We start from the raw sequence: 126,046 nt of genomic DNA, 5'->3' as shown, positions 1-126,046 counted from the left end.
AATAAAAAAAAAGTATAGTGTTATATACACTCAAGATAAAATCCTCATTGATGCCTTTATTTTTTTTTCTCTCTTTGCGCTAATATATCTCGTGCTTATCAAAAAAAATAAGACCATCGTTTTAACTCCAAATTTATGTGGCATGTGAAGTATCTATTGATTATAAACATACATGTATACTCACTTAACATCCAATACTCCACATTAATCGATGGCTAAACAGAGATCACATTTGGGGGTCTCAAGCATTATTAGTAAAAAAAATAGTGTTTAGTTAACAACTTAAATTAATTAGACAATCAAAAATTGATGATATTGTAGGAACGCTAGGGCGCTGTAACCCCCCTATAAGACATTTGTTAGTTTTGATTAACGCCCACACAAGTTTAATAAGCAGGAAACCCTAGTTTATGTTAACTATAACAATTGCTACAAGCAACCAAGCCGGTAGTTGAACGGCAAACTGGTTTGCATGTATAGGATGCCCCACCTTTGTGTGTGTGGGTTCGAGTCCAACCCCCTCCCAATTTCCCTTGTATAAAAAAAAAAAATTGCTACAAGATGGAATGGGTGGGGATTTTTGCCTCTTGGAAATCCACTAAGCCAATAGAAGTCAATTAAAGAATAATTAATTAAATTAGCAGGATGATTTTGTCAAAGAACCATGACATCAAACATTACCGGTTCTCCCCACCCAGCACAAAATATTAATTTGAAGCAAGAAGCATGACGCAATGCATGAACACAAGCATCACTAGACTTGATTAGTTTGTCTTTATTACATATAAAGCCAAAATGGGGAAACCCTACCTTGTTTATGCCCGTCAATGTCTTCCCCAACCAACATATATTAATACACACATGTGATAAGTAAAATGACATGGGGGTCTACTGTTTTTATAATCACATGTTCTAAATCAAATGATGAAAGAGTGGTCTGTATTTTACACCCGCATAAGAAAATTTATATATATATACAGCCCGATTCTTATGCGGTTTTAATTTGCAGTCCTAATTTGCGGTATCAATAAGAACCGTTAGATCAATCTTTCACGCGTGAACTTCTCTCTCTCATTCTCACTTCCAACGCCGTCTCTCTTCACTCGCGTTAACGTTTCTCTCTTGTTCGATCTCTAGCCCTCGCGTAAACTTCCCTCTCTTTTCAACGCGATTTCCCTTCTCTCAATCGACCACCTCCGACCGAAGACACCGGTCAGAAAGACCACCTCCGACCGAAGACACCTGCCAGAAAGACCACCTCTATCAGGTCAATCGCATTCAACCCCAAATCGACATCCCGAAGCCGAATCCCCAAATCGATCACCTCCATCAGGTCACAGATGCTCGTCAGTCGTGAGAGAAGGTCACAGATGTGGGTTTGAGAGAAGCTCGTAGATACGGGTTAGTCGAGAGAGATGGTCGCGTATGTGGGTCTGAGAGATTTGTTCGCAATTTTGTTCAATTAGCACCCAGAGATGTATAGATTCAAGAGCTGAGTAAAGAGTGTTACAATTTTTGTTATGAGATATAGAGTTATTTGATGAGGATTTGTTATATGTGTTTACAAGGACTCTTATAATGAATCTCTTGGCTGCATTATCAGTGATGGCCCTTACTTATATGGGTTGTGGCTTGACTGGTATTCTGTTAATTTTTTTTTATTTTGCCAAGGAAAGGCACTTGCTCCAATACCTGAATCTGAAGCTGAATTGGATGAAGAGCAAGAAGATGATGCTGTAAAAAATAAAGACGACAAAGACTTACAAGATGGGGCAGTTTCAGTAGAAAACAGCCAGAATGCGAAGCCTGATAATGTTATGGTAAGTTCTGAAGTGTTACTAAAGTGGCTATAGAATTGTAACCTGGTGGTGTGTAGTTCTCATTATTCCAATCTTAATAAACTTATCTCAGATTGGTGTGGCTGGGCTTATGTTTTTCGGGTATTGGCTATAGAATTGAAGATAGAGTTGATAAAGTTGCTTTCAAGTCTTTATTTTGGCCAATTTATATGGTGCTTCTGACTTGATTAGTTCCATTCACCTAAGCAAGCAAAAAACAATAAAATCTTGTATACAATTTAAAGAATAAAAACTGTCATTACAGTAGCTCCACTTTAAGCTTTCATTACATTAGGTCCACTTGCAAAGACAATAAAATAAGGACCACTTGAATCTGATTAAGTCATACAACTGCCAAAAAACTGCAAAAAGATGTTTCAGAAGCAAGTAAATTTCCAAGCATAACTTCCATGACAGAGACATTACAGGAGAGCCCAAATCAAAAGCAATTAAAACCAGTTTCTGGCAACAATTCCTGCATAAAACATCACATAGTCGTAATATCAACATCCACGTTCATTCAAAAAAAATAAAAGACAACAAAACCATACATGTACCTAATTGTTCTTGAGTAGCAGACAATTCCTCATGTCATGTTTTTGACCAGATAACCCGCAACCATTGCAACGTCTATCTTTCTGTATCGCCTTTTCTTTGCCTCTCTTGAGCCTTTTTCCACAGCTTTTTCCCCTAACCTGATCAGGTTCATTGTAGACAGGCCGTGACAGAGCAATACTAGGTGCAGAAGATTGTCCTCCATCTTTGAGAGTCAATGCATTTAAATTAAATTGAAGGGACTCCAATGAGTCTACTACAAGCTTATAAGTGTCTTCATTGATCACAGAGTCATCAATGATATTTGAGGTCATCTTGCGCAATGTATTTTGCCTCATAACAATTGCCCTATCAAAAGTATCTCGTCCATCACCAATGCCAGTAGAACACTTTGCAGCCTTTGTCCATCTGCACAATACATATCTGCCCAAAAGCAATGAGTGATTTTGTTTTCAGCATCCATATTGATTGCAAAATAGAATTCTGGATTTCTTTCTTTTGAGATTCAAAATACTCGTACAACATTTGAGCATCGTCTCCAGCATACAATTTCACCTCATCTCGTCGTCCATTGTAAAAATCTCTTTCTATACACCCAATATTTTCTATGCCTCCTATTTCTAACTCTAAGATACTAATTTGCTGATGAACTGGCACATTTGTTGCACTAAGCTGTTGTGTCAAGGATTTCTTGGCAGAGCACATGGAACGGTGAGACCGTAGTAAATGAATTTTTCTTGGTGTAGTCATTACATGATTATGGGCCTCATAAAATACTGAAACAATGAAATTTTGATTAGAATCTGACTTCACAAGAGTAATCTTTGCATTGCATCCTTCCTTAGTTAAACCTCTCTTCCTTGTAGGAACATAATCTACCTTCTCGTGAGACCCTTGTTTATAGCAAACAAATTCCCTCCTGACAATTTCACCACTCATGTTTTTCTTAATAATCCACAATCGCGTACCAAATCCAGCTTCTCTTGCATATTCATTGTAAAAATTATGGGCTTCATCCAAAGATGCAAATTCTTGGCCAACTTTTGGAATTAGTTCAAACCTTACTTGAGGCACATAATTTACATTATTAGATGAGGAGGAACCCGTATCCATATGTGAGATGTCATCCATAATTGAACAAAAATTATCCTACAGTGGACATACGAATCACATTATTTATAGACATTGGTTTTATAAATTATAGACAACATATTATATACAAAACACATCATATACATTGGTTTTATACACAACACATCATACGCACCACATTCTATAATCAAATAAGGAATAGCATCAAATCAGAAATCAAAACAATTACCCTAATTTCTTGACTGGGTTTTAGGCGAGGCTGCATTGTAAATTGTACAAAAGTTTGATTCATACACAAAGCCACATCATACGCACCACATTCTATAATCAAATAAGGAATAACATCAAATCAGAAATCAAAAAAATTACCCTAATTTCTCGGCTGGGTTTTAGGTGAGGCTGCATTGTAAATTGTACAAAAGTTCGATTCATACACAAAGCCACATCATACGCACCACATTCTATAATCAAATAAGGAATATCATCAAATCATAACATCAAAAAAATTACCCTAATTTCTTGATTGGGTTTTAGGCGAGGCTGCATTGTAAATTGTACTAAAGTTTGAATCATACACAAAGCCAACAAAAACTTCAAAAGTACATCATACTTGATGGAGGTCGATTTAGGGATCTTCTCTCAAACCCACATCTGTGACCTTTTCTCACGACTGACGAGCATCTGTGACCTGATGGAGGTGGTCGATTTGGGGATTCGGCTTCGGGATGTCGATTTGGGGCTGAGTGCGATTGACCTGATAGAGGTGGTCTTTCTGGCAGGTGTCTTCGGTCGGAGGTGGTCTTTCTGACCGGTGTCTTCGGTCGGAGGTGGTCGATTGAGAGAAGGGAAATCGCGTTGAGGAGAGAGGGAAGTTTACGCAAGGGCCAGAGATCGAGCAAGAGAGAAACGTTAACGCGAGTGAAGAGAGACGGCGTTGGAAGTGAGAATGAGAAAGATTGATCTAACGGCTCTTATTGATACCGCAAATTAGGAATGTAAATTAAAACCGCATAAGAACCGGGCTGTGTATATATATATATATATATATATATATATTGATGTGTCTAATAATGTGGTAGGAGCATTATAATATATACTAACTTGCATATTAAAAGTCTAAATTACTAAAATAAGATTAATGTCAAAGAAGTTCCTGCCTTGATCACATAAAAGGGGCAAAGAAAAAACTAAAAGGTTCTTAATGGGCCTTATAGTATCAAAATAATTAAGTTGGGGCCAAAAATCAACCAACCATAATGGCCCCAAAGTCCTTGATCCAAACTCAAGTCACTTCCTACTATTGGGCAAAAGCAGTAGTAAGCCCAAATATAGTAACTACTCTACAACATCTTTCTTTTTCTTTTTCTTTTTTAAATAGCACAAAGAATTATGTTTGCGGTTGAAATCAACCTTGTCGAACCTTGGACACACATATGTCTAACCTAATTGATTGCCAACCAAGCCAACTCTCGTTGGTTTTACAACATCTTTCTTGAATGAATTATTCAATATATAACAAATAAGAATACCTTTGAACAATTTGGCTTAATGAAATAATTGAGAAAACTGTTACAATCCTCCCAAGCTATTTTGCAGCTCAAATTTTCAATTTGAAGAGTTTCTTTTCCTCTTCTTTCCTGGAAAAAGAAAACACAAAACCCAAAAAAAAAAAAAACTGCAGAGGATTTGAAGACATTTTTGTTTCAAATCCTCACAGTCAATGAGTGTTTCAAGCTTCCCACATGAAGAACATGTTCCCCCAATGCAACCTTCCTATTCCCAACCTCATCAACCACACTCAAATCCTTACAAACATCAACTTTGAATCTCACAATCCCTTCTGATTCTGCACCCAAGTAGACCTTCTCAAACCCTAGTAAGTGTTTCTGTGGTGATTTGTGGACTGATGGAGGACTAGAGAACAACAACACTGTGTGGCTTTCACTCATTCTCCCTGTGTTTTTGACTCTCAAATGTATGTCAACAGCCAAGTTTTCACAACTACTTTGCACAACATCAAGGGATTGACACACTGCTGTGTGACATTCATGACCTGCTTCTAATGGTACTGATACTAACTCAGGTGCTTGAATTAGTTCATGCTTCACTGTAGTGTAGCCGAGTCCATCACCAAATGAATAGATTGTTTCTCCGGTGTAGAACCGGTAGGTTCGACCGGGGTAGCCGTTGGAAGGATCAGGTCTCATGTTCATGTTTGTCATTGGAACTTTGTCTACATAGGATTGAGGATACCATGTCATTGGTAGCCTTCCACCTACAGAAAAAGAAAAGAAAAAGGCTTATTGATGTTGTTAGAAAATAGGGGAAGTTTCAGTGAAGTTGAAAGTACTGATTTTGCTTTACTTGGATTATAAGACCCAAAAATCACATCAGCAATGGCAGCTCCACCAGCTTCACCAGGATAACCAACCCACAAAATGCCTGTGATCTTTTCATTACTTTTAGCGAATGATATGTCCATGCCGCCTCCTGACATTATGACAAGAATCACAGGCCCTTTAGACACATTTGCCACTTCTGATACCAGAAGTGGTTGCTGTCCTGGAAGCAAAATGTTGGTTCTGTCAAGACTCTCCGCCTCAATTGATTGATCAGCACCCACAATAAGCACTGTGGCATCTGCAGTCGCTGCGATTTTCTTAGCATCGTCTACTTGAGCAGTGCTGCAAGCTACATTGGCGCAACCAGGTGCATACGTTGTCCCAACCACCGCCGCCAAGCCTTGTAGAGGTGTTGTGTATTTGCATGGTGTACCTGCCAATTAGTACTCAATCAGATAAGACTGATAGACAGAAGAAATTGCAAAGTTTTATTATATATATGTCCAGTTTGTGTACATACCTTCATAGTTTCCAATCATGGTTTTTGTGACATTGGCATTGGGACCAATCACTGCCAATGTTTTGATGGTGGTAGGAGATAAAGGTAGTGATCCTGCATTATTCTTTAGCAATACAATTCCTTGTCGTGCAGCTTCGCGGGCTAACTCCTGGTTTGCTGATGTACATACATCTTTTGGACCAAGATTTCCATAAATTAGCTTGCTAGGATCACCATCAAAGAAGCCAAGTCTGATCAAAGTCGCGAAATTGTTAGAAATGGCATTGTCGATAGACGACTCATTCACAAGTCCTGCTTTAACTGCAGCTTCAGTGTGTTGTCCAAGAAAAGAACCACAATTAAGATCCAATCCTGTCAAAGAAAAACAATTTTATCAAACTGTCTGTACTCCCAAATAAGAAAATGTAGTCAAAAAAGAGTGAAGAATGACTAATTAACCAGCTAAAATAGCAATGGCTGCAGCTTCTTCTGGTGTCTTTGTGTAATGTTGGGACTTGTAGAACACATCCAATGAATCACAATCTGAAACTATGTATCTGCAGAACAGGAAACAACCCATGTAAAGTAAATATATTGGTTGTCTACCTCAAGGTTCATTTTGAGGATGAAAAATTACCCATTTAGTTTCCATTCTCCGCGGATGACTCCCGCGAGGAGGTCAGGGTCTGCACATGTAGGCTTACCATTAACCTGGTTGTAAGAACACATCACACTTGCTACATTCCCATCAAGAACACAGCTTTTGAATGGTGGTTGAAATGTATCATCCATATCTTGCTTTGTTACCTAACTCACCAACAGCCCAAAACAAATGCCATTCATGATTTTATTCATCACCTAAAATAGTAAAAAATGAAAGAACAGAAAAGAGAAAAGAAGGTACTCTTGATTGTAAAATGTTTAATTACCACAGCATTGAAGTGGTAACGGTCAGTCCCTTTCCAATTATCCAGATCATAGGCAGTATAATGTTTACAACAAGCCGCAACCTTAAGTCTGTTGGGATCACCATCATCGGTTTGTTGCAGTCCTCTTACGTAACCCGAACCGTATTTACTTGAAAGCAATGGATCTTCTCCTGGAGTTTCCTGGCCTCTTCCCCATCTGGGGTCTCTGAAAATGTTAATATTCGGTGACCAAAATGTCAATCCTGCTAACCCCACATTGTACATTGCCCTTGCTTCAGTTGACACCACCTGTATTATGCCACCCAATTAAAAGGTTCAAACTTTTTTTTACATAACCGAGAATTTCTCAGCTCAACGTGTCCACCGGACAACATCAAACCATTAAACAGTCTCTCCGAAATATGAGAAAACAAATGAAACTTCATACATCTGTCTTTAGTTTACTAAAAAGTCTACACTTCTTGCAAAGTAAGTCCAACTAAGACATTAACTATTGTACCTACTTTCACTAATGAAATCACAAATCTCCTCTTTCACACAAATCATTAGAAAAAGGGGAAGAAAAGAAATGCTTGAAGACGTGTTAAAATCAATGATATGTTACTTGCAAGAAAATGAGTTTGTTAATTGTGAATTGTGTTACCTTTCCAATGGCTTCAAACAAAGAAGCATTGAATGAAGCGGCCGTGAGAATGACTTGAGGGAAGCTGGTGGCTCCGGGGACAACACTCGAGAAATGCGTGCCGGGACCGACGTAAGAGACTCCATGTAAAGCCTCAGACCACCACTCATACTTTGGTATCCCAAGCCTGCTTACACTCCCCGCACTGTTCACCAAGAACAGAATTTTCTCTTGCAATGTAAGCCTCTTCACTAAATCAGCCACTCTAGCACCAGTCCCCAATGACTTGTCGCAAAACCCAAAACTCGCAAACGATGAATTCTTGGTGACATCGCAGGCGAAAACTGGCGACTGTGCCAACGCCGGCCTGAAACAGAACAAAAACAGAGCAAAACAGAGCAAAAAACAGAGCAAAACAGAGGAGGCCTTGGGTGCCCTGTTTTGCAAAGAAAAAGCCATTGAGAGGCTTGAAAGAGAAGAAATGTTTGATGATAACGAAAAGGGTATCTTCCTTTCGGCATGCAAGATTGATTGGCTGTATTATTTTATAGATGAAGAAAGAAAAGTGGTAATGGAGAACACACGTTGTTGTTGTTTTGTAGCAACCCGTGAAGGGATAATTTGGAAAGGAAAGAAGGAATATTTTTTTCAAAAAATTAATTACAAGAAAAAAGAATTAAATTAAATATCCTTTTCTGTGTTTTCCTTGTGCATCAGAGAATCTTTATAGTTCTTGCCAGTTGAGTGTGTGGGAGCGATAGTAAATGGTAGATGCATTCATGGTGGTTGAGACTTCCGAGTATGGTTAGTTTTTTTTTTCTCTCTCGTAAGTCTAGCCGAGAAATAGACGGCTAGTATCTCGGTTCCACCACCGTACCCGAGCCAGCCAAACGACCCGATCAAGGTATTGGACTCCCAAACTCTCTCTGCGTTTTTTTTTTTTTTTAAATCCAAATAATATACATATATATACACACACATATATATATATATATACCCCAAGTGTTGAGTATTGGGGTTTGGTAATTACTTGGTAAGTGTGAGAGAATATTGCATGTGTCTAAAAGAGTAAAGGTGCAAAAATTTGGCCGACCTAATTATGAAAAAAAGAAGAATATAAATATTGTGGGTGTGTTTGGAAATGCTTTTATTTTTTTATTTCTAAAAAATAATTTTAAGTTTAGATTTTGAAAAAAAATTTAAGAAATAATGATGAAAACAAAATTCATTCTGTAGATGATTCTGCACGGAGAAAGAGGAAAGTGGAAAGTGGAAATAATTTTAGAAAACATAAAATACTAGTTTTGGCCTTTTGGTTTTTAAAAACCAAAAATAATTTTCAGTTTTACAGAATATTTTTTAAAAACATTCATCCAAACGAATTTTCAATCCCATTTGAATTTTCAAAAACAGAAAACAATTTTAAAAACTGTAACAAACAGGCCCTTATCAAGACTAATATCCTACATCGGATGAGTTTGAGCTTTGAATATTTAACATATAGAACACCAGACCATAATAATGTTGATATAAGTTTATTAATTATACAAACGAGAAGTGGTTCACTTGACAATCGACTGAGTTAGACGTATGTGTACCTAAGCTTCGATTCTAATGAAAACATATTTCTCAAAGGTATTTTACAAAAAAGTTTATTAATTATGCTAAATTTTATTTTTTTAGTTATTAATCATGAGTTACACGACCAAATATTAAATAATAAAGCATCAAATGGACGTGAACGTTTGGTCATAAATGGGGGCCATGTATATATACAAGGGGGACAAATCAATACGAATATATATCTATCTATGATTTTCTATTTGTACTTTTTGCCTACCAATAATTGTTTTTTTTAATCTATATAAATACTATTAATTTGATAAATAATTATTTTAATGATATTTAGACAAGATTTATCCTGTCCATATGAGGACATAGTGGGTGTGATAAAGCTGCCCCGTGATTGGTCGGTGATGGCCTCCCAACATGTTCTTGCTTGTAATCATATTTTCATCCACAAAAGTTTGAATAATAATCATCAATAAATGACATATATATACACATATAGGAATTCTCACTTAAAAATCTAATGTAAGGATGAAAAATAATGGTCTATGTTTACACCATTAATTTGAAACATATGAGACTTAAAATAGTGGACCTCACTTGTCATCTCATTCATCCACACCATTAAAACGTAACCCTTATTTTACACCATTACATTACACCATTATGTGAGCATTCCTCATACGTATATATATGTATGCAATATTATGATAATGAGGAAATTTTGAAATGAAATTCTTGGAGTGGGATCCGGTTTTGGTATGTCCAGCTGTCAGTGATATACATATATATGTATATGTATATGTAATATTATGATAATGAGGAAATTTTGAAATGAAATTCCTGGAGTGGGACCCGCTTTAGGTAGGTTCAGCTGTCATATATATATATATATATATATATATATATATATATATATTGATACAGGTAAGTCACAAGTGCAAAGCACTAGTTGCCGAGACATGTGAATCACAGGCTGCGCTTTGGGTTTGATATCCATTTGTCTTTATGGATTGATTTACTTTGCAACTTGCATCTCTTCTCAGTAACACTGATTCACTGAATCCTGTGATGCCTACTTGTACCACTACTATATATATATATACACCTATTACCTATATATATATATATATATACACACATACATACAAACACAAACATATAATTTTTTTACGATCAAATTCCACCCGTCACGTTACGCCCAAATAATTTGTTTAGGATCAGTATCCTCATGAACCAAACGTACCGTAATTTTCTATTGCGAACGTGTGGGAAGAGGAACTCACGTATTCAAAATCATTTATGGCAGAATATCTGATATAATCGTATATTGAATGAGAATATGAGATCCTCGTTTTACAAAAATAGTATTTGAGAGAGCTGGCCAATTAATTAGTCAGAAAACTGTAACTCGTACGTAATGAATTTATCCATATATATACATGTATGTACGTATACATGTCAAACACACACACACACACATATATGGATATGGATATACAGATACATACACACACACATATATAAATGGATGGTTATGAAACAAAAATGGTCCCACGTAAAAGAAAAAAACAAAGAAGAGGGGGAAAAAGTATAATGTGATAGTGAAGGAAATTAACAACCACCCAAGACCACCCTTTTTCTTTGTCGGTAACTCGGTATTAGTTGTTGCTTTATCCTTGTAGCATTACTTACTTTTAAGGATAAATGACTAGCCTGCCTACGGCCTACCCTTTCTCGTCATGTAGGGCATAGTATCATGACCAAGCCCAAGTCAAGGCTCACTTAATTAATTACTTCTTTGTAGTCCAAGTGTTCGACGGAAGGTCAGGCCAAGTGTTCGACAGAAGGTCGGGGCTCATGAACTTAACCAATCCGGAATACAAGGATTTTTTGGGTGCCAATAGGCAATAGCCTTATAGCCATGCCTTGGATTCGCTTTCCCTTAATTAATTATTGATTTCAACATTATACTTAGAGGTGGTTGAATAGTCAAATTTGAATACCAATATCAATATGTGTGTGTATATATATATTTAATTATACATATGTAACCACTCCCAATTCTAATCTCAATCTCTACCTATATCATCTGATTTAATTAATAATTATTTCCAATTTATATGGAAAGTATAATGATTCCAAAACATATATTATATTGTATACAACAATCAATATATTTGATGATACAAAGGATTGATGGATTTGTTTCTTTTAATCAGTAATTAACAACTGTTTTTGCAGAAGATTGATGGTCGATCAGAGAATCAAATCCTAATTAATTATCTCCATAGCATTGATATATATCAACACCACCAATGCATGGCTTTTTTAATTAATGATCATGCATACCATAAAAAAATAGTTAATTTGTAATTTCACATGGTCACTAAATTGGACATTCTTAATAACACAATGCTAGAGACCTCCAAAAAATGACCCTCAAAAGTTCTCCAAATTTACCTGGTATTAAAATAATCATTAATTAAAAATACACGTGTAGGTCACACTTCACATCCAATTACACTCCATATTAAATTGGAGTATTTTGGGATTCACTTTTTGGGATTCCATGTTAGAAAAACTATTTTGTTTTTAATATATATATATATACACACACATAAATCATTCTTTCGTTCTTATTGGGATTTATATAAAGACTTCTATTTTCAAGCCCTAAACTCTAAATCAATTTCCAGTCATTTGGTCAAATCTCGAGGCTTAAAAGTAGAGGTTCTTATATAAATCGCCAATAAATCAAGGTCTTTGCTGTAGAATTTCTGTGTATGTCTCTCTCTATATATATATTAATATATATATATATATATAAAAATGATGGCTAACATAAAATGCTTTTTCCTATTAAACTGCTAGCTTTGTCACTTTCTTCATTATCCGCTTCGCAGCATGTACATTTCATGGGAATCATTAAATATATTTAAACTATGATATTTGAATAGATTAGATGATATATATATATATAAGGAGACTAAAAGACAGAAAATAAACCAAAGAGTCATTAATCAATCACCATGATTCATGAAGACTTGAACTATATATATATATAAAATAATAATACTAATAATGTAATCATGATCAATCATGTTTAGGCCACCTTCTAATCACTTTAGCATTAATAATGTTGGTCCATCCCTAAATAAAATGTTGAGTTATTAGGACCACCACGTTCCCAAACCCAAGCAACCTACCATGTATCTTGTGTTCCAGCTGTTACTGTAAACTAATCTTCAAATTATATTCAAAAAGGAAAAAAAAAAAAAAAAAAAAACTTCTTGACTCTATCATGATCAATACTTTAAATAATCGATAATATTGTTGTCTGTTGTATATATATTATAAGCTTATTATTATATACATATATAGTGCAATCATTTGCGAGGAGGACAGCACAATTTACGATGGCAGTTTGTGTTTGTTCATCAGTATTATTGAAGGTGTTGGGTGAGATGAGTTTGGTGCTAAATAGTATTATTGCTAAAGCCTAAAGTGATTTTGAAACTGGTACGATTGATCAACACATGTTTTAGGTTAGTCATGAGACTAATCCTCCGGTGGGATTCAAATATGAGATATTGTATGCCTAACCACACATTTTAACATTAAAATAAAGTAAAAAATCATATTCATAAATTTGATAAAATTTTTATAATTGTTTTTTTTTTCCCGAGTTTTCGTCTTTTGATAATATTCCATAATAACTTTATTGAAAATTCGATTAAATGTACACTTTTTTTTTCAATATATGTAACTAGATAATTATTGAGTTCTTCGTCTCCCATTCGATTTTACAATCGTTGCTTCACAATCTTCATAGTTGAAAATGTTCTCTCTACAGCTGCAGTTGCTCATATGTTTTGGCAATTTTTATGCATGAGAAATCCTGTAACGCGGCGAACGAGTGATATGACATCATGTCGTTTAAATCAAGAAAGGTTGTCATTTATTTTTTTCTTGGTATTTTAGGGGTAGGGTACGTAGTTAAGTTAAAATAATTTTTTTATCTATACATTTTAACTACTACTAATCGAGTGATATGACATCATGTCGTTTAAATCAAGGAAAGTTATTTATTTTTTTTTCTTGGTATTTTAGGGGTAGGGTTCGTAGTTAAGTTAAAATGATTTTTTTAATCTATTCATTTTAACTACTACTAATTTTTTTAAGGGGCAGCTGCCCCCTTGTATAACGTGGTTCCACCCTTGATTTGCACCTGCTAAATGCACTGTGTTCGAACAAACAAATGTTTTACGGAGCGGTGCATTACAGTATCACCTCATCATGGTGAGTTTGGAGCTGCTTTTCGGCATCAAAACATGAAATTTTTTTCCTACTTTTGTCCTAAATCAATTTTATTATTCTATTTATTTTTTTACAAAAATTCATTGATATCAATGAAAAATATTCAAATATTTTTTGTCATCACAGTTCACCCCAACTGACCACAATATCGAAACTCACCTTAGCTCATAAGAGAAGTCAAAATCCAACGAACTCCTAAACGAATCCAAATACATGAGACGTACCGCGTACGGGTACGTAGAGTGGGGTCTTATTCAGAACTTTAATTGGGTGGATGACAGGAACAATTTTCTTCCAAAGTTGATCAATGAATGAATACATTGACGTACGTTATTGTTTATAAGTCATTGGCATGTACTATCTGTCAAGCATATATAACAAACAAACACCCTTTTAAGTTATTACTTTAATTTTTTTTTTTATACTTTGATTAATTTTCGGAATATAATTGGATCTATTTGAATATATCACTTTCAAATTTTTATTAACTAGATTGGTTGGATAGGAACAACTACCAATTGGAAAACATTAACAATTAATGATTTTAACTAATTTCGGCAAGAATTATGTTGTAAGGTTCTAAAATGATGTCTTAATTTTTAGGATTTAAAATTTTTTTAAAAAAATTTGAAAAATATATATTTGTATTTTGATCGGTTTTATGAACGTAACGATATTTTTTTGTTCGAAACAAAAATCAAATGCAACCTGAAAAGTATATGAAATAATTTTCATTTCATATCCAACGATCCAAAATTATCATATATATATATATAATGTTATTTTCTATATATTTATCTTCTTCTATATTTTCTATATGGTTAATTACATATGGTATTCCCATGGGGATGGGGTTGTCTGAGTTTGGGATTGATACTCTCATGACTTATCTAGAATAGCTAGGCCATATATGGTTGGATTTTTTTGATTACCGACATTGACATTATACAAATTTATCTTTTGAACATTCGATATGACACTATAAACATGGGCCGTCGGGCTCACTCTAACAGAAATAGAGGCAGGTCACGGTCTGAATAAATTAAACTGAGCATGGACGGCAGGCAGGTTTAGCTGAACCCCATGTGGTGGTTGTGGTTCATTAACCCAATCATTAGACTTCTGTGTTACATAACCCAATAATCATTCTTGCTTCTCTCACACTCTCAATCAATTAACCTCTCCATATTCAACACAGCAATGCAAGAAGATTCCTACTCATTTGGAAGTTTTCATAACTTTTGTAATTATTTTGAAGAAATAGTACAAAGTCTCAGTGGATCGATCTTCTTTATGGGAAATGCACTGTAAACTATATATATATATATATATTATGGGGTACTAGAGACCAAGAAGCCATAACTAGGCTATATAATAATCCATCAACACGTGATTGACAATTTCTGTATATCTAGCTGTTGCTTACAATGCATACATACATACAGTGGACAAAAATTGTTGTTCAAGACTCATAATGTCTCTTCCCACTTGTATAAATATAGATTGGTTTTATCCACATATATATATATATATACACCCACCAAGTTTGGCATATATATCCAATATATGATTTACAGGAGCCACTACTCTTACTACTCTTTGTCATGTTAGCCCCAAAAATATCCTTACATTTTTAATGGAATATAAAAAGTTAATATCGAGTAGCTAAAAGAGTGTCGCCAGCAATATTCTCGTGACAATGCACTGCACTGTATTTGAAACCATTTTATCATGTATTCAGGTGTGAAACTTCTGTATTTATGGACCTGACAACCCGAGTTTAGACTCATATTAAATGTACAAAAAACAAATTTGTATAGTTTTATTATCGGTTACCAAAGAAAATAAAAGGGGTGTCAATTAAGTTCCATATTTGCATAGTTTTAATAACACAAATATTGGGATTTAAGTATTTTGTGTTTTACACAATGCCAAAAACCACAAAATTATCATGAAATAAAAAATAAGGTGGGGTTGGTTTCTCTTTTGGGAAGTTTGTTATGAAGAAGGTGCTATGAGTATGTCCATGACAACAAAGCGTATATTATATATGATATGACATATATATATATATATATAATATAAACATCAAAGAGTACTTATTTGGTTCCGGCCCACTCAACATGTAATTATTTTCCATATGAAACCTGCGGAAACATATATCAAATCATTGATTTGAACCCAATATCTATTTCTTAGTGGTTAGCCAGTCACCTTTTTTAATTTTAGGGTTCTTTATTTTCAATAGAATATATAGGTAGATAACATATCCACTTTGAAACTAACAAAAAGTTCCTGTTTGGGAACCAGTTAATTGGTTTTAAAAGGGACGTAAAAAAAAAAAAACGAAATTGAACTGACCATTTGCTTGATTATTGTCAAATGTGTGTTAGTGAGTATCGACTGAAAAACTAACCAAATCATCAATAACCGACCGAACAGTCGACTAAATTTATAACTTCACACGGACGCAAGGGTATACTCGACATTATCAAGGTGGTCACAGAGCTGCAAATTCAGGTTTGAGGGATATTGTAGTGATCAAATTATTAATGGTGTAGTTGAATAATAAATATTTGTCAAGATTTCCTCTCAACCAACTTAGTTGTTTAAATGATATTTCTCTTAAACGTCTTAAATAACCAACAATTTGAGCTTATAAAAAAAAAATCAACAATTTGAGTCCAAAATTCTTTCATTTAAATCATGACATTCAAAAAAAAAACAAAAATCATTTAAATAGGCCAAACTTTTCTGGGCTGGATTGTACAAGGCCTGGCCTGTTGGAATTTGGGCTTTGATCGTCCACTATGAGCTTGACTCGATCCAGCCCAATTATGTGGTTTGAAAGATCAGTTCAGTTGTCTCTCTACACATAGAGGTGTCAAACGGGCCGTGCTAGGCCCGTCTAATGCCTATACACGGGCTGGGTCGGTAACCAGGCCCACACCGGATGGCCTGTCAAAGGGCTTGGGCCATTGGTCTATGCCCTTGTATGAACCCAACAAGGACGTATTTACAGGAGAATGACTCTAGTTGCATATATGGTGGTGGTGCACCAAATAATCATTTTGGAACTCAAAAACGAAGGCAATTTGAAGACCATTATATGATCATTCTCATATAATATTGTTGAGAATTGGACAATTCACGGACCATTTTAGGTATATTTACCTGTTATGTCCTTAATTTTATATTGGACTGACAGTTATACCCTTCCAATTAGAGTACTTGCTCTAGTGATTTCAATAGCTCTCAATCGTGAACTACTCTCCTTCAACTCGCACTGCGCAGACAATGGACTAGGGAAAATTTTCCGACTTTCATATATACTACTGTCAAAATTGTCTACCAAACGAACCCAAAATAAATGTAAGCATATACAATTTCATTAAGAAAAATGGCTATACTTGAAGAAACCCAAGCTTACTGACTAAACTTGAGTAAGTCCGCTAGAAGTTGGATTAAGCTATTAGTATTTGAAAAAGCCCAAGCCCAAGCCCAAATCCAAGTCTAAGCCCAAGCCCCTTGTTATTCAAAAGAAACAAAAACAGAAGCTCACGTGATGGTAACGTGAGGACGTTGATGTTTGCTTTTTAACTAATACTTATTGACGTAACCCAAAAACAGTTGACTTTTAATCGGCCTCACTGACTTGACTAACGGGTGCGTTTTCTCTGTTCGGCGGGCGGGATTGTGGGTCCCACGCTCCCCCCGCGCGTGCGTGCATCTTTGACCTTCTCACCTTTGTATTTTACTCTACTTTTTTAAAAAAAATAATAATTTAGAAAACAAAATACTACTTACTCCCAATATTATTCATTTCTTTAAAAAGAAAAAGCAAAAAACCCTAATAAAAATAAAAAAAATTTAAAAATATTGACAAATACGTTTGGGGGATTACTCGGATGCCACAAATTCGTGTCTTCTTTCTCTTTCTCTGCATTTTCTCAGCAGCAACAAGCGGGTTTGGATTCCTTTCGAGTCAACGCTGCTGAAATTGCTCTAAATTTGATAGTTCGAAGAGGGAATAGGGGGTTCTAGCGGGATGATGGAGCGTTGAAATGTTGGAATTTTGATGGTATGAAGAGGAGATTGAGGTCTTAGTCAACGATGGAGCGAGCGGTAACGGTGATCTCGGGCTCGACTTTCTTCTGCTCAGTTTTGGTGTTTCAATTGATTCTTTTGAGAGTCGCTGCTAATACTGAAGGTTTGTACCAGTTTTCGCTTCTTTGATTCAATCTCATTTCTTTTCTTTAGGCGTTGACTGTGATGTATATAAGCGCTTTGTGGACTATTTTTTTTCTTCCTGTTATTGTTAGGGGACTCGAATATATGATTATGAAGATCTATATTTAGTTACGAATTTTAGAATTTACTTTTAACTCCCAATATGGATACATGAAGGGTATATGGAGCTTGTAATTATGGTGGCATATACTATGATTTTATGACTGACTTAGAGATTCTTGGTCTAATGTTGATCTCCATTAATTGACCTCATTTAAAGGATTTGAATTTTCTGGATTCGGAAAGTCTGGTAAACATGGCACTTTTTTAGGATAAATTATGTTGTAAGATGTTATTGATGATTTGTGATGGGTGTCTTATGTCATGTGATGCAGGCGATGCATTGAATGCATTAAAAACCAATTTGGCTGATCCTAACAACATTCTACAGAGTTGGGATGCTACCCTTGTTAATCCCTGCACTTGGTTTCATGTCACATGCAACAGTGAAAATAGTGTCACACGAGTGTAAGGCTTTCTAACTTCCTATTTTGAACTAATTATGCCTTCTATTTTTAGTTTTTCTTGAGCTTCATATCATTATGTTGCCATCTTTGTTCACATAGTGATCTTGGAAATGCAAATCTATCTGGGCAATTGGTTTCGCAGCTTGGTCAGCTTCCTAATTTGCAGTACTTGTAAGTTATTTATGTGCTGAGGCTTTCGGATTGTAGTTTTTGTGGTTCTGATTGGATAATGCTTGTTAATATTGATGGATTGGGTGTTCCTTTCTTGCAGTTTTTCGCTAATTATAGCACACAGACAAGCTTCTTATTATATTTCTAGTACCTATATTGAGCCTTCCCTTGGTTAAACAAGGCTGCATTTTGATAAGAATAGTGGTTAAAAGTTTACTATGGTAGCCAATGTGGACTGTGGAGTAATGAGATGCAGTAATGCAGTATACAAGTTCATGAAGTTTCTAGAGAGCAAGTTCTTAGACAATGAATTCTAACAATATGCATTCTTTTAAGTGACATTAAGTGACAATGGGGTTGCAGTCTTACAAACTGATGTGACAGGGTTTTGACAATAGGGTGCTGATTGGTTTTAATGATTTTTTGATTTTTGTTACTTATAGAAAACTCTATGTTAATAATCTTAACACAGAAAACTAGATTCCTTTTTTCCTCCTTAATCCCTACCCTTGTGCTGGGCGGTCAGGAGCTTGACCATTTGAATTAATATTGCTCCTCTAAAATGATTTCATAATTCATATACAGTTGGATCCAGGAAATATGATAAGCAACACAACCCTCAAAAAAAGTAGAAAGTGAATAATATGGAAGAAAAGTTAGAATTTGAGTCAAAATTAAACAATCTGATGTGCTCTGAGAACTCCTTGAAGGATCTTGATAGATTAATCGGAGTAGAAGATACTGGCCAGGTAAATGTGATTTCGCACCCTAGAGCACCAGGCCACCAGCGAGGGCATCAATTCTGAAAGCATGACCAACTGCTCTGATATTGCTTTTGCCAAGGTTCACCTTCAAACCAGATGCCGCCTCAACCCAACAAGATGGATCTAAGATTAATGTCTTGATCTAGGTCAGCACCACAAGTGATTGAAGTATCGTCTACATATAAAATTTGGGAGATGATGACTTGCTCTTCACCCTGCAATAAAAGCAGCATCGAGACGGCTTTGAACATATGCATTTCAAGCGGGATCGATGATTTATCTTATCACCTGCTTAAGTCTATTGATGAAGACTTTCGATAGCCACTTATAAACACGGCGTAGTAGATTGGTGGGCCTGTTCCCTTTTCTTCCTCGCTCAACATAGCAATCGACTGGCAGCAATATGTCAATCTGTGTACCATTTGTTTTTTTTTCTTCCTATCTCTTTTTATGTTTTTGAAAGGAATTTTTTTTAATGAATGTCACAAAAGGGGTGCCACTCGATATAGTACAAGGAGAAGAAAAAACAGACAATTAAGCCACACAAAAAATCTAGAACATTTTCGGTGGATGAGGAGTTGACTAACAGTGTCCACTTCTTTACAAAGGAAACACTGTATCTCCTCTCTCATGCAACTGCTTGTCTTTAACCGAGAAGTTCTCATTCTCGAGCTGTCGGCTATCCATTCAACTCTACTGGTCCTTCCTGTTGCAATTACTATTGATATTCCTTCCTGGCCAGTTCATCAATTCGTTGCTCTTGGAGCAGAGAAAATATCTTTTGCACTAAGAACTCCAATAATACTCATATACTTCTTTCAAGTGTCTGCTGGAATATTTGTTGGCAGAGGTTGATTACCATAGTTTGATTCTACATGATAAATGCTCTTCATGTCGGTTTATTTATACCTTCCTATAGAAAGTTTTGATTTGTGTTTATCACAAGAAAATTTATTTAGGAACTGATCTTTCAAGAACTCCCCTGTGTTTGTTTCGCATGTAGACCTTCTTTTGCTGCATTAGATAGTACTTGTTTGGTTGAATAGATGAAATGAACAATTCAATATTCAATATGGACTTTTATGGACATTCATTCCTTTTAATAAAAAATATGGGCTTTTATGTCTTGTGTTTCTATCTTTGTGCCATTTTTTCTTATTAATGTTTCTCTGGCATTGGCTGCACTTGAATCTATAATAGAATCTCTTATGTTTTCTTGAGTGTAGAATGTGCTTCCATTAGACTTTTTTTTTTTCTTTTACAAGGTAATGCTGAAGTTTTGCTTTTTATGACAGGGAACTTTATAGCAATAACATAAGTGGAAGAATTCCAGAGGAGCTTGGGAATTTGACAAACTTGGTCAGCTTGGATCTTTACTTGAACAGGTTAACGGGTACAATTCCGCCGACCTTGGGCAGGCTTTCGAAACTTCGGTTCCTGTATGGACACGTATCTTTAATCTCGCTTTCTTAACTCGTGAACTTATGGTGTTTGTGCTTTATCTCTCATAATTTCCATATAGTTTTGGTTTCCATTGACAATATTTGACGGCCAGAGTCTAGAATAGTAGTAATTACTTACATCAACAGAAAAGAGAAAGAGATTACTCACTCCAAGGTTGTTAACGTTGTAAGCTAGTCAATCTATTTGTACTTTGTAATGATAAGGTGACACTAATGTGCCTGCACTATGTTAATTGTTTCTGTTCACTAATTATTTTTATAATAGGAGTTAGAATTCAGAGGCTATTTATTGATTGGTTCGAAGAGAGTCTAAATTCGATTGTCTAGACAACAAAGTTGCAATTAGAGATATGTGGCGCTGTTATATAATAGTATAATATTGAGCAATATGCTTCAGGCTATTTGATATCCTTATGGATTAGTTGGGTTTCTAGAATGCAATATCTTTTGCCTAATTTCTGCCCCAAGAAAATCATATTTTCTCTCTAATGACACAGGCGTCTTAACAACAACAGCTTAACTGGAACTATTCCTATGACGTTGACTGGTATTATGTCGCTGCAAGTCCTGTAAGTGTTTGAATTATGTCTTTAGTACTCCGAGTTCAACATAGATATTTACAGTTTAATTCAGGTGTGGTATATATCTTTCCTGTAACTTATATTGCCATGCAGGGATCTTTCAAACAACAATCTGACCGGGGATATCCCAGTCAATGGCTCATTTTCACTATTTACTCCCATCAGGTTTTCCTCGAGTAGTTTATAATTTTTGCGCTCATTTACCTGGACTAACTTATCAAATTATATTACTGACTGCGGCATTCCTTCTTTCGCAGTTTTCAAAATAATAAACTGAACACTCCTCCTGTTTCTCCCCCTCCTCCGATTGTTCCAAATCCCCCAGCTGCATCAACCGGTTTGTATACCTTTTGAAATTGGAGCGTTTGAATTTTTGTTACCTGTGAACTAGATTCTGAAAATAGTTAATGAAGAGCAGATAAAACTGTTTGGGATTAAGACTTTGATGATGAGGATGGTTTGATACGAAGGACCGAAAAAAGTAAATTCTCTCTTTTGAATGGAAAAAGGATAATAATCTATTAAGTATGGTAGTGTCATAAATATAATTCTTTCACACGTCAAGTTCTTGGAAATGTGAGTAAAGAGTTGCTATCATGCATCTTGTTGGAATGAAATTTCCTGGATTTGGGTTGAAGTTACAATAACAACTCAGGTGACAGGAATTGGGTTAGGTGGCTCTATCCAATACCTTGACCACTTCTATCAAGCAGTCATGATCTCTGTATTTGTTTCCCTTTCATTTCAGTCAGGATTTTCTTTGCTCTTTTTCCTGAATTTGTTTCATGATTAGTGCCTTCATAGTTTTGTATTCTCCTGTTCTTTTTTATTTTAAACATAATTTAGAACCAATATGTGCAAGAAAACAATTTTATGAGTATTTAGAAACAACTATTAGTGGTGGAGTGCCTTTGTAGTTGATGCTTGATACTGTCTTTTAGAACAGCCACTTAACATTACATTACATTCGCAAAAATTCAAATTTGGTTTCCTCTGTACTATGAGATTTTCTGTTCTTTTAGTGATCCTACACTAGCAAATCTATTATTTTCTAAGCGGTGGAGTTGAATATTAACCGATCTCTTCAGTAAAGTTTTATGTACATGCCATAATTCACCTAATAGATTCGCATGCTTGTGCCTAGAGCCACAAACAAAATGGTCTCGGTCAAACTATTGTAATCAATTCAACTTCTGAGGTCTAACTACATAAAGATTGCCTGGAGGTGTTTTGTCTTCATTTTGGATTGAATTTCTGCAGTGATCTGGTGCAACGTTGAAAACAAGTGAATAGATTCTTTTTCCCCTATAATATTATAAAATCGCATGAAAACAAGTTAATTTCTTTCGAACTATCTTTGCCTGCAAACAATTTAATAAAAGAAAATATTACTGGTTAAATAAATAGACACGAAATGAAATTTTGATTGAATTGACACACCAGATAAAATAATATATTTGCAGACTTGTCAAATTTGGCACCTTTTATTCATAAAATATCACCTCAACAGGAAACAATGCCACTGGGGCTATTGCTGGAGGAGTTGCTGCTGGTGCTGCACTACTATTTGCTGCTCCTGCAATTGCACTTGCTTACTGGCGGCGGAGAAAACCACAAGATCATTTCTTTGATGTACCCGGTTAGTGTTTTATGGAAAAAGGGCCTCAAATGATTTCTGTATGGAATCTAAAATCTGCATTTCTGTATTTCTTTGCAGCTGAAGAGGATCCAGAAGTCCATTTAGGACAGCTCAAAAGGTTTTCTCTGCGCGAACTACAAGTTGCAACTGATGCTTTTAGCAATAAAAATATTCTTGGTAGGGGCGGATTTGGTAAAGTCTATAAAGGACGATTAGCTGATGGTTCTCTAGTGGCAGTGAAGAGATTGAAAGAGGAGCGTACTCAGGGTGGGGAGCTGCAGTTTCAAACTGAAGTGGAAATGATCAGCATGGCTGTGCATCGGAATCTGCTTCGTCTCCGTGGCTTTTGCATGACTCCAACGGAACGATTGCTTGTCTATCCCTATATGGCAAATGGAAGTGTAGCATCGTGTTTAAGAGGTATTGCTTGCTAGCATATAAACTCGGCTGATGTATTTTTCCAATCTGTCTTTGCATTTATATTTGTTGCCACTGGTCAACCCCGTATGATTTTAGCTTTATACTTTGAAAGAGGGTTTCAAACTCAAGTATAAAGAAATAAATCATTTTCTTATTCAGTGCAGTTCAATACAAATCCTTATTTCCAATTACATGTTCTCAATTTTCTTTTTATGGTTATTAGATTTGATTATTTTCTTTGAGAACGTAGCACCTCTAAGAGGTAGGGCCGCATTGGACCCACCCCTGGAGAAGCTTGTTGTAACTGTCATCTAATTACTAATTTAGTTGACTCGGTGCATTATTGTAGAGCGCCCAGACTCGCAAGCCCCACTTGCTTGGCCAGAACGTAAGCGGATTGCACTTGGATCTGCAAGAGGGCTTGCTTACTTGCATGATCATTGTGACCCCAAGATTATTCACCGTGATGTAAAAGCTGCAAATATACTACTGGATGAGGAATTTGAAGCCGTTGTTGGAGACTTTGGATTGGCAAAACTCATGGACTACAAAGATACTCATGTTACAACTGCTGTACGTGGCACAATAGGGCATATCGCCCCGGAGTATCTTTCAACCGGAAAGTCTTCAGAGAAGACTGATGTTTTCGGGTATGGTGTCATGCTTCTTGAACTGATCACTGGACAGAGGGCTTTTGATCTTGCACGGCTGGCAAATGACGATGATGTAATGCTACTTGATTGGGTATGTATATCCATTTACTCTCTCCCTTCTACACCTCCCTACATCTTACCCGAACATGGACAGTAAAGTTTTTTTTAATACTATTTTGCAGACACTTGTGCCCTTAGTTTGGTAATTTGGGAGTTAAATGGCATGTGAGAATGAACTAGCTCGTTTTTGTATTTGGTAGTTAATAGAATGTGATTCTCTTTGACACTGATAGTGTTCAGGGGCACCTAACTCTTACCTAAAGACAAGTGCTTGAAGTTGGGCCCTCGACTTATTGCAGTTGATCATTTCTTTACCCTATGGTTTTTAAATTCCTTGTTCTTTATGTATTCAAATACTTATAGTTCTAGGTTAGCTTAAATACATTACAGCAAAATTTTTGAGGGATTATTAAAAATATTGTTAGAGAGACCGAAAAGAGAAAAAGGAAAATAAAGAAAGAGGGAGTTTGGGAGAATGGGAAAAATTGTATTAGTGATTCTTATGACAATTAACTTGTTCCTCACACTATCTTTCTCTCTGATTTCCTAGGGCCGACTTATGTAGCCAGTTCCCTCTTTCCTGTTATGTTGGGAATGAATGTATGTCTCCCAGAATCCTTTTTTTAGAATAGCTTCTTTATGTTTTTTAGAATAGTTTATGTAAATTAAGGAACTTCTTTTCCTATCTTAGGTCTCAGAGGCTTTTTGTGATAAGAGTTGGTGGGGTTGGGTTCATTGTTACTGACAGTCAATAAAGGAAAGTAATTAGCACGCATTTGGGTAGCTTGGTTGGAGCATATTATAGTATTTATTTCATTATTCACTCATATTGCTTTTAGAACACTAATCTGTTTCACATACCAAAAAAAAAGAGGCTAAACTTGTAAAGTCTGGACACTGGGTTGTTAAATTGTGTTTTCTTTCCTCTCTGGCTTGCTTGTGGATTCAGGTGAAAGGTCTCTTAAAAGATAAGAAATTGGAGACACTGGTTGATGCGGATCTGCAGGGCAATTATATTGATGAAGAAGTGGAACAGCTTATCCAGGTGGCTCTTCTGTGCACACAAAGTTCCCCAATGGAACGACCTAAGATGTCAGAGGTAGTAAGAATGCTTGAAGGTGATGGTTTGGCTGAGAAATGGGAGGAATGGCAGAAAGAGGAGATGTTTCGTCAAGAGTTTACTCATCCCCACTACCCAAATGCGAATTGGATCGTGGATTCCGCATCGCACATCCCTCCGGATGAACTGTCTGGTCCCAGATGATCCTTCTCTCTCACCTTATGAAGGTCTTCCGAGGCCCCGTTTTGTATTTGAAACTGATTCTTACACGTCTGTGCATATTAGTCCTTTTTTCCTTCTACCCCTGTCGTCTTCACTTTTGTTTTTCTGGTTGGGATGGGTTGATGTGTAGTTTATATTTACATATTGGAGTCGCTTAATATAGTTGTAATTCTTATAGGGTTGCCCACTGGCTTTGGCAAAAACCTCTGGTGCTTGTTTAACGGGCCAAGAAAGGCCATTGGAGCAACCATTTTCATTTTTATGTATCACAGAGATTATTGCATGTTGTTAAATTAATAAATAGTCATATTTCTCGTTCACAGCCTTGATTAAGTGCATATGACATTCAAATGTCGGACGATTTCACTATCTTCATGCAGGACATTAAGCTCAATTGTTTCGGACCAAGACCCTGATAATTTCATCTGGTCTTTTTATTGCTGCTGCATCGAATATTTTTCAAGTTGAAAGTACTAGGGTTGCTTCATAAGAACTATTTCAGAGAGGTTTCCTTGGAGAAATGCATTATTGACGTCCAAATGCTTCAATCACCAATTGTGCATCACTACGAGAGAGAACCAGGTGAATGGTCGTAGATTTGATGATTGTAGTAGATTTGATGATTGTAGTGAATGTTTGACTATAGTCCAAATCAAGACGTTGTAGAATTATCTTTCGTTATTTTACAGATTGTTGATGGCCTCCTTCGAACATTTTTTGATTGTAGATTCGAACAAAATATATATAAATGAATTCTCTTATGTAGATTTAAAGTAAGGATCTAAAATGTAGACTAATTTTTGAGGGTATGAATAAGTAAATTGACAAGTGAAACTCACTCTTTTGAGTCCCACATATTCTAAATCAACAATAAAAATATATGATAGACTTTCTCATATATTTATCTATCTTGAATTTCCCATCAAATTATGAATGATGGATTCCAAATAGCCCCACAAACTTTCCACTACTTTTTAAGTGCCAAGGACCACCCACAAAAGGAGGTGGTCATTTAAGGTCCTAATATTATTGGTTGAGCTTATTAAGGACATGTTTGTTTGTGGTCCTTAATGGGGTTAAAAGCATGGAAGTCTACTAGTCTAGGCTGTGGAGACTGGTGCGAGAACTAGAAAATTTTTTGGCAACAGATAAATTTAAAACAAACAGAGACTTTCTACCCTCAACAAGATTGGCATTGGCAATGCAATTTATGAGCAAATTTTTTTTTTTTTTGACAAGAGAACAAATTAAATACTGAAGTCTTTGTTTGAGACATCAAATAGTGTATTTTTTTTTTTTACTTTACTTTTAACTAGTTTTGTTACAGCCAGGTCTTTGATTTGATGGTCACTGGTGGCAGGGTTACCATTGTTAAAAGTTTAGATAGGTTTATTAGAGCATCCACAATGATATTATATTTAACATTGTTAACAATACTTTTTGAAAAAATATAGTGCTATACCATCACAATAGATAGAATGGAATGTATTTCAAATACTTGAAATATTACTTTTTTGATAAATATAGCGCTACATGTACACAATGGATAAAAAATGACACTTGAAAATTTAGTTGTAGAAAAATGATACTTGAGAGTTGGAGTATATATATAGTTGATGAATAGTGAAGAAAAAGATGATGAAAAAGAAGAGAGAGGTGTTGAAAAGGAAGAGAGAAGATGAAAAGGAAGAGAGATGATAAAAAAGAAGAGAGAGAAGATAGAGAAAATGAATATGGAGTGTTGGAATGAATAGAGTGTTGATGAATAGTGTATATTATGGGATTCACTCATCCAATTAAATTGTGTCACGCAGGAGAGAGGAGAAGAGAGAGAATGATTTTGGAGTGCTAGATATTACAAGCACCACTGTGGATGCTTTTACCATTGTTAAAAGTTTAAATAGATTTATTTACAACTGTCTGATCTACCACTTTAACTGAAAATTTCCCTCTTTTAGACTTGCTTTGCTGTTTTTTTTTTGACCATCCTTTTCTAACCTAGTACCCTGTGAGTTGGCTCTCTCTTCTTCTTCACTTCTGTAATCTGGCAATGGTTTTTGTCCTTTTGAAACCCTACAAAGTGGGACCAATATTGTATGCTTCAAGATCATAATTTGACCACTGCTCCCTAAGAAGTGGGCATATTTGATCATAAATTAATTAGGAAATCATGATCTTATAGCAATGTAAATGGTATTATAGTGTACTAGGTCAGCACTGTTATGGTCGTGATTCAATACAATGGGCTTGTTTGGCTCGAAAAATTGTACAATGACTTGTTTCAATTTTTTTTTAAAGTACAGATGCTTTCTCAATACTTATCCCTCAATAGAACACTAGTTAGTTCTGTCAACATTAACAAGGGAGAAAAAGACAGGGATGGTGAATGCATTCAAAAACACAGATGAAAACAGCAGAGACAGTAAGTGCCCAGCAAAGCCCATATATGCTAGTAGATAACTCATTAATAAAACATGCCACACACACACACTACTTAGTACTCTCATTCTTCATACACTATCTCTTTCTCTGGCTTAGGCAATGAAGATGAAGTCTGCAGGGTCAGGCAAGACAATGTCAATGAGGGGGTTCATGTGCCAGTCCTCATCCACAGCAGTGTGTATGGCAGGTGGTGGTAACTCAGTCATTGTCCCACTAAGCAGAAGGCCATTAACAACAACAACACTTGCAGCTCATGATGACAACACAAGATTACTTGCCACCAGTGCCACAAGGCTTGTTCATCATTCACATCATCACAGCTTCAGTACTACTACTACTACTACTACTGTTGTGTCTAATAGCAGTAAGATAAGATCACCAGTGTCTGTGCCTTGTTCTCTCAAGAGAGACCAAGCTGCTGTCTCACATGATAAACAACCAAAACTCATCCAAATTGATCCACCATCATCACTACCTTCTTCAGACAATGTTTTTCAGGTCAGTCAAAGCTACCTCTACATATTACCTCTGTGTGTGTGTGCGCGTGTGTGTGTGCATATCATCCAAGAAATTGTTCTACACATTTTGTTTTAAAAATGAAGGAGTTTCTGTCTGAAACAAAAGACAAAATGAGGCCTCTAAAATTTGGACATCCATGTGAGGTATGATACAGCTAGCATGAGATTGTGAGAATCAAGATCACACACACACACACACATGATTCCCCAATTATTTTTGTACATTATTGGAATAGTGGAATATAATATACTTAAGAATTGCATGGCTCCAATCAAAGCCAATATCTTTTGTACTTATCCATATATCTATTCATTAATTGAGTACCCCTCTTTTTTATTCCATTTTTTTTTTTTCTGTTGAATCTTAATTTTGCTACTCTTTTTAGAGCAATTGGGTATAGTATATTAGAATGCCATTTCAATATTGGCTATATGTATCATATAATTGTAAAATTGGTATATATATATGGATGGTTGGTTGCAGGTAGTTGTTATGAGAGTTTCTCTTCACTGTCAAGGTTGTGCTGGTAAAGTAAAGAAACATCTTTCTAAGATGGAAGGTATTTGTATAGTTTATCTCTAAATCCAATCCAATTATACATAATTTTCTTTTTAATAAATATACAATATTACTGATGTGTGTGTGTATATATACATATATAACCTATCTTTATTTTTGACAGGGGTTACATCCTTCAGCATAGATCTAGAGGACAAGAGGGTGACAGTGATGGGGCATATATCACCAATTGGAGTTCTGGAGAGCATTTCAAAGGTCAAGAAGGCTGAGTTTTGGCCTTGTTGAAGTCTCTGTCTTTTACCTTCTCTTTAAGCAATCCTGGTAATAGATGGTAGATGGTTCTCTCAATCAATAAAAAGACATATGGGGTGGGGGGTCCATGCCTCCATGACTTAGTTAACCATGTGACCTGCAAGTCTGCAACACTACATACTGTTGATGCTGATGTTCTTACTTATTTAACTAATTATCAATTACTGTTAACTTCTCTTTTTATTATCAAAAACAGTACCCTCTTTTGGTCTTTTATGCTCCCAAACAAACAGTAATGATAGGGATCCCAACAACTGGTATCCCAATTGTCCCCGCTGCGCTGTTGAGTAGGAATGGACACATTGGATTCAAGTGAATTTGTGGACTCCACATGTTTCACATGATACATATGAAATCTTGTGCGTACAACTTAACAGTTAGGATAATTGAGAACTATCATTACTGTCCAAACAAAAAGAGATGGATAGCCAATCTATGGGCCGAACTACTGAGACTGGCGTTTTACTTGGGCCAAAGGGCAGATAGGGCTCTAGCCATACCAGCCCAATGCAGCCAACCCCTATTAGACTGTTAGTTATACTTCAAGGCTCAAGCCTAAAGACATGGAGTGATAATATACCAGCCCAGCCCAGCCCAATTCATATATTCTAGCCCAGAACCATAGTCCAAGAACCTTGTGCTACTGCTAGTGCTACCAATGGCTACCATTTCAATGATCACCACTCACCAGACCACCCAACATCGGGTGGTCATTTAGTACCTACTCGTATATAACTATTTATACAGATCTTCTCCATCCAGCAGTGTTTACACAGATCACTGAAATAAAAATATGGAATGCAATGCAGTTCAATCTTATCATCACAGAAGCATTCAACGAAGCTAATTTAATATAGAAACTTATGTAGATTCATATGTCAAAATGTAAATGTCTAAACCAAGTTCAAAGTAGCTCACAAAATGATGATTTTTCTACTCAAGTTCAGTGACACTCCAAAAGATGATAAAAAAGAAGCAAAAAACCTCAATATCAAGTCCGTGTTAAACAAAAAATTAGTTACCCGCTCTCCAAATTCATTCACTCAGAAGCTAGAGAATGCCGCAGCTACAAGGCCAAGAACAAGAGATGCGACTGAGGTAGACAATGCAAAACTTGAGCTCTTAGGAGCTGGAGCTGGAGTCGCAGCTTGCTCTGATGTAGATCCGACTCCACTCATTGAGGGAGAGGCATCTGTGAAAGCAGTTGGACAGAGCAATCAACCTTTGTAAACTAGGATAGTCAACACAAAAAAAAGAGTTCCGACTCTTTGCCAACCAAAAATCACAATCTTGAAAAGGCAAAATTGTTCATACTACATCAATCCTCAATTGTTAGAAAAATCAAAATGTGTTTATAGCTCATTTTGAACACAAACTACTTGCTAAAAGATCGACACTTTTCTTAGCACATGAGCTAAACTGGGAAAACAAAAATTTGAGCTAGTAATCATGCAAGCCCTTAATATATCAAAACATATCAATCACTATAAACAACTGAAAAACTCTTAAATTTTGACATGTTTATGCATACTTGTTAAGCAAATTGATTCTGCTTTTGTAAGTTATTTCCTTCTTTATCAGAGTCTGGATAGTATTAGAGTTCATTCTTCCGTCAAACGAATCAAACTTGGTAGGATACCGATTCTTAAAAGGACAGTGATGAATAGGATCCACAGATGGCTCAATCCCAAAATATAGAAAGACATTGGTGTTTGTGCAACTAAAGGTAAGCACATTGAGTAGAACTCTACATGAAAGACAGAAAGAAATTGATGGTTTCAAAATGGGTAAATTTGAATGTAATCAGGTAAATATTAAGATAGGAAGGCCATAACACAGCAAGATGCAGATTTCTCTAAAATAGTTATTTAGAAACAAAATAGACATTATCAAGATAGAAATGCCACAGTACACCCAGATGTAGATTTCATCCTCACTCAGGAAAGATGATTGCAATTTTGTTTTTTTTAAAAAAGAAAATGAGTTTGGGAAACTCCAAATCATGTGATTTTTGAATAAAATATCACACAAACATAAACAGAGAATTGTCAGCACCAGATCTTCTCTCTCGTTCTAATAACCAGATTCAACATCAAATAATAATTTAAGAAGATTAAGGTCAGGACATACCAGGAGAACCAGCAGGAGGAAGGGAGACTGCAAAAAGACAAAACCACCACAATTAAATACTTGAGAAAATTTTCTCTCCTCCCAAACAGAGAATTGCCACAAACCCTCTTAACTTTCTAAAATAAGACAAACAAAATCGACGAAAATAGGCATCTAAAAATCATATGTGAAGGATCTAACCCAATCAAAAGAAGAGGGAAAGATATAATCAATCAACGGGACTTACTTCCACAGGTAGGAGCAGAGGAGTCATGGACTCCGCAAGCAGCAGGAATATTCAGGGCCCTCCTGCCATCAATGACCACACCTAACTGTCCACTGCTCCTGAAGGCCTGACAAATACAATCAGGGTCAGTCTTCAACACGGTCTTAAACCCCGTGCAGCAACTCGTCTCGGGCTTAGTAATTAAACTCCCGTTCGACACAAACGACAGACAGTCCGCCATGTTCAGGATCAGGATGCTGCAGTCCACAGACGGCGCCGGAGCCTCCGTGGTGTGGTGCTGACCAGCGCCATCAACGGCGCAAATGGAGAAAACGAACAGAAGCAAATACGCTTTCACTGCTGCCATTGTAGAGTCGTAAGTGTGTGATTTTGAGAAGAACAGAGTGAGAGTGAGAGTGAGTGCGTTGGCTTGCTGAGAGAGGCGGTGATAGGGTTACTGGGCGGCGGAGATTATTACCGGAGAAGTGTGAGAGGGAGTGAGAGTGAGAGAGACGTGTGCGAGTGTTTGGATTCTGAAAATGTGAAGAGTGTGCGCGGTTCATCGACTGCACCAAGTTAGTCTGGCATCAACCCGGAGGAGACGATTGTTGATTTTGAATAAACTACTACTGCAACTGCATTTGTTTTTATTTTTTACAATAAGCAAAGTTAACAGGGCATATATGTAAATAGGATAAAAAAAAATTGGGGGTCTATCCCAGAATTGAGAAAAATACTCGGTTTGTTTGAAAATAAAATAAAAACATGGGGAAAATTCATAAATAAAATTATTTATAATTTTTTTACATATTTTCTATAAAATAAAGGTTGAAAACTGACAGTTTTCTCATAAAATTCCCAGAAATTCGTGACTGAAGTTTCAAATGAAGCTTAAATCATTTGAAAATGTAATGTTGGCAAGGGATTGGCGGGGGCATCCTGGTTTAAAAGTCAATTATTTTTCTTGATAACTATTTCGAAATAATGAAGCTTTCTTCTTCTTCTTCTTTATTTCTCCATTTGTGTACTTTATAACGTGGATGGGTCCATTTGGGTTGAAATTTCAAAAAGGTTGCTCTCACAAAGTGTCCTTTTTGAGAGAGAAAAAAATGCAAACAAATAGCATCTATTTATAGCATAAGCTACTATTTAGAGGGTTTTTTTCAATATAATATTGTCAGAATTAATATCTCAATATAACACTTTCATAAAAAAATTTACAATCACATCATTATTGATGACGTGATCGAATGGAGTGACTAATGAAATTTTTGATTAACCTCCTACTATCTACTTTTGGAGGCATTTTGGTGTAGTTTTGCTATGATTGATTCATTGTGGCAGGCTGAGCTTGTGATTCAATTTGTACAAGGCGTTCCAGTTGAAAACCTGCTATTTCGTCTTGATACCAAACTTGGCCCATACACCATTTCAATTGAATTTGCTTTTATACACACACTATTAAATTCAAAAACACTTAAGACTTTGTTACAACTACAAGAGTTGTTATGAGTTGATATCCCGTATCGGTTCTCCATTGTCCAACCATGGGTTAGTAAGATGAAAGCCCAACTCTTATATGTAACAAGACATTTTTCTAAATCAAGTGAGAGTCCTATGCGTTTTGGCCCTTAGTCAATGGGCTAAGAAGGAAAAAAAATAATAGTGCATGCTTGATGTATCATCGAGAACCAAACAACTCAAAACGAATAATATTGTTGATATATACAAGGGTGTGTGAGAACTTGATTTTCATCTCGCATATCTGAACATGAGTTCATTGATTCAATTTTCCCATTAAAAGTCGAATTAGAGTCTAAAATAATCAAAATCTTAAATCTCTCATAATATTGTGAAGGATTTCCAGCCAGCGCAACTGTCATAAATAACAGTTCCAACTGCATATTGTTGTACATAACAACAGTTTAATTTCGTGATGAAAAGGAATTTGAAGGCTGATCAAGTCAGGTTCTTCTTTGTTTTAATCGATTGTGGAACAAACAACTGGTAGAGAATTCTTCGAAAGTGTGAATTAATAAATGCCACTTTCGATCTGTGGACGAGGAAAACACAAGACTAGGACCCCACTGAACTGATTGATATTCAAGTTGGTGAGTAGAAGAAGGTACACGTGGTTGGATCCAACACAGAGCTGCGGATTGAGCTTAAGCTCTCATTGGTCTGAAATCTATCCATGGTGCTTGGGAAGATTTCGTCTCCAGATTTACAAACCCACCCACCTTTAGATCCTTATTTGGCACTCGACAACAACTGACGCAAATTTGAGAGGAAAAATGGCTGCAGCTACATCCGGTGCAGTGCTAAATGGGTTGGGATCTTCCTTCTTGCGCGGAGCGAGGAGAAGCCAGGCCTTCTTGGCTGGTGCTGCGAGAGTGGATGGAGGTGGTGCCATTGCTGGTACCAGGAAGTTGGTGGTTGCAGCCGCTGTTCAGCCTAAGAAGTCTTGGATTCCTGGTGTCAGAGGCGGTGGCAACTTGATTGACCCGGACTGGTTAGATGGCACGTAAGAAGCCACTCACACATTTTGTCAAACACGTTGTGTGCATATGCACAGTATATTGCTCTAGCACACTGAGTTATTTCTCTGCTGCATTTTCTCAAACACCTTGTATAGCAATATAAACTACTGACGGCGTTCTGTTCGTTCAGGCTTCCAGGTGACTATGGTTTCGACCCACTCGGCCTAGGCAAGGACCCAGCATTCCTGAAGTGGTACCGAGAAGCAGAGCTAATCCATGGCAGGTGGGCTATGGCGGCGGTGGTCGGAATCTTCGTGGGGCAAGCATGGAGCGGCATCCCGTGGTTTGAGGCCGGAGCAGCTCCCGGTGCCGTTGCACCATTTTCATTCGGGTCCCTCTTGGGCACTCAGCTTCTCCTCATGGGTTGGGTGGAAAGCAAGCGGTGGGTGGACTTCTTCAACCCAGAGTCACAGTCCGTGGAATGGGCGACGCCATGGTCAAGAACCGCAGAGAACTTTTCGAACTCCACCGGCGAACAGGGGTACCCAGGAGGCAAGTTCTTTGATCCACTGGGGTTTGCAGGGACGCTGAATAATGGTGAGTATATTCCTGATACTGAGAAGCTTGAGAGACTCAAATTGGCTGAGATTAAGCATGCTAGGCTTGCTATGGTGGCTATGTTGATCTTCTATTTTGAAGCTGGACAAGGCAAGACGCCACTTGGTGCTCTTGGATTGTAGAAAGCTAGAAAATTGAAATCGTGTATTGTAGATACAATTCCAGAGACCAGAAATTCAAAATCCCCAACTTTCCTTGCATTGAGCGCTCGACTTCTTCTCATTCCAATTTTTTCTTCAGTTCTGATGGAGAAGTATGGGTGGTGTCTCATGTCATCTTTTCTCTGTAGTCTGAACTGACCATCTCCTTTCCATCCTATGCTTCAAGAAGGGGTTCTGAGTCACAAATGAAGAGCAACTCTACTCAAGTTGATTTTGTGTCATTGAACAACATTAGATTAAAAAAAAAAAAATCTTCCAGTCTTCCAAGGAAACATAAACAGAAAAAACTTAGGTCATGTTTAGAATCATTATTGTTTTAAATTTTTAATTTTGGTTTTCAAAAAATAGAAAACGAAAATAAAAAAATATATAGTTTTATCAATCCGGACCTCAGGTATAGTTTTTATGATTTTTTAGATTATTGAATCATCCGATAACCCAATTAAAAAAATATTCTTTGATATTATCTTAAACTGAGACAACTCAATAATCCAAAAAAATTTGTGGGTTGGGCTTTGTTAAGGATTATGGGGTAATTTATGACTCTGTGGCCCGAAATCTAGTAACCCTTGCCAGGGTTTTTGATCGGGTCCAAGGGCTCTTAAATAGGTTTGTCTCTAGGGAAATTCATTAATACTAATAGATTATCATCTAAATGATTGAATTACGTATGACTTCAGTATAGGTTGGTTCAAAATTAGATGACCTAATTAAGAAATATATCAAATATCACATCCGTCGATGGATTTATGGAGGAAACGACAAAGGGAAAAGAAAAAACATTATATAAATCAAAGGTCTATGATTAGTCTTGCTCAATTAAGTTCACCCAAAGAAGGTTATCCATAACATACCCCTTTAATACAACGGGCATGTGGTTAAAAACTGATGAATACCCACACCGACCCATAAGGCCCAACTACAACCCAGAAAACCGGCTTACCAAGTGAGGGTACCTTGGATCCTTATAAACTAGAGTTGGTAGCCCTATTTTTTCGATGTGGGATACTCATCAAACCACCCCCCTTGGACAACCGACGTCGACGGCGGCTCCGCTTGCCCTTTAGAGGGCAGCCCTTTCCCGGACGGCAGCCCTCTCCGCAAACGCGACTCTCTCAATGAAAGCACCAATGATGAATACCCACACTGGCCCATAAGGCCCAAGGTAAAACTACAACCCAGAAAGCCGGCTTACCAGGTGAGGGTGTCTTGCATCCTTATAAACTAGAGTTGGTAGCCCTATTTTTTCGATGTGGGATACTCATCAAAAACACAACACTCTCGTACAATTTATCACAGGACGGTTGTAAATACTACTAGTGAACTCATTTGGTTACACAGCCTATTCATATAATTGAAGTTTTCAATTTCTCTATCAATGGCTCTGCACTGTGATAACCAAACAACAATACATATTGCTAACAACCCAGTCTTCCATGATTGAAAGAAGCAAATAGAAATCGACATCGATTTACATTTTACTGGAGACAAGATTCAAGAAGGTCTCATGAAATTGTCTGACCTCTTAACTGATGCTCAATTGGGAGACATCTTCACCAAAGCAGTTCCAGTGCATCGTCTCCAGGATCTTTCTGTCAAGATGAACATGATCAATCAAGATTGACCATGCTCATCTCGAGGGGATGATAGAATATGTATTCGATGCACTGCAGTGATGGTGGTGAACAATGGTGGACGATGACAGAGTTGCCCTATTTCTTTGGGCTTACCAGTTTGGGCTTTATTGTCTGACTTATTCAATATGGCTTTGCTATATGTTATCAGGTTGGGCTCTTACACTGGCCCATTATCCTTGCTATGTAATGTTTCATTACAATTCAATCTCACTTGTACCTGCTACCAAGAGTAATGTCTTTTCAAGTCAGTAGATGTTAGATTCAAATTGTATTCCTTTGTTTAAAGTTAGGCTAACTAAGCCAAACACTATAACTTGACATTTTATAAGAATAAAGTTTAATGCAAGTTTCTCCTCTCCTTTTCCTTCTTCTTCTTCTTATTCATTCATGATCTTCTTCTTCTACCTCTAATTCTTCAATACCTTGAGAATATCCGCGATTCATCAATTTAAAAATTTTGAAATAGCTATACAAGAGGAATGCATATGCAAAAACAAAAGTATCGTACTTAATTCAATTGGTTTTCCTTCATTTGGATCCTTTGTAGCGTCAGGGGAACAATAGGCAGTGAAAGGACGCGAACTTCTCTTCTTCAAATGAGCCGAAGCAAAATGAGATAATGCTGGAAAGGGACGTAGAAATTCGAGAGGGATTGAAGTAAACATTGGTTGGACGGTCCAAAAATGATGAACCAGAACTGATAGATGAAGACGACGAAGTAGAAGGCAACAATGAATTAGCAAAAGCAGTTGTTGCCATTGTTGAGGGAGAAAGGTAGCGAAGTTGGTTGAGTTCTGGTGAGTCCAGTGTGTAAATACCATATAACGCGAAGAGGGAGAGATTAGCTATGCCATTGAGAGCGCGTGACTGTTGAGTTTTGGTGTTTGTTTTAGAGGACGACGGAATTAACGTTCGTTTCGTCTACAGCTAGTTATGGGCTAGGCCCATTGGAAGCAATCCAATCCATATTTTCATGGGGTTATTCTATAATTGAAACTAGAAGCAACAAAAAATCAATTCCGTCGAACAACATCACGTATTTGCAAATTATTTACATATTCATATCTTAACTCAGATTAAATTTCAGATATACTTAATCGATCAAATCCAGATTAGTTTACATTAAAAAAACCAAATAGTGAGTTAATCCGGATAAACTGGACACACGCGCGCACACACAGTATACCATTTCGGTTATTATATACTGAAAAACACAGTTACATCATCAATGACGTGTACTGAGTGGGCCCCACATGTTAACTTGAAATTGGAAGGTCATTTTGCAGTTTTGTCAATGGTTGAGGGGTGAACTTACGTGGCTTTCAAAGTAAGGGATATACTTGCAGTAATTCATAGGGGGATGTGATTTTTTTCACTGGAACTATAAACTAACTACTAATTATTTTTTATTATGGATGAAATTGTATCCTGCATTAGACATTATGTAGAGAGCACAAAAAAAAGGAGTAATAGTTACACCCACTCAAAAATGGAGAGCGAAAATGAAAACGTACATAAAGCGCACAAGTCAATTTACATATTGCATTTTACCCCTTCCCATATTCATGGTACTTGCGTATTCAAAACAGTGCCAGAAAATTCAAAGTATCCACAGGGATATGAGTATTAGCTCCTTGGACGCACGAAGGACTCTATTTTCATAACTTTTCATGTTAGCCGCGGTGACATAACCAGATGTAAAGATTAGTTCTTCAACCAACAGAACAGAACAGAACAGGTTAGAACAACCTCTAGCCAAATACTAAATCTCCAGAGATATATCATTGCCAGACTTTCAACTTTAGGCTGTAAAACTACTCGGTGAAAGTGTCCGGGCATCAATTTGTGATGGATGCGACCTCCTCGCGAATTTCATCATACGTGCCAGTCTCTTCATTAAATGAGTACCTATAACAGAGCAGTAAAAGATAGTATTAGAAAAGGGCCAATGAAAAGCTAGCAATCGCATAAGCTATTAAATCTCTCATTCTACTACTACTATTAGTAGAGATTTGCCAACAACTGAAATATCCAAATATCCATAATATCTATTTTTTGTCCACATGTCTTACTACCAAAAAAGCAGGCCTGTCAGCCCCCAAGACTTGAAAATAAAATAACAGAAAAAGAGTGCTCCAATCCCCTTCAAAGCTTCATTGTTTTAAGTGCAAATTTTGAAGCTCCCAAAGGTGAAGGGATAAACAATCTCAAATCAATCTCAAAGGCCATCATTTGAAGTGCCAACACTAGGCAGTATCTTTGGAAACGGGGAACTTACCTAAGGCATATTGAATTATTTTCCACCCGTTCAATATTCTATCAGCACTGAAAAATATCTCATCATCACAATTATCAATTTGGAACTTCAAAACCCCTTTGGCTTTGAGGATTCAGAAACTAACAAAAAGCCTAAAACTTAAGGCTGTGATAGACTCAAGGATTACTTGATTTTAGAAATGCTAATAATCTTAAAAAGGGATCTGAACCTGTGAAAACGGAGAGAGAGAGACCCTCGTTTGAGTGAATGTGTGTGAGACTTCACCTCACGCATCAGCTTTATATAGATATATAAACAAGGAGAGCTAGGTAATGCTAGCTATATATAATGTGGGACTAAATAAAAACTAACAAAGCTAGCTATACACAACTATACATACAAAGCTATACACTCGTCTATTCAACAGAACCAATAATTCTCAATACTGAGTTCCAGTTATACCCCTTGAAGTGAGAATGTTCTCTAGAAGTGAAAAGCTCAATACCTTTCAAAGAGTTCCTAACAATTGCATCGAGACTAAAGCAGTAATACATATACTTTCCACAATTATCTTTCCCTTCTAATTCACAAAAAAGTCTCATAACTCCCATGTCTCTAAGAAGAGATGCTCATCAGGTATCCGCGTATCCGTGAAGTATTCGTGTCCCATGTCCGTGTTCGCTTCAAGCCAAATAGATTGAGCAATATCAAGTGCATGTACGCTCTTTCTCTCTGCTTTATTCCTAAAGTGGATTAAATGGAGTCTGTACATGTGACATACTGATCCCACATTAAGTGTATATTAAGTGGTCATGGTTTTGGGAGACTTACCTTAGGCTGGTCTTTGGGTTGAAACCCACCCAGGTGGCAATGACCATTGTTCACAATTCATTTTCAAAGGAATCCCCGAATCAGCCATCGCCAGAAGAGGACAATCCTCCAAAACCAAGAGCAATATAGAAGGTGATGGATAGACTCTTGTTGACAAAGATAACACCTATTCGCCATAACCTGGTCACTACTTTCCAATATCCCAGTTACCAACATTTTAACACAAGGAGAGTTAAACTGATGACAGCTACTCTGGCAAAACTTCAGACTTTCCCATCACCTTTTGATGCAGTTGGAGTTGGGGATCTATCAGAGGATGATGTTACAGACAATTCTATGCATGAAGTGGATGCCTTAGCGTTGCAGTTTATGGAGCACATGGATCATGCAAAACAAGCTAAACTGGGAAAGTGAAGACTGACTGTATGGACTTTCGTTTAAGTCATTTATTATTATTATTAATTGTCCTGCATCACCTTTCAAGTAAAACTAACCTCTATATTTCCCCTGCAAATTCCAAGTAACATGCTGAAGGATTTAACTTCTAGTTTGGCTCCACTAGAAGCACTCCAAAGGACTCTTATCTTCCAGTCCACCTTATTATAAATGGAAGTCTGACCAATGGCCAAATGCCAGAACACCTTGTTCATGTGTAGAGCAACACTGGGTGATTGTATGTTTCCTCCACTTCCTTGCCACAGATATTCAATACCCTATATACTATATTCAAAGAAAAAAAATACTATTATTTGCTCATTGACATTTTCTATATATAGTCATTAATACTCTGGAAGAGTCTAATGAGTTATACTCTAGGAAGCACCGACTTAGATGCCAGGACACAAGATGCGGGCGCGGGCACTTGGGGATTCGTAAATTCTCAAAGAATCCAGGATATGAGTGCGGGGGGACTCGGCAAATAAAAAATATTTATATATATTTTTTATAAATGTATTTAGAATTATGGTTATGTTTTGTGTAGATTTTTCAATATTTGACTATTATATTGTGTATTTTTTATTCTAATATTTAACAAAAAGAATAGGACCCGAGTCATAAAAATAAACAAAACCTTTGGGCCCACCTAATGTATTAATAGTTAGTACCTGTGAAATTTATACTTAGATTTAGATGATATTCTAATGACAGGTGTATTCCAATCACAAGCATTCCATGTTAGTAGCAACCCTTCGTCTCTTGTTCCTTCTCTGAGTCTCTGTGTGCTGGTCTCTCTCTCATGTTTTGCATCAACGCAAGTCATGACCAAGCCTAGGCCACGCCTGTCTAAAGAGAAGAGAAAGTTCGATCCACATACCTGCAATTTAGAGTGAGGTTGAGTTCAGAGAAGACCAGTCGATTCAGAGGTCGAGTGTAGAGAAGTTTATGAATCAACGAAGAGAAGAAATCAAGTTCAGAGAAGTCGCGTTGAAGGTATGAGTTTTAGGGCTTCAGTCGCGTGGATTTAAGCAAAACGAGTCCCTTCCGCATCGAATCTGAGTCGAAAGTGAGTCTTTGCTAGGTTGACTGTTCCGACGAGGTCAATGCGCGTTACAACCGTATTTTTGCTCGTCAATTGTGCACACGAACTGAGTCAGTTCGTGATGCAGGAAGACCATTAATTTTATGTTTTTATAAGTTAAGTCTATTATTGGGTTTATTTTAACTAAGTTTCTTTTAGTTTTCATAGTAAGGGTATTGTCGGAATTTCCAGTTATGTCGGAATTTCGAATTTAGTAATAGTTATTTGTTTTATGAGTCTTTTATTAGGTTATGTTCCTAAGTCAAGTCATAGTTATAATTGGAGTCATATTAGTTTACTTTTAGGAATCCAAGTTTTATTTGATGGAAGTTTCTTATGTAATTAGGATTACTGGGAGTCTATATATATGGATGCAAGTCAAGAATAACTAATAATGAGAGTTTTTATACAAAATTTGTTATAGGAGAGATTCCTTAGACATGCTCGGTGAGAGGCTGAGAGGGGAAGGTGAGTTTATCCGACCCTACCTGAGAGATTTAGGATTCCAACTTAGAAGTTCAAGTTTCTTTTTTTCTTGTTTGCTGAAAGTTTGTTTCAATTTCAAGAAATCAAGGAATCGGGAATTTTTGTTCTAGGGTTCTTAAATTTTTGGGTTAGGGTTTTGGTTGCTCAATCCTAAACAAATTCTACATTGGTAGTCCAAAAACTACATCAGTTCGTACTCGACGCGGACTCGGCACCTATTTTGCCGAGTTAGTGCTTCCTAGGTTATACTGTAGTTAGAACAATTTACTTCTAAAAGAAAACAAAAGATACAAAAATTCTTATTACCACCTTTCGTCCATCAGTACTCCAACCTAGGTTCCAATCCGACTGCCGCTCAAAAATAAAAAATGGTAAACAACACTCGTGCACAAATCTCCCTCAGTGGGCGGGGTAGGGGACAAGCAAGACGTAAGCAGACTTTACCCTACATAATATGTGGAGAGGAGGTTTCCAAGAATTGAACATATGACCTCTAGGTTGCATTCCCATAACTCTATCGCTGGGCCACATGTTCGCTTGTAACATGTAAAACATCAAAAATATCCTTCAAATGTAAAACATCAAACTACTCGAGGAGCTCTCTTCCCTAATCATTCAAATGACAACCTAAGTGTACAAAATAACTATTGTGATAATATGTATGCCAGTATGGCGAGTTAACATCAAGTAAATAAATTGCAAAAAAAATATCAAGATAAAAGGAACACAGGAAAGGAACAATTGGTTAACATAGTAAAATGACAATAACATTACCATGTACCAGTGGAGGCAGCGCAATACAGTCCAGTAGAAGGGTCATAATAATAGCCCAAAATGCTGCTGTAGTAGTACCTGAAGGAAAATTGTAAATACAATTAAAACAGAAATCGTGAATTAAAGTAAAATAAATTAGGTTCATAGATATATTATTGCTCTTATTATAAAACCAAATCCTCGTTTAGAGTTTAGCCAGAAAAAAGCAAACTGAAACGAATTTACGGACAGAAATAGCATCCAGCTTTGTACAACTTCATAGTGATACATGTAAGATACAAAGATAACCAAAAGGTCTATCAAAAACATAACCTCAATCATTATAACACCAAAGGCTAAACCCAAAAGATTCATCGCTAAAAGACAATAACATCAATAATAGTTGTGGTTATTGAAGTAGTTCTAGTAGACCCATTAACTCAAAAGATAAGTAAAAGCTAAATGCTGATTCAGATGAAGAAGATTTCTTTCAGGGTGATCTGCTGACAAAAAAATCCTTAATGACTTGCAGAAAGTCAAAACAACAAATCAGAATGGTGGACTTAATACTATAGACAAAACAAACACAGAAAAATATGCCTCCAAAATTGGAATTGTAAATAACTCGCCCCAACAAAGCAACTTCATTGCATGCTAAGAAGAATATGTCGCGAAATTCTTTTCCCATAGAAACAGAAATACAATGTTACACCAATAACCACCATAGTTGAAATAAGAAGTCAACCAAAAAAGTAGGGTCCATAATTTTCTTCCCAGTTGTACAGCAAGTGCAAAATGCAAACTATAAACAAAGTAATTCAGAGAAGGACTAAGTACACATTTTAAAAGTGAATTAATCCACTGAAACCCATGTAAGTATCTATAACCAATTAAGAAAATAAGTATTATAACCACAACTAAATGAAAGTTTCATAATGTATTTTATTCAGGTAGGTAGGTAGGTAGGGTTTAGGGTTTAGAGAGAGAGAGAGAGAGAGAGAGAGAGAGAGAGAGAGAGAGAGAGAGAGAGAGAGAGAGGTGAGAGAATACCCAGTAGATTCATCATACGTATAATCACTTTGCAATGCTCCCACTGAAAATTATATTACAAAGCATAAAAGAAAATTAACTAAGATATCATAAAAGTAATAAAGTATATATCCAGAAAAGCTCCAAGAAATTCATGATCAATAAAAAAATCTTACTCTCTGAAACTGAATTGAAGGCATCTGATGGTTGGTCACCGACACTAGAAGTTGAGCCAGAAACCATATTACCCATATCAGAGGATGGTTTAGCGATGGCATTGTCATTATCTTCCGCAAACATGTCAAAAGTATCAGTAACATTGGTAGATATTTCGGTAGCAGTCTGAGAAGGTACTGCAGAGGCTATTCCAAGATAGTCTTTCTCCGCATTATAGTCATCCTCATTGCCAGTACTTGCAGATGTACCATCCCCCCTGGCTCTGGCAAGCCTTTCATATCCTTCTGGAAGAACATGAAGCATAGCAAGTAAACCACAACACAATCTATGTCCCTAGCACAAAGGCACACAATATTTCCATTGCGGACAGACTCCACTTACAAAAGAATCATTTAAAACAGATAACAATTTACAAATGGTGAACACTAAACAAGTAGAAAGCATTTTTTCCCCATCCTGTACCCGAAAATATAAGGATCAACTCACAAGTCACAGCTTTATCCACAAAATACAAAACACGTGGTTATCTGATTAAGGTTCTAAAAAACTAATTAGCTCTAAAAATTCATGCATGACCAAGACGGAAATAGCATGTAGCGCAATCACCAAGAACAAAAGATGGATTCATGACATCAATGAAAACACTCCATGATGTAATGAAGCTCATCTCTTGTAAATGGCCGTATATGCACGGTACCCCTTGGTGCCCTTTAATACATACTCTTTTTCGTCAAGCGACAGAGAAGTTGGACACATAAGAAAAATATGCAGAATATACAAAAGCATTGAAAACAAGTAAACAACTAAGTCTACAATTCGCTGCTACAAGACACCTCAAAGAGGGAAGGCCAAGTAGAACACCAACCTGCCTCACGCTCAAAAACTTCTTGCCTGTCATGATATACATCTGCAGAAAGCAACTCAAACCAGTAAGCAACACATATGATGCAGTGAAAAAGAAAAAATAGAATACGACACCTTAGACAAAATCCTCCAAAAATAGAGGATGAGTTTAGACTTTAGAGGCTGAATGAACTAGTGGTATGGGCTGTGAGCATTAGGCAAAATTAATTACACTTAACTGTATTCACCATTCTCCAGTAGCTTCATAGCATCTTCAGTTAGCTGGTCAAATAAAACCTTTGTCTCAGCCGACATTTTCTCCTTTCTATTACTAGATGTTCCCTTCAATCTTCTCAAAGCTTGTAAAACCTATAAAACAGAAACAATTTTCTGAATACTACCCAGATGAAACACGTATAATCACTTGCTAAACAACAAAGGGAGTTGTGGCACGAAATTGTAAATCACAAATAATTATCTTCAAACATGGCACAACTAATTTCACTCTTTCACCAAGTATTGGCTTATTGCAAACTGTGCACATGTTTCATAAACATCAGAAGCAAACCTAAATGTAATGTTAGCAAAGCAAGGTGCTTATTGGATAATGTTTTGCTCCAGTGTCAATCTTGTTTAAATGTAATGTGCTACAAGTGTTACTCTAACAAATTTACCGTTTCTCCTGGTTCAAGCAAGTTCGCAATACGCCTCTTTATTGTTGCAGCGTCTTCGGAAGAAAGGTCCAGGACCTCACTTTCATCATTTGCTTCATTTTCCACATGGGCTAGTGCAGCATATCTTGGATCAACTTCAACGCTATCCATCCATGCATCCTGCAATAACATTCCTTTAAAAACAATAAACAAGTTCAAAGCTACAATTTTGAACAATGAAAGAATAGGCCACAGTTTGATATGACGTCCACCAACCTTGGCTTCCTTATCAGTGACATATTCAACAAAATTTCCATCTGCATCAAAATAACCTTCTTCCCTCTCCTTGTTCAGATTAAACGGCTCTATTTGTATTCCATCTTCAACAAAGTTATCATTATCCTGTCAAAATAAATCCCAATCACTTGCTAAGAAATTTCCAAAAAAAAACATTGGTCACTAAATCATGCATACATTCAACAAACAATAGCCTGAAAATTTCACGTCATAATTAACTGCACAACCAAAAAGATCTTAAAAATGTCGGTGAATTAATGATATAAGGGGTGGGGGGGAGGGGGGGAGGTGGTAGGAAAGCAATTACATACATCATAATCCACTTCAGCAGCCGTGACGTCGTTCAGAATGCCTTCGCCTTCTTCAATGAAGAGTTCCGTGGTCATTTGCTTACGGCGTTTAGCACGCTCCTTGGCAACAAAGCGAGGATCATTCTTCGTGTCGGTCGGACCGTCTTCTACAACGCCTCTAATCGACGATTCGTCTCCCGGCTTCACCTTCCTACCCTTAGGAAACCGAATCCTCTTCTGCCTGTGAAAGATTTTATACGAATCAAGTGAAACCCTAGAAGAATTCAACAACAAACGTAGTATCAAATATGTGTATGTGTGAGATTACGCAGGGGCTTGTTCCGATTCATCATCTTCAACGAAAGAGCGCTTGAGACTGGAGCGCGGTGGTTTCTCTTCCATCTGGTTCCTGTCTTCACTCGCGAGTAACTCACAAAGTCAGTCGAGGAATTTGGGAACTATATGATGCTGATTCTGCTGAGGAGCCACGCCGAGTCTAGGTTTCTGGAACAAAAACAACCGCTTCTGCTAATAAAGTTGCCGGGTCGGGTCACAAGCTCTTTGTTCGGACTTAAAAAAGACAGATTCTTTCGGTCTTTCCTATATATATCCAAAAAAAATGTTATTTAAAAAAACTTATTTAAAATAATTAATTATGGATAACTAATTAACTAATTAGATTAAGAGAAGTGACTTGATTGACAATTGATTGAATTAAACATACATGTGCTCAAAATTGGATTCCATGCATATTGCTCAGGATATTTAAAAAAAAATAATAACTAATATTTCTCGGACATTTTAAAAAAAAAAAACTAGTCAGAACAGCATTGTTTTTCTTAAGGGCCAAAACATAAATTATCATGAAATCAATGAATAGAGGGCCAAAACATAAATTATCATGAAATCAATGAATAGATAGGAGCCTCATGATCAACTAAAACAATTGCATAGGGTTATGAATAGCTCGCCAAGGATTTCTGAGAAATTTTGTGAGGCGAACTCAGGCTGCATGGTTGTCATTTGTCACAAGGATGAGTGGGAAGTTTGGCTTGGAAATTTCTGTGGATGGAGAGCTGATAATTGATGAGAGCATGAACTCGGAGTCCCAAATTTACTGTAAACAAGACAATTGCAATCAACCAGTGGATGCCAGATGCAATAGAAAAAGTGATCGCTATTTCTTTTGTATGCTTAATTTGCTCATATATTTCTGAAGTAGTCTTTGCTATCAATTTCCTCATGCCTGTAATTGTAGTTTTATAATTTGAATGGGACACCAAGACGCAAATCATCAATTTATATATATAAAGCTAAGGATCCACAAGGCTTCTCCTCAATTCATGGTGCCACGTGGACGCCTTTACAAAAAAGCCTATATAGACAAAATAAAATTTAAAAATATATTAGAAAACTTTAAGACCCACAACCACACACATAAATGTATTGCAAAACTTTAATACCCACAACCACACTCATACACTTTAAGACCCACAACCACACTCATACAATTAATAGTATTCAAATAATTTAAAAATTATATTGAATTGTATGAGAATTAATGTTTCATAGGAGTGGTTTGATGTTGTTTTGGTTTCTCAAAGGCCATGTATTGCTAATTATGAGAGTCTTTTGATGTGACTCAATGAAATTCATTTGTAGTATTTAGTTTGAAAACATTTTGTGTGTTTTTAGCATTAATTACCATCATTTTGTGGGGATTTTTGTGTGTTTTTATCATTTTGTGTGTTTTTGATGTATTTTGTGTGTTTCTGTAATATTTAGTTGATGTATTATGCATGTTTAGAGTTTCGCTAGGTTTAGTAGTCTGTTTGGATTGCAGCATACACAACATGAGAGGCTTTTCTCATGCTATATTGTTCTAATGTGTAAGTAAATTTAACCCATTTGGTATTGGAACATGTAAGTGGTGACAAGAAAGCATGGTAGAATTCAATGAGTTGTTGAAGGTCAAAGTGATTATAGGCATAAATCTACCAGTCATACATAACATTTCAAAAATATAAATTCAAAAATCTTATTCTAAAAATATTAAGAATTTTATTCCAAAAATATAATTTTAAAAATACTACTTATGCTACATTGTATTTCTCGATATTAAATGTCACTTTGTAAAGATTGTTGTACTAACCATACAATATTGTCTCATAAACATGTCTTTGGTGACCTATAACACTTTGTAGATACTAGCGACGCAAATAAAAATTGATAAACTCTTAGCATACTTATTCCTTATGCATCAAATTTCTTACATCTTATTAGAAAATTTTTTTCTTAACAAATTAAAAAACAGGTATTGTACATATTTTATCTTCATCTCACAATCATCTTTATTTTCTACAATTAAAACTCTATTGCTCTTCATGTTAACAAAATATCGAAAAAATTTCACACATATTTATTTTTCAATCAAAATATATGCCGCGCGAAGCGCGGGCATACAACTAGTTACAAAATATTAAAAAGTCAACAATGCATGGAAAAACCATCACAAAATACACCAAAAGCCCGGATGAGCACAAAATACACCAAAAGCCCGGATGAGGACAAAATACGCAAATCATAGTAAACATAACAAAGATAAAGTAGTGTTTGTGTGTAAAAGTGCAAGTAATTTACTTATTGACTGCAAACGTGAAGCTCACACCCCGTTGACGATAGGGTTGAGATTGCAAGATTACAACTTTGCGTGGAATAATAACAACAGCAGAGCTCTAGAAGTGCATTCCAAACTGGGCAAGGAACCTCGCAAAGATAGCATTAAGGAAGCCACAACCTCGACCACATTCACGCTAGGAAATAATTTGATAACAAGAGAACCACAATCTTGGACCAAAAGCATCACATAACAGGGCATGCAAGCAAAGAGAACAATGCAAGAACAAGAATCTCCCAACCACGACAGGCGCTGAATGTACAGAACAAGACAAGGGGCAGGCAACAGTTGCAGAACTCATCAAGAGCTTCCGAACAACCGGCCATTGTTTGATAAGGGAACACTTCCATCACTCCAGTGAACAGGGCAGATCATGAATGTGCCCCTACACTCAGTTAAACAGCAGATGGCTTGTCGTGACCCAAAAAACTTTCACAAATAGTTAAAAGTATGTCCAGTTAGCAACAAAGATACCCAAATGGCCATACATAGCCAAGTATCCTGCCAAAAGGTTGATAATATTAAATATAGCACAAACCATAAATAAGAATTAGCACAAGTAGTAGTAGGAAATGCAATTACCAGTTTAACTCCTTTTCTATTAGAAACATAGTGAAACCAGGGTAACCAAAAATGCACATTTTTCTTTCAAGACAGCTCCTATAGCATCCATTCAAGAGAGCAGAACCCTCACCACCAGTTCTGATTCCCATCCAGCCACCAAAACACAATCCACAGTGGCCATTTGCATATGCAAAAACGTCAATGAAAAATCCGACATTGGACCATGCATATTACTCAGAAGAAACCCAGCAGCAATCATGGCATTCAAAGAGCACAAGACCAAATTTGAAGGTGCATGTCAAGCAAGTATCAGACTCCACGAACCAAAACACTGAAGTCAGTATTTTATGGACACAGAACAGGGTTCAACAACTGTGCCAAGTTTTGCACATGAAAAGACGAACAACTACTTAGATCCAACTGTCGATTATGAAGATTCCAAAACCTCTAAAAATAAACTGCAGTGCATCATAGATGATAGCCACAGGATCTTCAATTCTGAAGCTGCAATAGAGATGAACATAATTCATCAGTAAAAACACACATAACCCATGCATACAACAAGTGATGTTCAGTATAAGGATCATACCACAATCAGAACATGTCCTATCAAGAACGAAAGCCTCCAGACCCTCGACGCTCATATGGTCCAGAGCGGTCGCGATAACGATCACTTCCCGAACCTCCATGACCACCAGAATCCCTGCTGCGCCCACTAGAGCGATCTCCATTTCGGTCTGGGCCGAAGCGACTCCCACCACCAACGCCAGAACCACCGCCATGCCTATCATCCCTGCCACCATACCTGCCGCCACCTCTTTCCCCTTCACTAGGGCACTCCCTAGCAAAATGCCCAGGCTTGCCACACTTAAAGCACTCTCCGCCATTAGATCCGCGTCCCCCTCCATAATCACGCCCACCATCACGGTCACGTCCACGATCACGGTCACGTCCACCATCACGATCACGTCCACCATCACGATCACGTCCACCATCGCGATCTCTACCTGAACCTTGTTGAGGCTGGGCCTTATCAACAGTAATAGCACGCCCATCTAAATCTATCCCATTCATTGCTTCAATGGCCTCATCCATTGCTTTCTTTTCATCAAAAGTGACAAATCCAAATCCACGAGATCGGCCAGAAAATTTGTCAACTACCACCTAAATCATCAAAATTTTCTGTCAAATCTCACAGATGAATTTTAAGATGAGTAATTGAAAAATATTAGAACAAGTCAAAACGAATAAATATAAACTTCTTAACTTGTATCGTAATTTACAAATATGTGCCAACATGGCACGAATGCAAACAATGCTTTTCTTACAAAAGGCCTTGACAAAAACTATTGTTATACAACCTTATGAAGCATCATTTATTTGTGGCTGGATGTTCTTCCCAAATCAGAATAGAAAATCAAACTATTTGCTTGGATGAAAATTATATGACTATTTTTGTTAAAATAAATATAGGATATTCAAATCACACCACTTCATCACAATAAAGATAGATAAAGAGCAAAAAAAAAAGCAACTAAAAGAAAAGGCCAACACTGTTATATCAAAAGAACACAAACTGTTCATGAATTTAATTCAAAGAAGAAAAACAGAAGAGATAGGTGGACCAAAAGAAACAAAAATAACAGAGGATGAAATATATCCATGACTTCAGAGTTCAGAATGGTTACCTTTGCTTCAAGAAGATGGCCAAACTTTCCAAATGCATCTTTCAGACCTCTATCTGAGGTTGACCATGAAAGGCCACCTATAAAACAACGATACTCCAACTCTTCCGACATTTAAAACTGCAAATTTGACAAGGAACACTTATATGGAGACCCAAAAACTAGAGTGAGTAACAAACATTTATAATACCTAGATAGGTATACCGTGTATGAATAAAACTAATTCATACATCAAGAAAACCCTGAACAGAATACAATAATTTGCCTCGAGAAGTTATATGACAGCAATAGCTCTTGTAAAGACTAAGGACTGACATCACTTGAGCAATTGAGCTCAAATATTCCTAGGTAGAAGTCAGATAGTAGGTTGATCAAAACAGGATACTATACCAGTGTATCACACACTGATCATTAGAGCAAAAACAATCACAGAGCAAGGATGAGAATAGATTACACCTGAAAGTGAAACCTCGCTGCTAAGTGCAGCTGCATATAACCAACAAATGTGACATATCCAATATTACCCTCTACAAGTACCAAAACAAATAAAATATGGAAAAGGAGAGACGAGACAGCAAATGCACTGTGCCACGAATCTCATTAAGCAGATAGAGTAGCCAAAATTTGTTCATGCTCTCACAAAAATTTCTTTTCTGCTCGTTTCCAGGAAAAGTATTTTAGATTCCATTGCCTTCTTATCCTTGATAAATGGATTTGAGTAAGAAAACAATCCAACTTCTTGAGAACCAAAAAGATAACACTAATGTTATTGAGCCCAGTAAATCCCCAATAACATCCTTTCTCTACACAGTAATAATTTATACTTCCACACCTTATTCCTTACTATTAATGAGTACCATAAAAAGTTTACAAAACATCGAAATAAAGAGGGCAAGAAAACTGAATAAAGATTCTCTATCAGTCACAAGCTATACAGATAATATTTCATCCAAAACCCCAAACAAAAAACCGTAATTAGGTTTTCAGATTTTCGAACCCGATCATCAAAATTGTATATGGACTATTCGTTCGAATATGATAAGCGCGTTGAAAAGAGATCCAAAACAAAGTAGGAGTGGAAAATTAAGCAAGCAAGCACGCACAGTAAGCTAACAATTAACTTCAATCTAGGTTAAATAACAAGAACTACAGAAAGTTAAGGAGTAGATCTCATTAATATGAAATCAAAGAGTCGAGGAGAGACTGAAGCGGCGTACCAGTAACGCAGAGAGGATATGGTTTTTAGATCAGAGAAGCGAAGTCACAAACCCTTCGCAATAGAAGCAAGAAGCAGAGATTCTGCTAACGCTAATCGCGGGTCACCGTATATATTACTTTTTTTCCCCTATTTTTTAAAATATTTTTATATTCTAAGTCCGACTTTTCTTCTATGCTAAGGCTCGGCTCACCATATCTTTGTTAAGTTCGAGCTCGGCTTAAGCTTTGCAAGGGAAAGCTTGGGATCGGCTCGTTAAGAAATGTCAAAGTTCAGCTCGAAAATTCATTTATGTTAAAAATTACTCCTCTGTCCCATTTTTATTGTCCCCTTCAACTTTACACACATTTTAAGAAATTATATTACTTCATTTCAATTTGATATTTATACCCTCATTTATAGAGGACAATTAAGATGTCAATGACTCCTTGGGAATTCACTCCATCAACTTTTCAATTTAAGGGTAAGATAGAAAAAATAGATGAAATTAGTTTTAATTAATTGAAATGGGCATGCATTTTGGGACATCCCAAAAAAGAATAGAGGACAATTAAAATGGGACGGATGGAGTAAATAATTATCTAATAAGTATTTTGTAATAATCTCTTTTAGTCTTTTGTTATAACAACGATGATAGGGATCTCAATAATAACTATCACAGCAGTGTGTGACGTGCATTCATTAGGTATACCGACATCATAGTAAGGGATCATTGAAAACCACACACAATCAATAAATGTCACACATTGTTGGGATACTTCCCTAGGATCCCAGTAATAACAATCCCAGTAATGTGTGACATGCATTTATTGGGTATGCATATCATAGCAAGACATCATTGAAAATCACACACAATCAATAAACGTCACACACTGTTGGATACTTCTGAGATGGTTATTACTAAGATCCTTTATTATTTTTGTTGTCATAAATAACTAATACCCGTGATAAGTCAAAGTACATAAAATATAAAAATTTAGTTATTTTATTATATTTATTGTAATATTTTATGTTTGATAAATAAATCATCAAGTTTGGTTAGGCTCAAGCTCGGCCCGGCCATTTTAATAATCAAGTTTGAAAAAAGGCTCAAAGCTCGGTTCGTTTGTAAATTCACACCCCATACACATCAATAATATTGTCCGTTTTGGATTGTCATATTCCCGATGATACAAAGGGTCCACACAACTTTGTTCCTCCTTAGATCAGTCATTAAGGGTCGAAACTCATAGATCAAAGCCCAACTCATTTAGGTTAAGAAAATGTCTTATTGGTGTAATGAGGGAGGGTTTATCAAATGGTAGCAATAACACTAAAATTAAAAAAGACCACAAGGGCATCTCTTTGAACTATTCTGTAACAACCTACAAAAATCCTGTACATAAATAAAGCCTCTGTTCCTATTTTCTTTATGATTATGCCTTTATTGGCCAAGTTTATTTTGGGTTTCAATCACTGAAGAATATGAGGAAGACACAGGATGGGAGAGATGGAGAATTATCTGTATATGGAAGGTCGTTGAACCTTTGAAAAGGTCATAAATGAAGGCAATCTCAATTCTCAGACAAATGTGAGACTCAAAATGCATGGGAGAGAGGCAACCAAACAAACTTTCAAAACCGTTGAATCTCCTTATGTTCATGCTACAATAACGGCCAATGTGTAGTAGATTGAGAGGTTGGTCTTTGATGTTTGGTTTCAGAGAAAAAGAAAAGAAAAGAAAAGAAAGTTGACAGAAAAACAGAGGAAGTGAAGAGGTGGTAAAAACGAACGCACAAAGAAAGAAGAGAAAAGGAGAGATCTAGAGAGAGCTTTCTCTTTCCTTATTTCTCTCTCTCTCTTTTCTTTTCTTTTTGAACGTCCAGCAACACCAAAGGTAGTCCTGCCTTAGTGTCAATGGCTCCGAGCAAGATCCGAAGAGCTCTTGGAGCGGTCAAGGACCAGACCAGCATAGGCCTTGCCAAGGTCAATAACACCAACTCGCTCTCTGATCTCGATGTGGCGATCGTAAAAGCAACAAGACATGAAGAATATCCAACCGAGGAGAAGTACATTCGTGAAATACTGAACTTAACCTCCTACTCTCGCACCTACATCAGTGCCTGTGTCAACACCCTTTCCAGGCGTCTGAACAAGACCAAGAACTGGATTGTTGCAATCAAGACACTCATTTTGATTCAACGTTTGATCGCAGAGGGTGATCCGGCCTACGAGCAAGAGATCTTCTTCGCAACAAGACGTGGAACTCGCCTCCTCAACATGTCTGATTTCCGCCATGCCTCTAAATCGTATAATTCGTGGGATTACTCAGCATTTGTGCGTACATATGCGCTTTATCTTGATGAACGACTTGAGTTCAGGATGCAAGGCAGGCGTGGCAAGCGAAGTGCGTTTGGGTTTGATGAAGAAGAAGAAGAAGAAGAGGCAGTGTCTGCTCATTCGAAATCTACACCGGTTCGTGAGATGAAGACTGAACATGTGTTTTCAAGGGCACAACATCTCCAGCAGCTCCTTGAACGCTTCTTGGCGTGTCGCCCAACAGGTTTGTATTGGAGATCATAAAATAATATAATTCATAATCCACACTCACAACAAACAATTCATACAATGAACTTGTTTCAGAGACATAAATATTTTTAACATTGATCATCTTTGTAAGTATTTGTACAGGTGCAGCAAAGAACAATAGGATTGTTATAGTAGCTCTCTATCCAGTGGTGAAAGAAAGTTTTCAGATATACTCTGATGTAACAGAGGTATTGGGGATCTTAATAGATCGTTTCATGGAGTTAGAAGTACCTGATTCTGTCAAAGTTTACGAGATCTTCTGTCGAGTCTCGAAGCAGTTTGACGAGCTGGAAACGTTCTACGCCTGGTGCAAGACTGTTGGCATTGTGCGCTCCTCAGAATACCCAGATATAGAGAAAATCACACAGAAGAAGCTTGATCTCATGGATGATTTTATACGAGACAAATCGGCATTGGCACAAACTAAGAGGGATAAATTTCTTGAACTGAAAAATGAGCCAGAAGAAGAAACTAAAGATGAACAAGAACCAACAGAAGAAGAAGAAAAAGAAGACATGAATGCTATAAAGGCACTACCGGCCCCTGAAAGTGTCGCCGAGGAAGAAAATATAGAGGAACCCAAGGAAAAAGAGAAAGAAAAGACTCTCCAACTAGAAGGTGATCTGTTGAATTTAAGAGATGATGCAGTGACAAGTGAAGACCATGCAGATAAACTGGCCTTAGCTTTATTTGATGGCGGTTCAGCTCATGAACCTACACAAGCTCCAACATGGGAAGCATTCAACAATGATGGGGACTGGGAGACGGCACTGGTTCAATCTGCAAGCAATTTATCCTATCAAAAGCCTTCACTTGGTGGTGGCTTTGATAAGTTATTACTTGATGGGATGTATCAGCAAGGAGCAGTGCAGGCCGCAATGGCAAATGCCAGTGGAAGTAATGGTAGTGCGAGCAGCGTTGCCATCCCTTTGGCTGGACAGCCTGCCATGTTGGCGCTGCCAGCACCACCGGTGGTGACCGATGGCAGCGCAACACCTTCAACAACAAGTGTAGACCCATTTGCAGCGTCACTGACAGTGGCTATGCCACCATATGTGCAAATGTCAGAGATGGAGAAGAAGCAGAGGCTGTTGGTAGAAGAGCAGCTAATGTGGCAACAATATCAAAGGAATGGGATGCAAGGACAGATTGGATTGTCAAAGCTACAAGAGCCAAGTCCATATAACATGGAAGGTTACATATAATATTGGAAAGGTTGCTTTTGTAGGGTCTTATTTGTTGGAATTAGTCACTGTTCTTTCAATTTTTGTTGAGGTTTGGAGTGCTTGTTTCATAATTTATTGTTGCACGAACCTGTAATGCGAATACATATATCAAACAATGCCAAATGTACTTGTGGTATTACCAAAACAACAATCTTACGGATCCTAATATTTTATGTCTGACCTATCCCAAATGCGTTGAAATAAACGTACACGATTTCGCATTGATCATGTTCGTGCATCCATCTCTTTCGTTACCAAAATGTCATGATATTCTTTAATCTTGTACTCCACCAAAGTGAGACACTCATAGTTTTTACAACCGATCCGTAGATCAAACCATGTCAACTGGAGGTTCGAGGTTTTTGAGGTTCAACCGGTTCGATTAAGGTTGAATCGTGGATTTATAATATATATATTTTAGATATATAGTATATAAATAAATTTATATTTTTTGTATAATTGATTAATACAAATTATTTAATATTTTATATAATCTGCCACTTTCTTCTTTTGTCCCAAGTCCCAACAAATATTATAATCATATATATATATATAGTTAACTTATATATTTACATATTTAGGTATAATTGATTAATCTTGATCGTTGATTTGTTGAATCAATGGCAAAGATTTAGCCATTTTGGGCAACAAACCTAAATGCCTAGCAAACATATGTGCCGCCTCCCTCTCATGAGTTCTCTCATTCTCAAGACTCAAAAGTTCTCTCATCTCTGTCTCACACGGCCTCTTTCTACAATTGCAGTTTTTATCTCTCACCAATCTCACCATGCTACAGATCTTCATCTATCATACACTCTTCGTTATTTCAAATGAGTTCCTCAATTTTTTTCTTCGAATCGTTTCTCTCATTTTCTTTGATTCGTTTGCTGGTTCGAGACTTCAAATACAAAGGTGGAAGCCATGGGAGGTCTCACTATCTTCATCAAGGATATAAAAAGTCGACTTACCACTTAGACTTCTGTCGAAGAAGGTAAGAAGAAGAGGGGCAACTAAACCAGGCGGGTCACGGTTTGCATGGTTCACACTGTTCGCGCGGTCCAACGAACGATTTCGCGATTTCATTGCATATACGGTGTAAAAGAAGCAACAAACTGGCTAGGCCGCTGGTTCACGGGTTTGACGGTCCGATCAGCGGGCTGATCTGAATTTAAAAACTATAATCCCCTGTGGTCCCAACCATTTGTCAATAGAAGTCATCCTCCAAGATTGAACACAATTCCTGTGTATAGAATTGAAAGTTCCAGATAACTAATCAGGCCAAATAACCTGTGCGGTGAACAACATGCCACTGTAACTGAATGCAGCAAAGAGCACACAAAACCTTAGTTCATACCGTGAAGGGTTATTGGGCTGGGCTTTTCCGACTAATGGGACTTCAGCCTATTTGACACCTCTCATAATGGTGGGTCAGAGGTAAGGATGACATCTCGACCCGCCCCGATCTGATCTGTCCCGTCTTGCCCCAGTGGATTTTCCCCGACCCGAGGCTTGTGCAGGGTGGGGACGGGGCAAAAAATCTTGTACTCCACCAAAGTGAGACACTCATAGTTTTTAAAGCTGACCCGTGGATCAAACCATGTCGATTGGAGGTTCGAGGTTTTTGAGGTTCAACCGGTTCGATTAAGGTTGAACAGCGGATTTATAATATACTATAAATTAATATATATTTTAGATATATAGTATACAAATAAATTTATATTTTTTGTATTATTGATTAATACAAATTATTTAATATTTTATATAATCTGACACGGTCTTCTTTTGTCTCAAGTCCCAATAAATATTATAATCATATATATATATATAGTTAACTTATATATTTAAATATTTAGGTATAATTGATTATTCTTGACCGTTGATTTGTTGAATCTACATTCAAGTTCGAATCTTAGAATGTGCAATTCAATTTCTCAATTTTCAAAGATGTTGAATAGGTACGGTGCACACCAACTTTCATTTATATTTCAAGCCCATGAGTTCAGGTCCATCTGAATTTACACTCTGCTTGGGAAAAAAACAAAATCACCTCACAAATGGAAATTAAGCAGCAACTACATAACAAAAAGATAAGTTAAAGACGCATTAAAAGAAGGGGGAGAAAGTCAAGCACTGAAGATAAGTGACAAATATGCATTAAAAGAAAGTCGAGCACTGCTTTTTGAAAAAGAAATGACAAATTAACATGCAAACAACAAACCAGTTGACACATTGCCGCCTCCTCTATCTCTGTATATGTCACCGTTGGAGTTGCTGCTAATGTTCTTCATCGGCTCCAGTCTCATGTACCACTTTCCTTTTCATGCTTTTGGCCTCTTTCACCATTTCATAATTTCTTCTTCTTCTTCTCTGGCCTTCTCTTGTATATAATCTACATCTAGCTAGCCTTTTCAATTTATGGAGAGGAGCCTGCTGGTAATTCTGATGCTCCTGATCTTCACATGCTTTATTGGGATCTCTCAAGGGCAGCTCAGTGTGGGTTTCTATGGAGATTCATGTCCTCAAGCTGAGTCGACTGTAACTTCCGTTGTTCGCGAAGCCGTTAGCGACAATCCTAACATGGCTGCAGTCTTGCTCAGGCTCCATTTCCATGACTGTTTTGTTGAGGTTCTTTCTTCTTCTTCTTATCAATTTATTCCATTATAAAATGTAAAAAAAAAAATCACATCTTTTATAGTATTGACACGATCTGGTTAGGATAGATGAATTTATGAGAGGTGACTCTTTTCGCGGTTTTCTTGTGGTTTAGAGCGAGCAATTTCTTTAATGTGTTTGGACTGAGAATTTCAACAGAACGAATCGATCAATTCTGCTATGTATATAATGTAATGGAGATTGTTTTTGTGATTTGAACATGTTAGAATAATACATAGATATGATTTTTTATTTTTTAACTCAGGGGTGCGATGGATCGATTCTAATAGAGAATGGTCCAGACGACGAGGGACGAGCATTTGGTCATCAAGGTGTTGGGGGATTTGAAGTGATAGAGAAAGCCAAAGCCCAATTGGAAGCTGCTTGTCCTTCTATTGTTTCTTGCGCTGACATTGTGGCCTTAGCCGCTCGAGACGCCATAGCCATGGTAACACACAGATATATCAGTTATGATAAGAATCCCAACAACTGGTATTTCGGTTACCTCAATTGCTGCTGAGTTGCACGCATACATGATGTGGGATACGTAGAGTCCACGAATTCATTTGGATCTTGTGCGTCCAACTTAGCAGTTATGATAATAGCTTGGATACCAACGGGGTGGATTTTTATCATTTTCGTATATTTCTTACGTATTTGTGTTTGTGAAATTTGGATAGGCAAATGGACCAACATACCAAGTTCCGGCCGGGCGAAGGGATGGTCGAGTGTCGAATGTGTCCTTGGCCGCTGACATGCCTGATGTTAGTGATTCAATCCAGCAACTGAAAACCAAGTTTATAGACAAAGGACTCTCGCCAAAGGATCTTGTGGTTCTTAGTGGTAATAATACTACGCACTTCTCTTTCTAAACAAAGCCGTCTTTCTCTATGTACATATATATATTCATGCTTGTTTGGTGAATATTGTGGTTGGTGGTAACTCAAGTTCACGTGAGCATGAAATTAATCAATTCAATTTTCTTAGCATAAATATAGGGATAGAGAAAATTTGGATAACTTTCACAATGATAAGACACATAGTTCAAGAAAGTTTTCATGAGAGATTGATGGATAAGGGAACTCTACAATTCTTCATGAGTCAACAATGGTGTGGTGTAACACTTCTCCCATATCATTATATGAGTATTATATGGAATCGTATATTCTGATAATTGTAGAGTTTCGGTATATGAGATTCATACCCACATGAAACCCTAATGTCCTGAATTATGAGTAATGTGGTGAATCTCTCTTGGAGCAAATTATATGTATTCAAAAGGTCTTGAATTTGAGTTTGATTTCTGTTGAGTAATATCCTTGTGGTCACGCGTTGAGCTTTAACCCAATTTATCCTATCGTCAAGTAGAAATTTTTGTACGCATGAGCCTGACGGATCGAGTTTAGATCAGTTGTCCATAGGGAAGATTTGTTAGAGACACTAATGTCTATGGGTTATTAAAAATGAAAGCCATGTCCGTATGTACATTTTTAAATATAAAATTTAAATAATCAAGCATTAATTTTCAATTAATATTGCTAAAACCCCACAACAATGAATTTTATATCAAATTGTATGATTTTCTACAATTAATTTGTGGAAGTGATGAAATTAAATCTTGTGTTGAGCAGCTGCACATACAATTGGAACCACAGCATGCTTCTTCATGACAAAACGCCTCTACAATTTCGTACCCGGCGGAGGACCCGATCCATCCATAAACCCTAATTTCCTCCCGGAGCTAAAAGCGATTTGCCCTCAGAACGGAAATGTCAACGTACGACTACCAATCGATCATGGAAGCGAGCTGACATTTGACAATCAGATATTGCGCAATATCAGGGACGGTTTTGCAGTCCTGGAATCAGACGCCCGGCTCAACGATGATTTAGCAACTAAAAGTGTCGTTGAATCCTACTTTGGTCTACTTAGTCCTGTTTTTGGACCATCTTTTGAGACCGATTTTGTTGAATCCATCGTAAAGATGGGCCAGATTGATGTTAAAACTGGTTCGGAAGGGGAGATTAGGCATACTTGTTCGGCTTTTAATTGATTAATGTAATGTTTACTTAGTTAATCATGTCGTGTATATTCATATTTGATCATTCACAAATCATAATGTTACTGTATTGCTAACTTTGTGTCCAACACGCGTAAATAGTCTTAGTATAAAATTATTCGTTAATGATGTTCCACGATGTTTGGACTAATCCACCTTTTATCGTCAACTACTTCGTGACCTCGACAAGGGGTCGATAGGGGAAATATCTAAACTGATGCAGTCGAAGAAGATCTCAGCTGTCAAGTCTGAGGTGGTGTGGGAATGGAAGGAGAAGATCACGATCAAAGGGCTAGTGGCGAGTGCCATGTTGGGAACATTTTTATGCATCATTACACACTAGCTCAATCTGATTGTCGGAATCATCTCATCGCTCAATATAAGGATGAAATGAGTGCCCTTAGGACACTACATAAGGATGAAAAATATGAATTTGAAATCTAAAAAAAAAAGTATGTATTTTAAGTTTAAAAAATAAAATGATAATGTGTGCCCTTAGGCCACTAGATAAAGATGAAAAATGTGCATTGTAATATGAAAATGATGTATTTTAAGTTTTAAAAAATTAGATGAGAGTCTTCATCACACATGGTACAGTGTGATTTGTTGTATTGAATTCTTAACAAAATACCCTTAGGGCACACGATATCAATATCCATAAAAAAAATTAGACAAGAGAGTGTTCATCACATATGACATACTGTAATATGTTATAGTCAATTCTTAACAAATGTCTTTGAAACACCAGTTATCAATACCCTTATTAGATCACTAACTTTCATTTTAGTGATTAATTCCAACAAATATGATTATTAGTAATCATGGACAAGAGGGATGAAATTGTTGTACTAAGTAGTGAAACAAGAAGACCATAAATTAATTAAGGGTTGACCATTATTAAATCAGTCAACCAGATGGCCATTTTTATTCACGAACAAACTCCAACTCAACAAATTTTGCGCGTGTTACCACGCTCCCTGCATTCGCTTCGCGGCTTCTGACTGAGTTCTGGTCCCTCTTGCGATTTCATTACTCACTGCTCCTTGTTTTGGTAATCAAGAACACAATAATTACACAGAGACGGAGTCAGATAGTTCAAGGTTTGTTTTCTCAGATCTCTGTCTCGAGATACGATGTTGGAATACTCGAACGCAGTTATAAATTGATGTCAATTTCATATAATTATCTCCTCAGATCTCTTGTAAATCATTTGTGCTTGATGTGTCTATATATAAATGTCTGTATGATTTTATTCAAAGTGCGGAAGGATGTAGTTTTCTTGATGGGTTTTCTTTGATTTGATCGTAGATTGATAGCGTGCGACATGTGTTTGATTTACTGAGGGTTTGATAGTTTATTGTTTCGTTGGTAGTGTTAGGCCCTTTGTTCACTTGGTATCTGTTCTTGGTATGCAATCTCTACCGGTCCCCTTCGTTTTATTCTTTGGGGTGGGCATGCATTTGCTTTAGATTATTTTGGATGCAATATGAGGAGAATGGTTTTGGTCTTATAAGTTGGAGGCCGGCCGCAGCATATCTAAAGTGAAGGGTATCAAAAGTGGCTTCATATATGATAAACTAAGTTCTATTTCATCATCAGAAGAATAAATTTGGTTCCGCTGAAGAAAAAAGACGTTTTCATTCTTGTAGACTTGTAGTTGCACCCATTCTTTTTATACTGTGTCTGCCATTTGCATTTTTGCAATATTTGAGTTAGTCATTTTAACCTTGGTCACCAGCTCAGGGCACTCAAGTTATTTAGCCATCTTTTAGTCTTCCGCCTCCTTCCAACAGCTCTATCTTTTCTTTTTTTTTCATATTTAAGTTCTTAACCCTAGACAATTTGGGGTTGGCTACATTATTCCACGAGAGAAATCAGTTGGAATCCACTGTGTTGATTCTCCTTTGCCTTCCATTACAATCTAAAGCAGTGCTCTTTGCTAATCCTATCGCGTCCTTGTCCTGTCTTATCAACTCTCTTAGTGTACTGAAAGTCTGAAACTATGTTGTTCTGATTCTCATAACAATTAATCTTGCGCGCTATAATGCTCCTGTTTGTACATCCTAGGTGCCTTAATATTTTTTCCCTATTTCAAAAATGTCATTTTTGGTCTCCCTTTTCTGTTTTTAGTATCAGGTACTTTAATTTTAGCAACATTTCATACTCCCTGCCACGATGTCCACGTTCCAAGCAGTAAGCAACCATTTGTATTCTCCAGAAATATTTTGGTCTTTTTGGTTCTTCATTGAGCTGAATGGAAAAATGTCTCTGCAAATATTAGGTAAAGAGGTCGCTCATGTCCAGTTCTCATGCAAGTTCTTAATTCCAATTTTCCTGCCATGGATAACCAGAAGTACTTGCAAGGCATAACTCACAAATCTGTCCTGCATAGCCTGGATTAGTTGTCTTTTATCATGAGGCACTTAAATCATAATTAGTCTTTCTGAAGTATGCTGGAGTTATATTTTTCCTTGTGAATTTTTTCCTTGTCTTTACCATGTTAAATACATCAAGCGGCCAATGAGAGCCAATTTCTCATTTAATTGCACAACCATTAATTTGATTTGGAAATAAAGCCGTTTGTACCATGTGATTTACATGTCAACTTTACAGATTTTGGTACTTGTTTTTAAAAAAAGACAGATTTCAGTAATTGTTGCAGATTTACTGGAGTCTTAGGCTGTCCTGTTTTTTAAATAATTTATTGCTATAACCAGATTGTAAGTTCTAATTGCCTTCTAGCTCTAACAGGACCAAGAGCTTATATTTAAATTTTATATATGAACAAGAAATGACATTTGATTGTTGCTTCGGCACAATCGACTCCGTTTGTTCTTAAGTGGATTCGCACTTAAATTTTCCCAGGAGTTTTATTTATTGATCCATTAAATTTTGACTTCCACCAAGCTTGAACCCATAAATGTTCAATGTGACTTTTGGTCCCAATGAAACGCCTTGCTACCTACGAATGCTGTGTAGGTGGAACTAAAGTATTTCTGTCCATTTATTCTAGCCAATGGGTAAAATACAGAGTGTTATGTTGTAGTTACATCGTTGAGATGCAGAAAATTCATGTGAGGCATCAGTTTTTGAATGTGCTTTTGTGTGTGTTGGTGTGCCTGCTCGCATGTGGAAATTTGGACGAGAGGGAAGAGGATCAACTGCTTATTATTCCGGTTTTGTTCTAGGATTTACTTTTGCTTATGCTTCTTGAAACTTGGTTGTTTATGGATTTTGGTATGCACAAATATGTGAACATCAATTCTGTTGCAGGAAATGACTAGATGGTTCATGATGAATTGGATACTGACCTTTGTTTTATTTGGCTTGTACTTCACAACAAAAAGATAGCTGGGATTCGGGACCGTCCAAAGACCAAATATGAGCCTAGCATGCCTTGTTTGCCATGGCGTAGAAAGTCCGTCGCACTCTTTTAGGAGTTACTCTGTTTCAAGTTCAGATAATGAAGGAAGATGTTCTACCATTGCCAACTGCTTAACCAGGAACTCACTTCTTCCACTCCCAAGAGCTAATTCTTCAATCCCATCGACATCTAAAGTTACCCCTCAACCACCTTATCCTAGTAGTGGCGGAATGACAGGTCCCCCACGATTAGTCCGGAGCCGTGCTGTGAGCAGGGACCTAGTGAGAGACTGGAACTTTGATGATGTTCTGATGGAGCGTTAGTTTGTTAACTTCGAAAAGGGGAGCGGAGCGGGATCTCTTGGGATAATGTTAAAAGGGGGTAGGGGGATTTCTTGGGATAATGTTAGTATTGCATCTTTTGCGGCAGACCCAATTTTGTTGGGTTGGTTATCATGTTCTGTAACAAAATGACGATTTTGGAGAAAAATATTATGCTGCTCATAATTTTTGATTAGTACTTGAGAATGTGGATGAGCTTTAAACAATGGTAAATTCTCTCTCGCATACTAGGTGTTGAGGCAAAGGTGGTGACGGAAAAGAAAAATACTTTGCTTCAATGTAAACGGAAAATTTTTGTGCATGTGTGTGTGGATGTGATCGTTTGAGTTTAAACTCATATCAAATATGTAAAAAAAAATCGAATTTTTAAAAACTTTATGATATGATTCTCCATTAAAAAAAAATAAAATTAGCTGCTGCATGACAGTTGAGTCAAATATTTCCTGGACCTTTCCAGAACCTCCAACTCTGACAAAAGAAAAGGTCTTAATTGTCCCTTCAGTGCAGTACGTGAACATTCCCTCCCGCGCTGCAGTTTGAAAGTCGCACAAACTCGCCTAGTTCAAGGCATTTTTGGTGAAAGGTCTCGTCTGATCGGCATCGGTCGAAGGTGCGGTAAAGTCCTCAGTTCCCTCCCCCATCCCTCAACCATGTTTGGCATTCCTCACCCCTATCTCTTCTTTGTGACAATACCTCAAACACCTTGTCTACGACTACAGGTCACGCGAGAATATCTTCGTTGATCATCTGGTTCTAAAGCTGATTTCAGTCGGTTTGTATTGACATGAAAAAAGAAAAGAGATTGCTTCGCCATATGATTAAGGCTGAGAGAGAGGAAGTTCTAGGTAAATGGTATCAAAGACCCTGCTGTTTTTTTTCTTCCTGTTTTTGATTTTGCTGGATTTTTTTTCGACATTTTTACTGCTTATTGTCTGTTTCGCTTACCTTCTCTTTGGCTGCAATTGGAATCTTGATGCGGTTTTCATTCCAATTTATTTCTTTTACCCTCTTATGTTTTGTGCTTTTGTTGTGATGATATATTTACATGGTTGACTAAGATTATTTTCACAAGAAATTTATTATTTAAAATAAGAAAAAATGTCAAATACAAAAGGCATGCTTACTTGAACTATTGCTTGAAGCCTGTAATTCACCATTTGGACACAATTTTAGATACTGTTAGTCTATTAGATGTGGATATGAGTGCTAGAGTTGCAGATTTTGGGTCGGTGAAGCAGAATAGGAAATGGCAGTCTCTTATCGACGAGTCCTATTTTGTTATCATCTGGTAATGCTTATTTCAAAAAATTCATGGAGAGGAGAACAGTAGAAAGGTTTCTGCAACACATCAATATCTTGAATCTTGATTGCACTGCTGATATTGGTTAAACTGTTGTTTGTAATTGAAAGGTGAGACAGAGATTGCAGGGCTTGTATGTGGTATTTTGTCCTGCTAGCTGGTTAGCAACAAGCATAATGGCAGTTTGTGACTTGCATGCAAAGAGACTAATTGGCAAGCTACCTGTAAAGTTATTGCTGCGTATATCAAGTATGCGAAGACTGAGAAATAAAATGGCATGAGATCTCCAGCCAAGTAGTTGAATCATAAATCTAGTGCAGTGAGATTGGTGCAATTCATCAGAGATGCAGGCAAAGAACCAGTGACTCTGTTGTTATGAAGGCGCAAAATGCTCCAGTTTGCCCATCTTACCAGCATCTTTAGGGATTAAACCAGACGGTTAGAATAGAGCTCAAGTATCTTAAGGCTTGTGAGGTTGGCAATGTTGTCACATATCGGTGTGGAAAGGTCATTGGCAGGTAACTCGAGCTATCTAAGTTTTATGGTGCTGTAAATATCATCTGGAAGTGGTCCTGAAAGATAGTTGAAACCTGCTCGTAAAACCTTGAGTTTTGAACATGTCTCAAGTACAGGAGGTATCTGCCCACGAATATCATTGTAAGAGAAATCCATGAACCTTATATACCTGGAAGCTGATGGAGGCAGGAATGAGGCCTGTGAAGCTGATATTACTGGCTTTAAAACTGATCAAATTATCAGCTAAATGGAAGAAGGAAGATATTGTTGATATGCCTGGATTCTGAGCATGGTGGTAAAACACCTGTGAGACTGTTGTAGCTTAAATCAAGTCTCTAGTCGTTGTAGTGATGAAAAAGTCTTTGGGGAAGAGTCGACTAAGGTGATTGTGGGAAAGGTTTAGATGAGTTAGACGCTCAAGGTTCACCAGATTTATGAGGATGGTTCCCCTGATGCCTCTGTAGGGTAATAATATACTGGCAACTCTGCTGTTAGTGTCACAATAAATAGCTTCCTAGAGGCAGCAGTCTGTGGAAGAAGACTAATGCAAAGGAGGGGAAGCTGATATTTTGAGGGAGAATGACAATAGTGAGCCATTATCAAGTTAGTTGCTGACACGGTTAGCAGAGTAAAAATAAGATAGTAATAACAATACCAGAACCAAGGTTGACCTGGGCATGGCTTGGTTGATATTGCCTGGCTGTTTGGGTAAAACGCTCAGATATCCGATAGACAGTTTGATGCAGGAAAAAGTAGTAGACAGAAATCAGGAATAGCGAAAAAGGGATTTGAACGTATAGAATAGAAGAAGAGACGATAATAATCGACTCAAAGAGTCTCTAGGGTTGACCTTAACCTAATTACAAAATAGTTTGTAAGCTCTGAAATAACCATATCTCCAAAAATTCTGATATTTCTTCTTCCCATCTGCATCACAGTTTATTAAAGACTTAACAGAAGAAGATAGTCCACTGAAGATTACATGATGTATTTATGTAACCTACTGAGTCGACCAGAGGGCAATTAAGAGAAAAACCAACTGATAGACATTTTACACCGTGAGTTAACATCATAGACTGGGCAGAATATGTGTTATGTGTAAATTGTTTACTTTTGAGGTCGTATGTATTACTTTTCCAAGATCCAAAAACTTGGAACTCAAACGATGACTATATCATTGAATAGGTCTTTCACATATTTTTCTCTGATGTTTGACTTCCTATCTAACTGAGTTTTCCTCACACCCTTAGAACAGGAAAGGCCCTCTGGTCAACAAACCTCTGGTCATTTTTGATGATTTTTATATTATTTTGTTGGAAGGTGCCATGAAAAGTTTGCTTTAACTATGAACAGTTTTAAATATTGTATTTAGGATTAATGCAATGACAGACAGACACTCCATGTAATTTTAAATTGTTTCTGGATGGACTATGATGTGTAGCCATCTGCTATCTTTGTTTGCCATTTTGTGGAAGAATCTTATATTATTATAGTTGATGTCTTCAGCTAACAATTTGAGACATTAAGTTTCATTTATTTTCTTTTTATGCTTACGTATTCTATCAATTAGCACATGTACTTCTAGGATAAAAAGTTTCCTTTACCATTCTAGGTACCCACCATTGCACGGGGCTTCCGCTGTCAATGCAGGTTCAGGGATTCCGCTGTGAACGTGCTACCTCTACATGACAGTGAAACAAATCTACCACTAGGTAAGTAACTAGTTCATTCTTTCCTTTCTCATGTGGTGATGCATAACATTCTGGTTTCCCTTGAATGCTAAAATTAGTTCTTTAAAATTTGTCCTATTGTATCTGAATTACAACTTATTTGGAGTACTTAACTGCAGACTATTATTAAGTCAATCAAAGCAAGCCATTTACACTTGAATTCAAAAATATTTCCTTGTGACATGAGGAAAGTACCATTAGTTGGAATCTACAGAAAACAAATTAGTGTATTGGCAAGTAGAAGGAGTTAAATAAAACATCTAGATAAAATAAAGAAAATGATTAAATTTGAAGACCCGAAAAACAGTCTTAATCCCATTCCCAGAAAATCACTAATATCAGTCAAAGAATAACCTACATATATTCTTTTACTGATTCAACATGGTCATGGGCATGGCAAATGAATCTGTATAACATCTGTCTAAGTCTACTCTAAGATTGAGTTTTTGACCTTTTAGTAATAAATAATGTGAAAGGGGCATAATCCAGCCTGAAAAACTCCTGTAAAAAAAGGTTGACTTTCAACATATATTTCTGGTAATGATGTTGGAACATTGTCTAAAACGACAGCGCATACACATGTAGGTAAGTGTAACTCTAGTGCCTTGTGATAGCTTTCGAAAATGATAGGTACAGACGTACAGTGTCACCAAGGTTGTGGATATTTGAGATACACTGGATAAGTGGGAGACTGTAGTTAGATTTATAGATGGGTTCTGAGTCTCCAGTTTTTGGACCATAGTGTCTGTTGCGGACCCTACACCCGCTATGCTCCTACTGAGCTACACTGACACGTGTGTTGGGCTTGTAAAATTCTCTGATGAAAGTGGAGTTGAATTGAAGCAAAATTGACTGAACATATATATATCTATATCTCTATATATATATTATGCAGAATGTCTGCGCAGTTTGAGAGTGTGGTGTGTGATTGCATCACACATGACTCAATGCTTCCCTAAGCAGGCACCCACAAAATCACAAAAAGGAGAGGTAATGGGGTGTTACTTAGCATTGTGACACAAGACAACTACCAAATACAATCAAAATAGAAAAAGCTAAAAGGGCAACTAGGGAAGGGATGCTCATTACCCAACCAAGTTTACAGTGCTCATTGGGCTCCACCTCTTGTTCACGTTTTTGCCTTCTTTTCCACACTAATCTTTGCAACTTCAAATATCCTCATAAACTTATAACAAAAACCTCTCATGATAGTTTAAGTGCACAAATTGTCCACGCAATTAAGGTCAACTCGTTAAAACATATAATGATTAATAATTAGCATGTCATATAATTGCTTTCACATTGGATTTGGTTCATCCATTAATCTCTCTCTCACTTTTTTGGCTGTGGTTGCAGATTGTTTTGTCCACTTGTGTACACAACATTTTGGTGCCGGAATGTCTATGATTCTGTGGAAAAAGACGGTACGTACCAATACTGTTTTATCTATTTTGAGCAGTCTTGAGATTGATTTAGAATTGAAATTCATTCATGGAAAAAAAAAAAACTGTTGAGTTGTCAAAGGGCAATGAACAAATTATATCGCATGTACGGTATCATAGAAATTCTCATTTGGTGCCATTACAGAAGGGATTCATATGATACACATTAGAAGCATTTCTCAAGACATGATGGAATTTGAAGTGCCATGGGACTTGTGGCTACATCATTCCTTTTTTTGTGATGTTGAAGGCTTAGGCTACATAAAGCATTTTTGATTAGGGAACAATAACATATATTAATGTAATGTCTACATTTGGATATAAAGCCTTACATTGGACCACTAATTAATTTCACAATTTCTTATTCTTAACTCTAATTTGGCAAACTAATTTCGTCCATATCATCCAACGATAAGAAAATTTCGTCCAAGCAGGATAGTTCTCCACTATCATTGTCACCGCCCTCATTTTGCTCGGAAACTCGACAAATAACCCAATCCTGTTAATGCATTAAAGAAAGTTTAGAAGAATGTTTTACAGAATAGCTTATAATGTAAACTGTTCATTTATGAAAGAAAATGAGAGCACTAACTTTCTTTGAGCTTTCTCTTCTTGAAGATGATCTACTGCTAGAACCGCGGTCAGATAAGCAATACTCTTCCATAATCCAATTAGTTTTGATTCCGGAAGGAGCTTCACCTGCATAGAACACAAGGTATTTCTTGTTTCCAACTTTCTTGCCTGCACTTGTGAGAACCGATTCATTGCTGCCTATTTGTTCCCAATACCCATTGCCTGTGATTCGATTCAGCGACCTCCGGCTATAGTAGTACCATTGGTTCCCCTCACCAAGAGCTTTCCCTATAAACAATCAAATTAAGCAAACTGTCACATCTAGTTATAAATTATGCTTATGCATGTATATATACATGCAGGTGTGTGTGCGTATATATAATACCTTCTAGCTCCCAAGGATCATAAGGATAGAGATCAAGATCAGGGATGACATCAGGATGGCAAGGCAAGAGCGTGGCCTTCCTGTGAAGAAAATGGACGAGGAGCTCTTCGTCAGTCGGGTAGAATCTGAAACCTGGTGGTAGATTAACATTGTTGCTACCCATTTCAAGTGTCAAGTTGATATTGCACAGAATGATAAGAAGAAGAAGAAGTGAATTAAGAACTGGTTGAATGAACGATGTCAAGTTTTGTGTGATATATATATATAATGTAAACAATGGGTAGGAGTCTAGCCGCTAAGAAAGAGAATGGGAAGTGACGTGAAAAAGAAGTTGGGTTGATCACAAATCACACATGTTTGAGGGAGTTTAAAGCATTATTTTTTCCAGTGTTTTGGCATACATCTCTATCTATAGCTATATCTATATCTATCTATCAATGTATTTATATATATGATTATAGATACGCACGGGGTGTCTGCCTTCAACTTGGTGTGGGTAACGGAGCGGCTTCTTAGATACTTCCAAGTAACGGTATCTACAACTGAAAGCCCTGTTTAGTCTGCGGCAGATTCAGTTTTTATTGGCTTATTCACATTGTTTATTTATTTACTTTTTTTTATTAGGAATTATAGTAGTGTGGGTCATCATCACTACTTCATGCTTATATCATGCACTTGCTGTCATCCACGTGGCACACATGAATATGGGTTTGGTCATAAACCATAAAATAGATATATCTATATATGTATAATTGGTAGTATAATAATATATAGTATACCCTATGACTTTGTATATAAGATAGTATACAAGTTGAAGGGGTAGCCTCTAATGCATGCATCTCTCCTGCAAGAAGTGTAATCAATGGTTTTGAACAAATGAGATGGACACATGCACCCAACAAACAACAAAATGGTTAGAGAGCAATCAACTGTTTCTTAGTTCTTAGGACACTGGAGTTCCAATTGAATTTCTTCTGCCCCACATGGACAAAAATAAATTATTAACTAATTATTAAGTCTTAGAAAAGAAAACAAAATGAGAGCAGACAAAAAGCCCAGGAAATGAACTTAACATTGAAGGACTACTTTGCTTACGATTTGTCCAAGTCTATATATATATATATATATATATATATATATATATATATATATATATATATATATATATCAAGTTCTCATTTATGAATCTTAATATGAATTTGTAAAATATTTAATCAAAAATGGGAATTCGAACCTTGGTCAGGGTGATACACACCATCTTTACCACCCCTACTAATAACTCGGGTGTACCTAAGATACATACTTGGATAGAAGTGATAAAGAAAGAAATCAAGTATATAAAGTCGTTCAAAAGTTCTTAAGGATTCACTTAGTTCATCCTAAATTATTTCCAATAAATGATTTGAGTAACTATGGTTGATATTTTCTTGAGCACAGGTTCCTGAACAACCCTGGTAATATAAAAACACAATAATTTCCTAACTAGGGCTTTCCAACTGGTATATTATCCCTAATCATGAATGTTTAGATTGAAAGATGAAGAATGACAAAAAATGTATTCTAAAGAGATCCTGCACGTTCAAATATGGTCCAATACTCCAATCCCACAGAAAGTGGTGGCAGCAGCCAAGCAAAAATATATACAGTTCGCTGATGTGACTGCATTGCTCGGCTGCCATGCTGAAAGGGCCACCGAGGGTTAGATAGTTTTTCTAGTTTGATGATGATGAAAACATGGTGTCATGGCATTTCCTAAGGTGCATATGCAACTACAAGTCTCGATCAGTTTTTTGAACAAAATCCTAATCTGCTAGAAAATTTTCAAAGTTATCATATTTGCCTATTTGGGATAGGGAATCCAATCCACCATTCAAATATCACATGAGAAAATGCTAAAAATCCCAATATCTTTTGCCTTTAATTATTCCAAATATTGAAATGAATGCACATTATCCAAATGAAATTGTGTGCGTCCATCTCAACATTTGAGATAACTGGGATACGCACGATTTCTTATTCACACGCCCTCCATCAGTCATCACTAAAGCACCTTGGAGGACGTGAACAAGAAAAGAGAGATAGAGAGAGCGAAACAAAGCAGGGCATTCTATTAGAATAAATAGAAAAACACCACAAAACTAACAGATAACAACAACTTATGCTTGCTTCATAAGCTTCAAAGGTAAACATTTCTGCTTGGACAGCATTGATTAATATTATTGTACCTAGAAATCCTAAACCACGCCAACATCACAACAGGAATGTCTCAAGATATTACTAAATTCAGCTAATCAAACTGTTGTCGAAGGTGCATCTCCGTCTCACTCTTCCAAGTAGCGTGAGATGATTGGCCCTTCATCCTCTTGCTCTTTTCTTTATCTTTGATTGCAGATCCCTTCTTTTTCAGATCTTTGCTTGTTTCATCAAGAGGGGCCAGAGGGCGGTCATTACACAATGGGCAGACCATTCCACGTACACTGGTGTAGGTTTTAGGAACTCTACAATGCAGGCACATCCTACATAATAAATAACAGACTCATAAGTACGCTAACATGGTTTAGGATTTAGGGAGGGGGGTTTGAAGGACTTAAAGCAGCAGGTGAGGTCCTGCAGCACAAGCAACTGTTTTGGGATATATTTATGTTGAGTTACCACATGATTTGAATCCTGCATCAACAAATGGTATCAGAGCGCACGAATTTGCTCTTGGCGACCTTGAATACTAGAATAAAACCATAAAATGCACACACACACACACGTGTTTCAAGTGGACTCATGACACAACCATGTGGTCATAGACATATGTTTGGATGGTAGAAAACAATGAGAGCGGTGATGCATGACAGGTACATGTGATTCGGTGTTGTTGGAAATTGATAACAAAAGAATAATATATAAATGAAGTTAGAAACAGTGTCATAGGGGCCAACAGATTGCTTGGCATTATTGGGACATACGGAAGAGTGTAAGATATGGATTATCATGTGGCTTGGCAGTTGATATTAATAGGACATTTAGAAAACTTTATAAATGGCTCTTAAATGAGTCATTATCATTATCCAAACAATGACTCGAATGCAAATTTGTTTGGTCCCAATTCCCAAACAATACCTATCAAGAATGATTCCTGCGATAAGTTGAGGAGGAACACTTTCCGACTGGGAGACACCGGTCCGACTCGAATGACAAGAAGAGTCTTGTTTAGATATGCTTGGGGAGAGGGATCGCTTTAACCGTCTCAGGTTTACCCATGCAAAGTACTGGATTTCGCTTGTTCCAAAAAGTTGTAAACATGAATGTCCCATAGGCTGAAGCCTAAATGTACAAGGTGGTGTCCAAACATGCTATCAATGCCTCGCATATGAACTGCACATGAGGCTCCCCATTGCCAATCACTCCAAGAGATATTTATTCATTTGATTGTTCAAAATTTTCAGCCTATTTCAGGGATGACGGGAATTGCGGGGCTTGAGGGCAAAGTGGTGAGGGGCCTTGTTTAGAGTAGCAATCTTGAACTCTCACACGTACAACAAGATAAATAAACTATTTCTGGTCAAAAGACTACGCACAGCCGTGGTATAACAAAAGACAGAACATAAAATTGTGTTCATTAGCTTGGGAAAAGACAAGAAATCTACCTTAGTAGCTCTGCAGCATCCTCTGCATTAGGATTGGTTGCAGTAGGCGCACGCTTTACTCCATTTGTCATAGTTGGCACAGACAACGTTGCATGTTGATTGCTCTCGATATCACTCCTCACTCGTTCATGAACTCCAACCAGCTGAGGTTTTGCTTCCACAACAGCACCTATAAAAAGAGTATCAGGACTAGAACCATCATGATTCATATCTTTGTAAGTTTGTAGCCAATAGTAATAATAGGAAAAAAGAAGAAGAATATCACAAGAACAAGAATGGGAAAAGCCAATGGTGCATGTATTGTAAGTACAAAATAATATGTAAAATTTCCAGCAGTGAATTTTAATATGTCGTGCAATTAACATTTAAAGCACCAATATGCAGAAAAAATATTGCTTAAAATATTGCTTAAAGCACCAATGTGTTCAACTTTGTAGGACTTTTGAATACCACTTAATTGTAAAAAATCTGGACGTGATTTTACCTTCTAATAAGAGATATTACATGAGTTGTACATAGGAAGTATGGGTACGTTACTTATGGGGTCAACACTGAGTCAGATTTCCCCACCTGCAAACTATTTAGCAGGGAAAGCTTAATAGCTAACAGAGTTTTTTGAATGCTATAATAGCTAACAAAGTGAGTGCTTCTGTTGTTTTTCCTCTCTTGAACAACTAAGAATCGACGACGTAAAAATACAGGGGAAGCCACCCTATACAAGGGATTACAACATGGAGGAGGAGAACACATCCAAAACAATAAAAAGGATTTCATCACAAACGATAGTGTCTCCCCAAGACAAAAGCAAAGCGAACCCAACCGTCTATGCTTGACAGTTTGTATTTGATTGGGGTTTCCTCCCATTTGATGACACACACAGTCTTCCTAACATATTTATAGTACAAAATGCTTAGTACCTCTGCACAAGCACAACATTCTCCCATTTTTTGGTCACCCATGCTTTTTCCTTGTAAAGGGATCAGCAACCCTCACAATCCTTGATGATTATGCAAAATGGTATCTCATAGCCTCACACCCAAGAGAATTATACACACCCCAAGTCCAGGAGAACTTTTTTATCCTAGTCGATACTCAAAAGTATATTAAAAACCAAAATAATAAGTCGATAAAAACAATCTACATTAGATAATGGTTTCAAGGTTTCAAGGAGGCCAAAGGCGTTAATAAGAAATCAAAATTGGTAACCATCATGCACCACCAACTTTACACCAAATGACCATGCAAGTCTTTTTCCCTGGTTCGCATAACTCAAACATGCATACAAGAGATCATCAGCGCATAATATATACCAAGAAAACTCAAATTACAAGTGAGTATGAAAAATACAGGAAAGGTTACAACCAACAATGACATCATGAAGATTTTGAACATTCAACATTCATTAAGTAGTAATAGCTTATCAGTTTATTTAAAAAGATAAATATTGCTCTTATGTCACAATAACCTAATTTTGCTCCTCCACAAATCCCAAAACTTCTTATCCGTGGTTAAAGTTCTTAAGGTTTTAAAGTTAATTTTATTCGATAATGAAAACAAAGAAAGAAAAACAAAAATGTAGCCATTACATCTGATAAAAGGTAGAATACTCTCTCTCTCTCTCTATATATATACTCATACCAAACTTTCACACCAGAAAAACAAGCAGAAGAAAAAAATCATAAGATGTTAGGGCAATAATATGAGGAATTTACCAGTAGGCAAATCTTTTTTCTCCCTGCTGATCTTCCGCCTGCCATGCTTCCCTTTCCCATCTATTGAGGAAGCATGGTCTTCAACACAATTGTTCAGAAACTCTGGCGGCCCTGAAATCTCCAATAAATTGAACAAAAAACAATGCAAAAATATCAGATTAATAAGCAACCACATATGCCTGACTTTCTCGCTTTCAACAATTCTACTTTTTCCCTTAGGTTGAGAAGGAGAGAATTACTTCGGAGAAGGCGTCGAGCGCTGAAGGTAGGTCGGATCTAGAGGAGGCTACGGAGTGGTCGACCACGGATTTGTAGGAACGAGGAGCGGAGGAATCGTGGTAGATTTGGTCGCCTTCGTCGTCCGAAGAGTTGTGGAATTTGAAGTCCTCCTTCGATTCATCTTCTTCTGGGGAAGAATAGCCTCCGAGGAGCGACAAGCTCATTCTCCGCTTCTGGACTAAAAAGTTCAATCCACTCTGTCTGTTCTCTATCGAGACCGAAGTCGTATATGATTTTTTATTTTCAAATACACCCCTGTAACTATTGTATCTCTGTAAAGTAACCCCTCAACTACCGACATATGAAGAGTGACCCATTCATTTGTGACAAGCTTGCTTATACACCCCTCCCTCCGTTTTACAGTAAAGTTACCGTTGTATGGTTCCTTAACAGAGGCGTCGAGCACGTAAATCACCTTAACCTTTCCTGCAATCACCACAGTGGACCTTTTCCTCAAGGATTCAATTCCTCACTACATGAACTTGAGATACTTGATTGAAGTTATAACAGTCTCTCTGGTGTTTTTCCAGCCTTTATCAGATCCAGGCATATCAAGAAAATAGATGTATCCAGTAATAAGTTCGGCGGGGTGATACCATCTGTTTTCTTTCTGAATGAAGCATTACCAGATGATGACACCATGGAATCGGTAAGTAGTTTCCAAAGTTTACAGGTTTTAACATTGTCTCGTTGCCAACTCACTGGTCAAATACCAGCTTGGCTGGCGAAGCTTAGAAAGCTAAAGGTCTTGGATCTTTCTGATAACTATTGCAGTGGCCCAATTCCTAGTTGGCTAGAAATTCTACTGAGCATTTACTACATTGACTTATCGTATAACTTCATATGGGGTAACCTTCCTGAGCTGCCTGCATTGACAACAATAAGTTCAGAAGACGACAAGAAGTATGCATGTATTCAAAAAGGACAACCAGGGGCATAGTATGAATTGATGGAATATGTAAGAAAACTGTTTAACGACCTAGAATTTCTAATGCCAGAAACCTAATTGAAGTGCCTATTACCCCCCACAAAGCCAATAAACCTGCTAGACTCTGCATGCATGAACAACACCAGACTATTATTATCGTCATAGTTATCACTTATCATAAGTGGGAGTATCTTAAAACTTGATATTGCCAACTTAATCCTGTATTGGAAATAAGTTAAAATAAAGTAATAAACTATGAAGAACTTTCCCCTTCAAGTAAAATAATGCAGATCAGAATCATTCTCGATTTGACTTGAGTTTCTTTCCAAGAGGAAACCTATGTTAATTCATTTCACACAAGATTATAAGATTGAAAGAAAATGGACAGAACCTTTCAATCGTCTGACAGCGGCTGATTTCCACACATTGTTGCCTTTCCATGTGCTTTGACAATGAAAATGAAGTCAACACTTGCTTGCTTCAGTCAAAGTTAAAACAGATCGATCCCATCTGTATAAGATTCCATATGTCAGATTCAGATATGTATTTGAGCAATATTGAAATTATTCCATAATAAATAAATTAAGAGAACAGATGGCAATAAGCCAAAGCTCATCCAGACCATTAAAAAAGCCATAGAGCATCTACTAATACATTGATCAGCTATTTTTTCCAAGTATAGGTCACAGTTGAAACAAGCATTTCAGTGATACTGAAATGAAACTTCCAACAAAAGAATATACAAACCCATCAGAAAGCTATAGATGTAACAGCATTCACCATTAGGAGGATGCAAATAAAACTCAATTAGATAGGAAACCACAGAGAAGGCCATTGTTAACATTTTTATGGATATTTGGGGGAGCCCACATTAATGGAACTAACATTGGGTTCATTTTGCATTGGATGAAAGCCCATTTGTCAAAAGCAATGACTAAAGAGACTAAGTTCATCCAATGCTTTATAAACCATTCACATATCTTGTAAATTCTCCATGTGGAATCTTGAGCAGAGAATCACAACTCCAACAGGCATGAAGAAATATTTAATGATGTAGTCATAATTTAGATTCCAAGTGCTTTGGTCATCAATGATCATCTTGGAACGAGTCAGACAATACCAGAGGCCTCAAAAGTAAACAACTCAAATAATTCATAGAATTCCATGCAAGTGATGTTAATTTATTAGTTGATGAAGAGATCAATAAGAGCACTAGCAAGAGCTTTTGAAAATATAAATGTATAGAGGATAATATAATAAAACAGGGCAGATGGCAAAAAACTCAAACTTCATCCAGAACAACTATAAATAACCAATGAGTATCAGAGGATTTAGACAGCTAGTTCATGGATTCCCTTTTCACTTCAGGGATGCTACAAGTAACCGTCCAACATAAGAATATAGCAAAACTTTATCAGATAGCTAAAAAAGTAAAGAATTGTATTGAGGGTGTGAGAAAATCTCAAGTGGGTAGGAAACCATAGACAAAAAATGAGTGAATATGTAATGATAATAGTCATCATTCAAATTCCATGTCCTTTGATCATCAATCACCATCTTGGAAAAAAAAATCCACATAATACCACTGGCCTATTAAAATTCCATGTCCTTTGATCATCAATCACCATCTTGGAAAAAATCCACATAATACCAATGGCCAAAAACTCTATGTCCTTGATGATCAGTGATCACCATCTTGAAAAAAATCCACATAATATCAATGGCGTAAAAGTTAAAACATATTATACAATTCAGAAAACTCAGGTCAAACGGAGTAGATATCAGTCTTTAACTAGCTAGGGAATCTTCATCTGTTTGGATAAATGTCAGAGTGTTTTGGCGGGTTGATATCTAAACCATATGCCATGCCTGAGTTGATCATGGTTCCAGTGTTCTTACTACTATTTGGCTTTTACACTCTTAGTCATGCCTGCAACCAACTCGATCATGACTCACTATTTTCGCTTTCCCTCAATGTATCAGCTTCCCCTGCGTTGAATTGGTCTTCTTCCACAGACTGCTGCCTCTGGGAAGGTGTCCATTGTGATAGAAACAATAGAGTTTCCACTCTACGGTTACCCTCCAGAGGCATAAGGGGAGCCATCCCTATAACTTTTGCAGACCTCGAGCACCTAACTCACCTCAACCTTTCCCACAATCACCTCAGCGGACCTCTTCCGCAAGGATTCTTTTCATCCCTGCATCAACTCGAAACTCTTGATTTAAGCTATAACAATCTCTCTGGGGTTCTACAACCCTTTTTGAGATCCAGCCATATCAAGAGCATAGATGTATCCAGCAATTACTTCGAAGGGGTAATACCATCTTCCTTCTTTCAAATAGCTGAAAATTTGATTCGTTTTAATGCCAGCAACAATACCTTTTCAGGCCCCATTCCTACCTCTATGTGCAATAATTCATCAAGGTCTATCAGGATCCTAGATTTCTCTTACAACGATATTAGTGGCCAAATACCTCCCACTCTTGGGAAATGTTCAAAACTACAAGTTTTGCGTGTAGGTTTCAACAGTCTCTCAGGACCAATTCCCAATGATATTTACAGTGCTGTAGAACTTATGCAACTCTCTTTACCTGTCAATTACATTTCTGGATCAATTGGTGAGGCCATAATCAACCTTGTCAACCTTAGAACTCTTGAACTATATTCTAACCAACTGTCTGGTTTAATCCCCAAAGATGTTGGTAAGCTATCCAAATTGGAGCATTTTCTGCTCCATATCAATAATTTCAGCGGTTCCTTGCCTGCTTCCCTCATGAACTGCACCAATCTCATTGTACTGAATTTGAGAGTCAACCAATTAGGTGGAGATCTCACGACGTTCGATTTCTCCACACTCACTAATCTTCAGACAATAGACCTTGGAAACAATAAATTTAGTGGTAACTTACCAGTCAGTCTCTTCACATGCAAGTCTCTGATCACTGTTAGGCTTGCCGGCAACAAGCTAGGTGGACAAATCCCTCCTGAAACACATGCTCTGCAATCCCTGTCTTTCATTTCACTTTCAAACAACAGCTTGACTAATATAAGTAGTGCCATCAAGATATTGATGCTTTGCAGGAAACTTTCTGTTGTTATACTCACCAAGAATTTTGAAAATGAAGCGTTTCCCGATGACGACAGCATAGGATTCACAAATGGGTTCCAAAATCTACAGATTTTGGCTTTGGGTGGCTGCCAACTCACTGGTCGACTGCCAGCTTGGCTGGCAAAGCTTAAGAAGCTACAGGTTTTGGATCTTTCTGTCAACCAAATCACAGGTGCAATTCCTAGTTGGTTAAAGAGCCTGCCAAGCCTTTTCTACATAGACTTTTCCGGTAACTTCATGTGGGGTGGATTTCCCAAGGAACTTGCTGAACTGCAAGCCCTGACAGCTGTAGGGGGAGAAGAAGACAGCATTGACAGGAGTTACTTAGAATTGCCTGTCTTTGTCATGGTCACTACTAAGTCTAATCAACAATATAATCAACTTTCCCATTTTCCACCAGCCATCTACCTCAGAAGCAACAGTCTTAGTGGTGATATTCCCATTGAGATCAGTCAGTTGAAGCGTCTTCATGTGCTGGATCTCAGTAATAACAACTTCTCCGGTATCATCCCAGAGGAAATGTCCAAGCTCACTAACATGGAGAAGTTGGACCTCTCTGGAAACCTTCTATCAGGTGAAATTCCAACATCACTTATAAGTCTCACCTTCTTGTCCTCATTCAATGTTGCAAGCAATGATCTTCAAGGATCCATACCATCAGGAGGTCAATTTGATACTTTCCCCAGCTCCAGTTTTGAAGGTAATCCAGGGTTGTGTGGTCCAGTTGTAAATCGCCCTTGCACTTACCAACCAGAAAATGAACATCCCATTGTTCCTGAAAAGTGCTCCAAGAACACACTTGTTTTGGGACTCATTGCTGGACTTGTCTTTGGGTTTATTGTTGGATCTGCTGGTGGATTACTGTTCCCTATCCACAGGCTAAAATTCCTGTCACGTTGTAAGATCCAAATGCCTAGAATTAGCAGAAGAAGTGATTTGTCTTCCTTCGGCTAGCTGTTTGATTTCGTCATTCCACGGTCTGTTCATAACAGAGGGAAATGAAATGTAATGCAAGGGAACTACTGACAAGACTAGAGTAAGTTAGGGCTCTCGGAATTCAGATGAAAATCTAGATTTTTAGCAGAAGTTAATGCCATTGTTCTGAACGCCCTTCATCTTTTTTGCCTTTTCTTGTACTTTCTTGTTGTCTTTTGAATTGTAGAGCTGTCTTTATGAAGAAAAAGGCTTCGTTTGTTATTCAATTAGCTGCAAAACCATTATGTAGTCCTCAATTTATTTAGTATCCGAAGCGCAACCTATCCACCCTACCATAGGAGATGCATTCATATACTGCCTTTAATGTCTTGGGCACATTCCTATTCTCTATTGAGCTACTAAACTCCAACAGAAAGCTACTTTGCTACACAAAAAGCTGTATTTCCTCCTTTAGCAATGATAGAAGGTTTTAAAAGCATCCTTGATCAGGAAAATCAACCTTCAAAAATGAAAGAAAAAGGTTTTAAAAAAACTTTAAGCTATGCAATCAATTAACTAAACACAATTCTTTACAATTTCTTCTGTACATAAAACCCCATTGCTCCAATATGACAGAAAAATAAGACGAAGTCTCTACTTCAATTCAATACATTGATCTCAATTTTCTTCTCTCCTCTCCCTCCCCCATACGTTTGTGCTGATCATATCATATGATCAAGATGTTTAAATAATGTCATTGTCAGAAAGACAGAAACCAAATGTTGTGAGCCATTTGAAAATTGGAAAAAAAAACAAAAAACAAAACAAAAGGAGTTATTGAGGCAAAGGAGGTTATCAAAAACGATATTCCTGAGTCTTGCTAACAAAGTCTATTCTAAAACAATTGAAGGTAGAAGCATCAGACCAGAGGAATAATATAGGACCAGTAAAAAAGTACATACTTGATCAATTAAACCCACAACTCTCTTTGGCTTATCAAAAGGCAAGAAACCTGATATCTTCTTCCTCATGCTGTGGCTTGTGTGCCCACATTTTTCTCCTCTTTAGATGTTTAAAGCACTAATGGCATTCCTTTGACGAGACCTCTCTTCAGTAACTGGATGATGTTGCTACAGCAAAGCTAGTTTCTGAACCACAATTAGAGAAACAGCATTTTGTGCCTTCAGGGAAAGGATATCCTTCCCCGTTGGGAACTAAGAAGCTTTCTGCATAGTGGATATTCTCCGAGAAAATTCTTTCCCTCAACTAATAATATTATCTCCGAACCTTCGATTGTAAGAGAAAGTCACCAAGCCTTCCTTATTTTGGGGTACACATCAGAAACATCAAAGCAACCAAGGAAGAACATAACAATGTGAAATCATTAGGCTAACAAGTAACAATATTAATCCCCAGCCTCAGATCCCAAGGGCTTACCCCTCATTTCCCCAGTAGACAACTAATTGTTTCAAGACCGCTTGTCTTAGACCAATTTTCTTCATGACAAAGTTTTGATTCACCTCAACATATGCATGCTTCCACTTCTCTATATTATTTTAAGGCAATGTTGAGACAATAAAAGTTTTTTTTTAGGCACCAAAAATTCATCAAGATTAATAAACATTAGGCATAAAAGTCATGGACAAAACCAAAATGGGTTTTCTCACCTGCAATAAACTCATGGACCATTCCATTGAATGAAACTGAGCTGCAACCCCGTGCCTTGTCCACTCCTTTGCTTTCATCACCTTCCTTAATCTTTCAACATCATCATATTTCCCAGCAGCTGCATATAGGTTTGCAAGCATAGTATAAGCCTCGCTATGGCTTTGTAACTTCACGAGTCTCTCAGCAGCAGCCTCAGATAACTGCATTTGTCCATGGTCTCAGGATGCCCTCAGCAACATTCTCCATGCCACTGCTTCCTCTGAAGGGTAGCTTGAATCAGGTATTCGTATAATTATTTCTTTTGCTGAAATGCCCAGTTGTGGAAAGCAGGTTGACTAAACCGTAAACACCCATGGTTAGGTTGGATACTATATACATTGCACATTCTATCTAATACCTTTAAACCCTCAGAGACCATGCCAGAATAACTACGGGCAGAAAGAAGGGCAATGAATGAGATATCATCAGCGTCCTACATCTCCTAAAACAACTTGGGTGCACTCTCTCCATCTTCATGCATTGCCATCCCAGAAATCATTGCGTTCCAGCAAATAGCATCTCTTTGTGACATACCATCAGACATGGCCTCATCGGGCTTTATATCAGTTGATTGCATCATCAAACGGAACATATACAAACCCTCCTTGAGACAATTATTTGGCACATATCCAGAGACTATGGCTCCCCATATCCCTCTATCCTTAACTGGTGCCACATCAAAGAATTGCATTGTCGACATCACCCTCTTTTGCATATCCAGAGATCATAATTGTCCACGACACAGCACTTAACCTCAGAATTTCATCAAACACGTACCGTGCATGCCTCATTTTGTTAAACCCACAGTGCATGATGATAAAAGAATTACCCACAAAAAATAAAACACGAAGCCCAATTTCAAGACATGCTAATGTACTGATTCTCCCACACAATAAGTTTGTAGTCTCGCACAGATCTTCAACAAATAAGGCAAAGTATAATTGTCAGGGTACATGCCATTTTGTAACATGTTTAAGTATACAAGAATAGAGTTTGTGAGTTGATTTCTTAGGGAAAAAGCTTAGATCATGTTGTTGCATATGCAAATGGTGAGGTTTGGGATGTGTTGGAAGACCTTATATGCGTGGTTAATGCTTCCATGATGCGGGTCAGCGCAGAAGCCTAAAGCTACAATTCTTAAGGCAAAGCTTAAGCTGTTTATGCCAGCGAGATGCCCTAGACACTGGTCGGTCGGGGATAGGAGAAACTTCAGTGTCGCCACCACATTTTCAGGCCTGGAAGCCAATATCACACGACACGAACACATGAAAACAAAATCTCTCCATCATCCTTTTTCGGATTGAGAATTCACCAAATCACCATCTTGAAATGCATGTGACTAACCTGATGAAGAAGATTACTCCTCTCTGTGAATTGTGTATGCAGGGACAGAGGACCCATCAAACCCTAGTAGTGACATGGGACTTTCCTCCACTGCACTGCATCGACAAGCCAAAGAATTGCAGTTGTAGGCTTTTAGCAATGAAGTGTTTGGTGCTTATACAAATGAAACCATGCTCTCTCATTCCCCTTTAATTATAGGCAACGAGAATAACTAAAACAAGTCCACCTTGTTACAGTCGTCAATGGCAAACTCAGATGAAAGAGATTACGTACCTAGGATGCAATTCAAACCATTCTCTTTATCACCATTTAGTCTCAAGAACAACATCAATCTCTAGATAGAAAAATGGGTGTCCAGTATAGTCAGAGAGAGTGTGATATTTGTGATTGATGCAAACAGGAGTAAAGGTAGCGTGGATGCAGTTGATTGGGCTCTGAAGCATGTGAGATTGGAAGGAAAAATTCTTGCTTTCCACTAATTATGGGAATTAGTATTGCTGAATATGTAAGATACGTTTTGGACACATATATATTAACTTGTGTTCGTTGTTGTGACTAAGAGAGCTTGTGTTTTGCAGGGGACAGATTGGAGTTTCCAGGACAAGGTGAAGTGAGGCCGAAATAGCTCGGGAAGGAAATGAGAGAAATAAAGAACAGTACCAGAGTAACCTCTAGCCCTTCTACAGACAGTGCATAAAGAATGAGGTTGGTTGCTCCATTTTATTATGTCTGCAATGGATGTATAGAGTAAATTATATACAAACTTGTGATTATTTTGTGCAGGTGAAGTTAGAAGTTAAACTTGCTGCTGGATTTTGTCCAGATAAAATCACAGTTGAACAAGCTCAAAGATCTAATCCGCGCTGGATTGTTTTAGACAGGTGTGTTTGCCATTCGTTAGGATATACGTGATTGGAGTCTCTAACTCTCTATGAGAACAGTAAGGATTAAAGTAGATGAAATCAAAATCTTATGCACAATACTTCGCTAAGCAGATTCAAAATTCAAGAAAAAATTTATTTTGTTGGTTTGCAGTCACTTGAAGAGGTACAAGTTAGTCATATATGGGCATGTAGGATGCAACATTGCAGTAATGAAAGGAAAAGACATTGCAACCTGGCTGTCATCAAAAGCTCGGAAGATTGAACCGTCCCCACGAAATTCGAGAAGAAATTAGGAGGCTGGTTGCAGTAATCTTCAAGAAAAATGAAGATTCCAATACTGAAGTTCAGGAATCTACACAAATCAGTGCGTCCTCGAAGTCCATGCTGGAATCCTCTGTCATGGAGAAGTGGCTTTCCTCGAGTATTTACTCAAACTGAACTTGAGAAATATAACAAAAGGCTTTTTTGAAGAGAGTTTTATTCAAGAATCATATGATTTAATGGTAATGAAACCTTCTGGTCAATTCTCAAGATCCTTTCCAGGTTATGACATCGCGATATCATGAACCTTGTTGGGTACTGCTGCAATGGCACTTCTCTGTTTCTGCTCTTTGACTACACTTGTATGGGTATCATTGAAATCCAATTTCAATATAAGCAACATCTTCTGCTATTGGAAAAAAAATATATATATAATTTTGCATTGCGTGTGACTTAATATATGTACATGTCCTTGTTTGGGTAACAAACTTAAAACTGAGCTTCTAATTGAGTTCACAGGTGATGATGCTGCTAAGAACATGCCAGGGGAACCTAGGTGGTATATAGCTCTCGAAATAGGTGGAAGTTTACTATATCTTCACGAGGAGTTTGTTGATGGAGCCATTGCGATGCTCACTGTGTCGTGTTCTAATGTTGCCATTTTTCATGGTGGTGGTACCATGGTAAGCATAAAAAAAAATCTTGTATGCCTTTCTCATGAAGCTAATCTGTAGCTACAAATCTGGCATAATTTTTGCTTAAAAGGATCTCTGAGCTACAATATTCCTTTGCATTGATTTTGATAATTATTTGCATTGATGCTATCACCAACGAAGATACACCAGATGAGTAAGAAATCTGCCTTGATATTTTATCATATCTTGCACAAACATGAAGACTACTGAATACTTAATGGCTGTGTTATTTTATGGTTGAAGCTTGGAGGAAGATAAATACCTCTCTATGGATATACATTCCTGTGGGATCTTGCTCCTTGAGCTCATTAGGGGAAAGAGTGATTGTGTTTTCTGAGACCATAACAAGGGTAATCTCTCATATACTGGGTATGAAGATTAAGCAGCTTAACAAATTAGTGTTTTTTTTCAATCTGTCTTGAACGAAAATTTCTTCTTGCACTTCCGTTTATTATATCAGACCTTTTTATGTTTTATAAACTGAGTCTGAATGTTGAAAAAGAATTGAGAGTACATTACTTCTACAGCGATGTTTTGGTACGCTCACTTCCTGTTTTCATTTTCCCAGAAAACAGAGAGAGAAGTGGAAAACCTGTTTGGTTCACTTTTAAAGTTTGTTTTAATGAATAAGAGTACCTTGTTTTCAAAAAGAGTTGAAGCTTAATTAAGTATCCCTGGTATTTCAAACTCTGAGAAGTAAATAGTACTTTCTACCAAAAAATGAAGTACAAAGTACTAATTAATTTTGTTTATCTATATATACTTTAACTTAACTAAACTAAGCAGTAGGGTCTCTCTCTCTGTTGTAATAGGCATTACCACTTTTAGAAAATGGTTGCTTGAGTGAGGTCATGGATCCAAGATTACTGAGGTGGTATATCATATGGCACAAGCTGCTCTTCTTTGCCTGAAAAGTGATTCAGGCCACAGATTTTTTGAGTGAGGTTAGATAATCCTTATTTCATTCATTTCTTTATGGTATCTCTCTTTTTGCACTCGGCGTATATACCAGGTTTTGTTAGGAAGTTATCACAGGCCTGTCCTCGCGTTATGGAAACTGTTTCTGAAAATTAACTAGGGACTTTCCCACTGTCATTCTCTTTCTTCTTGTGAGTATATTTTGGCATACAAAATCAGGTGATCTCTGGAATTTCTGCAGGTTTTAACTGTTGTTCGAGGTGACCAACTTGTAACAAGGGATTGCTAAAGTTCCTCAAAAGGGAGTCAACCAAATACCAGTTCTTGTTCTGTATAAATAAAATGTTAAAGAAGGATATAATGCTACAAGTTATTGTATATGTAAGGATTCATGAAGATTTGATTTGTGTTGCTGTTATCATTACCGCATCTGCATCTTGTTTCCAGTTGTTTTTATTGAAATTATCAAATCCAAACACATTGAAGCAATTGTCCGCTCTAGGCTTATACTTAAGTCCATGAAAACACGTTTACAATGCGAGAGGAGATGAGTTTTGCTTATAAATCATTTGGTTGGATTATGCTAGACCGAGATAGAATTTTTAGTCTCGACAGATTTGAAAACAAGTGCTCAAAATTTTAAATTTAAAACTAAGGATGCTAGCTTGAAGGAGTTGTGGTGTTGTGCATGCTTATGTTGTGACTAAACAAAATGCCCTAATAAGGTTGTCTTTCCTTGTGGAACTCAAACCATTTGCAATGTGAAGAAAGATGGGCAACTTGGAAACAGAAAATGAGAAAAGAAGCAGTTTTAGTGCCAATAAATTCCTCTAATCAAATTTGTTCACATCTTCATGACTTCCTGTTCTATATATGATAAACAAACCACCAAAAGAGCAGTTGTATGATCAATTCCAAGCTTTTAGCCATGGCAACAGATATGATCACCAATATCTCCCTTCCAACAACTTCTACTATTACTGAAGATCCAATCTCCTTTATCTACATTTGTGCTGCAACAGCTTTGATTGTCACAGTTTTGTATTTTATTTTCATATCAAATACTGTTTACCTCATCGATTTCACCTGTTATCTGCCACCTGATCACTTGCGAGCTCCGCTCTCCACTTTCATGGAACATTTCCATGATAGCAATCAATTTGGTGAAGAAACCCTCAATTTTATCGAGAAAGTTTTGGAAAGATCAGGCGTTGGAGGCGAATCTTGCTTGCCTATTTCGGTGCATGAGATACCGCCTGCTAGTTCTTTGAACCGAAGCCAGGAGGAGACTGAAGAGATTCTATTCACAGTTGTCGATCATCTTCTCTCAAAACACAAAATCAATCCTAAAAGCATTGATATTCTTGTATCAAACTGTAGCATTTTCTGTCCTACTCCATCCATTACAGCAATGGTGATAAACAGGTTTGGATTCAGAAGCAACATAAAGAGTATCAGTCTAAGCGGCATGGGATGCAGCGCTGGAATCTTGTCGATAAGCTTGGTGAAAGATCTTCTCAAAGTTCATAAGAACTCATTAGCTTTAGTTCTCAGCATGGAAGCTATATCTCCCAATGGTTATAGGGGTACTGTTAAGTCTATGCTCATCCCCAACACTCTTTTCCGCATGGGTGGAGCTGCTATAATACTATCAAACAGAAAGCAAGACAAGCAGAAAGCAAAATACAAGCTCCAGCACCTTATTCGAACGCACCTGGGATCCGATGACCAAGCACATTGCTCTGTTATCGAACAAGCGGACCAAGATGGGAATGTAGGAGTGTCACTGTCAAAGGCACTTCTACATGTAGCAGCCAGAGCTCTGAGGACAAACATGACTGAACTAGGGCCACTTGTGTTACCATACTCTGAACAGATCCAATATGTTTGGTCACTTATTCGCCGGGGAATTTGGTCTTCAGCAAGCAAGAAAGAATATGTGCCGAACTTCAAAAAGGCTTTCGAGCATTTCTGCATACATGCGGGAGGAAGGGCGGTGATTGATGCTGTGGAGGAGAATCTAAGGCTCCACGAAGAAGATGGGGAAGCTTCAAGGATGACATTATACAGATTCGGCAACACTTCATCTTCTTCCATTTGGTATGAGCTTTCTTACCTGGAAGCAAAAGGAAGGGTGAAAAAGGGAAACCGGGTCTGGCAAATTGCATTTGGCAGTGGCTTCAAGTGTAACAGTGCAGTTTGGAAATGCGTATCATCCTTCCATTCAAATGTAGGAAATGTATGGTCAGACAGAATCCATTTGTATCCTGTTAAGATCCCAAGTGTGGCTGACCATTGAAATCAAGTAGAAGCAAACATATGCAGATGTATCCGTAACAATTAATATATACTAATAAAGAATCCAATGGTTCACAGTTATTCATCGAACTCAACAGCTGCACTACGATACATCAATCATTTTAGGTTCCCTTTATCAAGGAATACCATTCCCTGAAGCTCCACAACAGCACCACACGACCTCATAAAAGACCCTGATAACATTTCCCTCCCCAAAAAGAATGTATTTGTTGCTGAAAACAACTCTATCTGAAGACAACACATTGTTCTGTACTTGCTCACTTGAACTTGCAGGAAATTTCCCCTGGAATACTATACAAATCAATATTGCAAAAAGAGAATGCAAAAGTAATTATCCGTTGTGTCTACAACTTGGTGCTTTATAATCTGCCTGCAAAATCCCAAAGTCCCGTTCAGGGAGCAGTAAAAGGTTCAAATAATCTTCAATCACAACCCAACTTAAAGTTTTGAGAATGGCCTTTATCTCCTTGATTCTTGAATGTGAAAAATCACCAATCGTGAATTTTTCAAAGAATCCACTTACTTCAATCAGACTATGGCCAGGCTCCTTCTTCAATCCACTAACCTTCAACATTTTCCTTGCCTCCGTGACACCATCCCAGATGTCGTCTGAAGCATACAAGTTTGACAATAAAACATAAGGTGATGTAGATACTGGCTGAAGTTTCAGAAGCTGTCTAGCCAAACGTTCACCCATGACAACATCTCCATGTACACGACATGCAGAAAGCAAGCTCCCTAGAATCACCACATCATACCCGAAAGGAAATCTTTTCATATAATCTCCCAGCCCGTCCCAATAAGTCAATCAGACAAGAAAGATGCTCAATGTCAGGAGCAATACCATGAACGGATTCCATGGAGTTGATGTAAAACTGGCCCTCATCCACCAGACCTGCATGATTGCAAGCTGTTAAAAGTCCAAGAAATGTAACAGAATCTAGCATTACCCCCTTTGCCTTCATCCGCTCAAAAAGCTCAAGGGCACTCCTTCCAAGACCGTGATTTCCAAATCCAGCAATAATAGTATTCCACGAGACAAGGTTGTGATGAGACATCTTGTAAAACACGTCATAAGCATATCCAATGGAACCACATTTAGCATACATGTTAACAATTGCATTGCCAACTCCTACATCTTGATTCGGCCAATGCCGCATTAGATGACCATGAATTTGCTTGCCATGACGTATCGAGGCAAGCCCTGCACAGGTAGCAAGGGCACTGGCGAATGTATAATCATCAGGCCTTATACAAGACTCAACTAACATCTCTTTGAAAGCTGTCAAACCCCTTTCATGATGATTACAATGGGAGCAAGCAGCTATAAAGGTGTTCCACGAAATGACATCTTTGTCTTTTATCAATCTGAAGACTTTTTGAACTTCTTCTACTAAATTGAATTTTGAATACATTGTTATTATCAAATTGCCAATAAGGGGGGTGGAGTGTAGGTTAAGCTTGATTGTTTGGCAATGCATTGCTGATCCTCTCTCTAAATTCTCTAAACTGGTGCAAATACCCAGCAATCCTGCAAAAGTAAATCTATCTGGAACAAGACCTTGTCGGAGCATAAGTCGAAACACTTCAAATCCCTTTTCAGGTTGTTGGTTATCTAAGAACCCAGTAATCAAGGCATTATAAGTTACTGAATTTAGTTCAGAATCCTCATCATAGAGTGATAGGGCATTGCTGCACTGACCACATTTCATGTACATTGAAATGAGGGAGTTGGAAACAAAAGAAATCGATGCATAGCCAAACTTCAACGACTGAGCATGAATTTGTTGTCCTTGCCCCAGTGCCAAAAGACTGGCACAAGCACTAATAGCACTAGCAAATATGTACTCATTGGGCACAAATTGCATTTTAGAAAAAAGGTTAAGAGCCAATAGTGGCTCCCCCACCTGGTCATAACCAGAGATCATAGCTGACCAAGACACCAAGTTCCTTTCAGGCATTTTGTCGAACAATTGTCGAGCATACCCAAGATTCCCGCACTTAGCATAAATGTTAAGCATATGGTTGGAGACAATAACATCGGAACTTAATCCTGTTTTCGAAGCAACAGCATGAAGGGAACAACCATGGCGAAATGCCTTAAGTTTAGAGCACTGGTGCAACAGAGCTCCTATAGTTTCTGGACCATACTGAAGAAACATAAGTTGTTGCAGTTAAAAATCACTTCTTCACATCCTACATTAAGTACACATCTAATCAAATATCATCCTTCAAACCAAAATTATACACAATCGGATTGATGATATCGAACTGCATTCACAGAAACCCAAAATGACATATGAATTGAATAGTCAAATATTTAATTTCTGCAGTGCATTACCAATTGAACTAAGACTTTCTTCTGCACCGCAATTACAACAGTAAATACTAAGCTTTGTATTCAACTCGAAATTTAACAAGAATTAGGGTTTACCTCCTAACCCTGATTAGAATCGTTATCAAAATCTGAGGTTTGCCTCCAGCGACGACTAGCCAAGGAGTTGTTTCTTGATCGTACGAACATCAAACTCGCTCTTCCGGGTTAACGAAGAATTTGTAGACGAAGATGGTTTTGGGCATGAACTCCGGTACCCATAATGGGCCAAGATGGGCTTGACTACGTTCTTCAAATGTCGAAGCCCAGCCAAGTCCTTCGAGTAGAAGGTCATCTTACTCTGCCAAGTCATGAAGTGATCACGTGATGTGATAGTCGATTTAATGACAAGACATGACAAGACAGGCGCAAAATACCACATCGAAAAAAAACGAAAAGAATAAGCAGTTTATAATGACCGTTGTGAACGACGCATGCCACGACCTTACTTGAACAGGATCTGTTCTATAGGATCGTACATCTGTGTCCTTGAGTTATAAGGAGACAGGAACTAAAGTCTGGTGGATGAAATCTGACCGTGTGATCAGAGCGTGATTAACAGCAGCGTGGCCTCTGGTCGTCGATGCAGTAGATGATCGTTCTTGGCCATCTAATGGCTGAGATGGTCACACGGTTGTCTGACAGACTACCCAATTTTTTTGACAATTTTGAATTTATTTTCTATCGCCATTCAGTGTGTCGGACCAGTGCTGTCTCCCCCTTGCTTTTCGTTGATCATCAACGAAGGTCCCCATGCGTACACGTGGCGCGTTCTCGTCTGTCGTCTTCGTTGTGCGTGCGAAATCTGAAAGGAGAGAATCTGATGCAGTAGCACAGACATGCAAATATTTCAGGCAAAGAAATGTAGACTGTAGACCGACTTTTTTGACAAATCCTTAGATGGGCAATGTGGTTATGATCAGTAGATCTATGGGGAATGATTTAGAGGCAAAGAAAATTGCTCTTCAAGCAACAACTAGCTATGGATTTCTCCTCTTTTTTTTTCTTTTTTTTGTTTACACACAAACCTAGTCAAAGTCTTTGTTCGGTTGTTCCTATACATCATCATTTGAACACAATTGCTCCATGAGATTTCTCAGTAATTATGCATGGGCTTCAATTGCCCAGCTTTGTTAATGGCTCTAATCATACTCATGAAGTCCCATGACACTCTTTAGAACATACAAAATGTTAAGTCTTTTTATATATGGGGAGATGTCATGTGAGCTTCATCAAATCCATCAAGCCCATTAATCGGCTCTCCGGGCTTGCACACCCATTTTAAATAGCATAAAAAAAATGAATTTTTACAAATTACCGCACAATTGACATCACTTAAAAATCAAGCAAACGTGTATTTTTTTATTATCGAGAACGATGTCATATAAGTTTGTTTTTTGAACATTCAATATGAATATAAACTCGGATCGTCAAGTCACCGCGCACACAATTTTCAACTTGACAACATAGTAAATTGAACTAAAGTCAAGCATGTGATTACAAGAATAATACTCATGCCCGTGGTGCCCTAAACAACTTTCTTAAATCATGTTCATAAAAATGTCAAAAATCAAAACTTTTATGGTTTTTGGTTGCGCCTACTTTTATTGCTCAATTATACACATATAGAATATGAGGTAATTTCAGGCAGAAGAGAAGTCGAGAAGATAAAGAGATCTTCATTGATGAGAATTATTAGTCATAATCTCGTTGTAGCCTAACTATTAAAGTACTCGGTTTCATATTCAAGCACAAATTGAGAAGTTAACACCCAACTAACTATTTTCTGTAATTTGCTTTTGACAAGAAACTCATCAAAGACAATTGTACGCATAAACCCTTTTTTTTTATGGGTAATTATCCAGTAGTTTTGACATACCATTTAACACGTTGATATGATGCATCAAACCAAATGAGATAGTGTCAATTCATTGGTGATTGGTGATTGGTGTTTTTTGAAATTTGAATTACAAACTATTTATCTCTATTATCAACTACCTATGTATTGTCACCGATTCCTCGTGAAATGATAATATTTTATTGGTTCTGGTATACCAGATAATCATATAACATGGTGTGCCAGGATGATTTAATAATTTCTAATTTTTTCGAGTCTAATATATTCTCAAAACATTATAAAAGTTTATATGTTTTTTGTTTCTATTAATATCAATTAAAAGGCTTATATGCAAAGTGCATGGAAGTATTAAAAAATGTCGAGTTCGTGGGTTACACACTTACACTTGCCTTTTCCTTATTGGACCAAAAACGGGCTGGGCCTTTTCCTTATTGGACCAATGTCATCAATAGAGACTCCTAGAGCCTTTTCAAATCCGGATTGGGTTTGGGCCTCTTTTGTGGGCTGCTTTTCTGGGCCGCTATGAAATAAGCCTTGTCCAATTTAGGTATAGAAAGCCCCGCCCAAAAAGACTTCGGTAACGCAGCAGTGCGGGAAGTGTGGGAAAAAAAGGTTCTTTAAGCTTCATTCAAATTTCAGACGCTCCCCACCGCCTCTTCAATCCGTTAGGAGGATTCGATCTTGATTGTGGGTGTTCTCGGTCACTCAATCCTAGCCGTCTATATTGATCTCAAGATCTTTAAATAGAGTTTCTCGTTAAAGATTCACCGACTTTATCTTCTGCTGTCCTGGTGATGGGACTCCGAAGGTGGGTTTTGTGGGTTTAGGTTTTGCTAATATTCATGATCATTCATGAAGATGGCTTTTGTGGGTGGTGATTCTTATAGATTTTTCATTTTCGGAATTCGAGGCCGAAATAAGCCGAGGTTCTGATTGTTGGTCGGTTCATTTTGGAAGATCTAGGGTTTCATAATTCATGTTGGGTTTCGCCTTGATTGTCGTTCAAGACAATTGGAATTCTGGTGTTATCGCTGGTCCGTTCGGAAGGGTTGATCATTATTTTCTTATGGCGTTTGGTCCCTTGTATCGTCATAACGGAGTTTATCTTCTCGTGATCGGATTCTGAAGATGGGTTTTGTGGGTTTACGTTTTACTAATTATTCATGATAATTCATGTTTGAGATTGTCAAGGTTCAATTTTGTCGTTTCATGGGTTGTGGTTATTTCCGATTTTGCTTTTCTAAATTCGAGACCGAAAATTAGTCGAGGTTCTGATTGTTGTTCCTTACAGGCTCTTTTTGGGAGATCCAGGGTTCAATAATTCCTGTTGGGTTTCGCCTTGGTGCCCTTTCGTTTGATCAACCCAATCCAATCGGAGGACTCTATTGTCGATCAAGACAATTGGGATTCTGGTTGTTCCTGGTTCATTTGGAAGGGTTAATCATTATTTTCTTATGGCGGGCTGGTCACTTGTTTGGTCATAACGGTATGATTTTTCCTGTTTTAGTGTTGGGTTTATATCTTCTTGCCTTCTCGAGTTACAGAGGGCTTGATAGGATGCCTATTGATATTGATCTACTTGCTTACGATTGTCATCGTATTAGGGCATTGAGAATTTAGATTCCAGATTTTTCTGCCAGTATTTTCATTTTTGCATGACGTTGCATCAATGTAGACCCTACAGTGGCTAATGTATGATATTGATGTAAATGCAAATGTACTCCCTGTAGTGGAATTTTTGTATTGGATACTTTATCAGGTGTGATTGAAATATGCAAATGCAAATACTTGCTCTACCTGTCTCGAGACATCCTGGGGATTGTTAAATTGTATTTTTCCTGCACGAAGAAGATTGTGACCTGAGGAAGGAAGATTTCTATAAGATGTTTTATGAACTCAAATTGGGCTGTAATTGTGTGTAGTCTTCCATCCATATTCTATTCGATCTGGTGTTTTTCTGAAATTGCAAAAAAAATTTGAAGACTATGTTATATCCATTCTATTTTGCTACTAATGATGGAATCTTCATTGCCCTTTATGATTTAATGAACTCCAATGGGACTGTGATAGATTTGATGGAATTTTGATTACCCTTTCACGTTTTTGTGAAGTTTAATGGGAGAATTCTTATGGGGCTCTAGTTGTGCAGTCTTCGAGCCTTATATATATAAAATTATTTTTGGACTTTCTGCTTTCTACTTTCTATTTTGCTAGATATGATGGATTTTTGATTACATTTTTCATGTTTTTGTGAACTTTATGGGAGAATTCTTACGGGGCTCTAAATCTAAATGTGACGTCTTCGAGCGTTTTCTTTATATACATACATACATACATATATATATATATATTATTGTTTTTGGACTTTCTATTTTGCTAGATATGATGGATTTTTGATTACCTTTTCACGTTTTTATGAACTTAATGAACGAATTTTTCGGGGCTCTAATTGTGCCGTCGTCGAGCCTTATATATATATAGAATTATTTTTGGACTTCCTATATTGCTAGATATGATGGATTTTTGTTACTTTTTTCACGTTTTTGTGAACTTTGTGGGAGAATTCTTATGGGGCTCTAGTTGTGCCGTCTTCGAGCCTTTTATTTATATATATTATTGTTTTTGGACATTCTGCTTTCTACTTTACTTTCTATTTTGCAAGATATGATGGATTTTTTATTACATTTTCTCGTCTTTGTGAACTTTAATGGGAGAACTCTTATGGGGCTCTAATTGTGCAGTTTTCAAGCCTTTTAATATTTATATATATTATTATTTTTGGACTTTCTACTTTCTATTACCTTTTTCACGTTTTTGTGAACTTTAATGGGAGAATTCTTTTGGGCCTCTAATTGTGCAGTCTTCAAGCCTTTTATTTATATGATCCATTAAGGTTGACTAGTGTACATACCTCCATTTAGCCAAAGAACAAGTGACTTCTAAGCTGGGTCTGTTTTTGCTTTAACAAAGCAGTAGAAAGGTGCTCTTTGTTACGATGGGGAACATCATTTGGTCGATTCCAGAAGTGTTTGAGGAAGATGAGATGGAACTAGACAAGATGGTTGGCAATATAAGCAGAAGTTCATTGAACTTCTATAATAAAGACGTGAATAAATCACGGTATGAGGCAATGTGCAAGTCCCTCAAGGAAAATAGAAAACTTTGGGAAAACTCAGTAAATACTTATGTGTGCTCAAGCTTGGGCAAGATTCCATTTTATGGATTTGATTTTGGATGAGGAAAACCCCAATGGGTTACTAGTCCAAACAGTGCTACAAACAAAATTGTCTTGTTGGATACAAAATGTGGTGATGGAATTGAAACTTGGGTAGCCTTGGAGGAGCAAGAGATGGCGAGATTGGAACGCGAGATTGGATACAAAATGTGTCTTTTGTAATTTGAGCCGCTTGTCAGTTAACTCCTCAAGCATTGGTATTTACTCTCTTAAACGTAATTATCAGTTGCTCTCTCTACATTGTTTAATTGTTTGTATGATCTATTCAGATTCAGCAATGATGATATCTTATTCTTATGAAAAGTACTTTGTTTCTGAGTTTCAGAAGCTACTTCTTATAAGTTGCAGTATTAACCTACTTGGTTACTAAACCTAGTTTACTTGATTCTGGAGGAAACTATGCTGCAATAAGAAAAACTGCTGGCACAATTGCCATTTAACTAATAGCAAGAGATGGTTGATCCCTGTCAAATGGCCTAACTTCACATATGCAGATGGGGCTTTTTGTTATTGATGTTTGGAAATTCTTATTTCGTATTTGTAGCTTCATGTTATAGGCTGTAATTTACTTTGGGTATTCAATTCCAGCAGGGTTGCTGTGAAGTACTGGTTTGTGGTATTCTTGGAAGTAGCATGAGATAGCATTATCTGAGAGGGAGTCTCTACTTACCCCCTTCTTTACTTTTACCCTACTATTTGGATGCTTACTTATGCTTCTATATTGTATTTAGCTGTGTGGCTTTTGAGAAATCTTACCATGCTTTTGATAATAAGCGTACTTTCTGTGATGTGTATTGGTTTAGTTCATGTACGCAGCTATTCTATTGTTTTCTTGATTTTGAGTTATAAGCTTTTGCGATGGCAAAATATCAGCCTATCTGGTTAAGTTTGTGAGAAGTATTAATGGGACAGGTCTGTTTATAGTTTGTGCTTTTCATGAAATGCACTAACTTGAGGAAATAACATCTATTTCAATGGAATTTGACATGATTTTTCCTAGTAATGAAAGTCTACTCTTATCAGTATTTTCCATTAATTATCTTTGTGTGATGAACACTTAATTCTTCCAAATGCTTGTAGGTTTCATTAGTCTTTGACTTTGTATGGCAGAGGAAAAGTCCCACTATAATCTCTGTCGCTATATGTGGTGTTGCATCAATACAGTGAACTGTCACACTAGCTTTATGTGTGAAGTGTAGATGAACTATTTTTTGCCTCATTTTTTGGAACTAATTAAAAAGGGATGAGATGATGACAAATTGATATGAGCTCATTTCTTGTTTATGGTTGAGTTTTCATAATTTTCTGACATCCCAAGTGCAGCAAAGGCCCTGCGTAAATGTTTTAGATTCTGTCTAATGCCCAAAGGGAGTGTGCCTCAGGATTGTAATACATTCTTTCTTGTGTTTCTTTACTGTGGATTCTGATAGGTTTCGACGATGTTAATTATTATGGTCAATTGAAAAGAAGTATATGTTGCATGAAGAGCTTGCCTCGTACCTCACTAACTTTGGATGAGAACTGATGTTTTAATTATACTAGCTGGTACCTAAATTAAATTAGGTAATTGATTTCTGATTTGATTACTATGAACTCTTTGATAATGTCATTTTGATGGACAGCATGGGTTACTTACTCATTTATATTTTTATACAGGTCTTTTTACTGTTTCCTATGAGCTTCTGTGCCATGTTTGTCAATTTTCCTTATTATGTGTTAGTTTTTTTCCCCTCGTGAATCTTGAATCAATTGTGCATAACTGTGTGGGTAAGCTCCTGGAAGTGGAATGGCATCACATTTATTCGATATGTACCGATGCTTTATGCTTGATTATACAAAACTGAGAGGCAGAGCATGTTGCTTAAGATGGCTATTTGTTCGATTCATGTTTTACTAGCTGCGCTGTTGTTTTTTATTTTCCAATTGATCCACTATTGCAGCTTTTTGTTTGGGATGCCTTTAGTGCTTCTGTGATCCTCTAAGAGAATCCCACTCGAACCCAATTCAGAGATCACTCCTTTCTTATTGCAAAACTTCCCTTTCCATACATGATCCTCATGGACAACCCAACCATTCAACACTTTTTGTATGGTGGACATTCATTGATGGTGTTCTCATAGATTCATGTTTACATTCCCAAATGGGGAAAGCTAAGCCGAAGGCACAAAGGTTTTTCCTCGAACAGTTGATGTTAGCAGAGTTGAATATATTATAACTACAACTCAATCGTCAAAAAATACTATGGTTTTGATAATATGCTTTTGATAATAGCGTACTTTCTGCGATGTGTATTGGTTTAGTTCATGTACGCAGCTGTTCTATCGCTTTCGTGATTCAAGGTTATAAGCTTTTGTGATGGCAAGAAGTATTTGGCAGTGAGGCTTTTGAGAAATCTTACTATGCTTTTGATAATAGCATACTTTCTGAGATGTGTATTGGTTTAGTTCACGTACGCAACTGTTTTATAGCTTTTGTGATTTTAGGTTATAAGCTTTTGTGATGGCAAGAAGTAGAAATAATTGTAGAAATGCCCTCTTAATAGAATTCGAGGCCAGAGTTGAAATTGGTGTTCCTTCTAGGAGAACTTTTATATGGCATATAAAACTTTGAATCCTGGGTTTGGATTGTGGGCAAGTTCTGTTCATACTTGTCACCTTCCACTCGTGCCATTTTTTCCTTATCTTTCTTGTGTTTCTATATGATAATGGCCTCTTTTTAACTGTCATCATTTGCCGGACAGTAAGAGTTACTCATTTTTTCTACTGTTTCCTATGTGCTCCTAGCCATATTGTATATAACTGTGAGGGTGGTAAGATTCTGGAAGTGGCATGCATGACATAACATTTGTTTGACATGTGCTGACATTTGATGCATGATCATGCGGAACTGAGAGGCTGGGCACATTGCCTAGGATGGTTGTTTGATTCAGGTATTAGTATTACTAGCTGCTTTGTTGTTCTTTATTTTCCAAGTGATCTACTGTTGCAGCTTTTTGTTTGGGATGCCTTGGTGCTTCTGTGAATCTCCAAGAAAATCCCACTCGAACCCAATTCAGATATCACCCCTTTTTTACTCTCGAACTTCTCTTTCCCAACACGATCCTCGTTGACAGGTTAGCTCTAGCTGGGTTGTAAAGCCAACCATTCGACACTCTGTGTCATGGACATCCATAGATGGTGTTCTCAGAGATTCATGTTTACATTCCCAAATGGGGGATGGCCACTATGAAGGCACAAAGGTTTTTCCTCGAACAATTTATGTTAACGGAAGTTGAATATTTTATAACTACTACTCAATAGTGAAAGAATGCGGAGCTTGGGAGGGTTATGTGCGATTGCTTGCAATCAAAATTCAAAATTGATGCTAATTGAATATCCAAGTTCCATTTGTACGAAGATGGGAACAAACTCATTCCTCATGGAGAATGAAAAGATTACAATTCAGTGGGTTAGGAGCTTATTACTTGCAATGCGGTCAGATAAAAGGGCAAACGATGTATTCTGGAGAAGGATATGATGGTGGAGGGTGCAGATAAAAACCAACTCGAGGTTGATGGATATAGTTTCATCTCATGAAGTTCAATGGCCACAAAGAAATTACATCAGAATGAGGGTGTGCAAATTCTTGCCACATGTTATGGGCAAGAAAAGGGAAAGAAAATTGTTCAGCTTGTCAAGTTAATCTCAGGTTTGGGTTTGGGCAGGTTGTGAGAATGGAGCTTCATGAGATGCTCCTCTAGTCGTTGCATAAGATAAGATGTCCCCATAGATCTGTGTCCATCCACCAACTTGGAAAAACCACAAAAATAAGTATACTGGATATTTTAGCCTCAGTTCATAACTTATGTTCATTCACCAACTAACCTGTCTTCCTTCAAACCAGACTCTATAAGGCACAGTAGTGTTTAGTATCAACTGCTTTGTCAATCGATTGACTTGAATTTTGAACAGAAACCAATTAGATGCAAGTCTTAAGCAATCATTCTCCAAGTGATATGCAAATGGGTGTTGTCTTGAGAATATATGGCATAAACTGATGAAAGTGTTTATTACTGCTCTCAGGGGACATGTTTTGTTTGAAAGCATCAGTAGAGCATTAACTCCATTCTCATTACCTGTAAACCCAGATTCCGATGCCAGATTTTCCAAGTAAGTTTAGTTGCTTGCATTTTTGGACTCTAATTGTGGCTAGAGTAGATGAAGAAGAACCATGCAAAATATAAGTATGTGCTGAAACAAACTGAGTTGAATTGTGGAGGATTTCAAATGTCATAGCTGGTCAGGTAACATAGTTACTTGCAGATTTTTGTTTTTGATTCTTGGAATCATGGAGAGATTGGTGGGGGAACAATGAAAATGAATAAATCAATAGAGCTCTGAAGAGAAGGGAAAACACTGGTGGGACTTGACAGACCATTAAAGAGAGAAATTATGTCGGTTATTTCTGGGACCAAGGCTTGTGGCTTATTGATTGAAAGTGATGGTCTTGATGTTTGGTTTTCAGTTACGATTCACCCGATGAAGAGGTTAGTGATATCTGGCTTTCTACTCTTTTTTTTCAGCCAGTACCATTCATATTCATATTCACATTGATCTAAATGGGTTCCAGAGTTTAACTCAACATCAACCTAAGATTTTTGTGTTATGTAGATTAGCTTAGAACATGTAATTTACAAATTTCTTTGAATGGATCTGTTAATCTTAGCATATTATGCTTATAATTAATAATAAATTGACACGAGAAGGGTTAATAATAATGCCAGGGAAAGGTTGTGTGCATCTATGTCATTTTTATTTCATTTCAGGACAGGGAACAATTACCCATGGAGAAAAAGGAGGCAAATGTCGATATCGAGGAACGAATATAATTATATGAACAGGACAGGTATTTTGAGAAACTAATAATCTTATCCTTTAATTCTTTCTTTATTCTCTGTTGTCATTTTTGAATTTGATTATTTTCATTTAATGTGGACAATTTATTATTTCATACAATTATTTTGATTATCTTTATTTGTTGAATTGTGCCATATCTGCTAATTGCTATGGTTTCTTTATATAAGACTTTGTTTCTCTAAGCTGAGGTGGATAGAAAAATGACTACACCTTCAGTGCATTTGGCTCAAATCCTTCTTTGACATCAACAATCAACAATGTCAAGGAAAATAAAAGTCAAGCAGTACTGCTGTAAAGTTGGAGACAAGAGAGGAGGTTGCGATCAAGAAGATCGGCAATGCATTTGACAACTGAATATATGCAAAAAAGACCTGAATATATGCAAAAAAGACCTTATATGGGATTAAGCTTCTTCGACACATGGATCATGAAAATGTATGTTTCTTGACCTTTCTTCTCTCTTTTATATTTCGTGCTTTTTGTGAAATATGCTAACATGAGGAAATAACATCTATTTCCTGGAGCCTTTGCTGGACACTTGACTTGGAATTTCAAAATTGAAAAAGAATGAAAGAACGGTAGATAAAACTTTGGCAATGGGAAAAAGTGAGAATAACTCAATGGGCAGGTCCGTTTAAATTTTGTGTTTTTCATGAAATTTTCATGAAATACACTAACTTGAGGAAACAACTTCTATTTCCTGGAGCCTTCGCTATACACTTGGCGTGAAATTTCAAATCTGAAAAAGAGTGAATGAACCCTGTGAGAGGAATTTAGAATAAGGAAAAAGTGAGAAACTCTAAATGAGCAGGTTTGTTTATATTTAGTGCTTTTCAGGAAATATGCTAATATGAGGAAATAATAATATCTATTTCCTGGAGCCTTTGCTGAACACTGACTTGGCTTGGAATTTCAAAACTGAAAAAGATTTAATGAACGGTGAGAGTGGACTTTGGTAGGGGGAAAAAGTGAGAAGCACTCAATGGGTAGGTCCGTTTAAATTTTGTGCTTTTCATGAGATATAATCAATAGGAAACATTTATTTCCTGGAGCCTTTGATGTACTGGAAAAAAATGAATGGTAAGAGAGGACTTTGGCATGTGAAAAAAGCGTAAAGCACTCAATGGGCAGGTTTGTTTAAATGTTGTGATTTTCATGAAATACATTGACCTAAGGAAACATCTTCTATTTCGTGGAGCCCTTGTTGTACACTCGGCTAGGAATTTCAAAACTCAAAAAAAATGAATGAACTATGATAGGACTTTGGCATGGGGAAAAAATGAGAAGCACTCAATAGCAGGTTCGTTTATATTTTGTGCTTTTCATGAAATATGCTAGTCTGTGGAAATAACATATAGTTCATGGAGCCTTGGCTACTCACTTGACTTGGAATTTCAAAAATGAAAAAGACTGAATGAATGGTGAGAGAGGATTTGACATGGTGAAAAAGTGAGAAGCTCTAAATGGGCAAGTTTGTTTATATGATAGGACATTGGCATGGGGAAAAAATGAGAAGCACTCAATAGACAAGTCCGTTTATATTTTGTGTTTTTCATGAAATATGCTAGTCTGTGGAAATAACATGTAGTTCCTGGAGCCTTGGCTACTCACTTGACTTGGAATTTCAAAAATGAAAAAGACTGAATGAATGGTGAGAGAGGATTTGGCATGGTGAAATAGTGAGAAGCTTTAAATGGGCAGGTTTGTTTATATTTCGTGCTTTTCGTGAAATATGTTAAACATGTGACATCTATTTCCTGGAGCCTTTGATGTACACTTGGCTTGGAATTTCAAAACGGAAAAAGATTTAATGAACGGTGAGAGAGGACTTTGGCATGGGGAAAATGTGAGAAGCACTCAATGGGCAGATCCGTTTAAATTTTGTGCTTTTCATAAAATATACTCAATAGGAAATATCTATTTCTTGAAGCCTTTGATGTACTGGAAAAAAAAGAATGTACGGTAAGGGAGGACTTTGGCGTGTGGAAAAAGTGAGAAGTCAATGGGCATGTCCGCTTAAATTTTGTGCTTTTCATTAAAGACACTAATATGAGGAAACATCTTCTATTTTGTGGAGCCTTTGTTGTACTCTTGGCTTGGAATTTCAAAACTCATAAAAATGAATGAACTATGAGAGGACTTTGGCATGGGAAAAAAGTGAGAAGCACTCAATGGACATGTCCTTTTATATTTTGTGTTTTTTCATGAAATATGCTAGCCTATGGAAATAACAACGAGTTCCTGGAGCCTTGGCTTCTCACTTGACTTGGAATTTCAAAAATGAAAAAGACTGAATGAATGGTACGGGAGGATTTGGCATGGTGAAAAAGTGAGAAGCTCTAAATGGGCTAGTTCGTTTATGTCATGCTTTTCATGAAATATGCTCTCTTTTTTTTTTTTGAAAGGCCCACAGGCCACACACACGCTAAGCCATGCTCGAGGGGCATGAAGGCCACCACAGCGGATGGAAAACTACCCAAATCCCAAACCCTCCTGGTGAGAATAGAACCCTGGACCTCAAGGTCCTGGGCAGATAACTTGACCAACCAGGCTATCTCCCATTCTCTTTCATGAAATATGCTAACATGAGGAAATAACATCTATTTCTTGGCACCTTTACTATACACTTGGCTTGGAATTTCAAAACTTAAAAAGGTTTAATGAACGGTGAGGGATGACTTTGGCATGAGGAAAAAGTGAGAAGCACTCAATGGGTAGGTCCGTTTAAATTTTGTACTTTTCATGAAATATACTCAATAGGAAACATCTATTTCTTGGAGCCTTTGTTGTATTGAAAAAAAAAAGGAATGAATGAAAGGTAGGTAGGAGAGGAATTTGGCATCTGAAAAAAGTATAAAGCACTCAATGGGGCTGGTCCGTTTAAATATTGTGATTTTCATGAAATATACCAACCTGAGGAAACATCTTCTATTTCGTGGAGCCTTTGCTGCACACTCAGCTAGAAATTTAAAAACTAAAAAAAAATGAATGAACTATGAGAGGACTTTGGCATGGGGAAAAAGTGAGAAGCACTCAATGGACAAGTCCGTTTATATTTTGTGCTTTTCATGAAATATGCTAGCCTGTGAAAATAACATCTTGTTCCTGGAGCCTTGGCTACTCACTTACTTGGAATTTCAAAAATGAAAAATGACTAAATGAATGGTGTGAGAGGATTTGGCATGGTGAAAAAGTGAGAAGCTCTAAATGGGCAGGTTCGTTTATATTTGGTGCTTTTTGTGAAACATGCTAACATGAGGAAATAACATCTATATTCTGGAGCCTTTGTTGTACACTTGGTTTAGAATTTCAAAAATGAAAAAGATTTAATGAATGGTGGGAGAGGACTTTGGCTTTGGGAAAAAGTGACAAGCGCTCAATGGGCAAGTCCGTTTAAATTTTGTGCTTTTCATGGAATATACTTAATAGGAAACATCTATTTCCTGGAGCCTTTGTTGTATTGGAAAAAAAAAAGAATGAATGAATGGTAAGAGAGGACTTTGGCATGCGAAAAAAGTGTAAAGCAGGTCCGTTTAAATTTTGTGATTTTCATGAAATACACTAACATAGGGAAACATCTTCTATTTCGTGGAGCCTTTGGTGTACACTCGGCTTGGAATTTCAAAACTCAAAAAAATGAATGAACTATGAGAGGACTTTGACATGCGGAAAAAGTCAAAAGTACTCAATGGACAGATTCGTTTATATTTTGTGTTTTTCATGAAATATGCTATCCTATGGAAATAACATCTTGTTTCTGGAGTCTTGGCTACTCACTTGACTCTGAATTTCATAAATGAAAAAGATGAAAGTCTACTCTATGAGTATTGTCCATTAATTATCTTTATGTGATGAACACTTAATAATTCTTCCAAATGCTTGTAGGTTTCATTAGTCTTTGACTTTGTAATCTCAATCGCTATACGTGGTGTTGCATCAATACAGTGAACTGTCACACTAGCTTTATGTGTGAAGTGTAGATGAACTATTTTTTGCCTCATTTTTTTGGAACTAATTAAAAAGGGGATGAGTGATGACAAATTTATATGAGCTCGTTTCTTGTTTATAGTTGAGTTTTCATAATTTTTCTGACATCCCAAATGCAACAAAGACCCCTGCGTAAATGTTTTGGATTATGTCTGATGTCCAGAGGGAGTGTGCTTCAGGATTGTAATACATTCTTTCTTGTGTACTGTGGTTGGGTTGAAGCTTGATTCAATTATATTCTGAATCAAGTCCTTGATAGATGGCATGCTTTCTGTCAATGAAAAAGAAGTGGGATGTTTTCTAAGGTATGCTATGGGTTGGATCATATTACTTTGGTGGTAAGTCTCAATATGTTTTTGCAGCTTGTTCCAAATGGGTACAGTTGTGTTTCATTTTATTCGGCTAGGCAGCGTGAGATGTACTGCAATGCAAGATGTCGAAGTTTTCTTCTTTTTTTTTATTCCCTTAAAAATTACGAATTGTTTCATCAATTTGGAAGTTATTGCCAGTGCGTTTACTATGTGACCTAAAGGATCACTTGCATTTTCATACATATTAGTTAAGGGGTTTCGTGGCCAAGATGAAGGCAATTGTCCAAAGGCCATTTATTTTGGAGTGTGACAGGGCAATTGTATGTATCATGAAGTTGGTTACATTGAAGTTGAATGGGTTTGCCGTTTGCGTTAATATGTGGATGGGGCTCTTTGTTATTGTTGCCTGGTTTGAAGTTAAATTTGTCCATGTTTGGAAATTCTTATTTCGTATTTATAGCTTCATGTTTATAGGCTGTAATTTACTTTGGGTGTTCTATTCCAATAGGGTTGCCGTGAGGTGACTGGTTGTCTTCTGGGAAGTAGCATGAGATAGCATTATCAGAGAGGCATTCTCTACTTACCCCCAGCCTTAATGTTACCCTACTGCTTGGATGCTTGCTTATGCTTCTGTATTGTATGTATTTGGCAGTGATGCTTTTGAGAAATCTTACTATGCTTTTGATAATAGAAAGTGATCCACTGTTGCTTACTTAGTGCTTGCTTGGTTCTCTAAGAGAATCAGACTTGAACCCAATATTCAGACCTCTTCCTTACTGCCAAACTACCTTTTCATACACGATCCTCGTGGAGAGTTTGGCTCGAGCTGGGTATTCATGCCAACCATTCGACTCTCTGTCTGGTGGACATTCATAGATGGTGTTATCATAGAAATGTGTTCTCATAGATTCACGTGTACATTCCCAAATTGGGAAAAAGCCAAGTTCCTCCAACAGTCGATGTTAGCAGAAGTTGAATATTATTTTATAACTACAACTCAATAGTCAAAAAAAAAAGAAAAAGAAAGAAAAAGAAAAGCAAAGCGGAGCTTGTTGGGAAGGGTTATGTGCAGAGTTGCTTGCGATCAAAATTCAAAACTTGATGCTAAACTGAATATCAAAATGAATTCGTTCAAAGGTTGAATTAGATTGGAACAAAAGCATTCCTCAAGGAGAATGAAGATTTTAATTTCATGTGTTGGTCTCCAGCAACTTTATGAGTTGGATAAGGGGAACGTTGTATTCTGGAGGAAGATAAGAGTGCAATGGTTATACTAACTCATAGCACGATATTTTGAATCTTTGATTATACACCAGACCACACTCCTGTTCTTGCTCTTCAAAGATACTGGTTTGAGATTTCGTGGGATGAAGTTCAATGGGCACAAAGAAATTACATCAGAATGAGGGTGCAAATTCATTGACTTCCATTTCCGTACATTCTATTCGATTTCCAGTTCCACACTTAACGACGGAAACTTTCTTTCGTTCAAAATTATCTTTCTTTCACATATGAGTGTTCGTTTCATACGATTCTTTTACCAGGCGCTCATGTCCGTGAATTCGGAATCAATTGTCCGACAGGTTACGCGACAGCCCACCACAATTTCGTGGGATCAATGCCTTTTCTGACAGACTAGTCACGCACGGCACGGCACGAGAATAAGACACGTCGTGGGTCCCAGTGTGTTGTGTCGCCAGAACACGTGGGGCGTACTCGTCTGTCGTTTTCGTTGTGAGGATGCGAAAGGGAAAGGAGGGAACCTGATGCAGTAGTTAACCAAGAGAGAGAGAGAGGGGTGAAGTGTCAATTCAACCAGAGGATCTGGGGGCGGCCGTGGGTGGCTTCAAGCTTTTCGATTGTTCGAAAGAAGAAAAGATTGGCTCAAATTCTAGGGTTCTTTTGTCTGTTTTTATTCTTTACTTGTTCGAGCTCTGGCTTGGAAGAGGAGGGAGGGGTTGATTGTCTACTTCTGACTCAGGTGAGTTCAAATATTTCCCACTTGTGTTCTGATTACAGTGAACGGTACTAGTAACATTTGGATTGATAGCTCTATTTGGAAGTATTTGTTGGTTCTGTCAGTTTTGCGTACAAAAGAGAAGTAACTATTTCATATTTCAACTCAACTGGCAGAACAGAAATTGAAAGTGGAAGTAATATTCCTGGAAACTTCTGTGCGTAAATTTTTGTTCTTTTTCCACGTGATCTCAACTTCGTATGTTGTTGCAATTTTTTGAAAGCTGGATTCGCAATCAAACATTGCATAAATGTTTCCTAGTTCTGTCATAAATTCGCAATCAAACATTGCATGGTATCCCATAGATGATGGATAATGAGTCTGATATGGTGGATTACCATGATGCGGGGAAAACTTTCAATGGAGGAACATTTGATATACATGAATGGTAGTTTTTATATTACAATTTGAGCTGTTTGCACTTTTTGTGGGCGCTTAGTTGGGAATTTGAGCACCATTGAAAAGTCTATGGTATTATGAGATAGAAACTGATGCAGGAAGCCATTAATTTGAGCTAATATTTATCTAATTTTATGTTTTCATAAATTTAGTTTATTATTGGGTCTATTTTAATAAAGTTTGTTTTAGTTTTCATGGTAGGGGTATTGTCGGAATTTCCAGCTATGTTGGAATTTCGAATTTTATAGTATTTTTAATTGTTTTTCATTAGGTTATTTGCCTTAAGTCAAGTCATAGTTATAGTTGGAGTCATATTAGTTTAGAATCCTAGTTTTACTTAAATGAAGTTTTTTTTTATGTAATTAAGATTACTAGGAGTCTTATATATATGAATGTATATAAAGCGTTCTTCTGCAAAGTTGCAATTACACGTTTAGTGAGAGACTTGATACACACCCGGAGAGAGGCTGTGACGGAAGGTGAGTTTATCCGACCCAACTGAGAGATTCAGGATGATTATTATGTGTTTGGTCTTAAAAACCAAGAATTGTGAATTTCTGCAATAGGGTTCTTAATTTTGGGCTTGATTTGGGGGTTAAGGTTTCTGGTTGTCTCAATCCTAAACAAAATCCACATCCGTAGTTTTCAAAACCTACATCAAAACAGATTAGTCCCATGGCTTGGTGATTTTATATACAGTTATAGATCCTTATTTAGCCTTCAGTATTGGTTGAATAGTCTCAATGATATCGATGAGAATTCATTACTCGATGTATGACAACTAACTATTAGTACTTTACTGCTTTAAGACATATTGATGCTTTATTAATTAAGAGGCAGTTCCTTCTGAAAAAATAATTAAGATACAGACATTTGATAGACAAAATAAATGTCTGAGTTCCCTAATGAATTCTCGAGGTCCTAGGTTCCTCATAAACTTATGAACTATGGATTTGTGTAGCGGACTCCAGACTGTTTGGGAGTTGGAACCGAAGCTTTGATGAATGATGATGTTGTGGAAAACTGCACACCAATTCACAACACTAGTCGCAGAAGGAAGGAAAGCCAGTTTCCCACACAAATCGTTGCCCTCTCACTTAAGTATTAGTTGGAAAGGGAACTCATGCATTTCATATTCTACATAACCTCTGTTACTATTTATCCTTTCCTGTTTTTCGGTGCATTACATTCATTTGAACTTCAGTTCAATGAGAGGCATGCTTCGGCTGTCCATGTCAGATCTTGTTTGTCAGTTTGTTTAAAGATGCTCGAAACGTGCCTTGTCATCCCTTATCATTACAAGTGCCATGGTTGCAAAGATGAATATAAATCATTTGGTACATCTTGCTGCTGCTCAATGGGGATGATTTTTCTTTTTTTAGTGACTTTGTAACCATAGGCATTTTCGAGCATCTTACAGGAGTTTAAATAAAATACTGCTGAATTCAATGTTTTCGAATGCTAGCATATACATGTAAAGTTGGACTCAAAACCTGGGCTACAATTCAAAGTCTCCTTCGATATACTCTGAGCTTAGAATTCATCTTTATATTTTTTTTTATTCGAATTGTCAACATGAATTAAGTAAAAAACATAGATTGCTCCTGTAACTGACCTATCATTATAGCAAACCTGAGATATATGCACCTAATAGCAACTGTATGCTGTCGTAGTTGGCATTTTCCTGTTGATATGCATAATGCATGACTAACTTCAACCCTAACTACTCGCTTTTATGTTCAGAAGATCATTGTTGATCAACGGAGATGGGTATTCTATGTGGCTGGGGAAAAGGGAATGTAGTAGTCATTGTGCTTGGATGATTTCTTTGTGTTGAGCAAAGTATCCAGAAGAGATTTTTTTTGAAATTAGCTGGATTTGTACATTGTATGTCATGCATTGATCATGGGGGACACAGAAAGGTATATTCACTCTTTAGCTCTCTTTTTTTTCCTTTGTTCTTAACTCCTTTTTCCCCCTTCTTTTTCTTCCCCCTGTGGTAAGAGTGACATTCATCTTTTGATTATGTTATGTTGTCATTTGATTTTCTTTCATAATTCTCCAGGATTAAGGAAAAGGCCTTCTCAAATGGTGATGTCTATGGTGGTAACTTTAAAGGAGCACTCCCCCATGGGAAGGGGAAATATACATGGTCAGATGGAACCTTCTATGAAGGTGATTGGGACGAAGGAAAAATGACAGGTCAAGGATGGATAACATGGTCATCTGGAGCAAAATATGAGGGTGATTTCTCTGGGGGTTACCTTCATGGTTCTGGCACCTTTATCGGATGTAATGGATCCGAACATAGAGGAGCATGGAGGATGAATATACAGAACGGATTTGGGAGAAAGCAATATTCTAACTCAGATATTTATGAAGGTTCATGGAAGGAGGGACTGCATGAAGGTTGTGGTAGGTATATTTGGAATAGTGGAAATACATACATTGGAAATTGGAAAGGCGGGAGAATGTGTGGTAGAGGGGCAATGAAATGGGCAAATGGCGATATCTATGACGGGTATTGGTTAGATGGGCTTAGACATGGTTCAGGAGTATATAGGTTCATGGATGAGGGATATTATTTTGGGACATGGAGTAGGGGCCTCAAGGACGGGAAAGGAACATTCTATCCTGCTGGAACTAAACATCCATCGCTGAAAAGATGGAGTAGCTCCATAGGATTTGGTGATAGTGGAAGAAGTGTGTTGTCTCAAAGTTTTTCACTAGATATGGAGGAATGCATGACTCCAAGAAAATCAGGTCAGTTATCAAACAGGACTAAGTCATTAGGTGACAGTTGCAGACTCTATGATCCTGCAAAGGATCTTACATGTCATGACTTCTCAGGCAGATTGTCCCATGCGTCTGATCTTGGTCCAAGTGATGCGAAGGATTACAGTGCTGTAATATATGAAAGAGAATACATGCAAGGAGTTTTAACTAAAGAGAGAATCAGGAATTTTGCTGAACTGTCACAAAAAACTAAGAAAAATAATAAGTTTCGTGTGGAAAAAGTGAAAGGACATTCATGTGTAGACATTTTCAATGGTCGCCAGAGCTATTATTTAATGCTTAATTTGCAACTTGGTATCAGGTGAACAATTTTAACCAAATTTCCTTCCTTTCTTCTTCTGCTTGCTTTTAGGTGTAAAGTTTTTTCTTGGAATGTTTTTTTTATGATTCTTCTTTGCAAATTTTATTTCTACTCATATTAGGCATTATCATTTGGTTATGATTTGTTTTCCTTGAGCTTCCTCAGCCCTCTTGGACTAGATGATAAAAAGAAACCGGTGTTTCTGTAATGTTTATCCTTGCACAGATGTTCAGGTTTTGTAAATGATTGAAAGCTGGTATAAGTATGTATGTGATATACTTTTGTTCAAATGTTCCAACTGCTTGTGGTATTACTATCTTTTTATGAAACTGGGAGGAATATCTGCCTACCTCGTAGCTTTTTTTACTAATTGTTTGACTTCCAATACTAATAAGGGGCTGCTAAATCATCCCTCTGTATTTATGTGGTTTCAGTTGTTGTTTCATAGTACAAACCTTTTAAACAAAAACTCTTTATTAGTCTTTTGACTGTCTCCTTGATTATTTTTCCTCAATCATCAAGGGGTCATTCATCCATCTTTCTTTATGAGAAGAAAATGTTGTGATTCTTCTTTGCAATTATTTTTTCCCCAATCATATTATTATTCTGTTATCATAAGTTTTCACCAAGTGTCGTCGTCCACGCTTCACTAACTGAAAAATGGATATCAATGCTCATGGATTGTAATCTTAGGAGCCAACCCTCAAATCTGGTGTCAATTTTAAAAACGGTGTTCAATTTTGTACAAAGACATTCAAAGAAGTCACATGTTGCTGAACTTCAATTTCTTAAGAAAATGAGAAGAAGCTTGTCTACATCGTAGGAATTTTTAAAAGATCCTTTACTTTCCAATTTTCGTTATTGATAGATTCACCTTCTCTCAATGGAAGTGTTTCCAAGTTTTAACACATTGCTGAATACTTTTTTGTTTTAGAGAATTTTTTTTATTATTTTCTAATAGGGATTGGGGATAAAGTACTTGATTTCCACTATAACTAGGGGCTATTCATCTGTGCTTAATCCCTGCAAAAAACTAAATTGTTGAGTATTTTCCTTTACCTCCACTATCACTTGAATTTCATCTAGACATATGTCAGTTTCTAGTGAAGAACTTTGCTCAATAAATGAAAGAATATAGTAAAGTAGAACTATGGAATATAGATGCAAGTCCTGAAGAGAAAATTTACACGCATCTCAGAAAATAATTTATGGTTGTGCCGTTATGGATGCAAAAGTTAATTGCAACACCTGTTCAGTTGTGAGCTAATAGACTAGAAAGTGTGGTTTTGGAATTTGGGCTATATATGCGTTCTGGTCTTATCAAGTAATCTAAGATTACTAGCTTATTGAAGTTGGTTCGAGCAACTATATGGATTATATCATATTCAATGACGGTCAGCATGCATGTCGTGCCATCGACTTGGTTACTTCAAAAAACCCTGCAAAAAGTAAAATGGTTTGCGTTGACCAGAACAACACAAAGTTGCTAGCTAAGAAAATTCTTTGATCTCTACCTCATCCTCTTCTTCAAACTTCTCATTTTAGTGTTTAATAGCTACACAATTCCGAAGCTATACTTGGTATCAGCTTTGTGACATGAGAAATTCTAGATGGTATGCATATTTCTTTTTAATTGGTTGTTTGGGGTACATGATATTTGCAAGTAAGACATTCCATCATTTGATTTAAGCTTCAACTACTATCAGGATAATCATTTAATTTAATGGGTTGGAGAGTTTTTTTGTCTTATCAATAGTAGTATTAGTATGTCCATTGCTTATTAGAAGGTTATTTTTACTTCAGATTGTTGATGTTAAATTTGCTAATAAGTGGCCCATACACTCTTTCTAAAAGGACCTCCTAGAGAGATGGGAGGGCATCACATACATGCACATACAATCCACCCAAACTAGATGATGTGAGACATTTATCTCTTACACTCCCCTCACTTATGGGTCGGACAATCTGAAGGCTCAACAAGTCCAACAAACGGGCAAACCATAGGCCAAGAAACTGGTGGAGGTAAAGCATTCCAAGAACACATCGCTAGGACTCCCTCTGATACCATGTTATATGTTGAAAATTTCAGCCCTACTCTCATCAAAGATATTGTCCGCTTTGGGTTTATTGGTTTCTATGGGTCCATCGATTTTGCATTTGAAGAACACATACCTATCGGATTGCGCAAGAAGTGCCACAACCTGGTATCCCTGAGCACCTGTAGTGTTCCGAAACCCCATGGACTTTGCCATAAATCCATCTCCAACAGCATAGAAAGTGGCAATTTGCATGGTGCCAAAGCTATTAGCAGAAGACTTGTCTCCAGTAACAATGGTCTTCTTGGATCTATCACCATATATAAACACATTCACCATCTTCTTCAATAAATGTACTCGTAGTAGATTTTAGTCTCGACGTAGATAACATATCGACTCTTGAAGTTCTTGGGATACGTAGCAAGGGCTATACTAATGGTCTTGAATTATCCATTACCATCCTTCGTCAGGCTTGATAGCTCCATGTCAACCTTAGCCAACAACTCATAGTTTGCACTAGCGATCCAACAGGTACTCGTCTTCTTCAAGAAGCCTACGGCTGGTATTGGTGCCAGGGATGTCGAACTTGAGATTGAATTTCTCAAGAATATTTTCTAAGCTATCAACAATACCAAAACATTGATGGTTAATTGTTTTGCATCAAGAATACCATTACTTAATTGATCCTTAGTTAGGTGAGACTAGTTGGGGTATGTTTTTGTGAGATCTCAAATCTGTCCAAGCAAGATTGTTGGTAAGATATGAGAGCATTAAACCAGTTCTTGAGATCGCTATCATCAGTAGAACTAAACGATGTTCCAGGATCTTGGACCACAAAGTTCATGAATTCCTTGCAATCATCCACGTCCATCTTGGCTATTGGCTCACTTGTGGTGTTAACCGCGGTCCACAAGTAAGTAAAAAATGTTGAGCGATTTTTTAACTGCCTCTTCTGTGGCTATGATTGCAGCCTTGAAGAGCTCTTTTGGGTCAGTATTGTTTACTGAGCTTGACATGCCTCCTTGTAATAAGTTGGTGCACACATTTGTGTTACAACCTTCATTTGTGGTGTCATGTTTTCATCACTTTTGGAACTGTCATTTTTTTTGCACGACAACGGCACCAATGATCATCCCCACTACCAAAATTATAGAAGTTAAGATATGTTCATTTCTTGCTTGGATGGATTTGATGATCCCACAAAGACAGACCCCAACCAGTCTCACCCAGTTAAGGATTGGTATGCTTGACGCAAGACAATTAACCATCAATGTTTTGGTTATTGTTGATGTCTTAGAAAATATTCTTGAAAAATTCAATCTCAAGTTCGATCTCTAGCACCAGTACGAGCCGTAGTCTTCTTGAAGAAGACGAGTACCCAAGCTGGGTTTCTGGTGCAGATTGTAAGTTATTGGTTAAGGCTGACAATGGAGCTATCAAGCCTAATGCGGTTGGGGCTAAGGATGGCAGTGGCCAATTCAAGACCATGGTGCAGCCCTTCCTATGTACCCCCAAGAACTTCAAGGTCGATATGTTATCCACGTCAAGGCTGGAATATACTATGCGTACATTACTTTTGACAAGAAGACGGTTAATATGTTCATGTATGGTGATGGATCTAGGAAGACCATTGTTACTGGAGACAAGTCTTCTGCTAAGGGCTTTGACACCGTGCAAATTGTGAGGCGACTTTCTCTGTCGTTGGAGACAGATTTATGGCAAAGTCCTTTTCGTTCCAGAACACTATAGGTGCTCAGGGATACCAAGTTGTGGCTCTTCTTGTGCAATGCGATAGGTTTGTGTTATTCAAATGTATAATCGATGTATCCTCAGGAATCGGTAAACCCAAAGTGGACAGTATCTTTGATATGAGTAGGATTGAGATTTTCAACATGGTTTTGGAGCATACTCTCGGTCCAGTTGAATGGGTCTCTACATGTCTACTTGTTGGGTCTGACATAACTCAGCCCACAAGTGCGGGGGTGTCAAGAATACAACATTGGCTTGGTAAATCCAAACCATGTGGTATATATGGAAACCCATGTCCCTACCACACTAAGAGGCTTGAGCCAGCAAAAACTTGAGAGTAATCTGATGTATCCACAGTGAATCGGAATCCTAGAGAAGACAATATCTTTCAGTAGGCTTAGGTCTCTACCTCTGTAAGAGGCCTTTTCCTGGGCATAAGTACCATTAAGTGAGACTGCCTAGGAAGAACAAAGCGGTGCGGGTCTTATGTCTCCACGGAATCTTTGATGTGAATAGGGATGAGATTTCCAACGTTAAATTTGCTTTTAAGTGGCCTATACAGAGAGAGGATAGGAGAGGGTACCACATATATGCATATACAATTCGCTCAAACTAGACTATGTGAGACATTTATCTCTTAAAAATTTATATTGGATTTTAACTTCTTTAAATTCATTGTTGGATATTGGAATGTTCACTTGTTGCTACCCCATTTGAAATGCACAGGTACACTGTTGGCAAGATCACACCAGTACCAATGCGTGAAGTTCGATCTTCTGATTTTGGAGATCGAGCAAGAATAAGAATGTATTTCCCCAGAAAGGGTTCCCGGTTTACACCTCCTCACTATTCTATTGATTTCTATTGGAAAGATTATTGCCCTATGGTCTTCAGGTATTTGACAATTTTATGTACTTCATGCTTGCAAAACTCACATGCTATTCTATTGATTTCTACTGGAAGGATTATTGCCCTATGGTCTCATTATAATTCTCGGTGTGTTTTCTTATTAAAGCCATGTTAATATACTTTGTCAATTTAACTCAGCACTATTTTTCTCATTCTTTTAATTTCACATTTGCACGCTTTTTGGTCACCGGTCAGAAAATGTACAAGTTTGTGTGTGTCAGTCCACCACTTATATTCATCCTCCACTAATAGATTCAATCTTTATGCTTTAGCAACCTTGAAAGCTAATATATCATTAATTTACTACTTTTATGTATGGTGTTCTTGAAGCATTTCTTAGTCATAGCTTACAGACTCATTCTATTGTATATTTGTTTCATTTGCATTTTACTTGTCAATAGGATTCTGATGTTTCATAATTTTGTGCATATACATTTATTGATTACAGGAATCTGAGGGAAATGTTCAAATTGGATGCTGCAGAATATATGATGTCAATTTGCGGTGACGATGGCCTGAGGGAAGTTTCCTCGCCAGGGAAAAGTGGCAGTTTATTCTATCTTTCCCATGATGATAGATTTGTGATCAAGACATTAAAGAAACCTGAGATTAAGGTTTGACCATCAAGGACTTCCTTTCTAAACTATGATCGACTGATACTTCATACTCTTAAGAATTTTTGTTGACGACTTGTATAAATCTATACTCCATGATTTTTCTCTTTTGTTTTCATTTGAATTTGATTCTACATTTGCTCCCACAACGGCTTGAATAATAAGAAGACAAGAGGGTAAGGGTGGTTGGGGAAGACTGTAGGCAGGGATGTATATGCACTATGCTGTTATGTTGATAGGTAACTAGTTGAGGTTTCTGTTTAGTTCTGCATTGATATTCTAGACGGTGATGGATCACTCGTTAACTAGGAGCATTGTGAACTGCTAGATGATTGCTACCAGAAAAGCTTGAAGTACGAAAGCACTCAAACTGCTACATGGCAGTTTGTTGGTCACCTGGTAAATAGAAGTTCTATATGTTGTGGGTTTTGAGGTTTACAAGTGGTCAAATTGTCTTTATGACTGAGTGTTTAGTCTTGGATTTGAGGGCTAACCTGCTAGGGCCTTATTTTCAAAGTGAAATGCATTTGTGGTTGCTTAGAGAGGCTTCATCTGGGAGAGGAGAATACTAGGACTCCAATGCCTTCCTCGTTAGTAAGACCAGTAATTTCCATGGGTGATGTGGTTTATGTTGGAGCCATTACAAGGACAGAAGGAAACAAAAGGGGCATGATCTGAAGGGTAAAAGCTCGAAACACACAATATGCTATACTAAATATATCCTTCATAGGGTGCTATTTGGTTTTAGAATAAAAATTCATATTGTCAGTATGGTGGCTTGTTCAGGGCTATGCTTTAATTAAATTTATAGCGTTTGCACCCTATTAGAGCAATATAAGAGGGTGCTAAAGCAAGTACATGCTTCTTGTGTAAATCTTGTGAGTATTCAGTTAAGCTTCTAAACTGGGTGGTAGCAAACTTGGTGGAGGAAGAGCTTCAAGCCTGTTTTGGGGGAGGGGGAGACTTGAACCTATTGACCACAAGGTTGTGCTGATGGAATAAAATCACTAGCCATGTTGATGCCCAGATACGTATCCCATTGTTAGTTTTGTTTCCCCACTTTACATTGGAGGCACCTACTATCACTAATTCACTATATATTCTTATTTTGCCACTCCAAAATTTTATTATTGAAGTCATATTCGTTTTCAATGATATTCCCCCAACTCCATTTTCTTATATCATGTACATTTAGTTGATGTGTCCTTTGTTTAATTACCTTAAATTTTATTCAATATTGTTTTCCTTTCCATTCCTTATTTCCCGATAGAAAACTGATGTAGTAAAAGGTTATAGAGTGCTGCTTGGTCTCAAGTTAAGAGAGGCAATGGTATTTATATTTACAATTTTTTTGCCATGTAGACCCTTCTCAAGATGCTGCCTCATTACTATAGTCATGTTAAGGAACACGAAAATACTCTCATAACAAAATTTTTTGGAGTCCACCGGATAACAGTAAGAGGAGGAAAAAAGGTATTCATTGTCCTTTCATGTCTCTAGTTTACCTCCTGTTCTTCATTTGTTTATAATTAATTTCAGCCTTTGTTGTTTTCATATTTTCAGGTGCGCTTTGTGGTCATGGGTAATATGTTTTGTACAGAATTGCGAATTCATTGTCGTTATGATCTAAAGGGATCAACTCAAGGAAGATATACAGATAAAGATAAGATTGAAGAGAATACCACGTTGAAAGATCTTGATCTGTCTTACGAATTTCTTATGGACAAATTGTTGCGAGAATCCCTTTTCAAGTAAGTTCTTTGTCTTCATTTGGATAGCACTAGTTTTATTATGGTTTAAACATCATATGAAAGGTTCTGGCATATGCTCAATTTTTGAGTTGGTTCGTTCACGAAGCTCTGTAGATATTTAAATATGCACTGGTAGTCTTCAACATGCCAAGTTCGTAGACGAGACCATAAGTAGCTAAGACCTTAAATGGGGTGTCAGAAAGCCTCAGACACATCCTTAGATTATTCTCTATCTTATGTGTTGCAGACAGCTCTCTCTAGACTGCTCGTTCTTAGAATCTCAAGATATAATTGACTATAGCCTTCTCCTGGGATTACATTTTAGAGCTCCGGAGCATCATAAGGCTTTTCTAGAACCTCCTGCTACGGTGCCCAGTCAAGATAATTCACCACCTGCTAATGGTATAGTCTCTTTCTATACTTGCATCTTACATGAAATACCAATAAATTTAAATTGTGTTTTTGTCTATGTTTGGCCATATACATCCTTTTTCAAATATTTCTCTATTTTCTACTTTTGATTAAGATAATACTAGCTCATAGTAAATGTTTCAGAAATTTTTTTTCTGATAATGTTATGTTGTAGGATAATTACTGAATTTGGGTGTTCAGTTCATTTTCCAACTTTCCTTTAGTTAGTTTTTTGTAGTCTTTAGAAAACATGGGGCAACGATAGAGGTGGAATTGCGTCAACTACTGTGGGTCTATGGCAGAAAGCTCTAGTAATACATCTGAGCATAAAAAGCTATTGAACTGTTTATACATCTTGCATGCCATTATAGTGTGATAATCATGACTATTCAGTCGTGTTAGTATCTACTATCTGCATTATATTTATACATAAAGTTGAAATGCGTGAAAAGGTTAAATAAATAGGAGGTGAACAAGGCACATCAAAGCACTCAAAACTAATTTTGTTGTTATGTCACCAAGATTTTTATTATACACAAACTTAGAAACAGTCTATCTCACATATTAAATTCCAATGTATTATTTGTTGACATACTGACATGGACATCTGTTAGAAACACGTGTATCTGTTTTTTGCACACATTAAACGGACTATTCAACAGAATGGATATTTTCATTACTACTCAATTAGGGATAATGCTTGATCTTGTGATTGATGTGAAATCTGGCCTCTGCACGTGTGCAATCATTTTCCATCAGCATGCATGCTTATGTACATAATAATACTCGTATTAAGACTTTGAAGGATATCTCTGGCCACATTTTCTTTTGAGAAACAATTGATTAATTTACTGTATAAGCTTATTTTTCTGCTTCCACCAGGTGTAACATCACAAGGGGAGCTCTTGATTCCTCCAAAAGGCCTGATCCTAGTAACCCATGAACCCAGCTCTGTCAACATTGCACCAGGTCCTCACAGCAGAGGAGGTACATTGAGAGCATATTCCGTAGGTCACCAGCAAGTTGATCTTTTACTACCTGGTACTGGAAGGTAGCTTCTTTACTTTCCACTTCTCAAGCAAATATAATGAAGTTTTGTGATTTTGGGTTGAAAAGACAATTTGCCAGATACCTATGATAATATGTGAGACCCGCCTTATATTGACATTTATATGCACAAGACTTATCATATCCTATAATTTATCTGAGGGAGAAACGTCTGAGACTTTCCACAATTGCATTGGAGTTTTATCAAGTTGTTTGTCACTCTTTATTACACTTTGCTTATGTTGTTAGCCTGTTACTTTCAATTTTCATAACTGTAATTTTCAATTTTTCCTACTGCAACTTCCGAGCGAGTGTGTCAATACTCAGATTTGTTGAAATAACGTATGCACTAATATCTTGGATAGTCCCTAGAGTAGCTGACAGAGATTTATGGATAAGCATGCATCAAGTATATACAATGACTCTGCTCTATATATCTATTTCCGTGTATTAGGGTTTCCTGTGAATATATTTTCTTTGAGTTGTTTTGTTCCCTTGGGTGGAGGTGGTGGCAGCAGTGGCTTTTGGAGCCTTTAATTTTTTTGCTCCCTAACTTTGGGAGGACTGCTACTCCCACTCCCCTCTTCTCCCCCTTCGTCGTCCTATACTTGGTACGTCTACAAGCTGAAGTTGGCATTTCATTGATGCACACACTCAACTCAAAGCCTTTGCTCGATGTTTTGGTGATCAACTGCAGCTTTACTGCTGTTGCTATTCTGACTCTTATCTCATTTTATGCCAGCCATGGATCATCATATCTTATATCAACTTTTACTTCACTTTGTCTTGTTGCTTCCAATTTGAAAAACATCAGCTCCTTCTGGCTTGGCTTCCTCTGCCAGTGCCACGATCAACCGAGCTTCTCCCATCCTCTAGTCTCTCATGGGTTTTGCCACTCTTTCTTTATGGATGTATTACGTTCTTAAATATTGAGATTCTGATGTAATACATTGTACTCATTTGAAGCCATATTTACTGATCAAGAAGCATGTGTTTGCTTGCCAACTGCTTTCAATTTTGTTTAGGTTACGAGTGCAACTTGGAGTAAACATGCCAGCTCAGGCTAGCCGCAAGGTTGTGGAGGCAGATATTGATTCAGCAGACATTGAACTCTTTGAAGTTTATGATGTAGTTCTATACATGGGCATAATCGATATATTGCAGGAATACAACATGAAAAAGAAGGTTGAGCATGCATACAAATCATTGCAATTCGACCCTCTTTCGATTTCGGCTGTAGAACCCAAGACTTATGCTAAAAGATTCATTGATTTCCTGGAGAAAGTTTTCCCTCAAGAGCCTTGATTACCTTGGTGTTTCTACTTTGCATCTTCTCCCCCCCCCCCCCCCCCCCACTCTTATTATTGTAAGTAGTGTTTAATAATGTAACCTTATATACCAAAATCTCGTGGAAATTGTAAATTCGAAATATTATTAGCATAGAGAGATTTTTTATTTATCTATTCACTATTCTTAATGGAATCTAGAATATAAGCAAATCCAATACGGATAACTACATTTAACTACATTTGATTGATCAATGAGAGGTGGTTCGGTTGACAATTGGTTGGATTAGGCATATGTGTATCTAAAATTCGATTCCAATGTGAAGAATATTTCTAACAATATTTCAAAAAAAAAAAATCAGTATTCAGTAGCTAATGAAGGAAGTCCAAGTTTTTTTGACTTGAAAACAATATTCTTTACTACACGTTACAAAAACTTCAGTGTTCTGTTGGAACCTCCAAAACAAAACAAAAACACATTTACTTGATCAGTTACATGTAATTCCAAATCAACCAAACAAAGTCAACTCATTTCAGGAGTTGCGAACGAAGTTCACATTCACTCCCCCAGAAGGAAAGTTGACAAATTGCTGAAAACATGCAGAAGGATCAACACCAGGAATGATGGAACTGATATGTAGATATGGAAATAGAGAAAAAGATGATGATAAAAGTCACGAAAAGATGAATCATTCCAGTGATCAATATACATATAGCATCAAAATGATCATGTTTAATGATGCATCATCGTCGCATCGAACTTATCAGAAAAACAAAATAATCCTTACCTTGAGAGTTTTAGAGAGACATGGTTGACAGGGATGAAGCCTGGTCCGATATCACATAGGTTATATTGTATCTACTTAATCTTAACATTGCAAAGCCTAAGCAGTGAGCCCCTTGATCACTTGAGTCAGATAAGACAATGCTCTTGTAGCACGTACTGAATCTCCAAAACCAGACCTGGTTGTGCCCAGATTATAAGAATTCTGACTCCGAAGTGAGAGAGAGCCAGAGAGGGCTCACTGTATCTCAAAAACATTTACATGCATGTGTTTTGAAGATGTCAATCTCCTGGTCAATATTGACAAGAGATGATCATGGCTTTTCAAAGAAAAATTAGATGGACCTACCTAGATGACATCGAGCCAAACAACATTCCCATCAACCTTAACCTCTCACAGAAGTAGTCAGCAACCAAACCAAACCATTACCTGGGGTGTTCTGTGTTCTAGCCCAAACACAAGAATGAATCCATGAGGACTACAATGCACCTTGTGCATGCATACCCTTTATAAAGACCTCAACTTTTGACATCTTACTCTACCCATTACCTGCTGACCTTGTTCACGCAATACATGGCGCGTGCAATCACGTCACAAAGCTTATATTATTCTTATATCTCAGATTCTTGGGCTTTATAATGTCATTCAAAGTTACTCCAAGTAGGTATATATATATATATATATATGGTCTTAAACCGTATATCTGTATATATGTATTGAAATAAACTTAGGCGAGTGTAGATATAACTCCATTGGATCATGTATGCAACTATTGGATCTTAAAAAATGATAAATAGAAAATATGTAAAATTTTGACCATTGGATCATGTATTCAACTATTGGATCTTAAAAAAAAAAAAAACACGTTACACATTTTGCATCTTCCCAGTTACCTCAGTTACTAAGTTGGAAAATACATAAAATTTTGACCACTGGATCATGTATTCAACTATTGTATTCAGAGGTGGATCTAGCTAAGGCCTAGGGCCCACCCTCAAATTTTGGAAAAAAAATTACCATATATACTTCTAAATACCCAAATCTCAAATTAAATTTATTTGTTTAGATTTATTTATGTATGGTTAATTTAATAATTATTGATTGATGCATGCACATTCATACAAGAGAACAAATATTGATTGCTACACACTCGTACATGATATAAGATTTTCACTCAATGAAAAATCATCTAGCACGATTTAAACAATTATTTATTCCCGATCATTGTTCAATATATAGATTTTGATGTATAATTTAATGACTATATAAATATTTAATTAATATAATAATTACATAGATATTTACTTATCTCCGATCACAAATTCACTTTAGCATATGGAATACAATCGTTATGATTCTTATAATTTTCGTTTTTCCAATAGCTACCTACCCCATAGTAAAAAATTGATGCTTTCTTGAAGGAAAAAAAAAAAGGCATGGATGGCCCACTATTTTAGATTCCACAAACCATTAATGAAGATAAAGAGAAGCCCATCCAGATCTGGCCCACAAGCACTTGACAGCAGACACCGCACCCGCATACCATAATTGAGTGAAACCAAAATGGTTCAACTCAACGGTCGAAAATAGAGACTTTTATGACGTTATCGATAACGAACGGCACCCTCTACTTTCCTAAAGAAGTGACCTACCCCCTTCTCACTTCGTGATCCTCATCCTTTTAGCGCAAAACTTTCCTCCAAACACATTCAGTACTCACTCTTGCAATTCGACAACAATGGAAGCTCTCATCTCCCAATTCACCTTCCTATCAGATGAAGCTTTACAAGACAAGAACTTCGATCCCTCCACGATCGAAGATCTGATGAAATTGTTCGAGATAGAAGCGTACAAGGCATGGGCAGCCATGGAACTCGAGCAAGAAAATGAGGTTGAAGCCGCTGAGATTGAGTTGGCGGAAGCGGAAGACGAGCTCGATTCATCCATGGAGAGGGCCATGGACGAGTTCAGGCGGTTCGAGGAGGAGATGGAACGAATGGCGGAGGAAGAATTGAGTCGTCTGGAAGAAACTGCAGAGAGGGCGAGAAAGATGGGGAAATTGACGGAAAATGCTGCCAGTGTTGCTTCAAAGAGATATATTGAGGCTGCTTTGAATTCTGCCACTGCTTCAATGAAATCTGCCTGGAAGGGAATTTCCTCCAACAAGGTTCATCCTAATTAAGAAAACATGAATTTCTTTCATTAATCTGTAACTGGTAAGAAATGTTATTTGGCTTTTGATTTTGCAAGTTCTATATATGGCGAATAAAGTTAGATCCATGACTTCTTCATCAAATTTGGTAGAGTTTTCTGAAGATTTACAGGAAAGTCAAATCACTCAAAAGAAATTGAATGAAAGGCTGAACTGAACCAGAACAACTCAAACTGATGCCTAGATCTCAATATGCAGATAATAGATCTTGAAACAAAATGGTAAAAAATGTTTTGTTGAATGAAACTTTGTGATGATTTTGTAGCACCTGAGATTTGTAACTAGTTTATGTATCATGAACATGTTCTTGAGTACTGGGAACTTCAAGAATCAACAATTGTCCTTCCACAAATATCAATCTCAGGGATTCTAGTACTATTGCACAGTTAAGGAACTTCAAGGGCTCCAAGATCAAACCTTTAGCCTGTTGGGGATTGGCACAACTTGACCTGATCATGAGACCCAAGAGCCTAGTATGGGCTTTGTGTGAGAGTAACCCTAATGGTAGACCTCATTTGTTCTGCACGCACGTTATGGGGAGTGTTAAAATTTGTATAAATGATGTGAAAACTGAATGGTAAAGTAATTAATCTTAACATAAAAAGCTGTATTTACAAAATGGTTCCTAACAACGTGTTTCAAAATACAAAAGAAAATTTTGAGACAATTTCTTGATCAAAGTGAAGGGATTCAAGAGATGGAGACCATATAAGCACAAAGTGAGCATCCAATAGCAACATCAATAATTCCTTTTTTTTTTCTTTGAAGAATCAATGGATGTCTTGGTAAGGAAATGGACTTGAAGTATGTAACAAGGGTAATTAGAGCCAAGCCAAGACATTCAAACATGAAGAAACAATATCTTCCCAAGTTTCAGTAAGTTTTCCAAACCCATTTGTACTTGAAACAATAATAATGTACAAGTGACATGTAGAATAAATGATGGAATTTCAGAGACAAAACCAATCCATATTAAAATGCTTTGCTTTAAGGGGTCCAAGTGTAATATCATATTTTTTCGAGACACTAGATATGATTAAATTATACATCAACTTATCAAATGATTAACTTATACATAGGATAGTAAAATTATATTATCATATGCAAAGCACCAAAAGGAGCATAAGTGTAAAGGGTCACATAAATTTACTCATGGTATGCCACATCAAGTTGGGATAAATTGAGAATACCAAAAATTAGGATATTTATCAATTTCGTAAGTAAAATAAAATCGTTGATTACCGATATCGTCTGACAGATTTTGGGGGCTGGTCTACTACAAATAGGGGTGGAAGTTCGGTTTTTCGGTTTGGTTTGAAACCGGAAACGACCAAACCGAATATTTTCGGGTTGTTATTTTTGTAAACCGGACCAAATCGTTTAACCTGTACAACCCGTTTTAAACCGGATCGAAAAATTCGGTTTGAGTTTCGGCTTTTCGGTTTAAACCGAACAAGTGTGTGTAATTCTGAAATATATTACTTATATATATGTAATTATATCACTTATATATATAAGTATAATTAAACCTAAACTATATATATTACTTATATAAAATTATAAAAGTATAATTAAACGTAAAATACTATTCAGTTTTCGGTTTGAGATCAAATTAGACTTTTTGAGACCGGACCGTAAACAAAAAACTGAATAACTTAAATTTTCTAACCCAAAACCGGACCGTAAGCCGAGAAACCAAACCAAATGATTATTTTTGGTTTGGTTTACGGTTTGGATTACGGTTTGGTTTGGTTTTTTACACCCCTAGTCTACAAAGATCAACAGACCTCAAAACGCCTGGCCTCCTGGGCTGGACTCTTGGGCTCAGTATCCAAATGGGCCGCTTCATCGTTAGTTTGGTAGCGGATTTGTTATTTGGGCGCACGCCCGGCCTGTAGTTGTGGGCCTGTGGGCTTGTTCTTGAAAAAAAAAGTGAAATAGAATCAATGGACGGTTCAGATCAAATAAGAATATCGAACGACTTATAGAAGGTTGGGACAGAGGTGGGACTCCCTCCCAGTCATCCAGTTGCCTTCTCCTTCTCGCCATATCACATCTCCTGCCTGCATCGAGGTTTAACTTTCTAGGGTTTTATTAGATTTCACGGCCGAGGTTGGATATTCCAGATTGTTTTGGGAGGTATATCCGGTTAAGTATTTTGATGAAATTCTGGATTGCCTACTGTTACTGGTGAACTTTGTTTGGTTGCTGAGAAAGCGTTAAAGCGAAAATCTTACTCAAAATATGTTTGCTTTTTCTGATCTTTAACAGCAAGTAATATATGGTACTCTGTTCTGCAATCTGGAAATAGAGCTTTTGGTCATGATTTATGTAGTGATGATGAAGTTTAA

General features: G+C 37.2%; 18 protein-coding genes, 4 long non-coding RNA genes, 1 other non-coding gene and 1 pseudogene across 33 annotated transcripts in view; 17 read left to right on the top strand and 7 right to left on the bottom strand.

Moving 5' to 3' along the window:
• Positions 1–5,010: 5,010 nt before the first annotated feature.
• Positions 5,011–8,426, bottom strand: LOC119982732 (beta-xylosidase/alpha-L-arabinofuranosidase 1-like). Its single transcript, XM_038826254.1, has 7 exons — positions 7,899–8,426; positions 7,256–7,543; positions 6,964–7,133; positions 6,786–6,883; positions 6,348–6,698; positions 5,850–6,260; positions 5,011–5,760 (listed from the first exon to the last, which is right to left on the bottom strand). The coding sequence occupies exons 1-7, from the start codon at positions 8,334–8,336 to the stop codon at positions 5,189–5,191; spliced, it is 2,328 nt and encodes a 775-aa protein (XP_038682182.1). The 5' UTR covers positions 8,337–8,426; the 3' UTR covers positions 5,011–5,188.
• A 9,238-nt stretch (positions 8,427–17,664) lies between these two features.
• Positions 17,665–25,878, top strand: LOC119982367 (BRASSINOSTEROID INSENSITIVE 1-associated receptor kinase 1-like). The gene is made up of 11 exons (XM_038825693.1): positions 17,665–17,976; positions 18,392–18,524; positions 18,623–18,694; positions 20,754–20,897; positions 21,419–21,490; positions 21,596–21,667; positions 21,760–21,839; positions 23,013–23,141; positions 23,220–23,561; positions 23,911–24,305; positions 25,224–25,878. Exons 1-11 carry the CDS (start codon positions 17,880–17,882, stop codon positions 25,536–25,538), a joined length of 1,851 nt encoding a protein of 616 aa, XP_038681621.1. The 5' UTR covers positions 17,665–17,879; the 3' UTR covers positions 25,539–25,878.
• Positions 25,879–28,040: 2,162 nt separating this feature from the next.
• On the top strand, positions 28,041–29,559 carry LOC119981622 (protein SODIUM POTASSIUM ROOT DEFECTIVE 1-like). The gene is made up of 3 exons (XM_038824695.1): positions 28,041–28,496; positions 29,001–29,076; positions 29,200–29,559. The coding sequence occupies exons 1-3, from the start codon at positions 28,098–28,100 to the stop codon at positions 29,319–29,321; spliced, it is 597 nt and encodes a 198-aa protein (XP_038680623.1). The 5' UTR covers positions 28,041–28,097; the 3' UTR covers positions 29,322–29,559.
• A 622-nt stretch (positions 29,560–30,181) lies between these two features.
• LOC119982846 (non-specific lipid transfer protein GPI-anchored 31-like) lies at positions 30,182–32,315 on the bottom strand. Its single transcript, XM_038826428.1, has 3 exons — positions 31,705–32,315; positions 31,479–31,505; positions 30,182–30,540 (listed from the first exon to the last, which is right to left on the bottom strand). The coding sequence occupies exons 1-3, from the start codon at positions 32,048–32,050 to the stop codon at positions 30,392–30,394; spliced, it is 522 nt and encodes a 173-aa protein (XP_038682356.1). The 5' UTR covers positions 32,051–32,315; the 3' UTR covers positions 30,182–30,391.
• A 1,340-nt stretch (positions 32,316–33,655) lies between these two features.
• Positions 33,656–34,981, top strand: LOC119982157 (chlorophyll a-b binding protein CP24 10A, chloroplastic-like). The gene is made up of 2 exons (XM_038825378.1): positions 33,656–34,207; positions 34,354–34,981. Exons 1-2 carry the CDS (start codon positions 33,978–33,980, stop codon positions 34,901–34,903), a joined length of 780 nt encoding a protein of 259 aa, XP_038681306.1. The 5' UTR covers positions 33,656–33,977; the 3' UTR covers positions 34,904–34,981.
• Positions 34,982–38,024: 3,043 nt separating this feature from the next.
• LOC119982286 (protein LIN1) lies at positions 38,025–46,286 on the bottom strand. Its single transcript, XM_038825588.1, has 10 exons — positions 46,043–46,286; positions 45,736–45,955; positions 45,404–45,529; positions 45,149–45,307; positions 44,714–44,843; positions 44,497–44,538; positions 43,631–43,915; positions 43,476–43,518; positions 42,447–42,524; positions 38,025–38,487 (listed from the first exon to the last, which is right to left on the bottom strand). The coding sequence occupies exons 1-10, from the start codon at positions 46,114–46,116 to the stop codon at positions 38,418–38,420; spliced, it is 1,227 nt and encodes a 408-aa protein (XP_038681516.1). The 5' UTR covers positions 46,117–46,286; the 3' UTR covers positions 38,025–38,417.
• Positions 46,287–49,183: 2,897 nt separating this feature from the next.
• LOC119982287 (glycine-rich RNA-binding protein RZ1A-like) lies at positions 49,184–51,992 on the bottom strand. 2 transcript variants are annotated; one of them, XM_038825589.1, is made up of 4 exons: positions 51,858–51,992; positions 50,644–50,760; positions 49,545–50,119; positions 49,184–49,459 (listed from the first exon to the last, which is right to left on the bottom strand). In XM_038825589.1, the coding sequence occupies exons 2-3, from the start codon at positions 50,752–50,754 to the stop codon at positions 49,565–49,567; spliced, it is 666 nt and encodes a 221-aa protein (XP_038681517.1). In that variant the 5' UTR covers positions 50,755–50,760; positions 51,858–51,992; the 3' UTR covers positions 49,184–49,459; positions 49,545–49,564. The 2 variants fall into 2 exon arrangements, with proteins under 2 accessions (XP_038681517.1, XP_038681518.1); XM_038825590.1 differs by lacking the exon at positions 51,858–51,992 and adding an exon at positions 51,237–51,261 and having other exon boundaries at positions 49,186–49,459.
• A 1,760-nt stretch (positions 51,993–53,752) lies between these two features.
• On the top strand, positions 53,753–55,758 carry LOC119983194 (putative clathrin assembly protein At1g03050). Its single transcript, XM_038826900.1, has 2 exons — positions 53,753–54,398; positions 54,527–55,758. The coding sequence occupies exons 1-2, from the start codon at positions 53,753–53,755 to the stop codon at positions 55,627–55,629; spliced, it is 1,749 nt and encodes a 582-aa protein (XP_038682828.1). The 3' UTR covers positions 55,630–55,758.
• A 2,158-nt stretch (positions 55,759–57,916) lies between these two features.
• LOC119983158 (peroxidase 43) lies at positions 57,917–60,405 on the top strand. The gene is made up of 4 exons (XM_038826850.1): positions 57,917–58,275; positions 58,568–58,750; positions 58,983–59,145; positions 59,934–60,405. Exons 1-4 carry the CDS (start codon positions 58,066–58,068, stop codon positions 60,353–60,355), a joined length of 978 nt encoding a protein of 325 aa, XP_038682778.1. The 5' UTR covers positions 57,917–58,065; the 3' UTR covers positions 60,356–60,405.
• A 901-nt stretch (positions 60,406–61,306) lies between these two features.
• On the top strand, positions 61,307–64,272 carry LOC119982256. Of its 2 annotated transcripts, none has more exons than XM_038825546.1 (2): positions 61,307–61,461; positions 63,709–64,272. In XM_038825546.1, the coding sequence occupies exon 2, from the start codon at positions 63,743–63,745 to the stop codon at positions 64,046–64,048; it is 306 nt and encodes a 101-aa protein (XP_038681474.1). In that variant the 5' UTR covers positions 61,307–61,461; positions 63,709–63,742; the 3' UTR covers positions 64,049–64,272. The 2 variants fall into 2 exon arrangements, with proteins under 2 accessions (XP_038681474.1, XP_038681475.1); XM_038825547.1 differs by having other exon boundaries at positions 61,324–61,461; positions 63,635–64,272.
• Positions 64,273–64,487: 215 nt separating this feature from the next.
• On the top strand, positions 64,488–70,131 carry LOC119982295. 2 transcript variants are annotated; one of them, XR_005464337.1, is made up of 6 exons: positions 64,488–64,681; positions 64,786–64,911; positions 67,495–67,594; positions 68,969–69,036; positions 69,673–69,769; positions 69,990–70,131. It is a non-coding gene; the product is annotated as an uncharacterized LOC119982295 (long non-coding RNA). The 2 variants fall into 2 exon arrangements; XR_005464336.1 differs by having other exon boundaries at positions 64,502–64,676.
• On the bottom strand, positions 69,169–70,269 carry LOC119982294 (NAC domain-containing protein 104-like). Its single transcript, XM_038825596.1, has 3 exons — positions 70,013–70,269; positions 69,647–69,915; positions 69,169–69,553 (listed from the first exon to the last, which is right to left on the bottom strand). The coding sequence occupies exons 1-3, from the start codon at positions 70,173–70,175 to the stop codon at positions 69,428–69,430; spliced, it is 558 nt and encodes a 185-aa protein (XP_038681524.1). The 5' UTR covers positions 70,176–70,269; the 3' UTR covers positions 69,169–69,427.
• Positions 70,270–72,097: 1,828 nt separating this feature from the next.
• Positions 72,098–75,868, bottom strand: LOC119983065. The gene is made up of 4 exons (XM_038826723.1): positions 75,602–75,868; positions 75,363–75,480; positions 73,651–73,819; positions 72,098–72,528 (listed from the first exon to the last, which is right to left on the bottom strand). Exons 1-4 carry the CDS (start codon positions 75,803–75,805, stop codon positions 72,300–72,302), a joined length of 720 nt encoding a protein of 239 aa, XP_038682651.1. The 5' UTR covers positions 75,806–75,868; the 3' UTR covers positions 72,098–72,299.
• Positions 75,869–75,942: 74 nt separating this feature from the next.
• Positions 75,943–76,581, top strand: LOC119981943 (tyrosine-sulfated glycopeptide receptor 1-like). The gene is made up of 2 exons (XM_038825082.1): positions 75,943–76,003; positions 76,172–76,581. Exons 1-2 carry the CDS (start codon positions 75,943–75,945, stop codon positions 76,579–76,581), a joined length of 471 nt encoding a protein of 156 aa, XP_038681010.1.
• Positions 76,582–77,842: 1,261 nt separating this feature from the next.
• On the top strand, positions 77,843–81,092 carry LOC119983064 (receptor-like protein 2). Its single transcript, XM_038826722.1, has one exon. The coding sequence runs from the start codon at positions 78,393–78,395 to the stop codon at positions 80,631–80,633; it is 2,241 nt and encodes a 746-aa protein (XP_038682650.1). The 5' UTR covers positions 77,843–78,392; the 3' UTR covers positions 80,634–81,092.
• Positions 81,093–81,907: 815 nt separating this feature from the next.
• On the top strand, positions 81,908–85,034 carry LOC119983066. Its single transcript, XR_005464545.1, has 4 exons — positions 81,908–84,150; positions 84,224–84,350; positions 84,429–84,526; positions 84,681–85,034. It is a non-coding gene; the product is annotated as an uncharacterized LOC119983066 (long non-coding RNA).
• Positions 85,035–85,039: 5 nt separating this feature from the next.
• Positions 85,040–86,810, top strand: LOC119983067. 2 transcript variants are annotated; one of them, XR_005464547.1, is made up of 4 exons: positions 85,040–85,473; positions 85,729–85,835; positions 86,298–86,429; positions 86,645–86,810. It is a non-coding gene; the product is annotated as an uncharacterized LOC119983067 (long non-coding RNA). The 2 variants fall into 2 exon arrangements; XR_005464546.1 differs by having other exon boundaries at positions 85,729–85,854.
• A 375-nt stretch (positions 86,811–87,185) lies between these two features.
• LOC119981672 (3-ketoacyl-CoA synthase 7) lies at positions 87,186–88,735 on the top strand. The gene has a single exon (XM_038824756.1). The coding sequence runs from the start codon at positions 87,308–87,310 to the stop codon at positions 88,700–88,702; it is 1,395 nt and encodes a 464-aa protein (XP_038680684.1). The 5' UTR covers positions 87,186–87,307; the 3' UTR covers positions 88,703–88,735.
• Positions 88,736–89,021: 286 nt separating this feature from the next.
• LOC119981671 lies at positions 89,022–91,380 on the bottom strand (annotated as a pseudogene).
• Positions 91,381–91,535: 155 nt separating this feature from the next.
• Positions 91,536–91,744, top strand: LOC119983243. The gene has a single exon (XR_005464590.1). It is a non-coding gene; the product is annotated as a small nucleolar RNA U3 (small nucleolar RNA).
• A 1,819-nt stretch (positions 91,745–93,563) lies between these two features.
• Positions 93,564–103,534, top strand: LOC119981727. The gene is made up of 3 exons (XR_005464236.1): positions 93,564–100,714; positions 100,994–101,073; positions 101,252–103,534. It is a non-coding gene; the product is annotated as an uncharacterized LOC119981727 (long non-coding RNA).
• A 2,928-nt stretch (positions 103,535–106,462) lies between these two features.
• On the top strand, positions 106,463–120,879 carry LOC119982562 (phosphatidylinositol 4-phosphate 5-kinase 7-like). Of its 6 annotated transcripts, none has more exons than XM_038826017.1 (11): positions 106,466–107,363; positions 108,770–108,899; positions 109,542–109,720; positions 109,864–110,895; positions 115,407–115,574; positions 116,038–116,203; positions 117,566–117,676; positions 117,767–117,954; positions 118,202–118,356; positions 119,248–119,416; positions 120,438–120,879. In XM_038826017.1, exons 3-11 carry the CDS (start codon positions 109,704–109,706, stop codon positions 120,715–120,717), a joined length of 2,286 nt encoding a protein of 761 aa, XP_038681945.1. In that variant the 5' UTR covers positions 106,466–107,363; positions 108,770–108,899; positions 109,542–109,703; the 3' UTR covers positions 120,718–120,879. The 6 variants fall into 6 exon arrangements, with proteins under 6 accessions (XP_038681946.1, XP_038681945.1, XP_038681941.1 ...); XM_038826013.1 differs by having other exon boundaries at positions 108,760–108,899; positions 109,545–109,720; XM_038826012.1 differs by having other exon boundaries at positions 108,760–108,899.
• Positions 120,880–123,095: 2,216 nt separating this feature from the next.
• On the top strand, positions 123,096–123,779 carry LOC119982366. Its single transcript, XM_038825692.1, has one exon. The coding sequence runs from the start codon at positions 123,222–123,224 to the stop codon at positions 123,663–123,665; it is 444 nt and encodes a 147-aa protein (XP_038681620.1). The 5' UTR covers positions 123,096–123,221; the 3' UTR covers positions 123,666–123,779.
• Positions 123,780–125,682: 1,903 nt separating this feature from the next.
• LOC119982364 (uncharacterized protein At1g10890-like) overlaps positions 125,683–126,046 on the top strand; it is a 4,823-nt gene continuing 4,459 nt past the window's right edge. The window contains exon 1 of one of the 2 annotated variants that reach the window (XM_038825689.1): positions 125,683–125,834. The gene's annotated coding sequence lies outside the window, so the exon portion shown is untranslated. The remainder of the gene's footprint in view (positions 125,835–126,046) is intronic. The other variant, XM_038825688.1, reaches the window with a different exon arrangement.

The sequence above is a fragment of the Tripterygium wilfordii genome, chromosome 17 (assembly GCF_013401445.1).
Source record: "Tripterygium wilfordii isolate XIE 37 chromosome 17, ASM1340144v1, whole genome shotgun sequence".
NCBI classification, from domain to species: Eukaryota; Viridiplantae; Streptophyta; class Magnoliopsida; order Celastrales; family Celastraceae; genus Tripterygium; species Tripterygium wilfordii.
The sequence above is the reverse complement of the archived record's forward strand: the minus strand, read 5'-3'. Positions and strand labels throughout refer to the sequence as shown.

Excerpts from the sequence above, each read along its gene's own strand:
- LOC119982732 (XM_038826254.1), bottom strand. The coding sequence starts at position 8,336 with ATGGCTTTTTCTTTGCAAAACAGGGCACCCAAGGCCTCCTCTGTTTTG. Across the intron at positions 7,134-7,255 it reads GTTACCACTTCAATGCTGTG|GTAACAAAGCAAGATATGGA; the intron begins GTAATTAAACAT and ends TTGGTGAGTTAG. Across the intron at positions 5,761-5,849 it reads TTTTGGGTCTTATAATCCAA|GTGGAAGGCTACCAATGACA; the intron begins GTAAAGCAAAAT and ends CTTTTTCTGTAG.
- LOC119982367 (XM_038825693.1), top strand. The coding sequence starts at position 17,880 with ATGGAGCGAGCGGTAACGGTGATCTCGGGCTCGACTTTCTTCTGCTCA. Across the intron at positions 21,840-23,012 it reads TCCCCCAGCTGCATCAACCG|GAAACAATGCCACTGGGGCT; the intron begins GTTTGTATACCT and ends TCACCTCAACAG. Across the intron at positions 23,142-23,219 it reads TCATTTCTTTGATGTACCCG|CTGAAGAGGATCCAGAAGTC; the intron begins GTTAGTGTTTTA and ends ATTTCTTTGCAG.
- LOC119981622 (XM_038824695.1), top strand. The coding sequence starts at position 28,098 with ATGAAGATGAAGTCTGCAGGGTCAGGCAAGACAATGTCAATGAGGGGG. Across the intron at positions 28,497-29,000 it reads CTTCAGACAATGTTTTTCAG|GTAGTTGTTATGAGAGTTTC; the intron begins GTCAGTCAAAGC and ends GGTTGGTTGCAG. Across the intron at positions 29,077-29,199 it reads ACATCTTTCTAAGATGGAAG|GGGTTACATCCTTCAGCATA; the intron begins GTATTTGTATAG and ends TATTTTTGACAG.
- LOC119982846 (XM_038826428.1), bottom strand. The coding sequence starts at position 32,050 with ATGGCAGCAGTGAAAGCGTATTTGCTTCTGTTCGTTTTCTCCATTTGC. Across the intron at positions 31,506-31,704 it reads CTCTGCTCCTACCTGTGGAA|TCTCCCTTCCTCCTGCTGGT; the intron begins GTAAGTCCCGTT and ends GTCTTTTTGCAG. Across the intron at positions 30,541-31,478 it reads TCCTCCTGCTGGTTCTCCTG|ATGCCTCTCCCTCAATGAGT; the intron begins GTATGTCCTGAC and ends CTGCTTTCACAG.
- LOC119982157 (XM_038825378.1), top strand. The coding sequence starts at position 33,978 with ATGGCTGCAGCTACATCCGGTGCAGTGCTAAATGGGTTGGGATCTTCC. Across the intron at positions 34,208-34,353 it reads CCGGACTGGTTAGATGGCAC|GCTTCCAGGTGACTATGGTT; the intron begins GTAAGAAGCCAC and ends CTGTTCGTTCAG.
- LOC119982286 (XM_038825588.1), bottom strand. The coding sequence starts at position 46,116 with ATGGAAGAGAAACCACCGCGCTCCAGTCTCAAGCGCTCTTTCGTTGAA. Across the intron at positions 45,530-45,735 it reads CTGCTGAAGTGGATTATGAT|GATAATGATAACTTTGTTGA; the intron begins GTATGTAATTGC and ends TTATTTTGACAG. Across the intron at positions 43,916-44,496 it reads AGTTTTTGAGCGTGAGGCAG|AAGGATATGAAAGGCTTGCC; the intron begins GTTGGTGTTCTA and ends ATGTTCTTCCAG.
- LOC119982287 (XM_038825589.1), bottom strand. The coding sequence starts at position 50,754 with ATGTCGGAAGAGTTGGAGTATCGTTGTTTTATAGGTGGCCTTTCATGG. Across the intron at positions 50,120-50,643 it reads GCCATCTTCTTGAAGCAAAG|GTGGTAGTTGACAAATTTTC; the intron begins GTAACCATTCTG and ends TTGATGATTTAG.
- LOC119983194 (XM_038826900.1), top strand. The coding sequence starts at position 53,753 with ATGGCTCCGAGCAAGATCCGAAGAGCTCTTGGAGCGGTCAAGGACCAG. Across the intron at positions 54,399-54,526 it reads CTTGGCGTGTCGCCCAACAG|GTGCAGCAAAGAACAATAGG; the intron begins GTTTGTATTGGA and ends GTATTTGTACAG.
- LOC119983158 (XM_038826850.1), top strand. The coding sequence starts at position 58,066 with ATGGAGAGGAGCCTGCTGGTAATTCTGATGCTCCTGATCTTCACATGC. Across the intron at positions 58,751-58,982 it reads CTCGAGACGCCATAGCCATG|GCAAATGGACCAACATACCA; the intron begins GTAACACACAGA and ends AAATTTGGATAG. Across the intron at positions 59,146-59,933 it reads GGATCTTGTGGTTCTTAGTG|CTGCACATACAATTGGAACC; the intron begins GTAATAATACTA and ends TGTGTTGAGCAG.
- LOC119982256 (XM_038825546.1), top strand. The coding sequence starts at position 63,743 with ATGAGCCTAGCATGCCTTGTTTGCCATGGCGTAGAAAGTCCGTCGCAC.
- LOC119982294 (XM_038825596.1), bottom strand. The coding sequence starts at position 70,175 with ATGGGTAGCAACAATGTTAATCTACCACCAGGTTTCAGATTCTACCCG. Across the intron at positions 69,916-70,012 it reads TGATCCTTGGGAGCTAGAAG|GGAAAGCTCTTGGTGAGGGG; the intron begins GTATTATATATA and ends GATTGTTTATAG. Across the intron at positions 69,554-69,646 it reads GAAGAGAAAGCTCAAAGAAA|GATTGGGTTATTTGTCGAGT; the intron begins GTTAGTGCTCTC and ends ATGCATTAACAG.
- LOC119983065 (XM_038826723.1), bottom strand. The coding sequence starts at position 75,805 with ATGAGCTTGTCGCTCCTCGGAGGCTATTCTTCCCCAGAAGAAGATGAA. Across the intron at positions 75,481-75,601 it reads CGCTCGACGCCTTCTCCGAA|ATTTCAGGGCCGCCAGAGTT; the intron begins GTAATTCTCTCC and ends AATTTATTGGAG. Across the intron at positions 73,820-75,362 it reads GAAAAAAGATTTGCCTACTG|GTGCTGTTGTGGAAGCAAAA; the intron begins GTAAATTCCTCA and ends CTCTTTTTATAG.
- LOC119981943 (XM_038825082.1), top strand. The coding sequence starts at position 75,943 with ATGAAGAGTGACCCATTCATTTGTGACAAGCTTGCTTATACACCCCTC. Across the intron at positions 76,004-76,171 it reads ACCCCTCCCTCCGTTTTACA|CCTTTATCAGATCCAGGCAT; the intron begins GTAAAGTTACCG and ends GTGTTTTTCCAG.
- LOC119983064 (XM_038826722.1), top strand. The coding sequence starts at position 78,393 with ATGTCAGAGTGTTTTGGCGGGTTGATATCTAAACCATATGCCATGCCT.
- LOC119981672 (XM_038824756.1), top strand. The coding sequence starts at position 87,308 with ATGATCAATTCCAAGCTTTTAGCCATGGCAACAGATATGATCACCAAT.
- LOC119982562 (XM_038826016.1), top strand. Across the intron at positions 110,896-115,406 it reads AATTTGCAACTTGGTATCAG|GTACACTGTTGGCAAGATCA; the intron begins GTGAACAATTTT and ends TGAAATGCACAG. Across the intron at positions 116,204-117,565 it reads TAAAGAAACCTGAGATTAAG|ACCCTTCTCAAGATGCTGCC; the intron begins GTTTGACCATCA and ends TTTGCCATGTAG.
- LOC119982366 (XM_038825692.1), top strand. The coding sequence starts at position 123,222 with ATGGAAGCTCTCATCTCCCAATTCACCTTCCTATCAGATGAAGCTTTA.